General features: G+C 42.2%; 3 protein-coding genes across 5 annotated transcripts; 2 read left to right on the top strand and 1 right to left on the bottom strand.

Moving 5' to 3' along the window:
• Positions 1–8650: 8650 nt before the first annotated feature.
• MANSC1 (MANSC domain containing 1) lies at positions 8651–32717 on the bottom strand. Of its 2 annotated transcripts, XM_019961540.2 has the most exons (4): positions 32528–32717; positions 25678–25996; positions 20545–20685; positions 8651–9786 (listed from the first exon to the last, which is right to left on the bottom strand). In XM_019961540.2, the coding sequence occupies exons 2-4, from the start codon at positions 25898–25900 to the stop codon at positions 8909–8911; spliced, it is 1242 nt and encodes a 413-aa protein (XP_019817099.1). In that variant the 5' UTR covers positions 25901–25996; positions 32528–32717; the 3' UTR covers positions 8651–8908. The 2 variants fall into 2 exon arrangements, with proteins under 2 accessions (XP_019817099.1, XP_070646168.1); XM_070790067.1 differs by lacking the exons at positions 25678–25996; positions 32528–32717 and adding an exon at positions 23240–23364.
• Positions 32718–36672: 3955 nt separating this feature from the next.
• On the top strand, positions 36673–37006 carry LOC109558862 (translation machinery-associated protein 7-like). Its single transcript, XM_070788740.1, has one exon. It carries the CDS (start codon positions 36673–36675, stop codon positions 36865–36867), a length of 195 nt encoding a protein of 64 aa, XP_070644841.1. The 3' UTR covers positions 36868–37006.
• A 9471-nt stretch (positions 37007–46477) lies between these two features.
• On the top strand, positions 46478–143915 carry BORCS5 (BLOC-1 related complex subunit 5). 2 transcript variants are annotated; one of them, XM_070790066.1, is made up of 4 exons: positions 46478–46566; positions 49562–49705; positions 113858–114015; positions 143251–143915. In XM_070790066.1, coding segments are annotated over exons 1-4 (534 nt in total). In that variant the 5' UTR covers positions 46478–46565; the 3' UTR covers positions 143482–143915. The 2 variants fall into 2 exon arrangements, with proteins under 2 accessions (XP_070646167.1, XP_070646166.1); XM_070790065.1 differs by lacking the exon at positions 46478–46566 and adding an exon at positions 46583–46945.
• Positions 143916–144179: the final 264 nt, after the last annotated feature.

Genomic DNA, 144179 nt, shown 5'->3' with positions numbered 1-144179 from the left:
GCTTCCCTGATAGCTCAGCTGGCAAAGAATCTGACTGCAATGCAGGAGACCCTGGTTCGATTCCTGGGTCAGGAAGATCCGCTGGAGAAGGGATAAGGCTACCCACTCCAGTGTTCTTGGGCTTCTCTTGTGGCTCAGCTGGTAAAGAATCCACCTGCAACGCAGGAGATCTGGGTTCAATCCCCTGGAGAAGGGAAAGGCTACCCACCCCAGTATTCTGGCCTGGAGAATTCCACGGACTGTATAGTCCATGGAGTCGCAGAGTCAAACACGACTGAGCCACTTTCACTTTTCACTTTCATAGTTTCATTAAATATTAAACAATGACATCATTTGTGGGCTAATGGTTCATCTGGAATCCTCTCGTTCAACCTATGCACCCTCATTGTCTCCCTAGCCACATCTTAGTTGTAGCGTGTGGGATCTAGTCCCCTGACCAGGTATTGAACCCAAGCCCCCTGCATTGGGAAGGTAGAGCCTTAACCATTGGACCACCAGGGAAGTCCCCTTCATTCCCTCACTTCTTATATGATAGCTCCTACTTCTATTTTTTTATATCATCATTTTAGATTTCTTAGGTTTTGGGGTTTTTTAATTATTATTATGTATAAAAATGCATCAAGGGGATTCACTGGTGGTCTGGTGGTTAAGACTATGCTTCCACTGCAGGGGGTGCAGGTCCCATCCCTGGTCAGGGAACTAAGATCTTACATACCATGAGGTGTGGCAAATAAAATAAAATGTCTGCAAATGTATGTGATCAGGTATGTATTGTGATGGCTAGTCAGGGCTTCCTTTTACCTCTGATGGTGGGAGTGAGTTTTCAGCGATTGTGAGAACAGGCCAAACGCTAAGGTGACACAGTGGTAAAGAATCAGCCTGCCAATGCAGGAGACGCAAGAGACTTGGGATTCCTTCCTGGGTCGGGAAGAACCCCTGGAGAAGGGAATGGTTACCCACTCCAGTATTCTTGCCTGGAAATCCCATGGACAGAGGAGCCCGGCAGGCTATAGTCTATGGGGTCACAAAGAGTCAGACACGACCACAACTGAGCATGCACACACACACACACTTAGATCAAAAACAATAAAAAGTCTAGAAGAGGTTCAATCTAACAGACATTTACTGGCAACTTCTTCAACGCACGAGCTGGCAATACTTGTCACAGCATCAAAAGCAAGGATGGAGAGGCAGAGGAGACTGGGCAGGGCCTTCCATTCTCTGAGCTGTATCTTTCTTATCCCTCACCGCACTGTAGTTAGGACTGATGAGAAAAAAGTAGGCGTGAGCGCCAGCCGCAGGTAGCAAACAATAAGTGACGCTAGTAGATAAAAAGAAGAGTGAGATGGAGTGCTGGTTTTCCAGTAGTTCTCAGTATTGCTGGGAAAACAGACTGAACACAAATAAGTTACAGAATCATGCTGCTGGCTCTTAACAAAGACAGCATTTGCATATAAGCACTGACACAGAATTTAGACTTTAACCAGTCCTATACATCCTCATTTTCGAATATTTAATTGTAAATGGATATTTCTCATTGAGAACAGATGAAAAACAAAGGTTTACTGGGATTTCCCTGTTAGTCCAGTGGTTAAGACTCTGCGCTTCCACTGCAAGGAGCCTGGGTTTAATTCCTGGTCGGGGAAGCAAGGTTCCATATGCTATATACATGCGCACATGCTGGGTTGTTCAGTTGTGTCCGACTCTTTGTGACCCCATGGACTGTAGCCCACCAGGCTCTCCTGTCCATGGGATTCTCCAGGCAAGAATACTGGAGTGGATTGCCATTCCCTTCTTCAGGGCATCTTACCCTTCATTGCAGGCAGATTCTTTACCATCTGAGCCACCAGGGAAGCCCATGAGGCACAGCCAAAAACAAAATGTTTACTAAAGATATTATAAATTACATAAGATATAATGAGATTGAAACTCAAAAGTAAACACCTCCTTCCCCAATGTCTGGGTATGTGTATTACAAGATGTGCTATTTCAAAAAAAAAAAAAAGATGTGCTATTTCAATAGAGACACAGTCCTGCTCACAATAGGACAGCTTGGTGGAAAGAATATGAATTAGAAGGTTTTAGTTTTGACTCTTTTGCTAACCAACATTATAATCTCAGGACAGATAACTTAGATTTTGGGCTTTATTTTGGCAATAAGTGTGCTTTAAAAGTTGCCTTAAAATTAAACAAAAATGTAGCCACTGTGGAAAAGAGTATGGAGGTTCTTCAGAAAGCTAAAAATAAAGCTGCCAAATGATCCAACCATCCCACTCCTTGGCAGATATCTGGACAAACTTATAATTCAAAAATGTACATGCATGCTTATGGTCACAGAAGCATTATTCACAATGGCCAAGACATGGAAGCAACCTAAATGTCCACCAACAGATGAATGGACAAAGATATGGTGTGTATATATACACACACACATACACACACACAAAGGAGTATTACTTAGCCAAAAAGAAGGCAGTAACGCTATGTGCAGCAACATGCATGGACCTAGAGATGAACTAAGTAAAGTAAGTCAGAAAGACAAATATCAGATGACGTCACTCATACATGGAATCTAAAGTATGACACAGATGAACTTATCTACGAGACAGAAACAGGCTCACAAGCATGCAGACTAGCAGTTGCCACAACACTGTAAACCAACTATTCTTAAATGAAACAAACTTTAAAAAATTAACCAAAAATATAAAAGTGCCCACAAAAACCCATTCTGGCAGCTCACCTTCTCTGAAGGCTAAGTAAACGGTACTACTTTAAGAAGAGAAATAAACAAAATCAAAATGCTTATCTACTGACTCCTCAGCACATGGTCGTCATTAAAAAAAGAGTACACATTTCATCACTGTGCACCTGGATTGTATTCCATTCTCCTAAAAACCACGCATAGAAGTGCGGTCTTGCTGGATTTTCTCTTCATGATATAGAAGCTGTTACACATCCCAGTCGATTACATTACTGCCGGTTGCTGAAAGGCATGAACTTCAAGGAACAGGTTTTAAAATTCGCTCATGATCATTTATTGGGTGTAGTGAGTTCCAGGCACACAATGAATATAAAAGAATCAGAGGAGTATTGCTCTCAAACACATAATATTATATATAAACTGATACATGCAAAGAGACCATGGAAATGTCCTGCTGATGGCATAAATCAAGAACTGTGCCAGAAATCCAGGAGGAAGAATACCTCTCCTGGGGGATGCTGGGAAGACTGTGGTGGAGGTGATGTTTGAGTTGAGTCTTGAAAGAAGAGTGGAAATTTGCCAGGTGAAGGGGGGCTATTTACAAGCAGAGGGAATAGGATGTCTCATGAAGTGCCTGGCACTTTTGTGAAATAGTGAGAAGGTGTGTGTAGCTGCAGCCCAGGTTTTATGGGAGGGAAGGCAGCCGGAGGACAGTTAGGTTGGGGCTAGAACATGGGAGCCTTGTTAGGCCACATTCAGTGGGGGATCGCCCCTACAGGTAACGGGGCACAGAGGTGTAATGCATGATGTACTGTGTGTGTCGTGCTTTTAAGGGAACTAGAGGTTGAACGGAGGGAGTACGTAATTTGGGAGCTGCTGCTGCTATGTCGCTTCAGTCATGTTCGGCTCTGTGCGACCCCATAGATGGCATCCCCCGTCCCTGGGGTTCTCCAGGCAAGAACACTGGAGTGGGTTGCCATTTCCTTCTCCAATGCATGAAAGTGGAAAGTGAAAAGTTAAAGTGAAGCCGCTCAGTCATGTCCAACCCTCAGCGACCCCATGGACTGCAGCCTACCAGGCTCCTCCATTCATGGGATTTTCCAGGCAAGAGTACTAGAGTGGGGTGCCATTGCCTTCTCCGAATTTGGGAGCAGAGGAAGGAGAAACAGGTTAGGGAGACCAAACAGGAGGCAGCAGTGGCAAGGGTCGACTTTGAGAAGCATTTTTGAAAGAGAATAGATAACACATGGTAAACACTGGCTCTGGAGGCTGAGGGACAGGGAGAACCCAAGTATGACACGAAGCTGCTCAGTACAGGGGAGACTGGGTAGCTGGTATTAACCCAGATGCGAGAACATGGACACGATGGATTCTCTACTCAAGAGTGTGGCCCCCCACTAAAGAGTGACCACTAACTTTGGCACAGGTGGCCAGTGACCGATCAGGAAAACAGGACAACAGCAGCTGAGAAGCCTGCTCCAGAATGAGACCTCTGATCTCTTACTTTCCATGCTCTGGCTCATGGTATCTATTATTTGGTTCAATACTATTTGAAAGCTGTTATCTAAACTATATCTCATCTACTGCAAACTTCTTTTGCTGTTGTTGTTACATTGCTTATCTTTCCAGTTATAAGACGGTAAGAGTGGGAACTCTGGAGCCAGATCACCCAGCAAGTTGTTGCTGTCTTAGTCGACCAGTTGTGCCCGACTCTTTATGAACCCAGGGACTGTAGCCTGCCAGGTTCCTCTGTCCATGGAATTCTCCATTCAGGCAAGAATACTGAAATGGGTTGCCATTCCCTTCTCCAGGGGATCTTCCCAACCCAGGGATCAAACCCAGGTCTCCTGCATTGCAGGCAGATTCTTTACATCTGAACCACCAGGGAAGACCTCACCCAGCAAGTTTAAGCTCAGGCAAATCAGTTAAGCCTTTCTGTGCCTCAGTTTCCTCATCTGCAAAATGAGGATAAACATTTCTCATGAGGTTGTTACAGGAACAAAGGAGTTTATATCCATAAAAGGGCACCTGACATACAGTGTAAGTATCTTGTGAGTGTCTGCTATCCTTATTAATAAGTAATGGAATATTTGATTGGAAGTTGTACACATCAGTTCAGTTCAGTTCAGTCGCTCAGTCGTGTCCAACTCTTTGCGACCCCATGAACCTCAGCACACCAGGCCTCCCTGTCCATCACCAACTCCTGGAGTTTACCCAAACTCATGTCCATTGAGTCAGTGATGCCATCCAACCACCTTATCCTCTGTTGTCCCCTTCTCCTCCTGCCCTCAAGCATCGTAGAGATTTATTTTCGCAGAATAAAATTGAAAGTGGGCAGTTACAGGTTGGTGCTGTTGCTTCATCAACTTATCAAGGACCAGACTCTTTCCACATTCCACTTTAGTTTGTTAGTGATTTCTTCCTCATGGTCACAGAAAGGCTGTAGAAGCTCCAAGTCTACTCTTCATCATCGGTTTGTTAGGGATTTCTTCCCTCATGGTGGCAGAAAGGCTGCAGTAGCTACAAGTAGTAAGTCCTCACATGAACATCAGTCCAAGCAGGAAATAGGGGCTTTTTACCTTGTGCAGGCCTCACTTACCAAGGAGGGTAACCTTTCCTAGCTGCCAGTAGGCTTCCTTTCAGCTAGGCCTATCCCTAACTGCAGGAGGGGCTGGGAAAGAATCTGGCACTTCCAACCAATAAACAAATGAGGCAAAAGTGGAGCTGGGCTGCCTGCTGCAAGGAAAATCCGCAGTGCCCCCCACAGTCTGGAAGCCAAAGATTTCAAGGCTGCCTCACTCAGGCCAGGGGGAACTGAGAAAGAAGAACATAGTGGTATTCATCGAGAGTCAATAAGCTTCATAGGCTTTATCCTTCAGGTTTATCCTTTATTCCTTTATCCTTAAGCTTTCTTTTTTAAAATAATTGTTTATTTATTTATGGCTGTGCTGGGTCTTCGTTGCTCCGTGGACTTTTCTCTAGCTGTGGCGAGTGGGGACTACTCTCTAGTCGTGGAGTGGGGGCTTCTCACTGCAGTGGCTTCTCTTGTTGCAAAACATGAGCTCTAGGGTGCCCAGGCTTCAGTAGCTGGGCTCCAGAGCACAGGCTGAGTAGTCGTGGTGCACCGGATTAGTTGCTCCGTGGCATGCGGGATCTTTCCAGACTAGGGATGGAACCCATGTCTCCTGCATTGGCAGGTGGATTCTTTACCGCTGAGCCACCAGAGAAGCCCTGGTCGTTCACTTTTGTAAGAGTTTGCTTTTTAACCTAGGTGAGTAACTTGATGAAATATGGAGAGAGGGTATCTTTGAGCTGGGGGACCTTCCTAGTCTTCTCATCTGTTCTAGGCTGTCACTTTCCTTTGCTTGAACCAAAGGAAGAGGTACATAAATTTAGTTCACTTGGTCGAGAAGCTCGGATAGGCCAGTCACTCTGAAAGATATTTCAAAGGAAACAGATGCAGGTATTTCAAAGGAAACAGATGCAGGCTTCTCCCCCTTTGACTGCCCAGTGCTGCATCTCACCCACAGTGATGGGTTAATAAGCAGACAATGATGTCAGAAGAGCTACTCTTTCTCCCAGGAAAGGACGTCTCAGCTTGGTGGTTCCCCTACAATCCAAGCCCTCACAGTCACAGCCAGAGGTGTGGCCCATAGCATCTCTTGTCTAGGTTCCCAATTCAGGTTCTCCATCACAAGAAAAACTGCAAGCTGGGTGGAGAACTACAGAAGAACCAGGAGAAGGCCTTTATAAAAGCCATTGAAAGCCTTATTTCCACTATCCAATTCTGTTAACAAAAAGAGGAGAAATGTTCAAATTCCAAGGCACTTAGTTACTAATCTGATTCTGGTCTACATGTGGATATTCAATAAATACTTGTTAAATTAAATTGAGTCAAGGTTTTATTTATTCAACCTACTTAAAGCTTATGTAAACCCCTTGGAGATTTGTGTCAAGCTGTTAAGTTGGAAAATATATGAAAAGTAGTATTTTCAATAGGCCAGCTTTCCTCTTAATGAGCTTTATGAGCTTAGTGTAAACCAGGGAGGACGAGGAGGGGGTACCAGGCAAGGGGATGGGAAGGAGGGAGGAGAAAAGCCAAGCCTGCTTCTGTCTTTGTCTACATTTGCCTTCCTGGGCTCTACTTATTAACCAGCTACTGCCCTCTAGCGGTCACTATATAAATTCTCACATGAATCCCACTTTTGTCTTTAAAAACCCTGATGACACCAGGAAGGGACCAAAATCCCTTGCTCTGCAAGTAAGTAAATTAAAGTCCAGAGAGGTGAGGTGTCAAAGTGACCCAGGCAGCCTCCTGGATTCCCAGTTACCCCAGTTTCACTTCAGACGCTGTCATAACTAATCAATACAAATTACAGCATATTAATCAAAGGTCTGTATAGTCAAAGCTATAATTTTTCTGGTAATCATGTATGGATGTGAGAGCTGGAGCATAAAGAAGAGTCGAAGAATTCATGTTTTCAGACTGTGGTACTGGAGAGAACTCTTGAGAGTCCCTTGGACTGCAAGAAGATCAAACCAGTCGATACTAAAGGAAATCAACCCTGAATATTCATTGGAAGGACTATTGCTGAAGCTGAGGCTCCTCCAATACTTCGGCCACCTGAAGTGAAGAGCTGACTCGTTGGAAAAGACCCTGATGCTGGGAAAGATAGATCAAAGGCAAAATGAGAAGGGGAAGATGAGATGGTTAGATAGCATCACTGACTCCATGGATGTGAATTTAAGCAAACTCCAGGAGATAGTGGAGGACAGAGAAGCCCGGTATGCTACAGTCCACGGGTTCACAAAAGAGTCCGGCATGACTTAGCAACTGAACAACAACAAAACCATTCAATAATGCAGGCAGACCTCAGAGATGCTGTGGGTTCGGTTCCAGATCACTGCAGTAAAGTGACTACAGCAAGAAAGTGAGTCACACAAATTTTTTTGTTTCCCAAAGCCTACAGAGTTACGTTTACACCATACTGAGTAGTAAGTGCAATAGTACTGTCTAAAAAAAAAAAGTATACACCTTACTTAATATTAAAATATTGCTAGAAAGAATGCTAACCATCATCTGAGCCTTCAGCAATTCATAGCAGTAATATCAAAGATCATTAACTACAGATCCTGAGAACTAATACAATAATTTTGAAAAAGCTTGAAATGTCATGAGAATTAACAAAAATGTGACACAGAGACAGGAACTGAACGCATGCTGTTGAAAAACAGTGCCAACAGACTTGCTTGAAGCAGGGTTGTCGTAAATCGTCAATTTGTAAAAAAATGCAGTGTACACACTGCAAAGTGTGATAAAGTGAAGAACAATAAAATGGGGTACGCCTGTCATTTTAAGTGTTATCTCTTATTTCCATTGTTATTCCAAATAAAGCCAAAATTGACTATTGGTCAAGTTTAGATAAGGAATTATAAATCATACTGTTACATTTTAAACTTACTTAAGTTTAGAAAATGCCTGTGTATTTTATTTCTTTGAAAAAAAATAGCTAGAACAGACCCAAAGTAGATTTGGCCATGTATCAGAACTCACTTATCATTGTCTCCATGCAGGCTAATATTCTGCTAGAATTCTCCCTAAGGACTCCCTTTTGCTCACTGATGGGAAAAGGGGGGGGGGTGTCATTTTAACTTAGAACACATATTTTCATCATTTAATCATTTTGCTGGTGGGAATAAATTTAAAGTTATCCAACTGGATGTGTCATTTACAGGAACATTACTGAGTACCAAAAGATTTATTCAAATATTTAATTGGAAGGAACTACATCTGGAATAAGTTTTATTGGAATTCTTATAAAAAGGAAAGTAAATCCATTAGAATTAATATCATAAACAGTCAACTTTATCTGGAACCAGAAACATTAGTGAAATGGAGCCTAGGAATCCTAACCCTTCTTCTCTGTAAAAAAGCCAGTCGCTTTCCAATTTATGTGGCAATTATTCTTTATTGCTTTAGGTAGAGCTTTGTTTTCATCTAATGGTTTAGAGACAGATCACTCAGGCCACCCCATTTGTTTCTTTGCCCCCTTTCTCTTTAAAGAACAAGCAAAAAGAACTCAGTAAGAGGCATCTGCCTGTCTTCAAAACACTTGAAAAATCCTGCGAAGATCAGAAAGTCATCAGAAACTCGCTGCAGTGAGGCCAGTAGTAACTACACGAATTAAGAGATAGCTAGTGTTCTCCTTAGATGTCAACGTAGATGCCATTGATCAAATAATCAAGCCTCGAGTAACGTTTTCTGCGGAGGGATTCTAGGAGCATTCTGCCCAAGAGGGCCAGGCCTATGGCAAGAAAGAGGACCCCAAAGAGCACAGTCCCAATCAGGAGCCACTGCTCAACGGCAAAGCCTTGCTGGCTTCCTGGAGCATTGCTCAGGGAGGGGTCGCCTGGACTGGCCTTCCCATTCTCCTGGGAAGCTGTCTTATTTGTGGCAGGAGAATCCACATTTGACAAAGGAAATGTAACAGAGGCCCCGGCATCCTCCGCACTCCAAGTCAGATTGGCGATGTCTCGAAAGGGCACCGCGGCGGGTGGGCGTCGCGAGTCCGTGGATGCCCTAGAGAGGGAAGTCGAAGCCGCAGTTGTGGTCGTGCTAGTGATCGTGGCTAGGGTTGGGGCGGAGGTGGCTCTCTGAGGCTGCCAAGTCAGAGATGGCATCACTGCCATGTTGGTGGCAGGGAGGGATGCGGAGAGAGACTTCGGAGTGGCCAGGACGGTGTGCAGAGAAGACACCGCCATCGTAGAGGGGAACGCCGTCACATTTTCAGGCAGCAGATTAGCTATTGCTGGTCCTGAGGAAGACTGTGACGTCTGAGAGTGGCCTTCTTCTTTATAATCAGATGACGGTGGGCTCTCCAGATCAATCTTGAGTAGTTTCTCCAAGTGATCCGAGGATCCAGACGTCTGAGAAAACGAATCTCTCCATAAGACCGTGGGCTCTGAGTCATGGGTTGGAGGTTGGTGAGTGGGAGTGATGGCATGGGAAGATCCGCCAGGGAAGATGGAGTTTTCCTGAGCTACCCCTGGGTTTGGCAAATCAGTTCTGGCCAAAGATGGGAAACCTGAAAATGGAAAGAAAATAATAGGAAGACTTCGACATTTTCATATGAAAGGAGGACAGAAGAGACAAATGTTATCAGCTTATTCAATAAGACCTCAGACTGTTGCTACCTGATATTTCATGGTATGTGCATGGGAGCTAAGTCACTTCAGTCGTACCCGACTCTTTTTGACCCTATGGATTGTAGCCCATCAGGCTCCTCTGTCCACGGGATTCTCCAGGCAAGAATACTGGGGTGAGTTGCCATGCCCTCTTCCAGGTGATCTTTCAGATCCAGGGATCAAACCTGAGGCTCCTGCATTGCAGGTGGATTCTTTACCAACGAGCTGTCAGGGAAGCCCAATATTTCATGGTGCAAGGACCTGGCCTCTCCTGCAGAAGCTCTGGTTTATTTCTAGAGTGATGGCACACAGGTTTATTTCTAAAGTGATGGCACCTTCCTTCTAGAGGAAGGAGGAGGTAGGAGGGGCCAGCAAAGATGCTAAGAGGAGTTCAGTGGTGGCAGCAAGGGCTTCCCAGGCCGCACAGCGGTAAAGAATCTGCCTGCAATGCAGGAGACAGGGGTTCAATCTCCGGGTCGGGAAGATCCCCTGGAGGAGGAAATACCAACCCACTCCAGTATTCATGCTTGGATCTTAGTTCTCCGATCAGGAATGGAACCCATGCCCTTAAGTGTGGAGTCTTGATCACTGGACCACCAGGGAAGTCCCCTCCTTTTGACTCTTGAAGATTAAAATTCTATAGCCAGTATCTCAGGTTCTGAAGACCATGGACCAGTATTTGAAGTCATGCTGGCCACGTGGCTGACATAAAAAGCAGACAATCACAGTCCCAACTCCTGCACAGGAGGAACTAGCCTCAGATGCTCCTCCTGCTTGAGAAAGGTTAGAATTTTGCTCTTTGTCACACATGCTGTTTATGACAACTCGAACTGAAAAGGCCAGTTAAAGCAATCTGGGGCAGGGAAAGGCCAGTTGAATTGCACCATATCATTCTGTACCGAGGACTTCCCAGGTGGCACCAGTGATAAAGAACTCGCCTGCCATTGGAGCAGACATAAGAGACTTGGGTTCCTAGGTTGGGAAGATCCCCTGGAGGAAGGCATGGCAACCCACTCCAGTATTCTTGCCTAGAGAATTCCATGGATAGAGAAGCCTGGCGGGCTACATTCCATAGGGTTGCAAAGACGTGCACACAACAGGGGCAACTTAGCATGTGCTCACTCTGCTACTGGGCTAATCGTTACACTTCAGTAAGAACTGCAGAAACACAAGGAAGGAAGCAAAAGAACTTTCTAGAATTTACTGGTTCATTCTCCTCTGTTCTCTTTTCCCTCTTCTATTTCAACTCCCCTCAATGCTGCTGCTTCTGCTGCTAAGTCGCTTCAGTCGTATTTGACTCTGTGCGACCCCATGGACAGCAGCCCACCAGGCTCCCCTGTTCCTGGGATTCTCCAGGCAAGAACACTGGAGTGGGTTGCCATTTCCTTCTTCAGTGCATGAAAGTGAAAAGCGAAAGTGAAGTCGCTCAGTTGTGTCCAACTCCCAGCGACCCCATGGACTGCAGCCTACCAGGCTCCTCCGTCCATGGGATTTTCCAGGCAAGAGTACTAGAGTGGGGTGCCATTGCCTTCTCCACTCCCCTCAATACCAATTCTAAACCAGCCCTCACTCTCCTCTCTCCTAACAAATAGATCCAGAGGCACATTCACACGTGTGACATCTTTGACTACTCTCTAAACGTCACACCACTTGAGGTCCTTTAGAACCGTCACTTATTAATCCATCTAGGACAGGGATCAGCAAATTATTGCCCGAGAGCCAGATCTAGCCTGCCATCTCTCTCGCTAATATTTTTTTTATGGATTTGCCTGTGCTGGGTCTTTAGTTGCAGCACTTGAACTCTTAGCTACAGCATGTTGGATCTAGTTCCCTGACAGTGATCAAACCCAGGCCCCCTGCATTGGGATTGCAGAGTCTTAGCCACTGGACCACCAGAGAAGTCCCTGCCACCTCTCTTTATAAGGCTTGCAAGCTAAGAATGGCTTCTACATTCTGAAATTATTGAAAAAAAAAAAAGGATATTTTGTAACACATGAAAATTATATGAAATTTACATTTCAGTTTCCATAAATAAAGTTTTATTGGCACACAAGCATGCTCATTTGTTTACATATTGTCTGTGGCTGTCTCTACTGCAAAGACAGAGGTGAGGATGTCTGACAGATTGCATATAGCCCACTAAGCCTAAAAGACTTGCCTGAAAAGCCTAAAACACTTATTATTTGGCCCCTGACAGAAAAAAGTTTGTGGGCACCTTCTCTAGGACCCTCTCAAATAGAATGCTGACGCCTGAAATTCTTCCAACAAAGCTGAAGAAAAGAGTTTCTGCTGCAGGTGATATGACATTGGCAGGCACAGTGTCACCGTGAGATAAACAGCATCTGTATTTTTAGGCTGTGTCAGATATTTTTAAAAAGAGCAGGACTCATCACATTTCATTTTAAAATATATAAAAAAAGACTAAGTAAATGCTCTGTGATGTATGTGAACTCAGAAGTTAAGCCCATTGACAAGAATGACCAAAACAGCTGTTTCCTTTCTCAAGAATGCAAGGTTATAAATAAAACAAAGCGAGGGCTAGTCCCATTTCTTGATAAGATTCATCTATTGGCTAAGAGCCTAGAACCACGCTGGGATCCTCCACACCTGCTCCATTTACCTCACCCTCTGCTGTTTGCCATTGGGGTGTGGTATTTTCCCTCAGTCACATAGACATGAGCTACAGAAGGCACTGGGAAACAGCCCTGTGTACTCAGCCCCTCTTTTGAGTTTCATATGCAAGCGACTTCACTAGATAAAACAATTTAAGTATTGACTATTAACTTGGAGACCAGCTGAGCCAACAGACTCTCAATTTATTCTATTTCTGAATTTCCCTATTCTAGTCTATTCTAGTCCTTGGTGGCATGACAGACCACCAAGCTGCAAAAACAAACTGAAATTAAATAATGTCCAGCTGCAATGGTTTTACAGAATGAACAGAGTGCACTATCATCTTTCGAACTTTTGGTCTGTAAATATTAGTCAATCCCAGCAAACTGAGTTCATCTCTAAACAAACCGCCAAAAATATCTACTGGATTTCACTCTAACCGGGAGGCAGACAATTCATTTTTATGGGGTAATCTCAATCCAGCAACATGGGCAGATTCAGAAATAGTAATACAAACACAATGTGTAAATATCTGTGAATACAGACAGGACACCAAGTCTGGCGTAGGTGAGTTTGCCCCTAGGTATCAACCTGCTCTGGGCTGGTGGTGCCCCCTGGTGGCTGCCACAGGAACTGTTGGATTCTAATTTCACTTCATTACCTTCACACTGGTGGCTCTTACTCCTTGGAAGAAAAGTTATGACCAACCTAGACAGCATATTGAAAAGCAGAGACATTACTTTGCAAACAAAGGTCCGTCTAGTCAAGGCTATGGTTTTTCCTGTGGTCATGTATGGATGTGAGAGTTGGACTGTGAAGAAAGCTGAGCACCGAAGAATTAATGCTTTTGAACTGTGGTGTTGGAGAAGACTCTTGAGAGTACCTTGGACTGCAAGGAGATCCAACCAGTCCATTCTGAAGGAGATCAGCCCTGGGATTTCTTTGGAAGGAATGATGCTAAAGCTGAAACTCCAGTACTTTGGCCACCTCATGCCAAGAGTTGACTCACTGGAAAAGACTCTGATGCTGGGAGGGATTGGGGGCAGGAGGAGAAGGGGATGACAGGGGATGAGATGGCTGGATGGCATCACCAACTCGATGGACGTGAGTGTGAGTGAACTCTGGGAGTTGGTGATGGACAGGGAGGCCTGGCGTGCTGTGATTCATGGGGTCGCAAAGAGTCGGACATGACTGAGCGACTGAACTGAACTGGTGGCTCAGGCGGTTAAGGGTATGCCTACGATGTGGGAGACTGGGGTTCGATCCCTGGGTCACACGAAGATCCCCTGGAGAAGAAAATGGCAACCCACTCCAGTACTCTTGCCTGGAAAATCCCATGGACACAGTCCGTAGGGTTGCAAAGAGTCTGACACGACTGAGCAACTTCACTTTCACCTTCAAAGTGAACCCACTCCAGTATGGCTTGAAAAATCCCATGGACAGAGGGGCCTGGCAGGCTACAGTCCATGGTGTCGCAAGAGTCGGACATGACTTAGCGACTAAACCACCACCACCACCTTCACACTGGCCCTTAAAAAAATGGTTTCTGCAAGAGCCAAGCTTTCCCTCCCACTTCCAGTGGAGAAAATCTTTACCACTGCTCTCTGTCTCTAATATAGATATTATCAAAGCAACAACATGACAGAGGTATTATGAAAGTTATAAAATAAATTTGACTATCATGTCCATCATGATGCCCCAGCAACTATTAATATTTATGTATACCTGAAAACTAAAACTTTTTTCATGTAACTTAAGAACAATTGGGTGTTTTTCACCTGAAATTTAGGTGACCTTTTACTTCTACATCTCAAACTTATTTTTTAATATCTGCATCATATTCCCTCGGGTGGATACATCATGTTTTACACCCTACCATTCCCTAGTATTTAGACATCTGAGCTGTAGAAACTTTTAAACCAATTTCCTTTAACAGTCACTCCCAAAGTGCTGCTTTCACTTTTAAAACTAATTACACAATAAAGAGTTTCACACCAATGCCTTTTTCTTTGATATAGATTTTACGGATCAATGATCAATGCAAAGAAATAGGGGAAAACAATAGAATGGGAAAGACTAGCGATCTCTTCAAGAAAATTAGAGATACCAAAGGAACATTTCATGCAAAGATGGGCACAATAAAGGACAGAAATCGTATGGACCTAACAGAATCAGAAGATATTAAGAAGAGGTGGCAAGAATACACAGAAGAACTGTACAAAAAAGATCTTCATGACTACGATAATCACGACGGTGTGATCACTCACCTAGAGCCAGACATTCTGGAATGTGAAGTCAAGTGGGCCTTAGGAAGCATCACTACAAACAAAGCTAGTGGAGGTGATGGAATTCCAGTTGAGCTATTTCAGATCCTAAAAGATGCTGTGAAAGTGCTGCACTCAATATGCCAGCAAATTTGGAAAACTCAGCAATGGCCACAGGACTGGAAAAGGTCGGTTTTCATTCCAGTCCCAAAGAAAGGCAATGCCAAAGAATGTTCAAACTACCGCACAATTGCACTCATCTCACACACTAGCAAAGTAATGCTGAAAACTCTCCAAGCCAGGCTTCAACAGTATGTGAACTGTGAACTTCCAGATGTTCAAGCTGGTTTTAGAAAAGGCAGAGGGTAGAGGAACCAGAGATCAAATTGCCAACATCCATTGGATTATTGAAAAAGCAAGAGAGTTCCAGAAAAACATCTACTTCTGCTTTAGTGACTATGCCAAAGCCTTTGATTGTGTGGATCACCACAAACTGTGGAAAAATCTGAAAGAGATTGGAATACCAGACCACCTTACCTGCCTCCTGAGAAATCTGTATGCAGGTCAAGAAGCAACAGACATGGAACATGGACATGGAACAACAGACTGGTTCCAAATCGGGAAAGGAGTACGTCAAGGCTGTATATTGTCACCCTGCTTATTTAACTTATATGCAGAGTACATCATGAGACATGCTGGACTGGATGAAGCACAAGCTGGAATCAAGATTGCTGGGAGAAATATCAATAACCTCAGATATGCAGATGACACCACCCTTATGGCAGAAAGCAAAGAAAAACTAAACAGCCTTCTGATGAAAGTGAAAGAGGAGAGTGAAAAAGTTGGCTTAAAACTCAACATTCAGAAAACTAAGATAATGGCATCTGGTTCCATCACTTCATGTTAAATAGATGGGGAAACAATGGAAACAGTGACAGACTTTATGTTCTGGGACTCCAAAATCACTGCAGATGGTGACTGCAGCCATGAAATTAAAAGATGCTTACTCCTTGGAAGAAAAGCTATGATCAACCTAGACAGGATATTAAAAAGCAGAGACATTAGTTTGTGAACAAAGGTCCATCTAGTCAAAGCTATGGTTTTTCCAGTAGTCATGAACATATGTGAGAGTTGGACCATAAAGAAAGCTGAGTGCCAAAGAATTGATGTTTTTGCACTGTGGTGTTGGAGAAGACTTTTGAGAGTCCCTTGGACTGCAAGAAGATACAACCAGTCCATCCTAAAGGAAATCCACCCTGAATATTCATTGGAAGGACTGATGCTGAAATTGAAACTCCAATACTTTGGCCACTTGATGTGAAGAACTGACTCAGTGGAAAAGACCCTGATGCTGGGAAAGATTGAAGGTGGGAGGAGAAGGGAACAACAGACGATTAGATGGTTGGATGGCATCACTGACTTGATGGACATGAGTTTGCACAAGCTCCGGGAGTTGGTGATGGACAGGGAGGCCTGGCATGCTGCAGTCCATGGGGTTGCAAAGAGTCGGACCCGACTGAGAAACTGAACTGAACTGAACTAAACTGATAGATATTATGGAAGTATAGAATTATTGGATTGTGTTATAATTTCCAGAATATTCCATCATTTCTTTAATATTCTGCTTTAATCATGAAATAGATGAGAGAAAAGACACCCAGTGACAGCAGAAGAAAGGACACAATTAGGAAGAGGCAGTGAGAAGGGATCAGAGAGATGGATGTGATGGCCCAGCTTCCAACTGATGGGAGCTCTTGAAAGAGAAAAACCAACAATCCAATTAGTGTCTTGAGCCCTGCCACCTTTGGAAACTCAGAGCACGGTGTTCAGGTCCTGCTAGATACCATCCCTGGGTGTTCAACAGGCTCTGCAGTGTTCCAGGTGATGAAAAAAGAGGACCGGCTATATCCACACATTACTGCTGGTCCTGGTGTTTTCATTCAGGATTATACATAGACACGAAGAAGCCTAACAGTTAGGGGCAGCTGCCCTGGCAAGTGTGAAGCCCAGAAAGTGCAGGAGGCGACAAGACTCTTTCCATGCAAGGTAAGATCCTGGATGTTCTGAGAAACCTAATTTTTTCTGTTATCCTTTTTCACAACTATTGTGAAATACACTTCATACAACACACTACTTAAACCCTTTTTAGGAGAACAGTTCCATGGCATTGAGTATATTCACATGGTTGTACAACCATCACCCTTATCCACCTCCAGAGCAAAACTGAAACTCTGTACTTTATCTGCCAATCTTTTAGGACTTGGGCTTCTATCACTATGTAGGAAGAATTTACACAAGCCGTCTGTGCTTTATGCTCCTATTCAAAGGAATGTTGGATATATCAAGCTTTCTTAGTTCATGAACAAACTCAGACACAGCCTCATCCAGGGAACAAAGCAGGGTCAGTGTCCAGGCACCCTGGGCAGCACCATGCCCCAGAAAATCTTCATTGCACTCTCCCTCCAACCCCCAAACCGCTTCTCTTCAAATCTTCCCTAGTTCAGCAGACAGCACCACTGTCCAGCTAGATGCTCAAGTCAAGAACTACAACTCAGGGCTTCCTTGGTGGTCCAGTGGTAAAGAATTCGCCTGCCACTGCAGGGGACATGGGTTCGATCCCTGGTCCAGGAAGATCCCACATGCCAAGGAGCAACTAAGCCCGTGCATCATAGCTACTGAGCCTGCGCTCTAGAGCTCGGGAGCCACAGCTACTGAGACCGTATGCCCCAGGGCCTGTGCTCCACAACACGAGAAGCCACTGTGATTAGAAACCCGTGCATTGCAGCCAGAGAGTGGTCCCCACTTTCTGCAATGAGAGAAAACCCACACGCAGCAACGAAGACCCAACACAGCCAAAAATAAGTAAATTAAAAGAAAAGAAGAACTAGGATTCAGCTTCACTCTTCTCATTTCCTCATTCCCCACATCCACGCCAACCAGTAAGCCCTGCCGACACTACCTCTGAAATGGCCCATAGTTTACTTCCCTCCATCTTCTCCACTGCCTCCCTGGTCCCAAAGGCCATGGCTTTCCTCTATGATCTTCATCCCACCTCCAAGCCAGCCTTCCCACTTGCCCTCTTGCTGATTCATGCTTGTCCATTCCGAATAGAGCAGTCAGGGTGAGTTCTGAGAAATCACCTTTAAAACAGCACGTTATGGAAGGGGGATGAACTGGGAGATTGGGATTAACATATACACACTATTGATACTATATATACTATATAGATAACTAATGAGAACCTACTGCAGAGCACAGGGAACTCTACTCAAAGCTCTGTGGTGATCTAAATGGGAAGGAAATCCAAAAAAGAAGCGATACATGTATACCTATAGCTGATACAGCAGAAAGTAACACAACATTGTAAAGCGACTATGTTTTTGTTTAGTCGCTAAGCCATGTCCAGCTCTTTGCAACCCTATGGACTGTAGCCCACCAGACTCCTCTGTCCATGGAATTCTACAGGCAAGAACACTGGAGAGGATGGCCCTTTCCTTCTCCAAGGGATCTTCTCAACTCAGGGACTGAACCTGTGTCTCTTGCATTGGCAGGCGATTCTTGACCACTGAGCCACCAGGGAAGCCAAAGGAACTACACGCCAATAAAAATTAATCAAAACAAAACAAAAACCCAGCATGTTACATACCTCCTGAAAAACTCCCAATGGCCTCTACCAAGTTTGATGGGCTCGCCCCACTTTCCTTCCTTCTTGCATATCACTCTTTGCATGCTTCACTATGAGTCAGCCACTGAGATTGCAGTATTTGAACAAACACTCCCAACCATTCTGCCTTAAGATACTGGATGAGGTTGTTTTCTCGGCCTGGAAGGTCTTCCCGCTATTTTCTCACATCTGGCTCCTCAGTGTTCAGATCTCGGCTTAGGGGTTACAACTTCGCAGATGTGTCCCCTGATCACCTAATTGAGACGGTCCACTCAGTGATAATCTATTATGTTGTCTTAAATTAATTATTCTCTCTTGAGACTCTCTTTTTTTTTAATGGGAATTTTATGTTTTCAGTTTCTCTGCATTGAAAATATATTCTTATATAAAGGCCATGTTTCATTTTTTCATGATCACTAAGTGTTATTTTTTTAAATGGAGGATAACTGCTTTACAATGCTGTTAGCTTCTGCTGTACAACAGCTGTAAGTATCTATTGATATATATCCTTCTAGTTCAGCCTCCCTCCCACCCCACCCCAAGCCCACCCTTCTAGGTCATCACAGAGCACCAGGCTGAGCTCCTTGTGCTATACAGTCGCTTTCCACTAGCCATCTATTTCACTATTATTTTTTAATTTAAAATTTCTTCTTGAAGTATAGTTGATTTACTATGTTGTGTGAATTTCTTCTGTACAGTAGAGTGATTAAATTTTGAATATAATACATTCTTTTTTATATTCTTTTAGGATACATTTTTATATTCATTTATATATACATTTTATATTCTTTATATATTTTTATATAAAACGTGAGAAGGAAATGGCAACCCACTCCAGTATTCTTGCCTGGAGAATCCCATGGACGGAGAAGCCTGGTGGGCTACAGTCCGCAGTGTCACAAAGAGTCGGACACGACTGAGCGACTTAACTTTCACGTTCATAATCTTTTATACATTTTTATAGTCTTTTATAATACATTCTTTTTTATATTCTTTACCATTATGATTTTTCATAGGATACTAAATATAGTTCTCTGTGCTATACAGCAGGACTTTGCTTTTAAAACGGTTAAAGTAGTGCACTGTATATAGGACCTTATGCTGTGTATCCATTCTATGTAAATAGCTTACATGTGCTAGCCCCAGACTCCTACTCCATCCCTCTCCCAGAGCCATACTCCCTAGCAACCACAAGTCTGCTCTCTATGTCCATGGTGACTCTATTTTTTAATTATTTATTTATTAAGGTTATTGTCTCTCTCTCCTAAAACATTAGTGCCAGAAGTGAGAACCATGTTTTTTCATGTTTAATATCATATCTTTGTATCCTTAGGGTATTAAAAATGCTTGGCACATAAGAAATGCTAAGTAAAATTTGTTGCTTCTTGAATAAATGAAAAAAAGATAATATTGTTTCTACCTAAGGGTATAAGGATAAAAACTTTCTAAAACTTAAAGGAAACTTGAAAGCAATGCATCCTGAGAAATTAACAAGCCAAAGTCTCACCAAGACAGATCCAAACGATTTTATTATTTTTACTTGTTATTTTCTGTATTCTGAGCAAATACATAATTTTCAAGTATAGAGACTGTATCTCCAATGCCTTGCACAAAACTTACATATGGCAGATTCTCAAGAGCTTCTTAAATGCGCTTCTTTTCAGGTCTGGATAACAAAATCCAGTAAGTCTGATTTCAGCGAATGTCATAATAAAATAGCTGTACCTAATAACAAATGGAATTTTATATACTGTATTTACACAGGTCTTAACTCTTTCAAAATAGTCACCCTGGAGACCTGTATACTTATTCCAGTGTTGCTGGCATAGTTTACAGAGGTGTTTCAAAATGTTTTCAAGAAAGCTCTGTGTGTCTTTTATCTTATGAACAGAAACAGAAACAAAACAAAATACTATCATTCATAAGTCTTTCACTGGGGCAAAGAAAAGATGTTTGGTTGAATCAACTGAAATTTAAATCATGAGATTTTTCTGATGTGCCTCTGTATTTGTGATCCCCTTTGGTAGTTTTTTTTCAACTCCTTGGTAGAAAACCTAAGTGAACCATATCCTTAAATAATTCCAATCACAAAAGACAAAGAACAAGGTTCTTATTACCTCGAATTATCCTGTAACTCATAAGTCCCTTTGCTGGTTTCAGGGGACAGGCTTCCTCACTGGGACAGAAGAACAGGTAGCAGTTGGGTAGTTTAAATTTTTTTTGAGTGTCGAAGATCATCAGGTTACATGCTTTGTCCCCTGTAAGGAAAGGTTTCACAAGTAACTATTTTGATATAGGATTTTCCAAAGAGTATGGAGAGCAGGAAAACTTCATTTATTCTGGTAGCCAACACAAAACCCTTTTTGTTTGCTGCCTGCTGGCTGCTGAGTCATTTCCTTTTCCTTAGTTTAGTCACGGAAAGCAATTTTTAAAGACCTTGGGTTTAAAACTCTGAATGAAGGTAACTTTGGCAAAGCATATTAAATTTTTTTTTAATTAAAAAATTTTTTGTGGCTGTGCAGCATATGAGATCTTAGTTTCCCAACCAGAGATCGAATCCCTGCCTCCTACATTTGAAGCTCAGTCAATCACTTGGCTACCAGAGAAGTCCTGGCAAACTACATTTTTTTTTAATTATGAAAGTACAGTAACACATTAACAGGAGACTTGGAAAATACAGAACACAGTTACATATAGTTCTACTATATATTACAATTATGTTTTTAAATAGATAAAGATTTTTAGTTGGAGTTTCAATATCAGGCTCTCAAAAATTAATAGAAGAGACAGACAGAACAGTAGAAGGATACAGTAGACTTGAAAAAAAAAACCCAATTCAACCTAATAAAGATTTATACAGTTTTCACACAATAGCAGGATACAAAGTCCTATTCAAGTTTCCATAGACTATAAACCAGGAGACACTGGAACATATCCAGGGACATAAAACAAGGTGCAAAAACTTCATGGTCTAAACGTGTTGAAATCATACAGAATCTGTTCTCTTGTCACTGTGGAATGATGTTAGAAATCAATATCAAAAGATATTTGAAAATAAGACACATTTTCAAGTGTAATGTGATATTTACCAATTGAGATCATCACAATAGTAAAAGATGCTGGCAAAACCCACTTTTAAAAGTACATTTAATTCTTTAGAAAGAAGCCGTCCATTTGCCAAAATATTTATCAAAATATACATAGAAATACTGACTCTACAATTCAGTACTGAGTTGGACTTCAGGGAATGGATGTAATCCTAATGATTTCACAAGTCTCTTGCATCCTGAAGGCATCTTAGATGCCTATGAAGCCATCAGTTCTGGTTTTCTTGAGGCGGGTAGAAACAGTAAATTTAGCCTTATATATATCATGCCTCCTTCCAATGAATGAAGCTGCAAAGCTTTACTTTTATCAGTACCATTCTTCTTTTGGGTCTTCGAATTTTCGCTCTTTGTTATCATTTTTGTTTGTCTCCCAATCAGGCAGAGGTCAGAGATCACCCTTGATTCCCTCAATGGGAAATCAGACTGAGTTCGCCTCTACAGGGGTTTTTATCCTGTCGTCTCTCCACTACCCAGATAACAAGAAAGGCACTCCAGTTCCTCTGACTTTTCTTCGCCCCGCAGTGTGATAATCCTGCAGTACCATTTACGGTGTCACTTGGGTAAAGGGGAGGGTCTGTAGGGTCCACCTTGTGCACACACTTTGTGTCCTTTGAGTCTGTGGGCATTTGTCTAGAGTCTGTGGCTATGGGCAAATTATCAAAGTGTTTTTTTGAGCCCCAAACAGTTAAAAACCAATGCTTGGTAAAAGAAGGAAAAGTTGGAGATCCATTAACTGAGACCCACAGTTACCTCTGCTTAGGCCATGGCAACCTACTCCAGTATCCTTGCCTGGAGAAACCCATGGACTGAGGAGCTCGGGGGGCTACAGCCCATGAGGTCACAAAGAGTTGGATATGACTGAGCAACTGAGCATGCACGCATGCACAGTAAAGCAGCAACAGCGTTTTTGCTTGTAGAACAAAGCTGTAAACTCTAATTTCTTACTGAACACCCCTCAAGGAACTGAAGAGAAAGGCCAGGTGTCCAGTGTGGCCAAAAAACGCCCACGTGGCATTCAGTCCTATTTGCAAGCTCTGTTTCTATTTCACATAAATGTTGGTGTCAACATTTAGAGAAAAACTAGAAGTTTAAATGAGAGCTCTATCCATTACTTCTCCATAAAGAGTGTCCAAAAGCATGCTTGTCAATTTGAGATCACTGAAGGATTTGTTTCCTCCTGACAGCAAATATAGGTGCCTTCCAGGTGGCGAAGTAGTAAAGAGCCCACCTGCCAATGCAGGAGACACAAGAGATGCAGGTTTGATCCCGGGGTGGGGAAGATCCCCTGGAGGAGGAAATGGCAACTCACTCCAGTATTCTTGCCTGGGAAATCCCATGGACAGAGGAGCCTGGTGGACTACAGTCCATGGGCTCGCAAAACAGTCGGGTACAACTGAACAACTGAACAGGCATGCATGACAGCAAATATATGGTGTTCTTTCTACGTGAATTCTCTAGTTCTCTAACACCAATGGGGTGTCTTACAATTCAACTCGATTCTGATACTAATTGCCTGGAGTGTCAGACCCCACAGGTCTAAGGCTCAGTCCCCAAAGACTGTTCCCACTCAGACGCCAGTCACAAAGCACAGTCACAAGACGCCCCAGGTCACTCACACAAACGCCCAACTAGGCTACCACCTCCCATCCCAGGCTCAATAATTTGCTAGGACTACTCACAGAACTGAGGAAAATGCAGTACTTACTGTTACACTTTATCATAAAGGATACAAATGAACAGCCAGATGAAGAGGTACACAGGGTGAGGTCTGGGAGGGTCCCAAGTGCAGGAACCTCCATCCCTGGTGGGGCTGGGGTGCCTCTCGACACATGGATGTGTTTACCAACTTGGAAGCTCCCCGAACTCACCATTTAGGGGTTTTCATGGCAGTTTTATTATGTAGGCAAAATGATTAAGTCATTGGCCATTGTGACTGAATTCAGTCTCCACCCCACTTCCCTTACCTGGAGGTGGGTGGGAAGACTGAAAGTTTCAAGTTTCTAAGCAAAGCTTGGTCTTTCTGGTGACTAGCAACCCTCCCAAAGCTATCTGTGCTGGGCTTAGTCACTTCAGTTGTGTCCAACTCTTTGTGACCCCATGGACTCTAGCCTGCCAGGCTCCTCTGTCCATGGAATTCTCCAGGCAAGAATACTGGAGTGGGTTGCCATTCCCTTTTCCAGTGGACCTTCCCAACCCAGGGATCAAACTTGCATCTATTACGTCTCTGGTACGTGGGTTCTTTACCACTAGAACCACCTAGGAATCCCATCTATCTAGGACCCCACTAAGAGGCACCTCATTAGCATAAGCTCAGGTATGGTGGAATGGGGCTCATTATGAATAACAGAAGAAGCTCCTTTGCTCAGGCAATTGCTAGGGTTTTAGGAGCTCTGTGCCAGGAATCAGGGACAAAGACTAGAAATAAATATGCAAAATTTGTGTCCTTCAATTTCATGTCCATATATATTTATAGTACCATACCACAATCATTATAGAATGAAAAGGAAATAAAGATCTAAGAGAAAGCATATGATTTTATTGGTTGATAAATCAAGTAAGGATCATGAGTCCAGTGTTCACTAGCTCTCCTAGGTTCTTTGACAATGGGCCTTTTCCATCTTATTAATGGTTTATCTCCAGCACGTAGCAAGCCATTAGATGCTCAATAAATTTAGGTGTTTTTTTTGTTTTTTGTTTTTTTTTCATTTAGGGAATTAGGACAGGATCATAAGGAACTAAAAAATGATCATTGTTTTCACTTAGATATATATTTCTGTTTTCGGGTCATATGTTTGGACCCTGAAATGTCCAAGGACGTGGTTCAAGCCTGTGGGCCTCAGTTTTCTTTTGTGTATTGCAAATGGGTCACTCCAAGCCCCTTCCCGTGCCTCTTTGAGTCCTAGAAGCCGCAATGAGTGGCCTTCTGACTCACCTATGCCACCAGCTCCAGGAAAGGGAGGGGAAATGGAAATTTTGTGCTTCCACTTAAAATGCAAATGCTGATTTTCCTATGAGATGATTTTAAAATTTTACTTTTTGTCTCAATTCCCTTTCTGTTTAAATGTTCTTTCTTTTTAAAAAATTGTTCATTTATTATTTTTATTATTATTATTTTGGAATACAGTGTGACTTTAATTTTATTTAGTCATCGGCTGTGCTGTGTCTTTGCTGCTGCTCGCAGGTTTTCTCTAGTTGCGGCGAGTGGGAGCTACTCTCTAGCTAAGGTCTCACGGGTTTCTCATTGTGGTCACTTCTCTTGTGGAGCACGGGCTCTAGAGCGTGTGGGCTTCAGTAGTTGCCGTGCACAGGCTCAGTAATCGCAGCCTGTGGGCCCTAGAGCATGGGTTTCACTGCTCCAGGGCATGTGGCATCTTCCCAGACCAGGGATTGAACCCATGTCCCCTGCATTGGCAGGCTGATTCTCACTGGATCATGGGGAAAGTCCCTAAACGTTCTTTCTAAAGTCACACTGGGGTTTCCCCAGTGCCTTAGCAGTAGAGGATCTGCCAGTGCAGAATACATGGGTTGGATCCCTGGTCCAGGAAGATCCCACATACCATGAAGCAACTAAGTTCGTGTGCCACATCTATTGAGCCTGTGCTCTATGCTCTAGAGCCTGGACACCGCAACTACTAAGTCCACGTGCCCCAAGTACTGAGGCCTGTGGGCCCTAGAGGCCACGCTCAGCAGCAAGAGAAGACACCACAAAGAGAAGCCCATGCACCAAAACTAGCGAGTAGCCCCCACTCACCACAACTAGAGAAAAGCCCAAGGAGCAGTGAAGACCCAGCACAGTCAACAAATAAACAAATAAAACTAAAGTCACACTGTATTTCCAATATTCCATGATGATAGCCAAGCATTTAAACAGGATTTTTGGTTTTACTATCTTAGATGCCTGTTAGACACCAGTGGTTTTCAACCTTTTTCTACCTAGACACCTAATAATACATATACACTCAGAGGTAACTTTGACTCAGTTTAGGGGAGAGGAGAGCACAACGTGAAACATTCCCGAGTGACTGTGCCACCCATTTTTCTACTCTGCTGAGAATCCCTAGTACAAACCATTCAGCCTCATTGACCAGGTACTCACATCAAAAAACACATGGAATAAAGAGTCATCAAGGCATTGTTACTTACCTGATATATTTTTTGTTGAGCAGCAAGAATTAATGCAGTCCTGAGGAGTTAATGTATGTATGGGCTCATTGCCTCTGATTCCCTTGGAAAGAGACAGCTGGATGTCAATGACCACATCTTCAAGGCTCTCAGTGAGGCAGTTCTGACTGGTGGACAGTCTCAGTGTCAGGAAACAAATCATTACAAAAGTGTAAGTCAAGCTCCATCCTCCCCAGAAGAACATGTTAAATTTCAGCTTAGTCTTAGTCTTCAAAGGTCGGATAAACTCTCCCTCCTGCTTGAGTCTGCTTCAAGAAGATAGTACAGATGATGGAATTCTCTAGGACAAAGATAGGAAATCATCAATGAGTTTTGTTTCTTTGAATGAACCTAGAGAAGCTACATTTCATTTCCTTCAAATCAATGTAAATGACTCACAATTCATAGAAGGCCAGAAATAAACAAGTATCTTTTTAATTCATTTCACTTTTAATAGATTTGAGACAACCTTTCATTAAAAACTTGGCAAAAAGCTAGTAAGCACACACACATATATTGGTTTGGCCAAAAAGTGCATTGAGGTTTTTCTATAGGATCGTACAGGAAAACCCTAATGAACTATCTGGCCAACCCAATACTATCCTATTAATTATTAAAATCTGACAAATGTCTAAGAGGAGTAAAATATCATAGTAGTCTGCCTTTCAGTTTTAGAATCCTTCCTCTTCCTGCCTCTCCTAACAAGAGGGGAAGAGACATAGAATCTGCAGTCATTGATGAAGCAGTAAATGATCACTGATCATTGGTTTGGACATAGTTTCTCTCTCAGTAATAACAATTAACATTTTAAATCACCTACTGAGTGGAAGGCAATGTGCTAAAATTTACATATATTATCCTAGTTAATTCTTACACCAGCTCTGCAAAAAAGCTATTATTTTTCTCATTTTACAGATGAGGAAACTGAGGCTGCCTTTTTTTAATTGCTGTCTGTAAGTATCACACCAGAGGCAGGTTAATGCTAATAATCTAATTCTAGGAATTAGCCCATCAGCAGGATGATCTAGCTTAATCTAGCTTAGTTGAAGGAAAGTGTAAGGGCAAGAGTTCTTTTTGACATCCCTAAAAACACAAAAGTCCTAATACGTATTAATCCCAACTCCATTGGTGAGCTGGTTCTTCCAGGAAGGAAAAACAAAAGTTAAACTGGCAATGCTATACCAGAAACTACCCTCATTTCCAGAATACAAATTGTTCACTAATGATAGCCTAGGTCAGAATTACCAATTAAGTTTTATTTTTAGGTCATGAAGTCTTTGGTAACCTTTCGGTCATGCACCCTTTATTACTCTGGTAATGCTTAGGTTCTCTTCTGACATGTTTTAAAATGTATAAAAGACATGTTTTTAAATGTATAAAATGAAATATATAGGATTACAAAGGAAGATAGTCCTATTGAAATGTAATCATTGAAGAGTTTTTTTTTTTAAGTGCCTTTACAAATCTGATGAAAGATACCAAGAATGACCTAAAGAAATTAAGAGATATTCCATGTTCATCAACAGCACTACTCAATACTGTTAGGATGTCAGTTCTTCCCAAGTTGGTCTACACATTCAATGCAATTTCAATCAAAATCCCAGTACATTATTTCATAGATCTTAACAAACCAATTTTTTAAACATTTATTTTATTTTTTTGCTGCACTGTGTGGCTTGTGAGATTTAGTTCCCCAACCAGGGATGGAATCCTAGCGCTTGGCTGTGAGAGCACAGAGTCCTAACTACTGGACCACCGGGGAATTCCCTCAACGAGCCAATCTTAAAGTTTACATGGAAATGCAGAAAGGCCCAGAACAGTCAAAACAACACTGAAGAAAAACAAAGCTGGAGGACTGACACTTCCCGACTTCAACACTTAACCATAAACCACCAGTAATCAAGGCAAGGTGCTATTGGCAAAAGAACAGACAAATAAATCAATGGGATGGAATAGTGAGCCCAGACATAGACCTGAACAAATACAGTCAACTGATCTTTGACAAAGGAGCACAGGGAATTCAACAGACAAAGGATTGTCTTCTCAAAAATGGTGCTGGACAATTGGACAAAAAAAAAAAAATCTAGACACTGACCTTACGCCTTTCACAAAAATTAACTCAAAATGGATCACAGACCTAATTGTAAAATGCAAAGCTATAAAACTCCATGTAACATAGAATAAAGTCTCCGTGACCTTAGACTGGATATGAGTTTCTAGATACAACACCAAAAGCACAATCTGTGAAAGAAAAAATTGGTAGGTTGGATTTCATTAAAATTAAAAACTTCTGCTCTGTGCAAGACACTGTTAAGAGAATGAACAGCTAAGCCACAGGCTAGGAGAAAGTATTTTCAAAACACATATTTGATAAATAACTGGTAGCTAAAATACACAAAGAACTCTTAAAACTTAACAAAAAGAAAACAAACAACCCAATTAAAAGTGGGCAAAAATCTGGACACCTCCCCAAAGAAGCATGTAAAAAGGTGCTCAATCTCACTGTCATTGGTGAATTGCAAATTAAAAGAACAAGGTGCAGGCTTTCCTAGTGGCTCAGTGGTCAAGAATCCACCTGCCAGTGCGGGAGACAAGGGTCCAATCTCTGTTCTGGGAAGACTCCACATGTTGTGGAGCAAATAAGACCATGCACCACAGCTACTGAGCCTGTGTTCTAGACCCACGAGCCACAACTACTGAAGCCCATGCACTCTAGAGCCTGCGCTGCACAACAAGAGAAGCCCCCTCAATGCGAAGCCCGCACACCACATCTGGAGAGTAGCCCTCATTCGCAGTAACTAGAGAAAACCTCGCACAGCAATGAAGACCCAGCACAACCAAAATATATAAATAAATAAAATTACTTTAAAAAAATAATGAGATATCATGACACATTTACAAGAATGGCTAAAATTAAAAAAAAAAAACGTTAATACTAAATCCTGACAAAAACCCACATACAAATATTTATAATAGTTTTTTTATAATTGCCAAAAAAAACTAGAAATAGCCAAGATGTCCCTTACTAGGTCAAGGGATAAGCAAATTGTGGTATATCCCTACAGTTGAATATTATTCAGCAGGAAATGAGTTATCAAGCCACAAAAAGAGGAACCTTAATTGTATATCATTTGGTGAAAGAAGGAAATGGCAACCCACTCCAGTATTCTTGCCTGGAAAATTCCATGGATAGAGGAGCCTGGTGGGCTACAGTCCGTGGGGTCACAAAGAGTCAGACCGGACTGAGTGACTAACAATTTCACTTTAAGTGAAAGAAACTAGTATCTGATTCCAACTCTATGACATTCTGCAAAAGACAAAACAACATTGACAGTAAAAGATCAGTCGTCTGGAGGAAAGGGTGGAGTACAAAGGATTTTGAAAGCAGTGAAACTATTTTATATGACTCTGTAATGATGAAAACATATCATTACATTTGTCAAAACCTATAGAGCTGTAAAATACAAGCGTGTACCCTAATATAAACAGGTTGACTTTAGTTAGTAAAAAAATCAATAGTTTAAAAAAAATATTATATGGTAACAAAGCACAATACTTTCCTTGCTAACTGTTATGTCTAACTTCCCAAAGCAGCAAAGTGAAAATAACACTGTTTCTTTATGTAAGCACATCACGTACATTATGTCATTTAATCCTTACATGAATTCTAGAAGCTAAATCCCATTAGCTCCACTTTCAGTTAAAAAAAAATAACTGTGTGATAAATGACAAGTGGTACATCTAATCATTGCCATAATTTTTTGAATGACCCATTTTAAAATTAATTTTTAATGGAGTATAATTGTTTTACAATGTTGTTCTAGTTTCTGCTGTACAATGAAGTGAATCATTTATAAGTGTACATATATCCCCTCCCTCTTGAGCCTCCTTCCCACCCCACCCCTCTAGATGATCACAGAGCACCGAGCTGAGCTCCCTGTACTGTAAAGCAGCTTCCCACTGGCTATCTATTTTACACAGGGTGGTATATATATGTCAATCTATTCTCCCAATTCGTCTCACATTCCCTTTCCCCCACTGTGTCTACATGTCGGCTCTCTATACCTGCATCTCTATTCCTGCCTTGCAGACAGGCTCGTCTGTACCATCTTTTTAGATTCCATACATATGTATTAATTCACATACGGTATTTTTTTCTCTCTGACTCATTCTGTATGACAGACTCTACCCAGGTCCATCCACATCGACACAAATGACCCAATTTCGTTCCATTTTATCACTGCCATAATTTTGAAGTAGTGTCGAATGTAATGATTTTGAGACATATTCAGTAAGGAATGCAATACAGAAATAAGTACCACTTCTGCCAGAGGCAAATCAGAGCTACCTTACCACTAATCCCACTGCGGCTTTTGCCTACACGTCTCTTAATGGAAATACGACACTGCATTTAGAGGTTAGCAAAATAAACTTTTCCACCCAAGTTCACAGATTTTCTGAATGCTGTCCATGGACTCCCCCCGACCCCAGGGTAAGAATCCTGGCACAAGTTACCTCGTATGCTACCACACTTCGCAAATCTTTTCTAGTCACTGGAAGGAAAAAAAAAAAACCAACAGAAACAAAAATAACAAAAACCAGACCAACACTTGGCTTTGAATGGATTCTAAGAGTCTGTCCTGAAGCTGCGGCAATGAAACGAAGTGTGACGTGGGATGCAGGAGGAAAGCTGGGTTTCTAGGACCAGCATCTTTTCTGTGCCTGCAAGCAGGAATGAAGAGCTTATCTCATTAACGATACCCGACCATTACTAGGTAAATTAATTCTTCCAATCCATTTATTATTTAGGCCTTGAAGGTCCAAAGAGGAATAGATTTTTAAATGTGGCATACACATGCAATAGAATATTATTCAGCTACAAAAAGGAATGAAATTCTAATACATGCTCCCTCCTGAAAACATTATGCTAACTGAAATAAAATGGATACAAAAGGACAAATGTGGAATGTGGGTACTTATACTAAGTATCTGGCTTCCCAAGTGGCTCAGATGGTAAAGAATCCACCTGCAACACAGGAGACCCAGGTTCAATCACTGCGTTGGGAAGATCCCCTGGAGAAGGGAATGGCAACCCACTCCTGTGTTCCTGCCTGGAGAACCCCACGGACAGAGAGCCTGGTAGGCTATAATCCATGGGGTGGCAAAGAATTGTACATGATGGAGGGATTGGGGGCAGGAGGAGAAGGGGACGACAGAGGATGAGATGGCTGGATGGCATCACTGACTCGATGGATGTGAGTCTGAGTGAACTCCGGGAGTTGGTGATGGACAGGGAGGCCTGGAGTGCTGCGATTCATGGGGTCGCAAAGAGTCGGACACGACTGAGCAACTGAAATGAACTGAAGGGACTACTAACACTAACGCACTAAGTATCTAGAAAAGGCAAAGTGATAGAGATAAAAAAGTAGAATTGAAGTTACCAGAGGTTGGTGGAGAAGGGAGGGGGAGCTATTGTTTAACAGGTACAGAGTTTCTGTTTGGGGGTGTCCCAGATACACTGAAAATGGATAGTTGTGGTTCGGGCTTGGGTTGGAAAAGAATTTCCAGACATGAGACAGAATGAGAGGGAAATAAAGTTTATTAGATTGGGAGATGCTGTTAGAACACCGGGCCAGCTCAAGGGAGAACCCATGTTGAACAGGGGTCCTTAGTCCACTTTTATACCCAACATACAAGGAGTGGGATAGGGGTCTTGTGGGTCATTTGCTGATTGGATGAGTCATGTATACAGGGTAGAGGGGAGAGTAAGGCAAATACCTTCTCCCTATGGGGTAGGAGGGGAGCCAGGTTATACTGCTCAGGAGGACCTGAAATCCATTAATAGTTATCATGGGGGAGGGAAGGACGATAAGGGTCTGGTTTTTCTGTTCCTGCATTCCAAGACCTCCTTGGTTTTTTTCTGCTCTTTCGTCCTTGGGTCACCACAGTAGTGATGGTTACCCCAAAATGGGAATGTACTTAAAGCCACTAAACTCTACCTTTAAAAATGATCAAAATGATACATTTTGTTACCTGTGAGGGAGTGAGTTAAAGTCACTCAGTACTCTCCAACTCTTTGCCATCCCATGGACTTTAACCTGCCAGGCTCCTCTGTCCATGGGATTCTCCAGGCAAGAATACTGAAGTGGGTTGCCATGACCTCCTCCAGGGATCTTCCTGACCCAGGGATCCAACCCAGGTCTCCCGCATTGCTGGCGGTTCTTTACTGTCTGAGCTACCAGGGAAGCCCTTGTTATGTGTATTTTACCACAATAAAAAGATCAAAACAAGCATATAATTAAACAAAAAATAAGGTTCAAAGTGAAGTTGAATTCTGTTGAAAACCAGTGGGAAAGGGATACAGGTGAGGAGAAGACGCACCTGAGCTTTCATACCTGCTGAGTAGAGTCATGGGATCTTACCAGCAATCACTCGGTCAAATATTGTAAATCATTTTTTCTCATGGCATAATCTAACTTAATTTATCAAAGTGTTTATAACTGCACCACACACACACCTTACAGAGTATTAAACAGTTAGCAGGTTGGATGAATACAGGAGACAAGGCATACAAGAGAACAAGGGGAATTTGCCCTTTCCTTGAGGAAGTGTACGGGGCTCACGAAATGACTCTTCTGCCGCAGCAGCTGGCTTCCCCGGAGACCCCCTCGAGGATACAGGGGTCACCAGCATCCGCTCAGCCCCTCCCCGCTCCAGCCCGGTGGTCCGAGCTCTGAGAGGGGCGGGGGAGCCTCGCTCCGGGAAAGGTGGTCAGGTGGTGATGCAGTCCGCGGGGGCTGGGGGCGGGGGAAAGATGGAGAAGAGCCTTTACCTGGCAACGGGAGGCCGAGGTCCTGCTGCCCTCCACCTTCAGGGCAGCCCCGCACGTTCCGGGAAGCAGCAGCAGGTCTGCGAGGGGCTCCGGGGCTCCGCAGCTCCCGCTTAGCCTCGGGTTTGTGGTTCCCGAGTTCCTGCTTCCGTTGCGGCGGCCGAAAGTTTGCCGGAGGGGGAAGGGCACGTTCCCGCCCTGCAACCCGGAGCTGCTTCCCAGCAACCTGGAAAGGTCCCCTGGGCGCCACGGAAAGCCGGGAGCCCCTCCCACACCTCCCCACTCACCCATCGATGCCCGGGGTCAAGGCTGTGCGTGCAGCCAGGACGAGGGGGCTCAACCCTGGTGTATGTTTGAGGGTCTGCATCTTCGGATTCCCTGAGAACAGGGCAAATAACCCATGATGGAAGTCAAGCAGTATACATCATCAAACGTACCTCATTTGATTGCACTTGGCAGATTTTGCATTAAAAAAAAACAACAACTGAAGGTTTTTGGCAATCTTGCCTGGAGTGAGTCTATTGGTGCCATGTTTCCCACAGTATCTATCTCTGTGTCACCTTTTGGTGATTCTCCCAATAGTTAAAACTTTTTCATTATTATGTTTATTAGGATTGTGATTTGTCATCAGTGATCTTTGATGTTACTGCTATGACTTGCTAAATGTTATGATGATTGTTATTGTTTAGTCAATAAATCCTGTCTGACTCTTGCAACCCTGTGACTGTAGCCCACCAGGCTTCTCTGTCCATGGGATTCTCCAGGCAAGAGTGCTGGAGTGGACTGCTGTTTCCTTCTTCAGGGGATCTTCCTGACCCTGGGATGGAACCCACATCTCCTGCATTGGCAGATAGATTCTTTACCACTGAGTCACTAGGAAAGCCCAAAGGTTATGATGATAGCTAGCATATTTTTAGCAATATTTTAACATTAATGGATGTATATTTTTAGATGTAACACCATTACATACTTAATAGACTACAATACGGTGTAAGCGTAATGTTTATGTTGCTGCTTCTGCTATTTGGTTGCTAAATCGTGTCAGGCTCTTTGCAATCCCACGAACTGTAGCCTGCCAGGCTCCTCTGTCCCTGGCAAGAATTCTGGAGTAGGTTGCCATTTCCTTCTCCAGGGGATCTTCTCCCCCGCCCCTGCAGGGATGAACTCTCATCACATGCATTGGCAGGCGGATTCTTTACCACTGAGCCACCTGGGCTTCCCCAAACATAACTTTAACAGGCACTGGGAAACCAAAAAAAAATTATGTGACTTTATTGAGATTATTTGCCTTGTTTTGGTGGTCTGATACTGAACTGTGCTGAATGCAGATACACCTGTTGAGTAAAAACCCTGCCTTTCACCCTGTGTCCCAATCTAGTTCTCCCCAGAGGCAACCTCTGATCAAATGTTCTTCACATTCAAGAGTTTGCAGTGCCTTCTATATGAGGCATAGTTAAGAGAATCCTATTCAATCGTTCAAAGCATGGAGAGTTCTTCATTAGGTTGGCAATACTTGATCTAATGTGCAAATCAAGACCCCAGGAAGGCATTGGGATTTGGCAGGATTTATTGTTTATAGGTATGAATAATAATGATGAAAACAATGGTTGTTTTTCACTTGCTAAGTCGTGTCTGACTCTTTGTGACCCCATGAACTGCAGCATACCAGCGTTCATTGTCCTTCACTATCTCCCCAAGTTTGCTCAAACTCATGTCCATTGAGTCAGTGATGTTATCCAACCATCTAGTCCTCTGTCGCCCTTCCTCTTCTCCTCCTGCCTTCAGTCTTTCCCAACATCAGGTTCTATTTCAATGAGTCAGCTCTTCGAATCAGGTGGCCAAAGCACTGGAGCTTCAGCTTCAGCATCAGTCCTTCCAGTGAATATTCAGGATTGATTTCCTGTAGGATTGACCTGTTTGATATCCTTGCAGTCCAAGGGACTCTCAAGAGTCTTCTCCAGCGCCACAATTTGAAAGCGTCAATTCTTCAACTCTCAGCCTTTCTTATCCTCCGACTCATGACCACTGAAAAAACCATAGCTTTGACTATACGGACCTTTGTTGGCAAAGTGATGTCTTTGCTTTTTAATATGCCGTCTATGGAGAAGGCAATGGCACCCCATTCCAATACCCTTGCCTGGAAAATCTCATGGACAGAGGAGCCTGGTAGGCTGCAGTCCAAGGGGTCGCTAAGAGTCAGACATGACTGAGCGACTTCACTTTCACTTTTCACTCATGCATTGGAGAAGGAAATGGCAACCCACTCCAGTGTTCTTGCCTGGAGAATCCCAGGGACGGTGGAGCCTGGTGGGCTGCCGTCTATGGGGTCGCACAGAGTCGGACATGACTGAAGTGACTTAGCAGCATGCCGTCTAGGTTTGTCATAACTTTCCTTCCAAGAAGCAAGCATCTTTTAATTTCATGGCTACAGTCACCATCTGCAGTGATTTTGGAGCCCAAGAAAATAAAATCTGTCATTACTTCTACATTTTCCCCTTCTATTTGCCATGAAGTGATGGGACCAGATGCCAAGATCTTAGTTTTTTGCCAGCTTTTCACTCTTCTCTTTTACCCTCATCAAGAGGTTTTTTAGTTCCTCCTCACTTTCTGCCATTAGAGTGGTATCATCTGCATATCTGAGGCTGTTGATATTTCTCACAGCAATCTTGATTCCAGTTTGATTCATCCACGTTTTCCATGATGTACTCTACATATAAGTTAAATAAACAGAGTGACAATATATAGCCTTGTCATACTCCTTTCCCAATTTTGAACCAGTTAGTTGATCCTTGTAAGGGTCTAACTATTGCTACTTGACCCGCATACAGCTTTCTCAGGAGACAGGTAAGGTGGTCTGGTATTCCCATCTCTTTAAGAGTTTTCCACAGTTAGTTGTGATCCACACGGTATCTATTATTGAAAACAATGGTGTCTGTTATTAAAATGTCACCCCTAATATTTAGCATAGTACCTGGTACATAATGAGGGCTTCCCAGGTGGTACAGTGGTAAAGAATCTGCCTGCCAATGCAGGAGACACAAGAGACTCCGGTTCCATCCCTTGATGGGAAAGATCCTCTGGAGAAGGAAATGGCAACCCACTCCAGTATTCTTGCCTGGAGAATCCCATGGACAGAGGAGCCTGGCTACAGAGCTATAGTCCATGGGTTTTGCAAAGAGCCAAACGTGACTGAGTGACTAAGCCTGCACTCACACACTGGTACATATAATAGGTAAATATTTTACATATATAGTAAATATTTAATGAAAATATATTTGTTGATTGCATGAGTGGAAAAGAAGGACTAGGTTATCGATTTTATAAGTGTGTTTCTAAATCAATGCTCGTTCCACCTACCTCCATATACAGGAGAACAAGTGCAATGTTACTAAACCTTTGACACTTAACTTGCTGAGGTTCTAACCTTTCACAATATCTCTACTTTGGTCAATAGGAAAGAGCTTTCAAGCCTAAGGCACCGTGCAGCTGTAGATTGTTATTCTAGGCCTAAGAATCACAGTTCTGCTGCTGCTGCTGTGTCGCTTCAGTCGTGTCCGACTCTGTGCTACCCCATAGATGCCAGCCCACCAGGCTCCACCGTCCCTGGGATTCCTCACGCAAGAACACTGGAGTGGGTTGCCATTTCCTTCTCCAATGCATGAAAGTGAAAAGTGAAAGTGAAGTCGCTCAGCTGTGTCTAACTCTTCGTGACCCCATGGACTATAGCCTACCAGGCTCCTCCGTCCATGGGATTTTCCAGGCAAGAGTACTCTAGTTTTAACCAATAGCTACTGGAGGCATGTGGTGCTAGAGATGCCTGTGAACAACGGTCCATTGTGTGAAACTAACTCGACTAGTTGTATCCAAAGGATGACCTGCTCTCGAATGTCAATAACATTGCAAATATTTGTTTTGAAAGGGTACCAAAGGAAACTCCAGAGTGAATTACCATTGGAGCAATTTTCCTATTGCAATCAGTGACTGATGTGCTCAGTAAATTTTATGTCCATATATGATATACATGTGGGTCCGGTACCTAGCGAGGTTACACTCTTGGACTCTCCTTTCACAGGTGATCCACTCTAGGAGCTAAGTAGATCTTTCCCCACTTAGAAACTTCAGATTCCGGGGAAGGGGCGGCAGGTGCCATGTCAGGCCACGAAGGTGGCAAGAAGAACCCCCCAAACCAGCCCACGAAGAAAGCCAAGGAGATGGACAAGGAAGATAAGGCATTCAAGCAGAAGCAAAAGGAGGAGCAGAAGAAACTCGAGGAGCTAGAAGATAAGGCCAAGGGGAAAGGGCTCCTAGCCACCAGTGGAATGAAGAAATCTGGCAAAAAGTAAGCTGTTCCTTATGCCTGAGGCAATGATGACCCTTAGTTCCATTCCTGTTTAATCACCTGGGTTCCCTGCCATAATATCTGTTGCCACCTATAGCTAGAATGACGTGTTGTCTAGGAACCTAGTGTACATTTAAGGATAAACTTTTGTAAAAAAAAAAAAAAAGAGAAACTTCAGATTCAAGGCTTGGATACAATGAATGGTAATTGTTAAGTGATTTTTCAGTTATGACAGTGAACAGAAGACATTGATGAAGATAGTGATTAAAGACAAATTTTCTATTGATACAGACCAGGAGTTTAAATTAGAAATGCCATCTCATTGCTGAAAAGATTCTTGTTTTGAAAATAATTTTTATTAGAGTATTCAAAAGCAGAGACATTACTTTGCCAACAAAGGTCCGTCTAGTCAAGGCTATGGTTTTTCCTGTGGTCATGTATGGATGTGAGAGTTGGACTGTGAAGAAGGCTGAGTGCTGAAGAATTGATGCTTTTGAACTGTGGTGTTGGAGAAGACTCTTGAGAGTTCCTTGGACTGCAAGGAGATCCAACCAGTCCATTCTGAAGGAGATCAGCCCTGGGATCTCTTTGGAAGGAATGATGCTAAAGCTGAAACTCCAGTACTTTGGCCACCTCATGCGAAGAGTTGACTCATTGGAAAAGACTCTGATACTGGGAGGGATTGGGGGCAGGAGGAGAAGGGGACGACAGAGGATGAGATGGCTGGTTGGCATCACCAACTCGATGGACATGAGTCTGAGCGAACTCCGGGAGTTGGTGATGGACAGGGAGGCCTGGCGTGCTGCGATTCATGGGGTCTCAAAGAGTCGGACATGACTGAGCGACTGATCTGATCTGATAGTTGCTTTAGAATGTTGTGTTAGTTTCTGCTGTACAGCAAAGTGAATCAGTTATGTGTATACATATATCCCCTATTATTTGGATTTCCTTCTCATTCAGGTCATCACAGAGCGTGAGTAGAGTTCCCTGAGCTATATGGGAGGTTCTCATTAGTTATCTGTTTTATACATAGTATCAATAGTGTGGACAAGGGAAAGGCAACCCACTCCAGTATTCTTGCTTAGAGAAATCCATGGACAGAGGATCCTAGAGAGCTACAGTCCATGGGGTCGCAGAGTCAGACATGACTGAGCAACACACACACACACACACACACACACACACACACACATCAATAGTGTATATGTGTCAATCCCAATCTCCCAATTTATCCCACCCCTTCCTTCACCCTTGGTGTCCATACATTTGTTCTCTATGTCTGTGTCTCTATTCCCGCCCTGTAAATAAGATCAGGAGACCCGAGTTCGATTCCTGGGTCAGGAAGTTCCCCTGGAGCAGGCAATGGCAACCCACTTCAGTATTTTTGCCTGGAGAATCCCATGGACAGAGAAGCCTGGCAGGCTACATGGTTTCACAAGAGTTGAACACGACTTAGCAACTAAACCACCATATTATTTTTCTAGATTTCATATATATGCAATAATATATGATATTTTTCTCTTTCTGACTTACTTCACTGTGTATGACAGTCTCTAGGTCCATCTAGGTCTTTACAAGGAACAATTTTGTTCCTTTTTATGGCTGAGTAATGGCTTCCTGGTGGCTCATATGGTAAAGAATCTGCCGGCAATGCAAGAGACCCAGGTTCGATCCCTGGATTGAGAAGATCCCCTGGAGAAGAGAATGGCAACCCTCTCCAGTTTTCTGGTCTGGAGAATTCCATCAACAGAGAAGCCTGGCGAGCTACAATCCATGGGGTCTCAAAGAGTCGGACACGACTGAGCGACTGACACACACATAACAATATTCCACTGTATATGAAAAGAGTCTTAATCCTCTTCTGCCAATACATACCTCTCCATTTATGTAGAGGCATATTTTTTTTAAGGTGTTTTAGTCAGAAAATGGAGAAGGCAATGGCAACCCACTCCAGTATTCTTGCCTGGAAAATCCCATGGGCAGAGGAACCTGGTAGGCTGCAGTCCATGGGGTCGCTGAGGGTTGGACACGACTGAGCGACTTCACTTTACACTTTTCACTTTCATGCATTGGAGAAGGAAATGGCAACCCACTCCAGTGTTCTTGCCTGGAGAATCCTAGGGACAGGGAGCCTGGTGGGCTGCCATCTGTGGGGTCGCACAGAGTCGGACACGACTGGAGCGACTTAGGAGCAGCAGCAGCAGCAGTCAGAAAATATACATTAAGCACTTGCACTGGGAAATTAAAGACCAATAAGACACGGATCTGTTAACAAACACAAGTTCATGTGCCTGACGCACAGTGAGACCAAACAAACCAAAATATCAGAGTTTGGAGTGTGGAGCAGAGAAAGGTGTATGGCAGGGCCATGCTAGGAAAACAGGTGGCTTGTGCCCCCCGACCCCCACCAAAATTCCCTAACTCCCCAAAGTATTTCAGCAAAGCATTTTTAAAGGCCAGGTGATGGAGGGTCCCAGGGTGTGTGATCGTTTGGGCATATTTCTCTGATTGGTTGATGGTGAGGTAACATTATCAATCCTTAGGTGCCAAAAGGATTAAGAGCTATTTGCTGACTATCATCAAGTAGTGCTGGGGTCCAGCCCCGGCTGATCCAGGGTATTCAAAGGGGAGACGGCTTCGGCGACTATTTAAACATTCATCAAAGATATAAAGAGTAATAGAATGAGGATAGCTCAGTAGGAAAATTCAGTAGAGAAAAGAGGCTGAGTAGCTTGGTTTACGCGGGAGACCAATAAAACTTCAAGACAAGAAGTTTGCACCACTTACGTAGGCCGCAGGCATCCTTCCGTTCTCCCGAAGGAAAGGAGACACTGAGGCCTCCCCGGTTGGATCTTAGAAGCCCAGGCATAATTAGTAAGCATGGCGGGTTCTGCGCTCCAGATGGAGACTCAGCCAGAGTGAGAGAGAGAGAGACATGGGGAGACCAGTATTTCAAGAAACTGATCCCAATTCTTTATTTTCCAGAGTCTGTTTTTATACACTGAGATGTTATACAAAAGTCATGTGGGGACAGCAGTCCTGACTTTTATTAAAGTCAAGTGCTTCACACAAATGTATACAGAGGTCTTAGGGGTGTTACATCATCTTCTGGCCGGGGGGCCTGCTGACAATTTACGACCCTCTCCTTGTGACAGTGGTCAGTCAACCAGAACACTTTTTTCTCCAAGGGTGATTATTCTTAAAACAGACGCCACCCAAATAAAGTTACATTCCTATAGGGTGAGGGTGTAGTGGGTTTTAGTTAAGGAAAGAATTTACTTACCCTAAGGTCTAATGTGATTTATATCAAAGGTTAATACTTATTTCTTCTATATATTCATTAATGTGTGTAAGGGCAGGGGATGTGGAGACTTAGCAGTAAACATTGGCTCAACAAATGAAAAACCCTTCACCAATACAATTTCTAATCAGCCCACTATACTTATGCTAATAATTCTCTAACTTCTCTAAAGAACCTGTTTTTAGAAGGTTTAAAGCATCTCGTGCCTCTCACAGTTGAGAGGCTGTGAGCAATCACATGTGGCCGGACAAGCCTGTCAGGCAGGCTAGAGAACCTTCAGAGGTGTTTGTAGGTTAAAACACTCTTATCACGCCCAGGAATTATTAACTGGAGCTCTAAGTTAACTCCTTCTCTGAAAGAGGTGGTGGGGGACAGCCCCCCGTAAAGTCAGAGGTGTAAGTGAGAGCACAAAGTAGTAAAGTAGGCAGGCTCTGGTTATGGGGGTAGATGGTCGAGGATTTCCAGGGGGACTCCTGTGGCTTGATCCCGCCTTTGCGTATGTCGAGCCTCCTTCCTCATGACCTTTGCCATGGGTGGAGTGCCTCACGCTGGCCCCCAACAAAGTAGTTAATTTCTTCTATTTGGAAGAAATTGGTGGTGGTTTTTAGCATCTGAAAACCTCATGAAATATGCCTGAATTACCACAGAGGATGTCGGGGAGGGGCCTGCCCTGGAAAGGCCCCAGAGGGTCCTGCTCGGCTACACACCTACCTTCAAGATCCTTATAGTTCAGTTATAGTTCAGTGGGGAGAAACACATCCGTATAGTTCAGTTATAGTTCGGTGGGGAGAAACACAGGTAAATTAATGATTGTGTAAAGACTACATGTTATAATAGAAAAAGCTAGCTAAGGAAGCTCAGATTAGGAAGTCTAATCTGGGCTTCTGGGAGGAGTGCATAAGTTCAAAAATTGTTAAGACTTTGTGTTTTAAGAGCACCTTTGTTGTTTGGTTGCTCAGTCATGTTGGACTCTTTGCAACACCATGGACTGCAGCACGCTAGGCTTCCCTGTCCTTCACCATCTCCCGGAACTTGCTCAAACTCATGTTCATTGAGTCAGTGATGCCATCCAACCATCTCTGTCGCTCTCTTCTCCTCCTGCCCTCAACCTTTCCCAGCATCAGAGTCTATTCCAATGAGTCAGCTCTCCACATCAGGTGGCCAAAGTATTGGAGCTTCAGCTTCAGCATCAGTCCTTCCGATAAATATTCAGGATTGATTTCCTTTAGGATGGACTGGTTTGATCTCCTTGCAGTCCAAGGGACTCTCAAGAGTCTTCTCCAACACTACAATTCAAAAGCATCAATTCTTCGGTGTTTAGCCTTCTTTATGTTCCAACTCTCATATTCATACGTGACTACTGGAAAAACCATAGCTTTGACTATATGGACCTTTGTTGGCAAAGTAATGTCTCTGCTTTTTAATATGCTGTCTAGGTTTGTCATAACCTTTCTTCTAAGGAGCAAGCATCTTTTAATTTCATGGCTGCAGTCACCATCTGCAGTGATTTTGGAGCCCAAGAAAATAAGAACCCCGTGAACAGTATGAAAAGAGCAACTTAAGGTTCATAGCAAAATTGAGAAGAAAGTACAGAGATTTCCCATAGGCCCCGCCCCCACCCATGCATCGCTAAGTCGCTAAGTTGCTTCAGTCATGTCCGACTCTGTGCGACCCCGTAGATGGCAGCCCACCAGGCTCCCCTATCCCTGGGATTCTCCAGGCAAGAACACTGGAGTGGGTTGCCATTTCCTTCTCCAATGCATGAAAGTGAAAAGTGAAAGTGAAGTCGCTCAGTCGTGTCTGACCATCAGCGACCCCATGGACTGCAGCCCACCAGGCTCCTCCATCCATGGGATTTTCCAGGCAAGAGTACTGGAGTGGGGTGCCATTGCCTTCTCTGCCACCCATGCATAGTCTGCTCTATTACCAACATCCTGAAGAAGAGAGGTATATTTTTTACACAGGTTTCCCAAGTGGCTCTGTAAAGAATCCACCTGCTAATGCAGGAGATGCAAGGGACACAGTTTCGATCCCTGGATTGAGAAGATCCCCTGGAGTAGGAAATGGTAACCCACTCCAGTATTCTTGCCTGAAAAATCCCATAGACAGACGAGCCTGGCATGCTATATAGTCCACTGGGCTGCAAAGTCAGACACAACCATGCGATGGAGCTCACACACATGCATGTACAATGAACCTACACTCACCCATCAAAATCCTTCCAAGTCTATAGTTGACCTTAGGTTCATCCCTAGTGTTGTACATTCTGTAGGCTTGGACAAATACATAATGATAAGTATCCACCATTACAGTTTTCTACAGAGTATTTTCACTGCCCCCCAAATGCTCCGTGTTTAGCCTATTCATCTCTTCCCCTTTTCATAAACCCTGGCAAACACAAGTCTTTTTTACTATCTCCAAATTTTTGCCTTTCTAGAATGTCATGTACTTGGAGTCATACAGCATGCAGCCTTTTCAGACTGGCTTCTTTCACTTTCTAATACGTGCTTGAGGTTCCTCTGTGTTTCTTCATCTTTCTCTTCCAATGTCTAGACCAGAGGTTGTTTATATACCCACCTAAGGATACCTTGGGCTTCCCAGGGCTCTAGTGGTAAAGAACCCGCCTGCCAATGCAGAAGACATAAAAGCTGTGGGTTCAGTCGCTGGGTGGGGAAGATCCCCTGGAGAAGGAAATGACAACCCACTCCAGTATTCTTGCCTGGAGAATCCCATGGACAGAGGAACCTGGCAGGCTGGAGTTCTTTGCTGGGTTGCAAAGAGTCAGACACGACTGAAGTGACTTACCAAGGATATATTAAAAGCTTCTTCGCTCAGTCGAGTCTGACTCTTTGCGACCCCATGGACTGTAGCCTATCAGGCTCCTCTGTCCATGGGATTTTCCAGGCAAGAGTGTTGGAGTGGATTGCCATTTCCTTCTCCAGGGGATCTTCCTGACCCAGGAGTCGAAACCCAGGTCTCCTGAATTGCAGGCAGACACTTTACTGTCTGAGCCACCAGGGAAGCCCATTGGGAAGGATACATTGGTGGCTTCCAAATTTTGGCGGTTATGAATAAAGCTACCATAAACACCTGTGTTCAGGGTTTTGTGTGGACAGAAGTTTTCAACTCTAAGTTAAACCTTGAAGGATGAAGTTCAGTTAATGAGATGGACAGAGAAAAGCTGAATATTCTAGATGGAGAAAACACAGCCTGACTATTCAGGGAATTTCATCCTGATCAGCATGAAGTTTGACTGTATAGAAAGGAATAGAACATTGCTCTGGGGTCAGGGCAATGAGGTTCTCATATGCTAAATTTGAAACTTTATCCTGAAGCCATGAGGATTATTGAAGGTTTTTTAGTAGGGCAGTGACAGGTTCAGAGACCTGACTAATATTCTAGAAAATTCTCTGTGCCAGTCACATGAATGATGCATTGAAGGAAGTGCGGCCAGAGGCCTCCTGCCTTCCAAGAAATGAAAGAAGTCAAGAAGCCCTGAACTATGCATGGAGACAAAAGATAAATTAAGGAGAGAGGCTTTTCAGATGTGGTGACAGGTTGGATATGGTGGTGAGGTTAACCAGATTTCTGGCTTGGGAGCCTCCAAGGCTTCTGGCATGGAGTGCCCAGCAGGATAAAGACACAGGAGAAGGAGCTAGTCTGGAGTAGATAGAGGTATAATGAGTTTTAGAAAACATGAACCCTGGTTTTATCACTCAGGAGCTGTGTGATCAAGAATAAACCCTTTGGGACTTCCCTGGTGGTCCTGTAGTTAAGACTTTGCCTTCCAGTGTAGTGGGTATGGTCTCAAAAACTGGTCAGGGAACTAAGATCCCACATGCATTGTTGCTGTTGTTTAGCCACTAAGTGGTGTCTGACTCTTTGGGGACCCCTATGGACTGTAGCCCGCCAAGCTCCTCTGTCCATGGAATTTCCCAGGCAAGACCTCTTTCAGTTCCATCAGCCTGGTGGTTTATATAAATCTCAAGGGATGATTGTATTGTAATGGTGAGCAAAGGAAAGAGCATGAGATTTGTAATCAGAGAATCCTAAATCCTAGCTTTACCACTTACAACCTAGTTACCAGGAAGAGGTTATCTGTTTATGGGCATCAGATGAGCTTAAAATATAAAACAATGGAATATTACTAAGCCATTAAAAAGAATGAAATAATGCCAATTGCAGCATCATAGATGAATCTAGAGATTGTCATACTGAGTGAAGTAAGTCAGGCAGGAAAAGAGAAATATCATATGATATCTCTTATATGCAGAATCTAAATGATACTTTTATCATTTCTTTAATATACTTTCTTTAATATACTTCTTTAATAATACTTTTATCACTTCAATGTAAATGAACTTATTTACAAAATAGATACAGACTCACAGACCTAGGGAATGAATTTATGGTTGCCAGAGGGGAAAGGATAGTTAGGGAGTTTGGGATTGACATGCACATACTGCTATATTTACAATGGATAACTAAAAAGGACCTACTGTACAGCACAGGGAGCTCGGCTCAATGTTATGTGACAGTCTGGAGGAGAAGGGAGTTTGCAGGGGAGAATGGATACGTGTATATGTATGGCTGAGTACTTTTGCTGTCCATCTGAAACTATTAAAACATTGTTAATCGCCCAAGTCACTTCACTTGTGTCTGACTCTTTGCAACCCTATGAACTATAGCCCACCAGGCATCTCTGTCCATGGGATTCTCCAGGCAAGAATCCTGGAGTGGGTTGCCATGCCCCTCCTTCAGGGATCTTCCCAACCCAGGGATAAACCCGCAGCTTTTCTGTCTTCTGCATTGGCAGGAGGGTTCTTTACCACTTGTGCCACCTGGAAAGCCCAATTGGCTTATACACCAATATAAAATAAAAAGTTTTTAAAAATTAAAAAAATTAGATTTTGACTCAATTTGTAAATATATATATATATATAATGAAATCATAGTTTATTTGAAAACTCAGGTCATTAGCTAAAATTTTGTGAAACAATATGATCTGTAAAGTTCTGAAAATGCAATAGCCACCCAACTCCTGAATGGGAAAGCATTGCTACCTTGACATCCTTGACCTGCCAAAGTTGACAGTCTCTCTTACACATTATCTCTACTTCCTTCTTGCCTTTTCTACTTTCAGAATGCCTGTGGGTAAATGTCAAGGTTCTCAGAAAGTAGACTTGTGGCATCCACTTTCTTTTGAAGATGCACAAACACCCTAACCCAAGAATCAGCATTTTCTATTCATTCTTCTCTCATTTCCAGCTCCTTCCTTCATCATCTAGTGTTTTTTTTTTTATTTTTTATTTTTTGTATGGTTGCCACTGCCAAACTCCCAGCTTTGGGAACTAAAATAGGAACTTTGTGCTTTGATGTTGTGGATTCCAAACTTAAGTCTATCCAGCACCTCTCTTTTTCCATCTGTAAAAGAGGATTTAAAATTTTGCAGCATACATATGCAAATATTGAGTCATAATGTTGTACATCTGAAACTAATATAATGTTGTATGTCAATTACATCTCAATTTTTAAAAATATCAAAAGGGCTTCCCTAGTGGCTCCGATGGTAAAGAATCCGCCTGCAATGCAGGAAACCTAGGTTAGATCAATGGGTTGGGAAGATGCCCTGGAGGAAGGCATGGCAACCCATTCCAGTATTCTTGCCTGGATAATCCCCACGGACAGAGGAGCCTGGTGTGTTACAGTCCATGGGGTCGCAAAGAGTCGGTCAGGACTGAGTGACTAAGCATAGCACAGTGGCTTAGTGGTAAAGAATCTGCCAATCTATACAAGGGGACAGGGGTTCAATCCCTGGTCTGGGAAGATCCCACATGTTGTAGGACAGCTAAGCCCAAGCACCACAACTACTGAACCAATGATCTAGAGCCCAAGCTGTGCAACAAGAGAAGTCACCTCAATGAGAAGCCCAGGCACCTTAGTAAAGAGTAGCCGCTGTACCACACAACTAGAGAAAGCCTTCCTGCAGCAAGGAAGACCCAGTACAACCAAAAATAAATATAAACAAATGTCATGTAAAAAAATGAAAAAGAGCAATACATTAAAAAAAAAAAAAAAAAAAAACCGCAAACACAGGTAAAAACAAACCCCTCAAAAACCTACTAGTAAATTTCCAACTATAGAGGTATCTTGCCTAGCGTGTAGATGATGCTTAAAGGTGACTCGCATCCCTACCATAGGAACCAACTCAATCTTAGGAGCGGCTCTGCATTTGAGGCGATCTGGCCCTTTAAGGCTGCGCCCTCTGTACTGGGTAGCTAGCGTCTCCCGGCCCTCCCTCGGGCAGGGGGCGGGGCACTCTAACCCGGAACTGACCGCCGAGCGCAGCCGTCGCTGCCAATCCGCGTCGCGGAAGGAACGAACCTGCGGCCCCTGGAGCGAGTGAGTGATTGCGGCGCCGCCCGCCGGTCGCAGGCGTGGCTGGTTCCCGGCGTTCACCCGCCTCCTAGCCTTTGCTTTCCCCAAAGAAGGCGGGAGGGCGAGCGGCGTGCATCCCCGCGGTGCCTCCCTGCAAGCCTTTCCCCAAATAGGGCCTCTCCGTCCCCCACCGTCCGCGCCCCCGCGTGGGCTGGGCGCACCATCCCTATATCACAGCAGGTGTAGCCTCCGCATCTCGGTCCCCCGGTCCCTGCTCTGTCGCCCCTCCGCCTGAGCGGTCGCCGCCCGTTCCGTCGTTCCTCCGCTGCCACCGCTGCCGGCATCATGGGCAGTGAGCAGAGCTCCGAGGCCGAGAGCCGACCCAACGATCTGAACTCCTCAGGTCGGTGTCCTAACTAATTCTACCCTTCTCCAGCCAGCCCTGCCTGCATGCCGGGCGGGCTGCCTTCCCAGCCTGCTGGGGACTGGGGCCGGCGGACGGGAACGCATAGAAAGCCCTCGCTGTGCTTTTTTCCTTAAAAAAGCAAAAAAAAAAAAAAAAAAGCCATCATCTGTCCTAGCCTTAATTCCCCTGATGGGAACCAGTGCTGTGATTGCAAGGTAAACCAGCGTGGGCGCCCAAGCCCATTTTTGATTTTCAAAACAGCTATTCGTCTCAGCTGCAGCTTACTCCTTGAAAGACTATCTAATTAATATTTGGCTTTAATATTCATGACTGTCAGGGTGAGATTGGGGTCGCACAATGGATGGGTCATAGAACCTCAAAGAACAGATTCCTCCTTAAAAATGGGTCCTAGAAATTCCTTTTGAGAAGGGGCGTGTGACAGGTGTACAATCGCTTTGAACCCTTGCGTGCGAACATGTCCAGAAACTGCATCTTCCCATCGGAAGGTGTTTCGGCTCTCTTTCTCATATAGAAGTTGGCCATGAAGGCAAGTTCTGATGTTTTGCCCTACTCTTTCCGCATCCGTATTTTTTAGATTTCTCTTCGAGTTTAATGTAGAAATGGGACGATTTTTGTTCCTGTAATGTAGTGAGCACTCACACAGCTGATGCTTAATTGAGGATCGTTTTCACCTTTATTTTTTTATTTGCTACACACCAAACCCTAAAACCACTGGGGCTGCCCTGGATAATAAGCTCTGGAGTGGTTAATCCAAACTGGCTTATAACTGGGGCCTAAAAAGAGTTCTGGTCATAAATAGGACTGCTCTGACCTTGGTAGGACGTGTAATTCAGAAATGTAGAAGTTAACAGAGTTAGAGGTATTCCACACTGAAATGTGACCTTCAAGGCTAGTTCAGACCATTCTGGGGGCTAGATTGAGATAGCTTTTAACTGTGAACGATATCTATGGCTACATTTTTATTTCTTTGGAAGATCCAGAATGCAGTATCTTATAACAAATACAGTAATAATTGTTATCCTTTACTTTCTTGCCTCTGTGTCAGGCCAGAATCATGTTTTGCAAGAAGTATGTCGTCTTTTTAATAGGCTTGTTCGCCTTCTAACCAACAGCATGGGTTCTGACCAGTACCAGAGCATACTAACCAATGCTGCCAAATAGTATAGGCTAAGTGCGTCACATGTGTTCATGTTTAATCCTCTCAGTAGCCCCATTTTACAGACAAGCAGTAGAGGCTACCTCGGAGAAGGCAACGGCACCCCACTCCAGTACTCTTGCCTGAAAAAATCCCATAGACGGAGGAGCCTGGTGGGCTGCCGTCTACGGGGTCGCACAGAGTCGGACATGACTGAAGTGACTTAGCAGCAGCAGCAGCAGTAGAGGCTATCTGGAATCTAGTGAAGTCTGTTATCCTCTGGAGTCTGGGGATAGAGGAATCACTTTGTCCCAGGAAAGATTTCTGGCTTGAGGTTTGTAAAAACATTAGATAAATTACCAAAAGAGGCTAAGAGACATTTCTTGAAGAGCAGTGAAAGCAGCTGAGATTCTAAGAGTGAAGGCCATGCCTCCAGGGACTTTAGCCTGCAGGAGGCAGGATGGTTCTATGGCATGTTTGGATCAACCCTTGAGACATGATTATGGTAAGCCTGCAAATACTACCTTCTAGAGTGTAAAACAATAAAGATTCATTCTTTCCCCAACCAGAAGATGTTTGGGAACGCAGGATGTCTTGGCCTGGGGCGTCCTTAAATCACTTTCTTCTAAATGGCTTACATTTGCCTAGAAACCTGAAATTGATCTGCCTCTTTATCAGTCCTTCAAATTTCTTAATTTTGGCTCAGCCTACCGTTGTCCCACTGGTTTTTTCTGCCCTGTGACTTTAAGGGGTGAGGAGGCTGGTGTGGTCATCTAGGGTTGACACTCAGGGTTGTTGGTTTTTTTTTTTTGCGATAACTAGGATCTATTCAATGTACCAGGCTTACTGTGGTAGGGTGGCTACAGTTTTGCAACCCCAGCATGGCAGGGATGGGCCATGTATACCAATAATCCATTTACCTCCCATTCCCTTCTTAACTCTGTCTCTAGCACTGTTGACCTTGAGTAAGTCACAGCTAAATCTTGTACCCTTATTTTCTCATTGGGAAATAGGGACAAACATCAGGAGGATCAAAGAAACAAAAACAATCTGCTTATTTTGTGTGTTGCATAAACTTTTAGTTACAAAAGCACTTTTATAGATGGCACGTGTGTGTTAGTTGCTTATTCGTGTCTGACTCTTTGTGACCCCACAGACGTTAGCCCACTAGGCTCTTTGGTCCATAGAATTCTCGCAGGAATACTGGAGTGGGTTGCCATTTCCTTCTCCAATAGATAGCTTATGTTCCTGTAAAGTCTGAGGATTTTTTAACACCATAGAAAACAGGTCCTCTGTAATTCATCTCCCCTACTCCAGCCCCCACCACAGGGTAAGTACAGTTAACATTTTTTTGTGTGTAGGAATGTCCTTTTTAATGACTACAGTGAAAACAGCCTTGTTGAGACAGAGGTGGCTAAATAACATGCAACTCCTGAGCGATGTAACTTTATTTTCAGTGACCCCTTCTCCAGCTAAGCATAGAGCCAAGATGGACGATATTGTGGTTGTAGCTCAAGGCTCCCAGGCCTCAAGGAACGTCAGCAACGATCCTGATGTCATCAAGTTGCAAGAGATTCCAACCTTCCAGCCACTTTTGAAAGGTAAGGGTTTGCATTAAAGAAAATTTATTGACGTATAGTTGATTTACCAGATTGTGTTAATTTCAGGTATATTTTAAAGTGATTCAGTTATGTGTTTGTGTGTGAGTATATTCTTTTTCAGATTCTTTTCCATTATAGGTTATTACAGGATATTGAATATAGTAAGTCCCCCACTGACATCAGGGATAGACCTTCCAGACAGAAAGTTAGTAAAGTAACAGATCCTAACTGACACAATAGAACAATTATACTTAATTGATATCTATAGGTCACTCTGGGCTTCCCTGGTGGCTCAGATGGTAAAGAATCTGCCTGCAATGTGGGAGACCTGGAAAGACTGGGAAGATCCCTTGGAGAAGGGCATGGCAACCCACTTGAGAATTCTTGCCTGGAGAATTCCATGAACAGAGGAGCCTGGTTGGCTAGAGTCCATGGGTCACAAAGAGTCAGACAGGACTGAGCGGCTAGCACACTTAAAAAGTATATGTGAGTGTCCCAAAGACCAATGATTTTCTCTTAACTGAATGGGATTTCTGCTATAAGAATTACTCTTTCTGTCTTCCTCTCCTCACAAAAAATGAGGAACTATAAATGATTTAGTTGACCTTCCCTGGTTTACTTAACCTGGTCCAGTATAATAGAAAACATCTTACATTTATAGAACTATTTATATTAAAAGTTTCCTTCCCCTACACAACAGATATATTAACTCTTTAGTTCTTACATCATTACATATGTTTGAATGATTTGTGCCTGATCAGACAAGTAGCAGAGAGAGGCTGAACTTCAACCTGTATCACTGATGTCAAATCTACTAGTTACACTATTCCACGCTGTCCTTAAAAAACAAAAATAAACCCAAATGGTGCTTTATAAATGGTCCATGTACCATCTCATTCTTCCCAGTACTTCATCTGCTTTATAGATGAGGAAATACAAGCTCTCAGTCTTCCCCCGCAGGCCTCAGTGTTAGACTTCAGTAAACTCATCTGGTTCTTACACAAAACAGCACGTTGTATCCTGTTACCCATCTTCTCGTTAGTTTCTGTTGTTTTAAGGAATATGTGATTCTCCAGAGAAGCCAGCATTAATGAATTTCCCATCTTCATGTATCCTTGTGCAATCAGATTTAAAAGATACACCTTTATCTTTAGAAACTTAGAGGTGGACACTTGTGTTCTGTCCTTGATCGCTTCTGGAATTGCAAGTATTGCTGCTCACAGTCAGCCTGATCATGCCTCTTCTTCCTGTGAACTATGCCCTCTCTCCTCCCAAAGTCTTTCTGTCTTCCTCTCCTCACAAAAAATGAGGAACTATAAATGACTTGGTTGACCTACCCTGGTTTACTTAACCTGGTATAGTATAATACAGAAAACATCTTACATTTATAGAACTGGATGAGGCCTGTGTGATCTATTTTTGTCCCCACTTTAAGAAGTGAAAGTGTTAGTCACGCAGTTGTGTCTGACTCTTTGTGACTCATTGCACTGTAGCCCACCAGGCTCCTCTGTCCATGGGATTCTCCAGATAAGAATACTGAAGTGGGGAGCCATTCCCTTCTCCGGGGAGATCTTCCAAACCCAGGGATCGAACCCGGGTCTCCTGCATTGCAGGCAGATTCTTTTACTGTCTGAGCCACCAGGGAAGCCCCTGTCCCACTTTCAGTTCAGTTCAGTCGCTCAGTCGTGTCCAACTCTTTGCAACCCCATGAATCGCAGCACACCAGCCCTCCCTGTCCATCACCAACTCCCAGAGTCTACCCAAACCCGTGTCCATCGAGTTGGTGATGCCATCCAGCCATCTCATCCTCTGTTGTCCCCTTCTCCTCCTGCCCCCAGTCCTTCCCAGCATTAGGGTCTTTTCCAATGAGTCAACTTTTCAGGGAAATTCTGAAAGCAAACAAAAAACTAAAAAATAAATAACAAAAAACCCAGAACTTTGAGAATATTTAATATTTTTCTGGAATAACTGTTTCTTCTTTGAGCATTTGAACTAACTCATACTTCATAAGTTGACTAGCATGGGAAGCATCTACAAGAAGGTTTGGTGTTAAGGCAAGTTAACCTCAGATTTAAAATCGTCCCTGGGAACTCTGGGAGTGAATAGTTAGTGCACTGCAGTTAATGCAACACAGCTGGATGTGGTTGCATTGCTCCTTGGATTTTATTATTTTTTATCCAAGTGTAGTTGATTTGCAGTAGTCTGTTAGTTTCAGGTGTACAGCATAATGATTCAGTATTTTGTAGATTATGTTCCATTATAGGTTATTTCAATATAATGGGCCTAATTTCCTGTGCTATACAGTGTATCCATGTGGCTTATCTATTTTATGTCTAATAGTTTGCATGTGTTAATTTCATACTTCTAATTTGTCCCTCCCCACTTCTTCTCCTCTTTAGTAACTACAAGTTGTTTTTTTTCTACACCTGTAAATCTGCTTCTGTTTTGCATATACATTCGTTTTTATTATTTTTTAGATTCTGCATATATGTGATGTCATACAGCATTTGTCTTTGCTCGGCCTGACTTCTGTCATGAGGCATAATATTCTCCAGGTCCATCCACTTTGCTGCGAATGGCAGTGTTTCATTCTTTTCTAAGGCTACTATTCCAGTGTGTATGTATTACCACATCTTAATCCGGTAATCTGTTGATGAGCACTTGTTTGTTTCCATATCTTGTTACTTGTAAATCATGCTGCTGTGAACATTGGGGTGCATGTATCTTTTCAATTTAGTGTTTGTTTTTTCTGAATATATGCACAGGAGCGGGATTGCTGGATCGTATGGTAGTACTGTTTTTAGTTTTTAAAGGAACCTCCATACTGTTTTCCCATAGTGGCTGCACCAAATTATATTCTCACCAACAGTTTACAAGGCTTCCATAACCTGGATTTTAATTGGGACTTGGCTTCCAACTGGCTGTGTTGCCCTGGCTTTATTTTTCACCTCTTCGAACCTTGGTTGTTGAGATCATTGAGAACAGGTGCTGGAGAGAGGAACGCTCATGAAAAGTAGCTTATAGTTAAGAGGAATCTTGGGATTTGGCTACTGAAGGTAGAAAAATCACTTTATGAGCGTGCTGAGAGCGATGTGAAAACAGAAATGGCAACAAGAGGCAGTGGCCAGGCTGCCAGGAAACAAAAAAAAGCCAGTGAATATTTAAGTTACTGCTTGTGCTTCACTCGTGAAGAAGAAACGTCTCGAACAGTGATTAGAAAAGGTAGGCCAGGAAGACGGTTGGGTGGAAATAGTAAGTATAGTCATGATATTAACAGTAATTGTAGCTAATCCTTACCTCCCATACTGTGTGTGACCTTTTTTCCGTTCCCCACTTCCTCCCTTCTTTCTTCCCTCACTTCCCCCTTTCCCTCCTTCCCTTCTTTTCTTTCCTTCCTTCCTTTCTTTTGCTGCAGTGGGTCTTAGTTGCAGCATGCAGAATTTTCCTCGGCGGTATGTGGGATCTAGTTCCCTGACCAGAAACTGAACCCTGGGCCCTCTGCATTGGGAGTGCGGCATCCTAACCACCTGACCGCCAGGGATGTCCTTTGTTCTTTCCACTTTCTAGATTAAACATTGGCATTTAGAGAGCTTCAGTTCATGGCCTAGAGAACTGCCATCTCAAGTTGGCATCTGGATATCGAGTTTTAACTATTTTGTATGTGGAATAAGACTCAGTTTCAGACTCATGGATGCAGAGAATGCATTGGTGGTTGCCAGAGGGGAGTTGTGGGGGAGGTTAAGAGGTACAGACTTGCAGTTATAAAATAGACAAGTCCCAGGGTGTAAAGCACAGCATCAGGAATATAATTGTAATACTGTAATAACTCTCTGTGTTGATAGATGGTACCTGGATTTATCATGGTCATCTTTTGTAAGGTATAAAAATATCAAATTACTGTTGTACACCTGAAACAAATATAGTATTAGAAGTTAGTTATACTTTTTTTTTTTAAAAAAGACAACTCAGTTTCCAATTCTAGGGAAACCCATGGTAAAAATCACTAGGCTGTAAAGGGAAATAGGGTGAGGGACATCAGCTGGTTTGGATTTTTAGAGGCCTTGTTCCTTACAGAGCCTCCTGCCTTTTTTTTTTTTTAATTATTTACTTATTACTTTTGGCTGTGTGGAGTCTTAGTTGTGGTGTGCAGGCTTAGTTGGCCCATGGCATGTGGGATCTTAGTTCCCCCGACCAGGGATGGAACCCACGTCCCTTGCATTGGAAGGTGGTTTCCTAAACACTGAACCACCAGGGAAGGAAGTCCTGAGCCTCCTGCTTTGACATTGTTCCGCCTGGTATAAAGCCCCGCATCTGCCTGCAGGACTGGGCAGGGGTGACTCATCACTGTTGCCTTTATTCCTAATCTCTTTTTTTCCTCCTCTGCTGCTTTCGGGATGAGGCTGTTTCTCAAAGTAGTAAAAGGGCCACACAGTGAGGGCTGTACCCACAGGTTTGATTTCAGAAAGCTTTATTCAAGTTAATGACAGTGTATTCTTTCGAAACAATATATTCAAGCCCTGCACAGAGTTCAGTATTGTTCTGTAATGTCATCTGACACAGTGCTAATGCTGGTGGGTGATCTGCGGAGGTTGTGCCTGGGCGAGTTTGGATTCTCTGACTGAGGTAATGTGTGCGTTTTTTTCTTTTTTTTTTTTTTTAATAAGCAAGCAGATTCTTTCTTTGGTCTTAACCCTTTTGGGTAAACATCGCAGGGTATAATTTATGCTCCACACAAATGCCAAGTAACATTACATTAGCAAGGTTCCTCTTTTAAAACCTAAAGACTTTCCTTTCTTTCCTAGAAGTCTCTGAAGTAGCAGCTTCTTCTGAAATGTAACACACTTAAGAGAAAAGCAGAAATTAAAAAATTAGAATGTAGCCACAAATGACTGAGACAGAGCACAAAAGCAAAATGTAGATTTGATGCAAATTAGATTCCCAGAGGACTTCTTACTTAAAATTCAACCACTCCTATTTTTTAATGAATCTCAGTTTTTTTATGTCATTCTACAGAAATGAAATACGAGAGAAATACAATATTGATGTTTTATGTATCAAAGTTATAAGACTGTTCACTCCTGGTGATAAATACATGCGCATGGGAGTGAGGACATGATGGTGTGTACACATATGATGTTTTTGCAACTGACCTTGGATACAAACATAATATTGTCTTGTTGCCTAGGAAGGGGACAGTCTTATTACGAACATATATAGTGTAAAAGCTTCAGTGATACTAAGCAGATCTGTTGGGAGGTCTGTGCTTGGTTGTTAAGAAGATGATATACATGAAGGAGGTTTTGACAATTAAAAGGAGCCTGAGGCTTTCCTTGGTGGAGCAAAATCTCGAAAAACAGCAGTGAAGGTTCTGAAATCATGGGTAATGTTGAGAGAGAGTGCTTGAAGTTTAAGTGGAAGATGGTAGGTGAGAGAAGCATGAATCGATGGAAAAGGTTGATATGAAGAACACGAGGGAGCTGGATTTCAAATGATCAGTTTATTCATGTTGAGAGAAGCATGAATCGATGGAAAAGGTTGATATGAAGAACACAAGGGAGCTGGATTTCAAATGATCAGTTTATTCATGTCTTTCTCACTCACCCACCTATTAGCCAGACAAATAAAATAATAAAGGAAGTTGGCCCTGGCATGCATCAGAGACCTGCCTCTGCCACCTGCCAGGCCTCACCTCCACATTGGAAAGTGGAGTGACAAAGGAGTCAGCCAGGGGTGAGTCTCAATCAGAGCCCCAGTCTTCTCTGAGTGACCTCCAGACCCATGGTTGATCCTAAGAGTATAGTTCCCCCCAGGTACTATCTTTGAAATGTTGGTAATTCATTCCTTTATTACCTGTTACATTGTATGTGGAATAGCGCTTCAGTTAACCTTTTAAAGGTGGCCGTAAACCAGCGAAGTGTGAGTCTTATTCAGAAGAGTGGGACATACCGGGAGAATGGTCACTGTAAACCATAGAGAAGATTTGTGAGAGCAACCTCACTTTGTTCCGTGCTCCAGGAAATCTCTGTGCCTGTATCTGTTCTTGTCTCTTTGCATGAAGTCTCTAAGAAGGTGTGTCTGTGCCTTTTATTAAAGACCCTTAAATAATATCTTTTAAAGAAATTAAGAGAAGAAAACCTATGTATAGAATATGTACTCATGTGCTTATCATTTCAGGAATTCTTAATCCCTTCCTGTAGACTGAAGCATCCATTGATGATATTTGTTCTTAGTTTGAAGAACTTCTTGTAGCATTTCTTACAGTGCAGGTCAGCTGGAAGCAAATTCTTTCTGTTTTTATTTATATAAGAATGTCAGTTTTGCCCATTATTGTTATAAGGTTTTTTTCTTTCTTTTTTCTTTTATGATGACTATGTTTTTGAGGAGATATTGTGAGACTGTGTAATTTTGTTTTTCAAGACCATTTCTTTCACCAGTTATACTATCCATTGATATTTCTTGCTTGAATTCATTATACAGTGATGGTTTCCAAATAGTGGTTTTCTGACTTTATCATTCCTTCTACGTTTATTGGTTTGCATTTTACTGTAAGGAAGACCCTTCTCTTCTCCCCAGTATTTATTCATTTATTTAAGTCAGTGTGGAACAGTGAATTCCTATTTTATTCAGTGGGTTATGATCTGTTAAAGTCATGACATTCAGCCTTCCACATCTGTGGGTTCTACACCCACAGATTCACCTAAGGGCAGACTGAAAATATTCAGGAAAAAAATTCCAGAAAGTTCCAAAAAACAAAACTTGAATTTTTCTGAGCACCAGCACCACTACTTACATATCATTTGCATAAATTTCCATAGTATTTGCATTGTATTAGATACTATAAGTCAGAGAAGGCAATGGCACCCCACTCCAGTACTCTTGCCTGGAAAATCCCATGGTTGGAGGACCCTGGTAGGCTGCAGTCCATGGAGTCACCAAGAGTCGGACATGACTGGGCGACTTCACTTTCACTTTTCACTTTCCTGCATTGGAAAAGGAAATGGCAACCCACTCCAGTGTTCTTGCCTGGAGAATCCCAGGGACGGGGGAGCCTGGTGGGCTGCTGTCTATGGGTCGCACAGAGTCGGACACAACTGAAGCGACTTAGCAGTAGCAGCAGCAGATACTATAAGTAATCTAGAGATGTTTTAAAGTATATGGGAGTACTGCATAGGTTATGTACAAATATTACACCATTTTATATAAATGACTTGAGCATCCAGGGACTTGGTAACTGTGGGAGTCCTGGAATCAGTGCCTCCATGGACACCAAGGGATGACTATTTATTTTCAGTCTCAAAATGCTCCAAATTTGGCCAGTTGAAATACCATCAGTTTAGCTTCCTGTGTCCTTTACATGTGCGCTCATTATTCTTTGAGCATATTTTAAATTTCTGGCACAATATAATGTTCCCTGGCCCCAGCACTAGAACTGAGTATTTCTTAGGAGTGCTGTTCTTTCAGTGGAGAGGGGTGTTTAGAAACCACTTCCATACCTTCTCAGTGTTTAAGCAGGAAATATACACATGTGTATATATACAAACTCACACATTAACATCAGTATTTAATTTTATATTTACTCATATATATATTGAAAGAGGAGAGTGAAAAAGTTGGCTTAAAACTCAACTTTCAAAAAACTAAGATCAAGGCATCTGGTCCCATCACTTCATGGCAAATAAATGGGGAAACAATGGAAACAGTGACAGACTTTATTTTCTTGGGCTCCAAAATCACTGCAGATGGTGACTGCAGCCATGAAAGATGCTTACTCCTTGGAAGGAAAGCTATGACCAACCTAGACAACTTACTAAAAAGCAGAGACATTATTTTGCCAACAAAGGTCTGTCTAGTCAAGTCTATGGTTTTTCCAGTAGTCATGTACGTGAGAGTTGGACTACAAAGAAAGCTGAGCGCCAAAGAATTGATGCTTTTGAACTGTGGTGCTGGAGAAGACTCTTGAGAGTCCCTTGGACTGCAAGGAGATCAAATCAGTCAATCCTAAATAAAATCAGCCCTGAGTATTCACTGGAAGGACTGATGCTGAAACTGAAACTCCCAATACTTTGGCCACCTGATGCGAAGAACTGACTCATATGAAAAGACCCTGATGCTGGGAAAGATTGAAGGCAGGAGGAGAAGGGGACATCAGAGGATGAGATGGTTGGATGGCATCACCGACTCAATGGACATGAGTTTGAGCAAGCTTTAGGAGTTGGTGATGGACAGGGAAGCCTGGCGTGCTACTGTCCATGGGAGTCACAAAGAGTCACACAACTGAGTGACTGAACTGAGCTGATATATATTGAAAAGGATGAATTCATACTTATGGGCTCAACATGGTCTTTGATCTGTAGGTTTATAGCTTTTTAGCAAATACTTTGGCCATTATTTCTTCAGTATTTCTCCTATTCTTGCCTCTCCCAGTTTCTATGTTTGACTGCTGCTACTAAGTCACTTCAGTCGTGTCCGACTCTGTGCGACCCCATAGACGGCAGCCCACCAGGCTCCCCCGTCCCTGGGATTCTCCAGGCAAGAACACCGGAGTGGGTTGCCATTTCCTTCTCCAATGCATGAAAGTGAAAAGTGAAAATGAAGTCTCTCAGTCGTCCCCGACTCTTAGCTACACCAAGGACTGCAGCCCACCAGGCTCCTCCGTCCACGGGATTTTCCAGGCAGGAGTACTGGAGAGGGGTGCCATTGCCTTGTGTTTTCTCACAGGTCACTGTTGCACCTTTTTTGTTTTTTTAGTTGTTTTTCTTTCTGTCCTGCTTTGGATAGTTTTTATTGCTATGTTTCCAGGTTCAGTGGTCTTTTTTTCTGTTGTGTCTATGCTGCCCTTAATCCCATCCAATGTATTTTTGGTGGTGGTAGTGGTTTAGTCGCTAAGTCGTATCTGACTGTTGCGACCCCATGGACTGTAGCCTGCCAGACTCCTCTGCCCAGGGGATTCTCCAGGCAAGAATACTGGAGTAGGTTGCCATTTCCTTCTCCAGGGGATATTCCTAACCCAGGAACCGAACCCAGGTCGCATGCATTGCAGGCAGATTCTTTACCAACTGAGCTATGAGGGGAAATGTATTTAACTTCAGATAATCGTGTTTTTCAGCTTTCGATTATCATGCTTATGTTTGTTTGTCTCTTTTTTGAGAGTTATATTAACTCTTAACCCTTGTCAGTCTATCCTTTCTGGATCTTTCTTTTTTCTTAAACGAGGAGCTTTCCCATGTCACATTTTCCCATTTTCCTACTTTTTTCATGTCTGGAAATTTTTTTACTGTATGCCAAACATTGTAAATCTTGTTTTTAGGTGCTGGATTTTGTTTGATTCCTTTAAAGGATGTTGGACTTGGTTCTGGCATAAGTTGTCATCAGTTTGGTTCTTTCTAGGCTTGCTTTTGTGGAGAAGGCAGTGACACCCCACTCCAGTACTCTTGCCTGGAAAATCCCATGGACGGAGGAGCCTGCTAGGTTGCAGTCCATGGGGTCGCTAAGAGTTGGACACGACTGAGCAACTTCACTTTCACTTTTCACTCTCATGCATTGGAGAAGGAAATGGCAACCCACTCCAGTGTTCTTGCCTGGAGAATCCCAGGGATGGGGGAGCCTGGTGGGCTGCCGTCTCTGGGGTCTCACAGAGTTGGACATAACTGAAGCGACTTAGCAGCAGCAGCAGCAGGCTTGCTTTTGAGTTTGGTTAAGGCTCATCTAGAGCAGCCTAGCCTGGTTTATTAAGCCTCCCTCCTAAGGCAGTACCCTTCTGATCATGCTACCCACTGCCTCGTGTATTATGACATCTTTCCACTCTGGCTTCTGGGAACATGAGCTACTCTGAGCCCTATGTGAGTTTCAGAAATTGTTTGGCTTACTGCTGTCCTGGGCCTTTCTGCAGCCTTGTGAAATTTCAGCCCATAAATTCATAGGTTAGTGCCAAGTGTTTGGGGGTGCCCGGTGCACTCTTTGAGTGTGCTTATGGAACACCCTCCCCTCCCATCTTCTGTCCTGTAAGTGCTAGACACCTTCGTCCTGGCGAGCTCTGTCCCTCTTCAACTCATTGTGGCTGCTTTTCCTCCCTGGTCTGCATCCTGGGAGCTGCCTTCCAGCAGGAAGCTGGGGAAGTGATAGAGCTCACTTGTCTCCCTTCTCATGGGGCTCACAGTTGCGCACTGCCTGTTACACAATATCTGAAAAGAGTGTTTTGTGTATTTTCTCTGGTTTTCTAGCTGTCTATGGAAGGCATAATAGCAGGTAATCCTTCATGGACAGAGCAGAAATCCTCCCCAAAGATGCTTTTTAATCCGTGTTTTTCTGTCAGTTGCCACTTCTTCGTTTTACTTAAGCCCCTCTTGCCCACAGCTTTTGATTAACTACACTGGGCATTCATTTCTGGAAAATCCTGGTAAACTCCTGTCCGGGTTCTAGTAGTCCTCCAGAGAGCGGAGGTACTAAGAGTGTAAGACACAGCTGCTGCCTTTTGAGAGCGTGTCATTTTGTTGGTTACTATTTCGACAGGTGAATAACTCGTAGTGTTATAGTATGTGTGATACTGGCCAGGACCCAACAGACTAGGTACGCACAGAGGAGAGACTCATTAATTTCACCTGGGAATTTAGGGTAGGCTTCACAGAGGAAGTAACACTTTAGCTGGGCTTCCAGAAATGAATGGAAGGTAGCCACCTTGAGAATACAGGGTCAAGGAGGGGATTCATGGTTTAAAATCTTTCAAGTAAATATTGGTTGGCCAAAAGGTTCACTCAGATTTTTCCCGAATGAACTTTTTTGGCTAACTTACTAAAAAGAAGTAAAAGATGCCTAAAGAGTTCTTGACTAAAGTTACATCTCAAACATACGGCTTGAATTTTCTGTTCTTACCCAATGTATGCAGGTTACCCAAATGTGTGTGGATTAAATTCTGATTTTAATTTTAAGCCATATGACATTAATTTACTGGAATAATTATTAGATAATTTATGTACTGACTATTCATTCTATTCTATTTCTTTAAACTTTTAATTTGTGTTATGTTATGATTTGAAGCAAAATATACATGGTTTATTTTACTTTAGCTAGAACCCAAGGATATACCCTTTGCTTCGGGAGACGATGAAGGACAGGGAGCCTGGCAGGCTGCAGTCCATGGGGGCGCAAAGTGTCGGACACAACTTAGCCACTGAACGGCAACGAAGGATCTCTTTTTCTGAGCAGTAACTTTTCCTGCCTGAGTCAGCCTTTTACCCTGGAATATGACACTGAAGATGGGTATACAGTATATATTTCCTTTTAAGGTTCTAGTTTTGTCAGTAGTTTCTGCTAAGTGACAGCCTAGACAAAGTCTAAGGCTGAACAGTATAAAATTTTGTTAGTCATTTTCAATTTTTCTTTTTTTCCAGAAATCACATATAAAAATTCTTCTATTTTAAAACACTCCAGCATTTTAAGACTGAAATGGTTTTTCAGGAAAGTCAAAGTTTAAAAGGTATTCACAGAATTTTGAAAAAATTCGATTTCTCCCAGCCTCCAAATTTTAACTGATTATTAGACATTACTTTGATGTTCATTTAATCATATTTGGAATTGGTACTACATAAGGTTTCTCACTCTGAGCACAAGTGGAAGCCATATGCTTTTTTTTAAAACTGTATACTTCATATGTTTGCTTATTCATTTGACCAAATTCATTAAGCTCTTGCTGTTGGTCAGATATTGTTGGGCTAGACACAAAAATAAAAACCATATAACTCCTTCCCATGAAGAGCTCACAGGTTTAGTGAGGGAAATATGCATTTACACACATATATATATGTATATATATATAGTTTTTTAAAGATATATATACTGTTCTTGTCTTTTAAAAAGTATTTTATTGTAGTATAGTTGCTTTTCAGTGTTGTTTCTACTGTACAGCAAAGTGAATCAGCGATACATATACATATATCCTCACTTTTTTGGATTTCCTTCCCACTTAGGTCTCCAGGGAGCTTTGAGGAGCATTCCCTGTGATATACAGTAGGTTCCCATTAGTTATCTATTTTAGACATAGTATCAATAGTGTATATATATCAATCCCAATAGAGGGAAAACTATTGGATTGTCCAAAAAAGTTCACTGGGGTTTTTCCGTTACATCTTACAGAAAATCACAAACACACTTTTGGGTCAACCCAATATATTGTTAACAGATAAATTGTGACCCACATGGTAAGCGGTGTAAATAAAGTGAACCTAGTGGTTGGAACCATCAGAAAACCTAAGGATGGAACAACGTACTGTGTCTGAAAGAGGCCAGAAAGGTTGACTAGAATCAGAACAACTTAGAAGAATTTATATTTGTGGTCTTGATAGTAATTATTTCCAGAACTTTATTATGCATAATAAAGCCACCTGGAAAAACTTTTTAAAAATTGCTGATTTTAGGGCCCCCAAACTCAAGGGAGTCTGAATCAGTAGGTTCAGATGTAAGACAACCATCTGTGTGTTGAGCTAGGGATTCTGAAATGGGTTCATAAACAACACTTTGGAAAACAAGGAGCCAAAGTTTATGACCTTGAGTCCTACTTGAAGTCACAAAAACTAATAGATCATTCAACTAAATGATTTAGACATCTTTTTTTTTTAAAGAGATGTGGTTATCAAAAAGGTATTTTGGAAAATGTTACTAGGTTTTTTACTATTTTGGGATGAAATCAATTATTAAAACAGTGATTCACATTTAATACTTGTGCATTAAATTTTAAATTCATTGGTAATTCATTGTTTGTAGAAGAATCTGTTAAAAGTCACAGATTTTTGATAATGTTTAAGTGTTTTTATCTCTACCAAAATTCAGTTTCATAGAAATTCAATGAAATGCAAAGTGATATTTAAAAAAATGAGTTTGGATAATTATTTATCTTATATAGGCAGATGGAAATCAGTAACAAAAGTTTCTAAACATGTTTACTTACATGTGAAATTGTCAATAGACAAATGTGTAGAAATAAAAATGCAGTTTTGATTTTCCAGATTTTTGCAACAGACATACAACCATTGGGGATTTCTTTGTTCTTCATTCAGTCTTTTAAATTGAGGGCTTTTCTCTAACATAATTAAAATATTAGTATCATTTATTTCAGTAAATTTTATGTCAAAATTAATATTTAAGCAGCTGCAAGAATGGGCTTTCCAGATGGGTTAGTGATAAAGAATCTGCCTGCAGTGCAGGAGATGCAGGAGACACGGGCTTGATCTTTGGGTCAGGAAGATCCCCTGCAGAAGGAATGGCAACCCACCCTATCTAGTGTTCTTGACTGGAAAAATGCATGGACAGAGAAGCCCGGTAGGCAGCAGTCCGTGAGGTCCAACTGAGTGACTGAGCACCCATGCATAGCTTCAAGAGAAGGAAAAAATGATAAATTCCAATGAGAGGGGTTAATAATTAAATAGGCAAAAGAGACATTAAAACGTTTTTTAATGCTGGTAAGTATCATAGTTCTTTCTCATATTTTGCTACTTGTTTTCTTAAGATGGCTTCCCTGTAATGTGGTTTAATTTATAGCAGTGTTGTTTTTGATACTTTTGCCGCTAGATGTCACTAGACTAAAACAGTTGGCAAGCTGGTTAAGCCTTGCTACAACCTGTGGCAATATTTGCAAAAGCCTTTGGTTAATTAAGTTGACTCTGTAGCTCCTCTGGATTTCTCATAAAACCAGGTCACGGCTTGCTTCGAGCACAGGCTGGTTGGAAAATATACATGTTCTGTGACACATCAGTGATCTCTAATTAGTTATTTTACTGCTTATCAGGACAGAACAGGAAAAAAATTACTACTGCAGGAAACTTTCAGTGACCTTAAATTTCTAGAGAGAAATTCCACGTTCAGTCTGTCACTATACTCAAATATTTATTACATCAAAAATTTCTGAAGAATTAGGATTGTGTCTTAATCATCTCTAATTTCTCAGTGGCTCCCAAAAGCTTTGGGCTTCCCTTATAGTTTAGTCAGTAAAGAATCTGCCTGCAATGCGGGAGACCTGGGTTTGATTCCTGGGTTGAGAAGATCCCCTGGAGAAGGAAATGGCAATCCACTCCAGTTTTCTTGCCTGGAAAATGCTATGGACAGAGGAGCCTGGCAGGCTACAGTCCATGGGGTCGCAAGAGTCGGACATGACTTAGCAACTAAACCACCACCAAAAGCTTGGCAGTTGGTGGGTATTCAGTAAATGATGTTAAGCATTGAGGTAGTATGTACTAAGTCTCTTCAGTCATGTCTGACTCTTTGCAGTTGTATGAACCATAGCCCACCAGGCTCGTCTGTCCATGGGATTCTCCAGGCAGGAATGTTGGAGTGGGTTGCTGTGCCCACCTCCAGGGGATCTTCCTGACCCAGGGTCAAACCCGTGTCTCTTAGGTCTCCTGCGTTGACAGGCAGATTCTTTACGACTAGTGCCCCTTGGAAAACCCCTAAGGTAGTATATATAGGAGATGTCAAAGGGAAAGGAAGCCACACATCCTGCTCTCAAAAAGCCTGATTTGGGAGACAGTCTGCAAAAACATATGCCTGTAGCTCAGGGTGGTGTATATGTAGCAAATGACTAGTGTAGTCATTAAATTCAATGGGATTTCAGTGGATCAGTAGCTCTTGGGAGCTAGGGGCAGTGATTAAAGGTGTCTTCAAGAAAAGGTATTTGAGATGAAAAAGGAGGGCAGGTATAAATGAAGAAAGCTATGAACCAGGGTTCATGGGTAGGAAAATGTGGGCTGTAAAGATTGAGACGGATTAACAACTTAAGGGCTCTGAATCTGAGGCTTATACTTGGACTTAATATTTTCTAGCGGGGTAGGGAACATGAAAGGATATTGCAGTAGGGGAATAATAATCTGTTTGGTTATGCTTTGTAATTTACAGAACACTAGTGCTTGAAGAAAGGTGAGTTAAAGGTGATTACTCTTTGATTTTTAAAATGCTTCTGCTGTTAAGTCTGTTAAAAACACTTATTTAGAAAGATGATAGAGGGCTTAGCATTGTGCCTGATATTTAGTAAACCCTCAATAAAAGATTCTTGTTAATAGTATTATTAAACAAGAAAAAAATGTTAGGGACACTCCATAAAGTAACTGACTACTGTTCTTCATAGAAGTCAAAAGTCATGAAGGACAGGAGTGACTGGAGAATTGTCATAGATTGGAGGAAACTGATAAAGCTGAGCACCGGAGAATTGATGCTTTTGAACTATGGTGTTGGAGAAGACTCTTGAGAGTCCCTTGGACTGCAAGGAGATCCAATCAGTCCATCCTGAAGGAGATCAGTCCTAGGTGTTCATTGGAAGGACTGATGTTGAAGCTGAAACTCCAGTACTTTGGCCACCTGATGCGAAGAGCTGACTCATTTGAAAAGACCCTGAAGCTGGGAAAGATAGAGGGCAGGAGGATAAGTGGACAACAGAGAATGAGATGGTTGGATGGCATCACCGACTCAATGGACATGAGTTTGGGTAAACTCTGGGAGCTGGTAATGGACAGGGAGGCCTAGCGTGCTGCAGTCCATGGGATCGCAGAGTCAGACACGACTGAGCAACTGAACTGAACTGAACTGGAGGAAACTAAGGAGACCTAGTAATGTGGGGTCCTGAATTGGATCCCAGAACAGAAAAGGACACTAGCAAAAAAAAAAAATGGGAATGTGAGTAAGGTGTGTAGTTTAGTTGATTGTATTGTACTGATGTTAATTTCCTGTTTTGATCACTGTACTATGGTTATGTACTATGTTAACATTAGAGGAAGCTCTAAAGGGCAGATAGGAATCTATACAACTTTCCTAAGGGTATTTTAAATATTTAAAGTTTAAAAACATAATGATGGCTTACTAAAGATTGCAATTCCATGTTTGAACTAGGTGTTCTACTGAGAGTTCAGATATTGGAAGTATTACAGTCTCCTACCTTGTAGAATTTTTAGGATGAACTTCTACTAGGATGGCTTAAGTCAAGAGTGAGTTCCCTTGAAGACAGGGAAGTAGAGCTTTTGAAGACCCTAAGTCCATTTTAACCCCTGTAGACATATTGTAGCTAATACATAAAATTGTTCAATGTCTTGGCCTTTAAGGTCACTTGAATTTTGGCTCTTCAGACTGCAGTTTAATGCCCTCAGTGCCCCTTTGCAGAATGTTCACAGTAATCTAATGAGACTTCCCAGGGATTTGCCATCAGTCCCTTTGTTGCTTTTCAATAAAAAGCGATTTCTTATAGCATTCTGCCTATGAGCCTTTGTTATGTGTTTTCATCATCTTTACTCAGGTTCTCTGTGGGCCCAGAACAACAGTGGACGAACATCTCGTGTTTGTAGAGCTGTTGGGTGCAATAAATCAGTGTAGGAATCTTATCTATTATTGGGTTGGCCACAGAGTTTGTTCTGGTTTTTCCATAAGATGTTGTGGAAAAGTCCAATCAAACTTTTTGGCCACCTCTATACTTATAACCTTGGGGAAAAAATTTAAATTATCAAAAAAGCATACTTTCAAATATTTGTGCTTCTGTGCTCTAGATATTTAAGATAAGAGGAAAATCTACATGGATATATCTGGACATCAGAGTTTAGGGGCCTAGCATAAATAAGGGATTAGTTTCTAGTTTTTTTCTTCCTCTTGTGATTCCTTTGCTATGAGGGAACACTGGATTCTTGAAATCAGTTGGGAAGTACTTCCTCCTTCCTTCTCTGTAAGAGTTTATGAAGGATTGGTTTTATTTTATCTTTAAATATTTGATGTAGTTCACAGTGAAGCCCCTAGGCCTGAGATTTTCTTTACTTGGTATAGATCTGTTCAGATTTCTATTTCTTCTTGAGTCAGCTTTAGTACTTTTTGTCTTTCTAGAAATTTGTCACTTATCTAATTTATTGGCATAAAGTTTTTCATAATCCCTTTTAATCCTCTAAATTTCTATAAGGTCAGTAGTGATGTTCCTCTTACATTGCCGATTTTGATCATTTGAGTTGTTTTTCCCTTTTCCTTGGTCATTCTGGCTACAGTTTTATCGGTTTTGTTGATCTCTAAAGTGAAGTAAGTCATATATTACTGATTTTCTCTGTTGTTTTCCTGTTTTCTTGCTGCATTTTCAGGTGTGAAATAGAGTTATAATTATATCTTACTAATGTAGTCACTTTATCATTATGAGATGTTCTTTTTCCCTGTTAATACTTTTTGCCTTGAAGTCTGTTTCATCTGGTTTTAATGTAGCCATTCTCCATTAAGTCCTCTGTACAGTGTGTATCTTCTTTTCATCCTTTCACTTTCAGCTTGTGTCTTTTAATCTAGGGTGTCTCTCATAGAAAACATGTAGTTGGATCTTGTGTTTTATCCAGTCTGACACACTCTCCCTTTTGGACATTGATTTGCCTTTTTGCATTTCTTCTCCATATATTCTCTTCTTGTCAATTTTGTCCCTTTATTTCCTCCTTGATTGCCTCCTTTCCTGTAAAATATGTATTTTTTTTTACTGTACTATTTTAACTTCCTGTTAATGTTTTTTAAACTGTATATTTCTTGGAGTTGTTTCCTTAGTGGTGCATCTTAATTTATCAGACTCTGCTTCAGATTAATACTAAATTAATTCTGGTAAAATATATAAGCTTTGCTCCAGTATAGCTCCATTCTTAATTCTCCTTTGTGTGATTATATATAATATCTATCTACGATATAACATGTTAAAAACATAAATATATTTTAATATATATCACAAACATCAAAATGCACTGTCAAATTTACTACTTTTAAAATACTAACATCTTTCAAGGACATTAGAATAAATGAGTAAAAACATATATATATAGAATCTTTTATATTAACCCACACATTTACTATTTTTGGTGTTCCTCATTTCTTCTGGTGACTTCAAGTCACCAATTGTTGTCACTTTTTTTAAAACCCTGAAGAGAATTCCTACCCTGGAATGCAAAAGTAGGAAGTCAAGAAACACCTGGGGTAACAGACAAATTTGGCTTTGGAGTACAGAATGAAGCAGGGCAGAGGCTAATAGAGTTTTGCCAAGAGAACTCACTGGTCAGAGCAAACACCCTCTTCCAACAATACAAGAAAAGACTCTGTGCATGAACATCACCAGATCATCAATACCGAAATCTGATTGATTATATTCTTTGCAGCCAAAGATGGAGAAGCTTGATAGAGTCAGCAAAAACAAGACCAGGAGCTGACTGTGGCTCAGAGCATGAACTCCTTATTGCCAAATTCAGACTTAAAGTGAAAAAAGTAGGGAAAACCACTAGACCATTCAGGTATGACCTAAATCAAATCCCTTATGATTATACAGTTGAAGTGAGAAATAGATTCAAGGGGTTAGATCTGATAGACAGAGTGCCTAAAGAACTATGGACGGAGGTTTGTGACATTGTACAGGAGACAGGGATCAAGACCATCCCCAAGAAAAAGTAATGCAAAAAAGCAAAATGGCTGTCTAAGGAGACCTTACAAATAGCTGTGAAAAGAAGAGAAGCCAAAAGCAAAGGAGAAAAGGAAAGATACACCCATTTGAATGCAGAGTTCCAAAAATAGCAAGGAGAGATAAGAAAGCCTTCCTCGGTGATCAGTGCAAAGAAACGGAGGAAAACAACAGAATGGGAAAGACTAGAGATCTCTTCAAGAAAATTAGAGATACCAAGGGAATATTTCATGCAAAGATGAGCTCAATAAAGGACAGAAATGGTATGGAGCTAACAAAAGCAGAAGACATTAAGAAGAGGTGGCAAGAATACACAAAAGAACTGTACAAAAAAAATCTTCACGACCCAGATAATCACGATGGTGTTTTCGCTCACCTAGAGCCAGACATCCTGGAATGTGAAGTCAAGTGGGCTTTAGGAAGCATCACTACGAACAAAGCTAGTGGAGGTGATGGAATTCCAGTTGAGCTATTTCAGATCCTAAAAGATGATGCTGTGAAAGTGCTGCACTCAATATGCCAGCAAATTCGGAAAACTCAGCAGTGGCCACAGGACTGGAAAAGGTCAGTTTTCATTTCAATTCCCAAGGAAAGGTCAATGCCAAAGAATGCTCAAACTACCACACAATTGCATTCATCTCACACGCTAGTAAAGTAATGCTCAAAATGCTATCTAGGTTGGTCACTAAGATTGGATAATTTCTGCTTTCAGTTTCACTGACACTTTCTCCTGCCATCTCGAAACTACTGTTGAACTAGTCTAGGAAAATTTTTTATTTCAGCTATTGTACTTTTCAACTCCAGGATCTCTATCTCCTTATGGGAGATCTCTATTTGTATATTCATTGCTGCCCTACTCTCCCCCTTAATTTCCTTTCGTTCTGTGAACTTATTTGTAGTAACTTCTTTGAAATATTTGTCTGCTGTATCCAGTGTCTGTGATACTCAAACGTTTCCTATCAGCTTCTCCTTTTCTTGAGTGTGAGTCACACTTTGCTGTTTCTTGTGTCTTAATAATTTTTTTTGTGAGAACTAGACATTTTTGATGAGATATTTAAGCAGCTCTGGGTTCTGATCTCAAGATTTTTGTTTTGTTTTTTAAATTGAGGAATATCTAACAAATATTGTGTATATTTGAAGTATATAATTTAATTAGGTATACATATTCACTATGAAATAATCACCACATTCAAGCTAATTAACATATCATATTATTAGTTTTTCTTTGTTCACTGTTTCTCTGTTTCGTAATATGTTTGCTAAACCTGTAAAATCTCTCTTCCCTGGGATGTGTAGCCACTGATGTCTCTGCTTCTTTTTAAACTTGTTTTTAAGTCTGCTTTCCCAGGGATTGTCCTTATGTTTCCATGGCTTGCTAGTCAGCCAGTGATTAGAGAGATTATATTCAGCCACCTTGATCCAGTAAGGTTTCTGTCATCTGTTAATGGATCTCTGTGTGGGTAAGTTCAGTCACTCAGTTGTATCTGTTTGCGACAACCCCCCAAAATAAAGTCAACCCCAAAAAACAAAGTCAGCCACCGTTTCCAGTTTCCCCATCTATTTGCCGTGAAGTGTGGGTAAGGAGCACATTCAAAGTTCAAGTCATTTTCAAGACTCTCCCATCTTTTGCATACCATTGGGTCCTTTCACCTGTCCTCTTGGCATACATACAGCCTCACTTTCAGCCAAGAGTTTGTGACTGGTTAGACCCTCTTGACTTTATTTTTCTGGGCTCCAAAAATCACTGCAGATGGTGATTGCAGCCATGAAATTAAAAGACACTTACTCCTTGGAAGGAAAGTTATGACCAACCTAGATAGCATATTCAAAAGCAGAGACATTACTTTGCCAACAAAGGTCCGTCTAGTCAAGGCTATGGTTTTTCCAGTGGTCATGTACTGATGTGAGAGTTGGACTGTGAAGAAAGCTGAGCGCCGAAGAATTGATGCTTTTGAACTGTGGTGTTGGAGGAGACTCTTTGAGAGTCCCTTGGACTGCAAGGAGATCCAACCAGTCCATCCTAAAGGAAATCAGTCCTGGGTTTTCATTGGAAGAACTGATGTTGAAGCTGAAACTCCAATACTTTGCCCACCTGATGTGAAGAGCTGACTCATTTGAAAAGACCCTGATGCTGGAAAATACTGAGGGCAGGAGGACAAGGGGATGACAGAGGATGTGATGGTTGGATGGCATCACCAACTCAATGGACATGGGTTTGGGTGGACTCTGGGAGTTGATGATGGACAGGGAAGCCTGGCATGCTGTGGTTCATGGGGTCGCAAAGAGTCAGACATGACTGAGTGAACTGAGCTGAGACCCTCTTGGATCTTTGCTATAAATGCATGCAGCCTTAGCCAGGAATAAACTTGCCCCAGTCATGACCACAGGGCTTCCCAGGTGTATCAATGGTAAAGAATCCGCTTGCCACTGCAGGAGATGCGAGAGATGTGGGCTTGATCCCTGGGATAAGAAGATCCCCTGGAGAAGGAAACGGCAACCTGCTCCAGTATTCTTGCCTGGGAAATCCCATGGATAGAGGAGCCTGGAGGGCTACAGTCCATGGGGTCTCAAAGACTAAGACACAGCTGAGCAGCTGAACACATGTGCCATCATGACCATTACCTTGGGCTGGTAGAGCTTTTAGCCCTTCCCACGTGCCCGTCTCTGAGATCATGAGTTCTGCTGACACCGTCACTGGGCATGGGTATTACCCGCTGCTCCAAATCAAGTGAACCTCTTTCTCCTGCAACAGAATAATTGCTTATTCTCAACCTGCCCCATTCTGGCACAACATCTGCTTCAACTGAGGCAGGAGGGATAGGAGAAGCTCCAGGTTAGAATGCCACAGATTCCCACTGTTCTTGTCCACGTTCTTCTGTTTTTAGGCATAAATGCTTCTCAGATTATTGTACGCCTTTGGTTGATTTCTCAAGCTTCAAAGTGATTGTTTTTTAAAAATTTGTCCAGCTTTGTAGTTGCTTTTTATGGAGAGGACTTGTTGATCACCTCACTTAACTATAGTAAGAAATCATGCCTAGCCCATTCATTTGCTCTTAATCTAACTCTGTTCTTAAATTTCTTATTGCTTTCTTATTCATGTTGAAAAGAACTTTGCTTTCTTACTCATGTTGAAAAATCTCTGTCTTTTAAATAATATCTTTAACCTTCTTATATTTGATACAACTTCAGCATGATTGGATTAAACTCTTCACCTTTCTGTTTTCTATTTACTAACTTATTCTTTGATCCTTTCCCCCTCTTTTCCTCTCTACTTTAGCGTTAATCACATCTTGTTATGACCCAGTTTTTATCTCCGATGTTGGCATATCATTAAAATCTTAAAAGCTTTTTGTGTGGTTGCCTTTGGGTTTATAATGCACGTCTTTAATTAATCACTGCTTCACACAAAGTGTAGAGTTTTTATCACAGGAAGGTATTTATACTTAAGTTTCCTCTTCACATTTTGTGCTATTGTTGTTAAACGTTTTTCTTTGACATATGCTGTAAACCCATAATACATTGCTATTTTTGTTTTAGACCAAGTGTGGCAAACTTTTGTATAAAGGGCCTGATAGTAGGTATTTCAGGCACTGTAGGCCATCTGGTCTTTGTCTCAGCTACCCAACTCTGTCATGAAAGCAGCCATAGACAATACATAAAGGAATGGGTGTTACTGTGTTCCAATATAACTTTACTTACAAAAACAGGAAGAGGGTGCGATTTGGCCCTTATAACATAGTTTATTGACCCCCTGCTTTAGATGATCATTATTGAGAGCTATTGAAAATAAGAGAAAAGGTAGTTCATATTACCTTCATTTCAGCCATTTCTGGAGAACTGTATTTCTTTGTATTGATCTAAGTTTCTGTTTGATATCACATTACTTTTGCCTGAAGAACTTCCCCCTTAGCGTTTCTCATAGTATGGATCTGTTGGAAATATGTTTTTGTTGGTCTGAACAAGTCTTTTTTCTTAATTTTTAAAAGACAATTTTTATTGTTCTCTCTGTAGTGTATTTTTTACTGGCTGCCTTCAAGATTTTCTCTTTTTTCCCCCCTTTTTCTTTCAATTAAGATACAATTTAAATTTGGTAAAATTTACTGATGTTTTTGTTGATCTGAACAAGTCTTTTTTCTTAATTTTTAAAAGACAATTTTTATTGTTCTTCTCTCTGTAGTGTATTTCTTTTTACTGGCTGCCTTCAAGATTTTCTTTTTTCCCCCCTTGTTCTTTCAATTAAGATATAATTTAAATTTGGTAAAATTTACCAATGTTTTTGTTGATCTGAACAAGTCTTTTTTCTTAATTTTTAAAAGACAATTTTTATTGTTCTTCTCTCTGTAGTGTATTTCTTTTTACTGGCTGCCTTCAAGATTTTCTCTTTTTTTCCCCCTTTTTCTTTCAATTAAGATATAATTTAAATTTGGTAAAATTTACTGATGTTAAAATACAGTTCTGAGTGTGCTGACGTATCTATACAGTTGTATAGCCACCCAAACAGTCAAGATATGAAGCAGCTTTATCGTTCTCCCAGACTTCTCCCGTATTGCTTCGCAGTCAGTTTTACTCTTCACCTGACTACCATAGTGGTTCTACCCCTGTAGTTTTGCCTTTTCTAGAATATTGTTTAAATGGAATTATACGATATGCAGCCTTTCGAGTCTGGCTGCTGCTGCTTTTTTTTTTTTAATTGGCTGCACCGAATCTTAAGGGCTTCCCTGGTGGCTCAGTGGGTAAAGAATCTGCCTGCGATGCAGGAGACATAGGTTTGATCTCTGGGTCAGGAAAATCCCCTGAAGAAGGAAGTGGCAGTCTACTCTAGTTTTCTTGCCTGAAGAATCCCATGGACAGAGGAGCCTGGTGGTCTACAGTCCATAGAGTTGCAAAATTCGTCCAGATTAGCGACTAAACCACCACCATGTGGGATCTTCAGTAGCGGCACGCAAACTCTTAGATGCACGATGTAGGATCTAGCTCCCTGACCAGGGATCAAACCCAGGCCCCTGGCACTGGGAGCGTGGAGCCTTAGCCATTGGGCCGCCAGGAAAATCCCTGAGTCGGGGATTTTTTTTTTTTCTTTCACTTAATAATAATGCTTCTGAGATTCATTCATATGGTTATGTCAGTAGTTTGTTCCTTTTTTGTTGCTGATCAATATTCCATCCTATGAATCTACCATGTTTTGTGTGTGAAGCCACTATAACAGCAGTTTCACATCTGTCACAACGCATGGCAGGATTGTTTTCCAAAGATTTAATAAGCCAATTTATAGTAAAACCAGCAGGGCCTGGACATGTTAGTTTCATAATATCCTCTTTAACACAGGGCATTGTTTACATATTTTTTAACCCAAAGTGGAAATGTCTTTTAATCTGACCATAAAAGTCGTACGTGCTCGTTTAAAAATTATAGACCAGGCTCTTCTCTAGACAAAACAGTTTCAGTTCCTTGTATAAAATGGCACTGCCTCTTCCAGCCCTCTGAACTGAAACTCAAACATCCGTTTTCCCTTTTCGAGTGTGACCCCCAGCACTGAATAGAGTGGTGAGGGCCAGCCTACTGCCTGCTTTGCATACTGTATGTCTTTTAAGACAGCCCAAGTTTGAAGTTGCCCTTGTGGCAGCCTCTTGCAGTGGAGTCGCACTGAATCATCTAAAATCTTAAGGCCTCTTTCAAATGTGCTAATATGAAGCCATACCTCCCTCTTTCTGTATTTCTCCAGCTAATCATTTGAGCCTTCAGTGAAAGACTTTACACGCATCCATAGTTCAGTGTCAGATGTAGCTGTGTCTCTAACTTCTTGAGGCTGTTTTTGGATCTCCACGATTAACAGACTTTGCAGGAGCTTATTCAGGTCATTGAAGAATCTTAACAGAATGGGACCCACATCAGAGAGCCAGAGAAGAGCTCAAGCCATATTACAGTCAACAGACACAGAACTCTTGCCATCTGTTAAGGATATATATATATTTTTTTGTTGTTTTTTAATTTCTATTTAGTGTTCTTTGGGATAAAGAGACTGCCATGTTACATGTAATTAGTGAGAGGTGATGTTCAATATTGTAAAATTTATTGAGTCTCATTCTTAGCACTGTGTTTTATTATATATGTCACTGATGCAGAATTCATTATGATATCCTATGTGTAACCGTATGTATATAATTACAGTACTCATTTAAATTGTTGAGGTGTTTTTCCTGAGACTTTAAACCATATTGAGGACCATGCTTTCCAAACACATAGTGAGAGTCACCAGAGAGATAAGAATTGTATGTACCATTGAGGGGAGAAAAAAACCCTATTTTAAGACTCGCCCCAAACCTGAATAGGCTAGTAGTGTCAATGGCTGCCACTAATTTAGATTACATGAAATCAACAAAGAGTAACTGCTAGCCAGGGATAGTTAATATTCAAAAGCAAAAGAAATATATCTGTCACTAAAGAAGTTAAAATGTTTCATCATGACATCTACTGTTTTCTTTGGATGTGGTTGTTGAGCAGTAGTAGATAAGGGTATTAGTAAAACCACTGTGACACTGTTCCACAGTAGTGCAGTAAGGGAAAATAGGCAAGGTGTGAGTAATTATGGAAGGGAAACCGGAGTCATGAGTGGCACATATAAGAGAAGGTATGCATCATTTGGAAGTCTGGTCCAAGGACCAGAGAGGAAGACTAACATTAACATTGTGGCCAGATGGGCTTTATCTTTCTGCTGTTCTTTCCATTTCCTGCCAATGTACTGGAAGAGATGGAAACACAATATCAAGGCAGTCCCACACATCAGAAGTGTGAGATGGAAATGAAAAAAAAAAAAAGTTCCCAGATATGAGCCTAACTCCCTTTGGTTAGACAACTAAGCTATTCTTCTAGCAAGTTGAAGCCAGCCCTCCTCCGACTTACAGCAAATCCTGGCAAGAAGCTGCAGATCTGGGTCCTCTTTATTTTGGCTTTGTTTGATCCCTCCTTTTGTTTTGAAAACACTCAATGACTTACTCTTTCCAACACGGGGACGGGACACAGGTTGCTGAGACACATGTTACAGGTTCAAAGAGAAGGTATGTTAGTTGCAGCATGTGACATCTGAGCTGCAGCATTTGCCATCTTTTACTTGCGGCACATGACACTGAGAGTCTGCATGCCACAGTGGAGACAAAGATCCCATGTACGGCAACTAAGACTCGGCTCAGCCAAATAAATAAATTAATTTAAAAAATTAAAAACAACAGAAGAAGTATGTTTTTGTTGTGTTAGTCAGTCAGTCATGTCCGACTTTTCGTGACCCCATGGACAGTAGTGCACCAGGCTCCTCTGTCCATGGGATTCTCCAGGCAAGAATACTGGAGTGGGTTGCCATTCCCTTCTCCAGGGGATCATCCTGACCCAGGGATGAAAGCTGTGTCTCCTGTATTGCAGGCATATTGTGTACCATCTGAGCCACTAACTATCCCTAGCCAGATATTTTCCCCTAGGCCCATTCAAACAAATCCATTTTAAATGAGCATTTTAAATTCTTTCTAATTAATTACGCACACCTCCTGCGAGAGTCTTTTTTAAACCTAGCTCAAGTTACATGATTCCTGCTTAAAGGATTGGGTTGCTCCATACTGACAGCCAGATTCAGATCTGAACTCCTAGGCTCGACATGAAGATTCTAAGAGGTTTTTGTTGTTGTTTAGTTACTAAGTCGTGTCCCACTCTTTGTGACTCCATGGACTGCAGGATACTAGGCTTCCCTGTCCTTCACTGTCTCCTGGAGTTTGCTCAAACTCAGGTCCATTGAGTCGGTGATGCCATCCAACCACCTCATTCTATGTTGCCCTCTTCTCCTCCTGGTCTCAGTCTTTCCCAGCATCAGGGTCTTTTCGAGTGTGTGCGTGCTAAGTTGCTTCAGTCGTGTCCAACTCTTTGCAACCCTATGGACTGTAGCCTCATCTATAATTCTTTAGCACAGAAGAGTTGCTGGAAGCTTAGACATAGAAAAATGTATTTTCACTAAAACGTGGAGGGATGAAGGAAGGTGGGGCAATTCAAAGAGGGAAGGTGAATCCAAAATTTGGGTCACTGTAAGATTCTATCCGATGCGAACTCTTTGTACCTGCAGAGCTCGCTGCCTTTGAAAATATGGACTATTGTGCCTTTATCAGCCTTGTCTTTTGCAGACTAAACATTTTCAAGATAAGTGCACAAGAAGATTACAAATAAGATGCCACAAGGTTCTGACTTTCTTTCTTATTCAACATTGTATCAGTTATTTAGCTCCTATCAGAGGACTCTGGGCATACTGTATAACTCAGTAAAGATTTGTCACCTACCCTTAAAGAGGTAGAAGCGTATTAATCACACTTGCAGATGATAAAATGTTAGAAGGAATATCTAACATGATGGAGGACAGACCCAGGGATCCAGGGTTCAAAATGATCTCAGCAGACTTGAAAGATGGGCTGAAACCACAATGACATTTAAAAGCAATAAATGTCAAGTCCTGCATTTAGATGGAAAACAGTCAGTCGCATAAGGACAGGGTGTGGGAGAACTGGCCCAACGGCAGTTCAGTGGGCTTCCTAGCAAGAGCAAGATGCGGACGTGGAAGTGATAGTTTCCGGCTGAGTACTGTACCTGCGAGAGTGTTCTGGGTGTTGCATTTAAGGTGTGTGTTTATAAGCTAAGGTATATCCTGAATAAACACCCAGAAGGGCGTTGTTTGGAAACCTTGTCATGTAAAGAAGTCTTGAAGCAGATATGAGTTTTTAGGTTGGAAAAGAAATGAATTAGGGGAATACATCTCTTCTAATATTTTTTAAAAATTAATTTTTTAAATGACTTAACTTTTTTTTTTAATTGAAGTATAGTTGCTATGGTGTTTTATTTTTTTAGGCTGCACGGTGCGGCTTGTGGGATCTTAGTTCCCTGACCAGGGGTCAAACCTGTACCCCCTACATGAGGAGCAGGCACAAAACTGCCAGGGAAATCCCTACTCTCTCTTTTAATACTAAATGGCTGCTGAGCAGATGTGTCATTAGATCTTTTTGAAGTCCCAGTGATCAGAACTGAGGTCAAAGGGGAGAAGTGATTGGGAGGTGGATTTTGGTTTGATGTAAAGGACTTTCTTTATTAAACAGTTGCAGTATATCAGGCCGTGAGCTAAGCACTTTTCATGCAGCCTCTCACATTTAATCCTCACAGCAACCTTGTCATATGAGTACATTTTAGTACCATTTTATAGATAAGGAAACCTGTTCAGTGAAACTGGTTTGTTCAGTATTGTGCAGCTAAAAAGTAGTGAAACAGCTGTTCATAACCTAGATTTGGCTGGTCTTGAAACCCTGTGCTCATAACCACTAAGCTGTCTCACGAAGTCATGAACTCTCCATTTCTAGGTTTGTATAAGTGGAACTGAAAGGATCTTCTCGCATAACTTAGGGTCACTTCTTACAATTCACAAGGGCATGGAGGGGCAGTGTGGCATGATGGAAGAAGAACGCTGACTTTGGAGTTAGCTCAGGGATGGAAAATGTCACACATGCCATGTGATCTTGGGAAAGGCACTTAACATCTCTGAGCCCCATTTAGGAGGATTAATCTATGTAAGCAGCATGGCTTATGTGTTATATTTACTTGGTACCTATCAGGGACTTGACAAATAATTGCTTTAGTCATGCAAAACATTCCTTTAACTTTTTAATATTTGTGATCATTAGACAACCATCATTTTAATTTTGTATGTTTCTGTATTTTTTAACAGAAAGAAATTTATCTCTGAGATACTTTATCTCTGAGACAATATATGCTAAATACCTGAGTTAGAACAGAAGCTTTGGTTGCTAGACTTGATTTTGTTTACTGTTTTGTACAGATCAGGTGTGTATGTTTACTTTTTATACTTTTTCTGTTATCTCCTTTGCTGATAAATAGCAGCCACCTCCTAATTGCTACTGTCAGCTTGGAAACCAAAATAAAAATCAATAGGCCCTCAGGGGCCATCTGAAGGGCTTCCTGTTAATAAAAAACATAGGCATTAATGTGGGGTATTTATAACAACTGGGCAACCTGTAAGCCATTTTATTTGTTTTTCCTTGTTTTCTTGGCTCTCTAGGGAGTCGAAATTACTAAATAAGTGAGATGCAATTGGATGTGATGGTTTTGCTCCTGGATAGTTTAACAATGCAGTAGAAAAATCAAAGCACAGTTATTGACTTAGAGCCTAGAATCGGACAAGCATAGTTGCTCATATGGTATAGTGTGATGTTATAATACCTACCATTTGTGGGGTGCTTGTACCATGTACGCAGCTACACTAGTTGGTCTCCATGCAGAATGTTTTGGGTTTTTTTTTTAATCTGCGAAACAGTCTTATGAAAGAAGCATTAATGTCATCCTCATTTTGTAGGTAAAAAAGTTGAGCTATGAGAAAGAGAAAGTAGACAACTTGATCAATTTTCCACAGAGATCGAAACTTAGGTCTATCATAATCCAAAGACCCAGTTCTTTTGATCACACTTTTGGACGAGGCAGGCAATGGTGCTAGGAAACAGGCATGCAGAGGAGTTATTAATTGAGCTGCGCCTATGGGAACAGGCAGGATTGTGGTGGGATGTGTTGGCTTTGTTGGGCGGGGGAGTGGGGTGGGAGGAATTCCTGGGTGGATGGGTAGTGTGAGCAAAGTGGGCCTGAGTCTGCTGCTTTTTGGGACCTGGAGTGGAGACAGTGAAAGAAACGTTTGAGCAAAGAGAAAGGTGCACGCATCCTAAGGAGGAGTAAGAAGTAAGGTCTGAAAGCGAAACCATGGCCAGATCATGGGTGCTCTTGAAACGCATTTGAGAGAGGAATTTGGAGGTGATGCTGTAAGAAGCAGTTGGTGTTTTATATTCGCTGCAATAGGGAACAGGGTGTTGGCAGGTTGAGAGCTGTGTGTTTTGGATGCTAAGTATGGCAGTAACCAGAGATGGACACACTAGTTACGAGGCTGCTGTAGTATTCTAGGTTTGAGGAGCTGATGAAAGTCCAGACTGGGATGGGGACAGTGGAAGGAAGAACGAATTTGAGAGACATTTTCAAGGAAGCAATGACAGGACCTGACAGATTAGATGCAGGAAATAAATAAAAGGGAAAATACCCGTAGGGTCTCTTGACCGGGAGAGAGTGAAGTGACAGAATTGGGAAGGGAAATTCCTCTTTTAAATTGGCCCTGCAAAACCACAGCCAGGAGAGGCATTTCGGTACTGCACCAGAACGTTCCCTGGCTGAGCACCGTTCTAGCACCCCATCTAGTCCTGGAGAAGACACTTTAGAAGGAGGTGGTAGGGCGGGGGTTGGAGGAGGGAGTGGAGGCGCGGGTGTCTTTCGAAGTTGGCTCTGTTTGGACTTCCCGGTGGTCCAGTGGTTATGACTCTGTGCTTCTGCTGCAGGGAGCGCAGGTTTGATCCCTGATTGTGAAACTACAAATCCCACATGCCGCATGGCACAGCTAAAACAAAAACAAAATCTGCTCAGTTTTCCTGACTTGATTGGCTGTGGGTCCATTGAGTTCAGTCAAGGCAAATGCCTCCATGCTGATGTGCGTGAACACAGATGTGACGTTTTGTAAAAGGCAAGCTAAAAATCTTGGGTAGGAGTTGGGGGGGTTATGACTGTTGAGGTTATTATTTTACTGCTCAGAGTGACCTAGTCACTCTTCTGGGTCTGTGTCTTCAAACAGAGTGAGAATTTACAGTGCTCAGGTTGGAAATTGCACCCTTATTTAGAAGCCATGAACCTTTATGTTGATAAAATATTATTCTTCACTGAGCATTGAAATCTGCACCGAACAGCTGCAGCCTTTCCGGAGCACTAACTTAAAAAGCACTCGTCATAGTTTTGGAAAATAAAAAGCATGTGGGTGGGATGAAGTCACCTGAACAATCTTCTATAATTACAACTTTCAAGGCCTTTTCCTTTGTGTTTTTCTGGCTGACTTCACACACACACGTAAGCACATACACATTCGCAAAGCTATGATTTTCTTTTACTTTATAAACCTTTTGCGCTTGTTTTTGTTAAATAGTTGCAGTTCCCCGGGAAGGTATACACTTCCTTATTCCTCTCCTGTTTTTTATTTGAAACCTGGCATCTCTGAGAGCTGGAAACCCCCAGACAGATCTAGCTGTCTATCTAGACTTCTGAGCTATGAGGGACCCCTCTGAAAGTACGTCTGAGTGCCTTGGAACAAATGCCTTGATAGCCTAGACAATGCACCAGGAAAATGTGAGCATCATCATGCGTTTTGTGTGTGGATTAGGTTCCTCAGCGCCATCCTAGTCAGCAAGTCCTGGAATGTGACAGAATTGGCAGTCGTGCCCAGGACCAACCCACACTGGGAGTTCCCGTCTGTGTTCTGATAATTAAGTGAGGTTAGCTGCTCATATTCCCCAAAGGAAGGAGAGCGAGGGAATTAATGTTGTTTCCAATCATATCTTTTAATTAACCAATGGATGGAATGGGAAGGGTTTTAAGAACGATTTCATGAGGGATGATTAGTACCTTACATAGCTCAGTAGTTCCATCACAGTTGGACACACTTTAGGAATACCAGCACCGACTTTTCCAGCAAACTAACTGAAAATAATTCTGAATTGTAGCTTATTTTATGTGTGTGTTATGTATGTGCTAAGTCACTTCAGTCATGTCTGACTCAGTGCAATCCTGTGGACTGTAGGCTGCCAGGCTCCTCTGTCTGTGGGATTCTCCAGGCAGGAATATTGGAGTCAGTTGCCATTTCCTTCTCCAGGGGATCTTCCCGACTTAGAGACTGAACCCACATCTCTTAAGTCTTCTGCATTGGCAGATGGGTTCTTTACCATTAGTGCCGCCTGGGAAGCCCTATTTTATGTGTAGAATATAATAATTACAACAAATAAAATTGTTGGCTTTTCAAAATTGTGCATTAAGTAGTGCCTTGCCAGAGTGATGTTGAGCAGGAAGTAGTATAATACATCTGTCTTATTATTTTTTTAATTTATTTTTAATTGGAAGACAATTGTTTTAAATATTGTGTTGGTTTCTGCCATACAAGAACATGAATCAGCCATAAGTATATCTATATCCTGATGCTGAAGCTCCAATGCTTTGGCCACCTGATGCAAGAAGCTGACTCATTGGAAAAGATCCTGATGCTGGGAAAGATTGAGGGCAGGAGAAGGGGGCAACAGAGGATAAGATGGTTGGATGGCATCATCGACTCAATGGACATGAGTTTGAGCAAACTCCTGGAGATAGTGAAGAACAGGGAAGCCTGATGTGCTGCAGTCCACGCGGACTGCAGAGAGTCAGACACAAGTGACTGAACAATACCTATATCCCCTCTCTCTTGAATTGCCCTCCTCCCCGCTCCCACCCCTCTAGGTTGTCACAAAGCACCAAGTTGAGCTCCCTGAGTTATAGAGCAGCTTCCCATTAGCTGTTTTACGTATGATAGCGTATGCGTATCAATGCTATGCTTTCAGTTCGTCTCACCCTTTCCTTCCCCTTCTGCGTCCCCAGTCTGTTCTCTGTGTCTGCATATCTTACTGTTTTAAAGAATATCCAGTTTTGCTCTTTTTCCCCCTAAGTAACAAAAATTCTTTACCTGGAATAGACTTTTGGGGCTCGCATTTTCTTTAATATTGATAGTTCTTTCTTGTTACTGAAAGCAGTGGTATTGTTTTCAGGGAGGTTAAAATGATCATGTTACCTTATCAAGTTCTCTTTTACCTTCTTAGTAACAGAGACTATATTTTGTCTTCCTGAAGCTGTTAGAAAAAAAATCTCTGTATTCAGGTACAGTGCCTCAGGTCATAGAAATGAGGTGTTATGTCATTTGCTTCAGAAGATAGCCAGTGCATCAGAAACAGCGACAGGGCAAACAAAATGCAGTTAGGAATCTGGCTTCAGAATGAGTAAACGTTTAGGAAGAGCGAGTTCTCACTGGACATCACTAAATAAGAATGAGTTGATGTCACACTTGGCAAGAAGCAGCTCCGAAAAAAAAATTTTTTTCCAAACAAATAGTACAACATGGTGGGGAGGAGGGATTTCAGGCAAAGGGTAAAGAATGAGGGGGAAAAAATAAGCTGGAGAAGGAGTGGGAGAATGAGTTACTTGTTACAGAAACATTACTATGATGGAAAAGCCATGTTTGTTTTGTCAGAAGGCATCTGAGTTGGAACTTGAACTGCTGAAGGAGAGAGAGGTCCCTGGGGCTCTTCCCACACTCCCTGCGAGCTTGTTGTGCACGGATCCCTGGGGAGGGGGTTGTGTAATCGCCTTGACTCATTTTCAGGGAAGAATGGCCCCTGTAGCTGTTTTGGCTCTGTAGAAGGCTGTAGCAAGTATGAGTGAAGATGTCCCTGCAACCCAGTAATAGCAAACGCAAAACATCCTTTTTGTTAGGACTTGCAGGCGCCTGGAGGTAACACTGCAGACTGCATGGGGTATGTGACACCCCTGCCTCCATCTTCCCAAAATACTATGCAGCCTTGGGCAACCTGATGACCAATTTCACATATTCCTAAAAGCCCCTATTCCATGGAGAAGGGACTGGCTACTCACTCTAGTATTCTTGCCTGGAGAATTCCGTGGACAGAGGAGCCTGGCGGGCTACAGTCCATGGGGTCATAAGGAGTCGGACGTGACTAATACTTTCACTTAAAAGACTCTCTCAGGTACTGCTAACCAACTCTTGTGTCGTCTTGAATTCACGTGACACATTTTAAAGAAAGCACCAAACCCTGATGAACCTTACCTTTCCAGCAAGGTTGAAGAAAATCTTTCTAGAAGTGTCTTTTTCAGTATACAAAATTCCAGGTTACGAGGTGTGATGTTTAAGATCTTCATCTCCTGAGAGCATGCTGTGAAAATATTACTTTACCAAAGATGGTTATTAGATGGTCTTAGTTGCAGCACATGGGTCCTTCAGTCTTTGCTATGGCATGTAAACTGCTAACTGTGGCATGTGAGATCGACTTTGCTAACCAGGGCTTGAACCCAGGCCCCCTGCATTGGGAGCACGGAGTCTTAGTTGCTGGACCACCGGGGAAGTCCCCCAAAGATGGTTATTTTTAATAGAAGCAGTTAAACATTTATGGTATTGAAGTATATCTCCTTTTATCAGCTGCATATCAAAAGGGGCAGGGGCTAGATACATTGGATGTCCCATGATTGTATCAAAAGGTGAGAGCCTTTTAGTTCCAAAAGTTGTGAATCTGAAATTTAGAAGGTTCAGTGGTAATGTTTTTGGCCAAAGTAGTTGAAGAGTCCTCACAGATTTTGCCTGTTGAGTCTTAATAGTGCTATTAGTGCATTCGACTAACCATGGATCCAAATGTAGTCCTTGTTCTGAGATCTAGTGCCGTAAATATTGAAACTGAGTTTGAGCAAACTGTTATTTTTCTTTGGAGACTTTAAGCCCCCTCAAAGTCAAAAGTTGTGTTTGTTTTTTTTTTTAAATAATTTTCTTTGGAGTATAATTGATTTACAACGTTGTTAGTTTCAAGTGTGTAACAGTGTATCTGTTATACATATATCCACTCTTTTTTAGATCATTTTTCCCATATAGGTCATTATAGAGTGTTGAATTCCCTGTTCTGTACAGTAGGTCCATATTAGTGATCTGTTTTATATAGTGTGTATATGTCAGTCCCAGTCTTTCGGTTGGGATTCCTTGGTGGCTTAGACGGTGAAGAGTCTGCTTTCAATGTGGGAGACCTGGGGCTCGATCCCAGGGTCTGGAAGATCCCCTGGAGAATGAAATGCAACCTACTCCAGTGTTCTTGCCTGGAAAATCCCATGGACAGAGGAACCTGTTGGGCTACAGTCCATAGGGTCGCAAAGAGTTGGACACGACTGAGTGACTTCACTTTGCATTTGCAATCCCTCAGTTTATCCCTCTCCGTCTTCCCTCATAGAAACCGTAAGTTTGCACTAAGCATAATCACAGGCAGTAATAGGTACTGTCATGAAATTTTAAAGCTGATCGAAAACTAAGAGAAAGACAAATTCCATATGATATCATTTGTATGTGGAATCTTAAAACATGGTACGAATGAACTTATTTACAAAACAGAAATTGAGTCACAGGTGTAGGAAGCAAAAGTTTTTAAACGAAATTTTTAAAGTTTGTTTTTGGCTCTACTGGGTCTTGGTTGCTGCTTGGGCGGCTGTTCTCTAGTTGTGGTATGGGTTTCTCATTGCAGTGGCTTCTCTTGTTGAGCGTGGGCTCTAGAGTGCGGTTTCAATAGTTGTGGCGCGTTGGCTCAGTTGCTGCACGGCGTGTGGAATCTTCCCAGGCCAGAGATGGAACCTGTGTCCCCTGCATTGGCAGGCGGGTTCTTAACCACTGGACCAGCAAGGCCAAGGGTTTTAACAGGTGGATGCCGTCTTCTCGTGAAGAGGTTTGAGAAGGGGAGCAGAGAAGCAAATAATCTATGTATTGTAACAAAGTCGAGTCTGCAAAAAACTATATCATCTAAATCAGCTTTCAAAATTTGTGAAAAATAAGAGGGACTTTGTAAAACCTTGGGGCATAACCAGATGTACTGCCTTTCTTGTCAAGGGAAAGCAAAAAGGTATTGGTTCGCCTTATCAGCTGGAATACTAAAGAATGCACTGCATAAATCAGTTGGAATGGAAAATAAGCTTTCAGTGGAATGAATGTCAGTAGCATGTTCAGGCTAAGAGCAGCCAGCTGTCAGGGGATAACCGTATTGTTTCTTGCTCATAAGTTCTGGACAAACCTCCATCCTTGGCCATTGGGTTTTTTCACAGGTGAAATGGGGGTATTACAGGGGCTAGTATTGATACTGTTGTGGCCCTGGGCCTTATAATTCTCTATTATGGGCTTGATGTATTAAATGTCTTATTTTTTTTTTCTTCAAGATATTGGTTAATTCTGGGAGAGGTTTTGAGGGATCTCTTTGAATCTTGATAGGAGATGAACTGTGAATTCTGCCAATATTAGTTGATGATTTTGCCCATAAGGAGGATAGCAGCTGATCCATTAGGGACAATTGATTAGTGTCCCCAGATTCCGCTGTAGTGCCATCAGAAATGGAGCAAATAAAAGATGTCAAAGGATCATTTAGTTCATTTGGTTGGCGATATTAGTTGTTACTGTCAAATTCTAGAATTACTTCCCCCTTATGGGGGAAAGTAATTTCAGGATAAAACTATTCTAAGAGGTCTCAGCCTCTTGGTTACTTTAGCAAACACTTTGACTATGGCTTGCATGGCCTTCGCCCAGGGAACATAAGATACTTGGGATTTATTTGGATCCTCAGAAGAGTTAAAGGGGAACATTCTGATAGGCTCAGAAGGGGAGGAAATGGAGAAAGGCTCAAGGGGAAGTGTGGCAAAAGAATTAGAATTTGGAAACAGGGTGTGGAGGAGGTGGAGGTGCAGAAGGAAAGGGGCATGAGGGCCCTGGAGGTAGAGTCAAAGAAAGTAGGGGAGGTGAAAGAGAGACCTCAGGAACCTTTTTTCCTTCTTTCTTTGTTTGCCTCGGTTAATTTATAATTTGCATTTTGCAGAGAGGCAGTTTTAGGTTCTTGATAGCATTTGAAAGCCTCAAAATACCAATCAAAATAGGCATCTCATTCAGTTTTAACTATTTTAGAGCCATGGCTGTCCAATTCTGTTTTAAGAAAAGTAAGTCTGGGGAGTTTGAAAGTTCTCTAAGGTGGCCATTTTTGTTCTCAGTTATTAATACTTTCAGCTTAAGTGGTTCCATTTAATTAGAAATGTGCATGAGGCAGGACTGTAGTTTTAAAACATAAAACTGATTAAGGTTGCCAAAGAGGAGGCACCCTCAAAGCATTTTGATGACTGGGATCTGATTTCTTAGATGTTTCTCTCTAGAGCAAAAAGAAAAATTCCTAAACACCAGTTTCAATAAGAAAAGCCTAATTCAAGAGGAATTGGATCAAAAGCCAGCATAGTTCCAACAGGAAGAGCCCCGTTTCTAAAGGAATTGGGCCAAAAGCCCAATAGTAGTCTCAGAAAGGATAAGGCCTATAAACAGATTCCAAATAAAGCCTGGAGAACTGAAAATGCAAAGACAGCAAAGCTCAAAATCCAAGAGAACTTGTATTTGAACCTTAAACCTTAAACTTGAATTTGGCCCTGAAACTCCAAGGTTGGTAAGAAACTAGTGGGCCCAGTTGGCTCTGTTCACTTACCAGCCTCAGAACTTTTTGGGGGGTTCATTTCTGGATCCCACTTCTCACACCAAGTAATGTTGACCTTAAAAATGAAAGTCAGTTATTTAACCCCTAAAATGGGTTTATTCAGGAATAGTAGGGAATTGGAATTCAGGACAAGTAAGCCACTGCAAAAACCAGGTCTTACAAATAAAGGTGAGGGAAAAATGTTACTTTGTAGAGAGAAAAAAAAGGAAGTTGGAAAGTGTTGTTTGGAATGAAAGTCCATTGGAGAAAAATGAGAGTTCAGGGTGGTGATGATTTCTCACTAGTTGAATTGCTGGGGTAGTTAATTTCTTGTAGGAGTTGCAGTGTACCTCTTTTCCTGTCTGGTCCTATAATAGATGATTCTTTCCTGTTGGTGGTACTTTCCTGTTGGTGATTCTTGAGTTGAGATCTGAAATTGACAATTCTTCCTGTGATTGATGTCAAGTGGGTACCACGTGAGAATTCCCCCTCCCAACTCCATATTAGTGAGGTTTCTCTTTATTAATTTTCACACCCAAAAGAGTTTAAGGATGTGGATAGAGAGCCTTGCCCTCAATAGAGATTGCCAGCTCCTACCTAAAAAATTTTTTTTCGTTTGAAATATCTTCAGTTCAGTTCAGTCACTCAGTTGTGTCCGACTCTTTGCGACCCCATGAATTGCAGCACGCCAGGCCTCCCTGTCTATCATCAACTCCTGGAGTTCACTCAAACTCAAATCCATCAAGTCGATGATGCCATCCAGCCATCTCATCCTCTGTCGTCCCCTTCTCCTCCTGCCCGCAATCCCTCCCAGCATCAGAGTCTTTTCCAATGAGTCAACTCTTCACATGAGGTGGCCAAAGTACTGGAGTTTCAGCTGTAGCATCAGTTCTTCCAAAGAACACCCAGGACTGATCTCCTTTGGAATGGACTGGTTGGATCTCCTTGTAGTCCAAGGGACTCTCAAGAGTCTTCTCCAACACCGCAGTTCAAAAGTATCAATTCTTCCACGCTCAGCTTTCTTCACAGTCCAACTCTCACATCCATACATGACTACTGGAAAAACCATAATGTCTCTGATTTTCAATATCCTATCTAGGTTGGTCATAACTTTCCTTCCAAGGAGTAAGTGTCTTTTAATTTCATGGCTGCAGTCACCATCTGAAGTGATTTTGGAGCCCCCCAAAATAAAGTCTTAACACTATTTCCACTGTTTCCCCATCCATTTGCCATGAAGTGATGGGACCAGATGCCATGATCTTAGTTTTCTGAATGTTGAGCTTTAAGCCAACTTTTTCACTCTCCTCTTTCACTTTCATCAAGAGGCTTTTTAGTTCCTCTTCACTTTCTGCTGTAAGGGTGGTGTCATCTGCATATCTGAGGTTATTGATATTTCTCCTGGCAATCTTGATTCCAGCTTGTGCTTCTTCTAGTCCAGTGTTTCTCATGATGTACTCTGCATATAGGTTAAATAAGCAGGATGACAATATATAGCCTTGACATACTCCTTTTCCTATTTGGAACCAGTCTGTTGTTCCATGTCCAGTTCTAACCTGCATACAGGTTTCCAAAGAGGCAGGTCAGGTGGTCTGGTATTCCCATCTCTCTCAGAATTTTCCACAGTTTCTTGTGATCCACACAGTCAAAGGCTTTGGCATAGTCAATAAAGCAGAAGTAGATGTTTTTCTGCAACTCTCTTGCTTTTTCCATGATCCAGTGGATGTTGACAATTTGATCTCTGCTTCCTCTGCCTTTTCTAAAACCAGCTTGAACATCTGAAAGTTCATGGTTCACACATTGCTGAAGCCTGGCTTGGAGAATTTTGAGCATTACTTTACTATCATGTGAGATGAGTGCAATTGTGTGGTAGTTTGAGCATTCTTTGGCATCGCCTTTCTTTGGGATTGGAATGAAAACGGACCTTTTCCAGTCTTGTGGCCACTGCTGAGTTTTCCAAATGTGCTGGTATATTGAGTGCAGCACTTTCACAGCATCATCTTTCAGGATTTGAAATAGCTCAACTGGAATTCCGGAGAAGGCAATGGCACCCCACTCCAGTACTCTTGCCTGGAAAACCCCATGGGTGGAGGAGCCTGGTAGGCTGCAGTCCATGGGGTCGTGAAGAGTCGGATACAGCTGAGCGACTTCCCTTTCACTTTTCACTTTCATGCATTGGAGAAGGAAATGGCAACCCACTCCAGTGTTCTTGGCTGGAGAATTCCGGGGACGGGGGAGCCTGGTGGGCTGCCATCTATGGGGTCGTGCAGAGTCGGAGAGGACTGAAGTGACTTAACAGCAGCAGCAACAACTGGAATTCTATCACCTCCACTAGCTTTGTTCGTAGTGATGCTTTCTAAGGCCCACTTGACTTCACATTGCAGGATGTCTGGCTCTAGGTGAGTGATATATCTTAGCATGTAGCAAAAATAGCAACTACCCGAGTCTTTATTTACCAACTTTGTCAAACTTTAATATTTTGATATATTTGCTTCAGATCTCTCTCTTTTTTTTTTTTTTTTTTGCCCCCAGGAGAAAAAACTATTTCAAATGAAGTTAAAGCCTCCCTCACTGTTGTTTAACCTTCCTTAATATTCTCTCTTTGCAAAGAATCATTGATCTGACTGGTGTTTATCATGCCCATGCATTTCTTCCATTGCTTTACTTTTTACCAAATATTATGTGTCTCTAGGTAGGCTGCAGTCCATGGGGTCGCAAAGAGTCAGACACGACTGAGAGACTTCACTTTCACTTTTCACTTTCATGCGTTGGATAAGGAAATGACAACCCACTCCAGTGTTCTTGCCTGGAGAATCCCAGGGATGGGGGAGCCTGGTGGGCTGCCATCTATGGGGTCGCACAGGGTCGGACACAACTGGAGCGACTTGGCAGCAGCAGACAGTATCTAATACATTCTTTAATGTGTTGTGTCTGTATGAAGTGCATTGTATAATGTTTCCTTCATATACATTTACAACTATTTTTTTGGTTTATATTATTGATATTTGTTTATGTTGATATACCTTATTTTTTACACTGCTGCATAGTATTCCAGTATTTCACAGTTTATCCATTGTCCTGTTAATTTTGGAGTTTCAGACTTTTTTAAACTAGTAAACAGTTTTTCTGAGGGCACCTGTACGTCTCTTTGTGCACATGTGTGAGAGTTTTCTTTTTTAAACAATTTATTTGTCTTGTTTTTGGCTGCACTGAGTCTTCGTTGCTGTGCAAGGGCTTGCTCTCGTTGCAGCAGGTGGGCAGGGCACCGCTTTCTGGTTGTGGTGCTCAGGTTTCTCGCTTTGGCAGCTTCTCTTGCTGCAGAGCGTGGGCTCTGGGTGCTCAGGCTTCCATAGTTGCGGCGTGCAGGCTCAGTAATTGAGGCTTGTGGGCTCTAGAGCTCGGTCCTAGTAGTTGGGGTACATGGGCTTAGTTACCCTGAGGTATGTGGAATCTTTCTTGGGTCAGGGATCAAACCTCTGCCCCTGCATTGGCAGGCAGATTCTTAACCACCTGGACCACCAGGGAAGTCCGAGAGTTTTCTCTAGGGTATGTAGCTAGGAATAAATTGCCATCGAGTAGATCATGAACTCCTTATTGCCAAATTCAGACTTAAATTGAAGAAAGTGGAGAAAACCACTAGACCATTGAGGTATGACCTAAATCAAATCCCTTATGACTATACAGTGGAAGTGACAAACAGATTCAAGGAATTAGATCTGATAGAGTGCCAGAGAAGGCAATGGCACCCTACTCCAGTACTCTTGCCTGGTAAATCCCATGGATGGAGGAGCCTGGTAGTCTCCAGTCCATGGGGTCGCTAAGAGTCGGGCACGACTGAGCGACTTCACTTTCACTTTTCACTTTCATGCATTGGAGAAGGAAATGGCAACCCACTCCAGTATTCTTGCCTGGAGAATCCCAGGGACAGAGAAGCCTAGTGGACTGCCGTCTATGGGGTTGCACAGAGTCGGACACAACTGAAGCGACTTAGCAGCAGCAGCAGACAGAGTGCCTAAAGAACTATGGAGGAAGGTTTGTGACATTGTACAGGAGGCAGAGATCAAGACCATCCCCAAGGAAAAGAAACGGTTGTCTGAGGAGACCTTACAAAAAGGCAAAATGGTTGTCTGAGGAGACCTTACAAATAGCTGTGAAAAGAAGCGAAGCGAAAAAAAAGAAAAGGAAAGATATACCTATTTGAATGCAGAGTTCCAAAGAATAGCAAGGAGAGATAAGAAAGCCTTCTTCAGCGATCAGTGCAAAGAAATAGAGGAACATGATAGAATGGGAAAGACTAGAGATCTCTTCAAGAAAATTAGAGATACCAAGGGAACATTTCATGCAAAGATGGGTACAATAAAGGACAGAAATGGTATGGGCCTAACAGAAGCAGAAGATATTAAGAAGTGGCAAGAAGATATAGAAGAACTATACAAAAAATATCTTCATGACCTAGATAATCGCAATGGTGTGATCACTCACCTAGAGGGAGACACCCTGGAATGCAAAGTCAGCTGGGCCTTAGGAAGCATCACTATAAACAAAGCTAGTGGAGGTGATGGAATTCCAGGTGAGCTATTTCAAATCCTAAAAGATGATGCTGTAAAAGTGCCGCACTCAATATCCAAATTTAGAAAACTCAGCAGTGGCCACAAGACTGGAAAAAGGTCAGTTTTCATCCCAATCCCAAAGAAAGGCAATGCCAAAGAATACTCAAACTACCACCCAATTGCACTCATCTCACATGCTAGCAAAGTAATGCTCAAAATCCTCCAAGCCAGGCTTCAACAGTACATGAATCGTGAACTTCCAGATGTTCAAGCTGGTTTTAGAAAAGGCAGAGGAAGCAGAGATCAAATTGCCAATATCCATTGGATTATCAAAAAAGCAAGAGAGTTCCAGAAAAATATCTATTTCTGCTTTATTGATTATGCCAAAGCCTTTGACTGTGTGGATCACAACAAACTGTGGAAAATTCTGAAAGAGGTGGAAATACCAGACCACCTTACCTGCCTCCTGCAAAACCTGTATGCAGGTCAGGAAGCAGCAGTTAGAACTGGACATGGAACAATAGACTGGTTCCAAATGAGGAAAGGAGTATGTCAAGGCTGTATATTGTCACCCTGCTTATTTAACTTATCTGCAGAGTACATCATGTTAAATGCCAGGCTGGATGAAGGACAAGCTGGAATCAAGATTGCCAGGAGAAGTATCAATAACCTCAGATATGCAGATGACACCACCCTTATGGTAGAAAGTGAAGAAGAACTAAATAGCCTCTTGATGAAAGTGAAAGAGGAGAGTGAAAAAGTTGGCTTAAAGCTCAACATTCAGAAAACTAAGATCATGGCATCCAGTCCCATCACCTCATGGCAAATAGATGGGGAAACAGTGACAGACTTTATATTTTTGGGCTCCAAAATCACTGCAGATGGTGACTACAGCCATGAAAGATGCTACTCCTTGGAAGAAAAGCTATGACCAACCCAGACAGCATATTAAAAAGCAGAGACATTAGTTTGTCAACAAAGGTCCATCTAGTCAAGGCTATGGTTTTTCCAGTAGTCATATATGGATGTGAGAGTTGGACTATAAAGAAAGCTGAGTGCCAAAGAATTGATGCTTTTGAACTGTGGTGTTGGAGAAGACTCTTGAGAGTCCCTTGGACTGCAAGGAGATCAAACCAGTCAATCCTAAAGGAAATCAGTCCTAAATATTCGTTGGAAGGACTGATGGTGAAGTTGAAGCTCCAATACTTTGGCCACCTGATTGACTCATTGGAAAAGACCCTGATGCTGGGAAAGATTGAAGTCAAGAGGAGAAGGGGAAGACGGAGGATGAGATGGTTGGATGGCCTCACTGACTCGATGGACATGAGTTTGAGCAAGCTCTGGGAGTTGGTAATGGACAGAGAAGGCTGGAGTGCTGCAGTCCATGTGGTCACAAAGAGTCGGACCCAACTGAGTGACTGAACTGAACTGAAAGGCACAGGTATTTTCAACCTTACTAGATATAGTCAACTCTTCAAAGATGGTGTCGATTTATATCCTTACTAGCTGTGTATGAGAGTTCCTGTTGTTCTGCATCCTCAATCACACTAGATATTGTCCCAGCTGTTCCTTGTTTACTGATTCATTTAAAGACAGCTCTGTGCTTAGCAACCAGCTCAAACATGGGTCAACAGATGCAAACTTATTTTTTTATATCAGCCTTCCTCCTTTTAAAGGAACTGTTTTCATCTCAGAGTTATAGAATCAAGGTATCTATAACAGGTTACTTTGCTCATATTTACTTTTAACAATTAATGTTGCTTTTTATGATCACAAAGTGAATACATAGTTATTTTGGATAGTTCAGAAAACAGAAGTTTCAAAAAATAAGATTAAAAATTCCGCCACCTAGACATAGCCATTGTTAACATTTTATTATGTATTTCCTTGTATTGTAAACATATATGTGATATACATTTACTCTACAATTAGAATCATGCTAAATTTATTTTGTATCATAGTTTCACTTAAAATTATATTGTGGCATTTCCTGTCATTGGCTATTATTTTAAAACACTATTTTAATAGCTGCATAACGTTTCTTTGTATTAATGTTATAATTTAAGCATTCTACCCTTAGAGGACATCTTTGATATTAAAATAATACAGCAGTAAACAGTCTTGGTATAAAAATCTTATGCATTTCAGGTTGTTTCTTTGGGATAGACTTCTAGAAAAGGTCAGTATATGTGTGTGGAGTTAGATTGAAGAAAGAGATTATAAGAAAGATATCCATACAGAAGAAAAAAAATCAGTTGAGAGAGGAAACAGGGGTGTCATGAGATCTGTTAATTTAGCTTCTCTTATATTTGAATTAAGTCACTGTGTGTGACTCTTTGCAACCCCAAGAACACTGGAGCGGGTTGCCATTTCCTTCTCCAGGGAATCTTCCTGACCTAGGGATCGAACTGTGTCTCCTGTATCCACCTGCCAAGGTGGATTCTTCACCACTGATCCACCAGAGAAGCCCCTTGAATTGAGTGGCAAATCTTTAATTGAATCTGAATCTTTCTGTTAATAGGGATGATTTTAGAGGTGAACTCCCTGGAGAAGAAGATGGCAATCCATTCTTGCCTGGAGAATTCCATGGACAGAGGAGCCTGGTGGGCTACAGTCCGTGGGGTTGCAAAGAGTCAGACAAGACTGAATGACTTTCACTTTTAGGGGTGAACTCTACCTGACCATGGACAGCAGAGAGTTTGTTGTATATTGTAGTGTCAAGGTTTATAGAATTTTAGAATTGGGAGGGACTTTTAAAATTTTATCGCCCAGTCTTCTACTTGCAGAGTCCTTAAATTGAGTGTATTTTGTAGACTATCTCATTGAATTAGACTTACAGGTTTGATTTGCTAAATATCTAATTCCAAGCAGATTGTTGCAACACAAGGCAATCTGTTCCCTTATTGCTCAACTTTAATTAGTTAGTTGAATGTGGTTCTGTCACTTAAGCCCAAGTTTGATTTTCTGTAACTTTCACTTACCATTTCATTTGTTTTTTTAATGAAAGGCTCCCTAAAAGTATTGCTGGAAATTCTTCACCTTTATTTATTTGTTAGCTTTTACTATAACTAATATGAAAACAAACATATGTTTGACCTACTTTTCGTCTTGTTTCTTTCCAAGATATAATTTAGCTTTATCTTGACTTAGTAGTGAAAACTACATATGTGAACACAGGTAGGCTAGAAGAACCTTCCACATATTTTTATACTTAATAGAAAAGTTCCAAAGTGTCTGTAGGGACTATTCATTTTATTATTATTTCTAAGTTGCATATGAGCAGAGATTTTGGTTTATATAGTCTCATTTTTCCACTAATAATAATAGCAACTTTTATCTTTCTTTCTTTCCCACAAAGGTGTTACATGTATTACTTCCTTTAAAACCTGTCTAACCTCTTCGAGTGGGCATTTTCCTTATTTGGAAAATGAGAATGCTGAGTCTCAGAGAGGTTTAAAGACTTTTTCTGTCACATAGGTATTAAAGGTAGTGCCAGTTTTAAACTCGGGTCTAATTCTCAAACCTGTTTGCAAGTCTGTCTCTGTAACATTTCTATTAATTTTACCATCATATTTCTTTAATTACATCATAAAATCAGATGTATTTCTGTTAAAGGATGTTCGCATCTTTGGCTTACCCAGTTGGGATATCGTATTGGTAGTGTGGCATGATTATCGGACGTGTGTTGCTTCTGCTTGCTTCCCATTTGATAACCCCAGCTCCTCCATCCGTGGTTTGGACACACCAAGGATTTCCTTCCTATGATAGGCCATCTCTCCCTAGTGCCCTATGGGGCTCCTTCCTGTCTCTGGGGAAACTGAAGCATAGGGTGAGAAAAAGTCACAAATAATTACATTTTTTTTTTTTTTTCTGAATGCTGTCAGCTGATATGTTCCATAAAGAAGGATGTTTTCACAGCTGTGTGCTTTAGGGGTAGTGGGGAAAGTCTGAATTTTTATAACTTGGGTGTCTTCTACCACAAAGGGAGTGACGCACACGGCTTGATGAACTGGGAATGTGGAACCCCGTACTCTCAGCCCTGTCATAGTGACCTTGCATTTGTGGTCACATTGGGATCCAGATATGTCACCTTAGTGAACTTGAGACCAAGGGTCAGGAGACCAAGGAGGGGACTTGCTGAGTATATGGTTTAATTACACTAGATCAATCAGGCTTTGACTGAGTGATGACAGGACAGAGTGTGTTGTGTTTCAGTAGTTGCTAGGGGAGGAGAACAGAGTTTAATCTGCGGTTTTGTTGACCTTTGGTATCACTTTTATCTGTAGTTCCATAGACCTGCCTTTGCCGAATTTTCAAAAGACTGCAGTCAAGTGATTTACAGATTAAGGTCTCATGTACTGCTTGCACAAGAGGAGCCTATATCTTTCAATACGGGTGACGTAAGTTTACTTTAGAGGCAGGAATGAGTTCATTTCTTTGGAGAGATATGAACAGAATGTGCGTCTCTTGCTCTCATGAGAAATAATTTTATTTCTTTCTTTTTTTTTTGGCAAGCACACTTGAAAGTTTCTTTTTTACCTGAATAGTGTATTGGTTTTAAATTTTTATTTATTTTTAATTGGAGGATCATTGCTTTACAGTGTTCTGTTGGTTTCTGCTGTACAACGTGAATCAGTCATAACTATATATATACATCCTCTCCCTCTTGAGCCGGCCTCCCCACTCCCATTCCACCCCACTAGGGAAAAATAAATTTAAATCAGAACTTTGCTTTGAGGAAATGGAATGGAGTGACTGAGCCCTCAAGCCTCTAGAATTTGGGAGCTTCAGCCAAGGCCCAAGGGGGTACCAATTGTGTGTTTGCAGAATTCATACAAAAGTGAGCATTCCTCAGTATATGAAACAGCAGACATCTATGGAGTACTACTTTGTGTATATCTGTGAGCTACTTATGTGCCTTGGGTCTGAATTTCAGAGACAAAAGTACATGATTCCTTCCTCAAGGGCCTTACCCAGTAACTGGAAAGAAAGCAAGAAGGTCGATAACAGTATACAAAAACGATGCTATGATAACTGCCCAAAATGAATCTTCAACCAGAGCTCCAGCTCCTTGAAGAATAAGATTTAGTTATAAATGAGCTATGTTGTGGCTGAAAACATTTTGACTCCAAACTATAACCAAGTTTCACATAAGCAAAACTGCCTTAAGCATAAATCAGAAGGAAATGGTATTTTAAATTAATTCCTCAAGTGAGTTGCCAAATTTAGGACACGAGAATTTCAAGAATTGGCAACTCTACAGCTCTCATGTTTTGGCTTTTATCTCCTTTAAATTACAGTAGTATTTCTGACACCAAAAATCATTAATTTACAGTATTTCTTCTTTGTTAATCCCATCACTGTGGTTTGTTGTCATGATTATTATTACTGTTTATTTACTTTCTTAGTAGAGAAGGTACTAAAACCTGTCTCCTAAGGTCGTTCTGATAATTAAAACATATAATATGTTTAGCATAGTGCTTGTCTAAAAGAGTGCCATCATTAATGTTAACTGTTGTTTTTCTTGAAATTTAATGCTTTATACAGTGCCTGCCATGTAGTTAAGTTTTAGTAAATTTTGATACTACGTGGTTATAAAGGGCTTTCAATATCTTGTTTAATCCTCTCAGCTGGCTTCAAGGTACATAGTTTTACCCCCCCTTTTACTGATAGAGAAATTGAAGTGTATCAGTCAGATTTTCCATCTGATCTAAGCCGAGAAAGAATTTACTGAAAGGACAGTGACGGGTTTACAGAATCTCCTGAAGAACTCTGAAATCAGGTTTTGGACAACCTACTCAAGCAGATGGCCAAAATCCGGCCACAGAACTGACCTGGTGAGGTCACTGTGGCTATCACGACCAAGTGCTCGACACACCTTGTACCACAAACAGTGACGGCTGGCTGTGGAGACTGGACTGGCCACTCTTTCTGCTTCCGTTGCTTCCTAAGAAGCACTGGTTCTCCAGAAACCAGAGAATGGACCTCTTGGAAGGCCCCTGTTTTGCAACATTTGCTCCCTATTTAGTAGCTGGAGCTGGTGGACAGATGGATGGAACTTCAGCCGTTGGGCTTGTGTTCTGGCTGCAGGGCAGGTGGGAAAAAAAGAAGCTTTTTGACTCTTCAGTTTGGATATAATAGGTGACTAGGCTCTCAGGTGTGATTCTTTGCCTATTGCCAGCTCCTTGGGTCGTAACTCTCTGTGTTAAGGGAAAAAATACTCTTTTGTTTCCTGTTAATTGTAGATAAACTGAGTAGAAATCAAGATTGTTTTCCTTATTAGTAGGCCTCCTGTGTGGAAAAAAATCAGTTTTTCTCTAAAATCCATCTTGTTCTTAGAAATTAGCTGTTAATTTATAACAGTATTGCCTGAGGATTTTAAGCTACTAGTGAGTGTGGGAACATTCTGTCCATTCAGGGTGTTTTGTTCAGTGTAAACAATTTATTCAATGTGTCCCCTAATCCGTGGGACAGCGTATGTAATCCTTCAAGGAAGCCATGAGTTAACACCAACAAGAAAGGTGACTCCTCTGAACAAAGAAGTCCTGACATTAATATTTCCGATATCTTTTTCGTTGCATCCTTTTCTTAGTACTTCATTTGTTTTTGTATAAAGCAAGTCTGTGATTCATCTTTCTGAAAACCTTAAAAAAAAAAAAAATTCAGGTCCCCATTGTGCTTGCTGTTGACTCTGTAAAGACCCTTGCAGAGTCTGTACTGTGAGGAGCTGTGTACACGCACCTCAAACTAAGTGTCAGTGGAATCAAGTGTTAGATGCTAGTGTTTAAAAGAACACTTTGTTCCTTAAAAGCAAACTCTTTTAGAAAGGGAAGAAGCCCTTGGTGCTCCCAAAAAACCCATCTTACTTAGTCTGGAAAGCTACATTTTGAGGGTGTCGATGTTTCAGTAAGTGGAGCACACCCGGGTGTTGTGGATGCTTGGTGCCAAGTTGCACGGAGGACCCAGGTGCCCAGTGTACAGGCTGGCATTCATTCTTCAGAGGAGGGAGACAGAATGGGCTTTCTGCATTCATTCAGTGAGAGATACTGAAAACCTGTGGCATCCAAACTATGTATGTTCATTGGTTCAGTTCAGTTCAGTTCAGTTCAGTCGCTCAGTCGTGTCCGACTCTTTGCAACCCCATGAATCGCACACACCAGGCCTCCCTGTCCATCACCAACTCCCAGAGTTCACCCAGACTCACGTCCATCGAGTCAGTGATGCCACCCAGCCATCTCATCCTCTGGCATCCCCTTCTCCTCCTGCCCCCAATCCCTTCCAGCTTCAGAGTCTTTTCCAATGAGTCAACTCTTTAGACTGCATTTCTCTGATTATTGTTTTAACTTTTTATCTCATATTGGAGTGTAATCGATCATCAGTGTTGTGATAGTTTCAGGTGGACAGCAAAGGGACTCAGCCATATACATGCATGTGTCCGTTCTCCCCCTTCATTATCTTTTATTTTCGTACTCAGAGTAAGAGTCTTCTGAATTTAAATATGTTCCTTTCTGCAGATAATTCTAAATTAGTCTTAACTTTGTGTGTTTTTTTTTTTTTTTTAAAGAAACATGGTGTAGCAGTCTAGAATAATACTTTGTCTCTCTCTGCAGAGAAACTTGGAATTTTTGAAGTTTAGACTTAGAAGCAAACATGGTTCAACTCAATCAATTTTCAGAGAAGGAAATGAGACTTAGATGTTTTCCCTTGGTTTATCCTTTTATAGTTTTCCTTTTATTCCCTATTGGCCACACATTTTTGGCCACTTTATTAGGTATTGTGAAATATTTTTGTTGAGCGAAAGTGAAAATCAACCTACCATCTTAACCCTTTTTGAGTGTGCATTTCAGTGGCAGTAAGTACATTCATATTATCGTGCAACATCACCACCATCCATCTCTAGAACTTCATCATCCAAAATTGAAATTCTGTACCCATTAAAGGGTAACTTCCTATTATCTCCTCTCTCAGCCACTGGCCACCATTCTTTTTCTTTCTTTCTCTATGAATTTGACTATTCTTTGTACCTCATGTAAGTGGAATCATACAGTATTTGCCCTTTTGTGTCTGGCTTATTTCACTTAGCATAATGTTCTCAGGGTTCATCCATGTTGTAGCGTAGGTCAGAATTTCCTTCCTTTTTAGGCTGAATGATGTAACATTGTATGTATATACCACTTTCTGCATATCCATCAGCCTAATGGTGGATGCTTGAGTTTCTTCCGTTTCTTAACTCTGATGAATAATGCTGCTGTGAACATGAGTGTACAAATACCACTTTCAGTCCTGGCTTTCAGTTCTTTGAGGTATATACTCAGAAATGGAATTGCTGATAATCATACAGTAATTTTTAATTTTTTGAAGAACTGCCATGCTATTTTCCACAGTGACTGTACTACACATTTTACATTCCCATCAGCAATTGTAAAAACACTTTGGAGGGTTCCAATTCCTCCACGTTCTCACCAGCTCTTATTGCTTTCTGCTTTTTTGATAGTAGCCTTACTAATGAATGGGAGGTAGTATCTTACTGCGGTTTTGATTTGCATGTCCCATATGATTAGTGATTTTGACCACTGTTTCATGTGTTTATTGGCTATTTATATATATCTTCTTTGGAGAAATATCTAGTGAAGTCTTTTGACCATTTTTGAACCAAGCTGTTTGGTTTTTAATGTGAGTTTTAGGAGTCTTTTTTTAATGTATTCTAAATGTTAACCCCTTATCAGATATATGATTAGCGTATATTGTCTCCCATTCTGTAGGCTGCCTTTTTACTCTGTTGTTAGTGCCTTTTGTTGCATAAAATTTTTAAATTTCCATGAAATCGAGAATTTTATCTTTTGTTGTCTGTATCTTTCATGTCATAGCCAAGAAATCATTGCCAAATCCAATGTTGTAAAGCTTCTGTCATTTCCTCAAAGAGTTTTATAGTTAAGTCTGATCCATTTTGAATTAATTTTTGTATGTGGTGTTAGATAAGAATTCAGCTTCATTCTTTTGCACGTGAATATCCAGTTTTCTCATCACCATTTCCTAAAAAGACTGTTCCTTTCCCCATCAATGGTTTTGACACCATTGTAGGAAATCATTCAACCATATACATGAGGGTTTGTTTCTGAGCTCTCTGTTCTATTCCTTAGGTCTTCCTTGGTGGCTCAGTCAGTGAATGGTCTGCCTGCAATGCGGGAGACCCAGGTTTAATCCCTGGGTCAGGAAGTTCCCCTGGAGAAGGAAACGGCAGCCCATTCCAGTATTCTTGCCTGGAGAATTCCATGGACAGATAAGCCTGATGGGCTACAGTCCATGGGGTCACAAAGAGTCAGTCAAGACTGAGTGACTAACACTCACTTTTATTCTAGTCCATGGATCTGTATGTCTGTTTATGCCAGTAGCACACTGTTTTGTTTATTGTAGCTTTTTAGTAAGTTTTGAAATCACAGAGTATGAGTCTTCCACTTGTGCTCTTCTTTTTTAGGATTGTTTTGCTTACTGAGGTTTCTTTGAGATTCCATATAAGTTTTAGGATGTACTTTTCTATTTCTGCAAAAACTATTGGAACTTCCGTAGGCATTGCACTGACTCTGTAGATCACTTTAAGTAGTGTTGATATCTTAATAATCTTGTCTTTTGGATCATGAAGATGAGTTGTCTTTCTACTTATTTATGTCTTTTTCAACTTCTTTCACCTGTGTTTTGCAGTGTTCATTGTTCAGTGTTCATTGTACAGATCCTTTGTCTCCTTGGTTAATTCCTAAGTATCCTTTTTTCATACTTCATTAAATGTAATTGTTTTCTTAATTTCCTTTTTGGATTGTTTATTGTTAGTATATAGAAACGCAACTGATTTTTTTGTGTTAACTTTGTATTCTGCTAGTGTGCTGTCTCTCTGCTGAGGATCAGGGCTTCTCAGATCTTTTCTAAGCCTGCACCTTTCCTGGGCATACACAGTGAATTTCTGACTTCTCCCATGTATGTGGTTGCTTTTGATTGTTCTCATGGCCAGTGTCTAGCTCCAAATGTTCCCATGTTCAATATCTAGCTCCACAAAGGGAAAAAGGAGAAAAATGAAAGGGAAGAAAAAAGGTGCCAGCACTTTAAGTCCCCGGAAATCACTTCAGTTGGAGGGTGAGAGGCCTTTCAACAGTGCAGGTGTGCACCATGAGTGGCCACGGCCTCCGTGTCTGCCCTTTGTGATCAGAACAGGAACCCCTGGTGTTTGGAGGGACCAGCTCCTTATTGCCCACCCTGGCTCCTACAAGCTGTGTGTAAGTTGTTCGCCGCTGCCTGCCATAGGGGTTTGGGGATGGTAAGATGCTGCTGTGCTAAAAGGCTGAAAGTGACTGAAATCAAGCACAGTTTACCATCCAGACCTTCCCCTGGAAGTTGAAGCCTTCAGTAGACTCCAGAGTTCCAAAATAGTTGTATCAGACAGATTCTGCCAGTGCAATTGTTGTCTAGGTGGAGAGATGGATTCCTGGTGCATCCCATTCTACCATCTTCCCAGAATCCTCTCTGTTTAATTTTTCAAGGAACTACCATATTGTCTTCCACAGTGGGGGTGCCATTGTACATTCTCTCCAGCAATCCCTAAGGGTTTCAGTTTCAGCAATGTTTTGAAACATAGTTTTCAAAACATTTTACATCCTCATCAGAACTTATTATTTTCTGTTATTTGGATAATAGCTGCTATGTTAGTTACAAGTGGATCTCATTGTGGTTTTTATGTTTTTTTGGGGTTTTTTTTTTTTTGCATTTCCCTAATGAGTAGTGATATTGAGCATCTTTAATGTGCTTAGTGATATCCTTGTGTCTTTGGTGAAATGTCTACTTAAGTCCTTTGCCCATTTTTGAACTGGCTTTTGTTGTTACTTTTGTTCACCTCTGTGTTCTTTGTATTTAAGTCTTGCTGCTTCTGGTAATCTGCCTGAGGAGGGAGATAACTTTTTTTGTTATTCTCCACAGTCCTGATGTATATAGTATGTATAGAAGGCGGTGCTAGCAGATATTCGTATATGGTAGGGCTGGCCCTGCTTATTTGATTATGGCAACAGTTGGTAGTTGGGGACTTGGGGACATTGAGGACATTGAGAAAATTCACATGAATTGAGTGCCTACTCTGTGCCTTACACTATGGCAGGCGTACCTTGGTGTAATTCTCTCAGCACTCCTTTAATGTAGGTAGTATTTAATTTGCAGATGAAGGGTTTGAGTTCAGGGAAGTTAAGCATCCACCTTCCCATGACACAGGTGGTAAACAGCAATGAAAGTGAAAAGTGAAAGTGAAGTCACTCAGTCATGTCCAACTCTGCGACCCCATGGACTGTAGCCTACCAGGCTCCTCCATCCATGGGATTTTCCAGGCAAGAATACTGGAGTGGGTTGCCATTTCCTTCTCCCGGGGTTCTTCCCAACCCAGGGATCGAACCCGAGTCTCCCACATTGCAAGCAGACTCTTTAACCTCTGAGCCACCAGGGAAGTCAAATAGCAATTCCTGGATTCAAATTCCCAGGTCAGTCTGATTCTAAAGCTTATACTTTGCTTCATTATGTCAAGCTGCCTCCTTTCCTTGCCCTGTAAGTTCAACAAGAGTGCAAGGCTTTGAGCCTGGAGACTATTGAAGAAGGATAATGAGTTGACCCTTTACTTAACTCTTTGGGAGGAAAAAGTGGAGGAGATTGTAAAAAACTAAGTTAAGTTCTAGAGGATAGGATTTCTTGAAGATAGTGAGGTGTCTCATTTGTAGGTACTGATCATGCTTGCAAAAGTTATATCTGCTTTGGGTTGTTGACATTCTCTTTTCTTGTTTCTTTAGTACCATAAACCAGGGTATTGACCATGGACAAATGGGTGCCTGAACCTGGAGGGGTGAAATGCTTTCTGTGCCCTACTGCTGATTCCCCCCAAGCCTGAGTACCCCTTTACCTCCTGAGTCTTAAGACAGGGAAGATGAAAGGGAACAGATATTTACCAGGATCCTACTGTATGCTAGGTAAATCCTGAAAGGGAAGTGATTATTATCCCAGTTTTACATGAGAAAACTGAGGCTCAGAGTATAAGGTAAATTGTCTAAGTTTACACAGTTCATAAATAATGGGACTCAAATCAGCTTTCCCCATGTTCCCTGTCTTGGTCCATTTGGGCTTCTATAACAAAATATCATGGACTGGATGTCTTCAATCAGCAGAAAATTATTTCTCCCAGTTCTGGGGGCTCAGAAGTCCACAATCAAAGTGCTGGTGAGGGACCACTTCCTGATTCACAACGGGCAGTCTTTCTCCTGTGTCCTACATGGTGAATGGATCAATTTCACCCTCTGGGGTTTCTTTTATGAGGGCACTAATCCCATTCGTGATGGCTCCACCCTCATGACCTAATCACCCCCAAAGGCCCTGCCTCCTCATACTCTCACATTAGGTTTCAGCACATGTATTTTGGGGGGATACGGACATTAAGTGTGTATGTAGCAGTACCTCAATGAGCAAGTTCTTTCTTGGCCCTCTGGTAGTTAGAACCTCTGGTAGAAATTATTAGGAGGGAGCATTCTCTCCACTGAAAACTGTGATAGATTGGGTGTTACACTGGGGCTGTCTGCACTTGCAGTGTCTTCTGCCACATGGATTAACCAAAACAATAATGGTAGCCATTCTGGGTGGCTGCTTCTCCTGAGTGAGATTGGTGTGCCTCTGAGGTGGACATAAAAGTTCCTCAGGGAACCAGTCATAGAGGGCACGCTTTTCTGAATACTGCAAAAGAACGGATCGCCAACGTACATCATAAAGGTCCTGTTTAAATGGGCAGGTGTTTGTAGACCTGAATGCCTTTGGGATCTAGAGTTTAGGTAAATAATACACATGGCTTATGTACTTTTGACTTTGAAATATTCTGTGACCAATAGTGTAAAAAATCTTTGATTTTGTGGGGAGGTGATTTCTTTTTTTTTAAATCTGTTGCTTAGTTGTACCTTCACAATAGCTGTTGTCAAAGTTACATAGCTTCTGCTTTCTGGATTCTGCAGAAGAAAATGACGCTTGTTATGCTGTTTCCCAAATTTGAGTGCTATTACTCATAGTACTGATTTCTACTCCTGAAAGTAACTAAGTTTTTAAAAGTTAAGGAATTCAGCTTGGTAATAGCTTAGGTTAATAGCCATATGGCTCTGTACTATACTTTTGAAAAACTTTTTTTTTCCTACCTGACATTTCAGAAAGAAAAAGATTTCTCAGCAAAAATCTTTTCCAAATTTCTAACCCTGATGGTTTTTCCACTCAACACTTTACAAAGAGAGGTAGGTACAAATGGCAAGTTGCTGTATCTGTGTAATACTCAGACGTGGTCCTCACCCATTCCCCAGAGCCCACTCTTCATTCCTGTATAAACAGAGTGGTTTCAACAGGATCTTAGAGTATGCCTCAGTATTTACCATTTGCAAATATGGAATCTATTAAATCACGTCTTCAGTTCAATAAACATCTACTTTGTGTACATCACTGTGTTAAGCTAAAGAAGAGTTAGACAGCTGAGGGTAATGGCCCTGTTCCCTAACACAGTAAGGAGGACATAATTTAGAAACTTTTGTTTAACATGAAAAACTAACCATAAATCCATAAAAAAATAGAATATCAGGGATGAAGTGTCATGACTGCTAATTTTTTAATGGCTTAGGAAAAGACAACAAAAGGATGAAGTATTAATAGATGTGATAAAATGTCAGTGGCTGATTCTAGATCATATTTGGGTATATAGTTTTTCTTTTCTGTATATTTGAAAGTTTATGTAATAAAATTTAAAAAAGGGAAAAAGACTTAACCATAAAGAGCATTTATAAAACTCTACAAAAGATCATTTCAAGGGTATATAGGGTTCATTGTCTGTTACCTAAGCACAGAGGAGCCTGGTGGGCTGCTGTCTCTGGGGTCACACAGAGTCGGACACGACTAAAGTGACGCAGCAGCAGAGTTGGTAAGTAAGACTGAAAATAGAGGGATAAGCCTAGAGGCCCTCAGAGGCCAGGCAGGTAATGTGAATGAGGGGTGCTAGTTGGCTGAGTTCAGGTAGAGGTTGACAGAGCAGGAGAGCACACAGTTAAAGCATCAACAATGTTTAAAAATGAACATGTATTCCAAATTAAAACCTCTTGGAGGGCAGGCAGTATATGGTCTCCTGCAAATGAAAAAATTTACCATCTCTGAATGTACCCAGCTTTCTGTCTGCTCTTCTCCTTTCATCAGAAGATATAGGGGTGCTTCAGGCATCAGAATGGGGGAGCTGAGTTCCTGACACTTGAGAACCGTCTGTCTTGTTGGAGCTCTGTAACTTCAGGAGTAGAAAAAGTGGCCCATCTTTTTTTTTTTTTTTCTTCTGTCTTGCTCCTTCTGTGTCCTGGAGCTGGATTTATGGGCTGATTTTCAGAGATTCCTTCTATATCAGAAGCACATTCTGATAATAGACCTGTGTACCTGAGCTTTGTTTTTAGGTGTTTAGGGGAGGGTGTAATTGCAGTTTATAAGGGTGATTTCTTTTTCTTTTTTAAATTTTATTTTATTTATTTATTTTTTGGCTACACAGCATGTGGGATCTTAGTACCCCAACCAGGGATAGAAGCCATGCCCCCTGCTTTAGAAGTATGGAGTCTTAACCACTGGACCACCAGGGAAGTCCTTTCAAGTGTGATTTCTCTGACCTTGGAGTTGCTGAGCGGCTTCCTTTGAACACCTTAGGGTACCTTCTAGGCTTAGCAAACTTTCCCCCCACCTCCCTCATTTTTGTAGGAAGAAGGGTCAGAGTTTTGATTGAAGATCTGTCGCTGGTTTGGAGGCTCTCTGCTTCAGCCTCTGGTGCCATGAGCCAGCCCTGGCTGGAGCTCTCCTCCCCGCCACTCTTAAGGGCAGGCTCTGGAATCTTCCTCACTCACCTTGGAGGAGCAGGTGCAGGCTGAGAGCAGGCCTCACTCTGAAGTATATATGGGAATGCAGAGCAGGGACCCTGAGAAGCCTTTCTCCTCCTGAAGATTTCCTCAGCTCACTCTTTTTTTTTTTTTTAATTAATTAATTAATTTGGCTGCACCGGATCTTAGTTGCAGCATGTGGGATCTAGTTCCCTGACCAGGGATTGAACCCAGGTCTCTTGCACTGTAAGCCTGAAATCAAAACCACTGGACCACCAGGGAAGTCCTCCATTCTTGATAATTAAAGTAAACTATTTAAATATGGTAAAGACTATTTAATAACTACCAATAGCAATTATACAATGAACAGCAAAATACTTAAATCTTTATATTTTAATTCAAGAGCTTGACTGAGATTCGGGCAATTACCACTTACATTTAACTGTCTAAGAGAGTCTTATAAATACAATAGGGGTATAAAATAAGTACTACAGACATTATACATAAATGAAAAAAGTTTTTATTTTCTTCATTTTTTATATACCTGTCTTTTATAATGTCATATCCTTGGGAGATTTTTCCATGTGAATATGTACAAACCTTGGGTTTCCCTAGTGGCTCAGATGGTAAAGAATCTGCCTGCAATGCAGGAGATCTGGGTTCGATGCCTGGGTTTGGAAGATCCCCTGGAGAAGAAGAGGCTACCCACTCTAGTATTCTTGCCTGGAGAATTCCATGGACAGAGGAGCCTGGTGAGCTACAGTCCCTGAGGTCACAAAGAGTTGGACATGACTGAGTGACTAACACACACATGCATAGACCGTCTTCATTCTTTTCTGTGGCCCTGTAATACCATTTATGGATGTACCTTGATTGATACTGATAGCAAGCTCCCTTGATGGATATTGAGGTATTCGCTCTCTTATTATTATAGTCACTGCTACAATGAATAATCATTTAAATAATGATACATCATTTAGCACGTGTGCTAACATATAAATTCCTAGAGAAATTGCTGCATTAATGGCTTTATGCATTTGTAATTGCATAAATTGATATCGTTGCCAAATCACCCTCTATGATGACATTAGCAGCTTACATACAAATCAGCAATGCCTGTTTCCTCATAGTTCCACCCATAGAATTTTTAATCACACTTTTGGATTTTTACCAGTTTAAGAGAAGAATGCACTTCCAGTGAAATCTTCTTTTGTATTTTTCTTATAATGAGTGAACTTCTGCATCTTAAGAGTTGTGGCATTGGTATTTACTTTTTTGTGAAATGCCATTCATATCCTTTGTCCATCTTGCTTTTGCTGATTTTTTGCTTGCCAGTTTCTAGGAGCTCTTTATCTAATAGGAAGCTTACCCTTTATGATACATGTAGCAAATATTTCTTGCAGGTTTTTTGTTTTGTTTTAGCTTACACTGCTTTTTGCCATGAGGAATCTTGATTTTTATCTTTTGGATATATCAATGTTTCCTTTATGGTCTTTGTGTTATCGTGGCCCACTTTTTTTTTTTTTAATCCTGGCCCACTTTTGATGGCACAAAATCATTTAATTCCTCTTCTCACAGTTTGTCTTCAGTCTTTTTACGACTTCAGTCCTGAATTGACAACAAAGTGCTCTAGGCGCCTTTCTTCCCAAGTCTGCCTTCCAGGAACTGTATTCTTTGTCAGTAGTGGCGTAGCCATTGATACCTTCATTAGGAGATTTTAGTGGTCTGAAAAATCCCACATTTTCTCAGTATGGACACTCTAGAAAGATGTTTGGCAGTTGCTTATAAAACTGAACGTGCAGTAGTCATGCAACCCAGCAATTGTTGTTGCTGTCCAGTTGTTTAGTCGTGTCCGACTCTTTGCAACCACATGGATTATAGTACGCCAGGCATCCCTGTCCTTCACCATCTCTAGGAGCTTGCTCAAACTCATGTACATTGAGTCAGTGATGCCATCCCACCTTCTCATCCTCTGTCGTCCCCTTCTCCTTCTGCCTTTCCCAGCATCAGGGTCTTTTTTAATAAGTTGGCTCTGTGCATCAGGTGGCCAAACTATTGGAGCTTCAGCTTCAGCATCAGTCCTTCCAATGAATATTCAGGACTGATTTCCTTTAGGATTGTCTGGTTTGGTCTTCCTGCAGTCCAAGGGCCTCTCAAGAGTCTTCTCTAGCACCGCAGTTCAAAAGCATCAATTCTGCAGCACTCAGCCTTCCTTATGGTCCAAGTCTCACATCCATACATGACTACTGGAAAAACCATAGCGTTGACTAAACAGACCTTTGTTGGCAAAGTAATGTCTCTGCTTTTTAATACTCTGTCTAGTTTTGTCATGGCTTTTCTTCCAAGGAGTAAATGTCTTTTAATTTCGTGGCTGTAGTCACCATCTGCAGTGATTTTGGAGCCCTAGAAAATACAGTCTGTCACTGTGTCCACTGTTTCCCCATCTGTTTGCCATGAAGTGATGGGACTGGATGCCATGATCTTTGTATTTTGAATGTTGAGTTTTAAGCCAGCTTTTTCATTCTCCTCTTTCACTTTCATTGAGAGGCTCTTTAGTTCCTCTTCACTTTCTGCCATAAGGGTGGACTCATTTGCATATCGGAGGTTATTGATATTTCTCCTGAGAATCTTGATTCCATTTCGTGCTTCATCCAGCCTGGCATTTCTCATGATGTACCCTGCATAGAAGTTAAATAAACAGGGTGACAGTATACAGCCTTGACATACTCCTTTCCCAATTTTGAACAAGTCCATTGTTCATGTCCAGTTCTGTTGCTTCTTGACCTGTATACAGGTTTCACAGGAGGCAGGTAAGGTGATCTGGTATTCGCATCTCTTTAAAGAGTTTTCCACAGTTTGTTGTGATTCCCACAGTCAAAGGTGTTAGCGTAGTCAGTGAAGCAGAAGTAGATGTTTTTCCGGAATTTTCTTGCTTTTCTGATGATCTAATGGATGTTGGCAATTCCACTGGTTCCTGATTCCCCTGCCTTTTGTAAATGTAGCTTGAACATCTGGAAATTCTCGGTTCATGTACTGTTGAAGCCTGGCTTGGAGAATTTTGCTAGCATGTGAAATGAGTGCAATCATGCAGTAGTTTGAACGTCCTTTGGCATTGACTTTCTTTGGGATTGAAATGAAAACATCTTTTCCAGTCTTGTGGCCACTGCTGAGTTTTCCATATTTGCTGGCATATTGAGTGCAGCACTTTCACAGCATCATCTTGTAGGATTTGAAATAGCTCAGTTGGAATTCCATCAACTGCACTAGCTTTGTTTGCAGTGATGCTTCCTAAGGCCCACTTGACTTCTCACTCCAGGATGACTAGTCTAGGTGAGTGACCACACCATTATGGTTATCTGGGTCATTAAGAGTTTTTTTGTATAGTTCTATGTATTCTTGCCACCTCTTCTTAACATCTTCTGCTTCTGTTAGGTCCACACCATTTCTGTCCTTTATTGTGCCCATCTTTGAATGAAATGTTCCCTTGGTATCTCTGATTTTCTTGAAGAGATCTCTAGTCGTTCCCATTCTGTTGTTTTCCTCTATTTCTTTACATCGTTCACTTAGGAAGGCTTTCTTATGTCTCCTTGCTATTCTTTGGAATGCTGCATTCAGATGGGTATATCTTTCCTTTTCTCCTCTTCCTTTCGCTTCTCTTCTTTTCTCAGCTATTTGTAAGGCCTCATCAGACAACCAGTTAGCCTTTTTGCATTTCTTCTTGCAGATGGTTTTGATCACCACCTCCTGTACAGTGTTATGAACCTCTGTTCATAGTTCTTCAGGCACTCTGTCTATCAGATCTAATCCCTTGAATCTATTTCTCACTTCTACTGTATAAGCGTAAGGGATTTGATTTAGGTTATACCTGAATGGTCTAGTGGTTTTCCCTACTTTCTTCAATTTAAGTCTGAATTTGGCAATAAGGCATTCATGATCTGAGCCACAGTCAGCTTCCGGTCTTATCTTTGCTGACTGTACTCTTTGTTTTGTTTTTCAATTGTACTCTTGGGCATTCATCCCAGAGAAATGAAAATCTCTGTTTACAGAAAAACCCGTATGGCGACTGTCCATAGCATCTTTGTTTGTCATAGCCCCAAACTGGAAACAATCCAAATGTCCTTCAACAGGTGAATAGTTAACCAAACTCTGAGTGATACATACCATGGAGTACTACTCAGAAATAAAAATGAACAAACTACTGATACATGCCACAAGTAAATGAATCTCTGAGGGATTATGCTGAGTGAAAAAAGTCAATCCCAAAAGGTTACATTTTGGATTTTTCCCTTTTTGAACATTTTCGAAATGGCAAAATTTTAGAAATGGTGAACAGGTTAGTGGTTGTTGGAGCTGAGGATGGAAGAGGGGTAGTTGTGGTTATAAAAAGCAACAGAACTTCTTGGGGTGTTGGAATGGCTCCGAATCTGACTGTGGTAGTGATACACAAACCTAGGCATATGAAAAAACTGTACAGAGCTAAACAAACGTCCAAAAAAAGTGGGGATATCTGAGCAGATCAGTGGGTCGTACCCATGTCAGTGTCCTGACTGTGATATTGTATTATAACTTTGCAAGATGTTGCCTTTGGGAGAAGTTAGGTAAAGGAATACACAAGGTCTTGTACACAGGATCTCAATAAAAACGTCAGATCTAAAAAATAAATCCTTATTTCTGCCAAAGTCAACCCTGTCAAAAGCTCCTGTGGGGAGGCAGGCTCCTAGGAGCTCCAGGCTGTCTCCTGCCAGGGTCGGCAGTGGAGGTGGGGGAGCAGGGCCCTGCGGGGTGCAGCCTTCATTCTGTCAGGCCAGAGGAGGAGCTGAGAGAATTCTCTGGAACAGCTCCTTCCGGTCAGGCAGCCTCCAGCTCCTTTAGGGGATGAAGAACTTGGCTTACGTCCCGGTTCCTCAGAACCAGTGGAGGTTTGACATTGGTGGTTGGGAGGCAGGAGTGGGGAAGGCTTCCCAAGACAAGCTTGGATGCGTGCGAGTCCATCCCGATGGTGCCCAGCGCATGCGCTTGTCATGTTTATTTCGGATTTGCACTGTGCCATTGGCTCTGGTGTGAGTGTACTGCTCTGGGTGTGGAACGGGGTCCCCGAGATCCCCAGGCTCCCAGTAGGGATTCTCAGAGGTCAAAACTATTTTCACAGTAATACTTAGATGATTGTTAATTACTCTCATCCTCTTATAGGAGTGTACAGTAGAGTTTTTCAGAGGCTTCATAATGTAAAATAGCAACATGTTAAATGCAGAAGCCCGTCTTAGACTCTAGCTGTTTGCTATGAAGCCAAGACAGTGAAAAGACTTAGAAAAATGTAAATGAATGCCACTCTTCTCACTTCTTTGTTTGGGAAAGTAGTTATATCCTTTAAAATATGTTATTTACATGAACACATAATGGGGTTATTATTATTAATTAATTTTAATTGGAGGCTAATTACTTTACAATATTGTAGTGGTTTTTGCCATACATTGACATGAATCAGCCATGGGTATACATGTGTCCCGCATCCTGAACCCCTCCTCCCAGCTCCCTTCCCATCCCATCCCTCAGGGTTGTCCCGGTGCACCGACTTTGAGTTCCCTGTTTCATGCATAGGACTTGGACTGGTGATCTGTTTCACATATGGTAATATACATGTTTCAGTGCTATTCTCTCAAATCATCCCACCCTCGCCTTCTCCCACAGAGTCCAAAAGTCTGTCCTTTATATCTGTGTCTCTTTTGTTGTCTTACATATAGGGTCACCGTTACCATCTTTCTAAATTCCATATATATGCATTAATATACTGTATTGGTGTTTTTCTTTCTTTTTTTTTTAAATTTTATTTTTTAACTTTACAATATTGTATTGGTTTTGCCATATATCGAAATGAATCTGCCACAGGTATACATGTGTTCCCCATGCTGAACCCTCCTCCCTCCTCCCTCCCCATACCATCCCTCTAGGTCGTCCCAGTGCACCAGCCCCAAGCATCCAGTGTTGTGCCTCGAATCTGGACTGGCGACTCGTTTCATATATGATATTATACGTATTTCAGTGCCATTCTCCCAAATCATCCCACCCTCTCCCTTTCCCAGAGTTCAAAAGACTGTTCTATACATCAGTGTCTCTTTTGCTCTTTTCGTATACAGGGTTATTGTTACCATCTTTCTAAATTCCATATATATGCGTTAGTATACTGTATTGATGTTTTTCTTTCTGGTTTACTTCACTCTGTATAATAGGCTCCAGTTTCATCCACCTCATTAGAACTGATTCAAATGTATTCTTTTTAATGGCTGAGTAATACTCCATTGTGTGTATGTACCACAGCTTTCCTATCCATTCATCTACTGATGGACATCTAGGTTGCTTCCATGTCCTGGCTATTGTAAACAGTGCTGCGATGAACATTGGGGTACACGTGTCTCTTTCAATTCTGGTTTCCTCAGTGTGTATGCCCAGCAGTGGGATTGCTGGATCATAAGGCAGTTCTATTTCCAGTTTTTTAAGGAATCTCCACACTGTTCTCCATAGTGGCTGTACTAGTTTGCATTCCCACCAACAGTGTAAGAGGGTTCCCTTTTCTCCACACCCTCTCCAGCATTTATTGCTTGTAGACTTTTGGATCACAGCCATTCTGACTGGCGTGAAATGATACCTCATAGTGGTTTTGATTTGCATTTCTCTGATAATGAGTGATGTTGAGCATCTTTTCATGTGTTTGTTAGCCATCTGTATGTCTTCTTTGGAGAAATGTCTATTTAGTTCTTTGGCCCATTTTTTGATTGGGTCATTTATTTTTCTGGAATTGAGCTGTAGGTGTTTTTCTTTCTGACTTATTTCACTCTGTATAATAGGCTCCGGTTTCATCCACCTCATTAGAACTGATTCAAATGCATTCTTTTTAATAGCTGAGTAATATTATTTTAAAAAATGATAAGTGTTCAAGAATTTTCTGGTTGTTTTTTTTTTTTTTTTCATTTTTTAATTGGAGGACATTTGCTTACAATGTTGTGTTGGTTTCTGCCATACATCAACATGAATGAGCCATAGGTGTACATGTGTCCCCTCCCTCTCTTCTCCCACCCCATCCCACCCCTCTGGGTTGTCACAGAGCACTAGATTGAGCTCCCTGAGTTACACCAGCAGCTTCTAACTGGCTATCTGTTTTACATACGGTAATGCGTATGTTTCAGTGCTACTCTCGATTTGTCTCACCTTCTCCTCCCTCTGCTCAGTTTTAATTTTTAACAGCTTTGAATATTGCTTTAAATTACATACACAAGTGCTTTGGGGTCCTCAATGATTTCTGGGAGGATCAAAGTGTCCTGACACCAAAAAGTTTGTGAACCTTTGAGTTGGAAGGAAGCACTTGATCAGAAATCAGGGGACTTGAGTTCTAGTCAGAACTTTGTTGTGTGACCCTTGCCATGTCATTTAAGCTCTGATATTTCATCTTTTGTAAATGCTAATAATTATCCTGGTCTACACACCTTAAAGAAAGGTAAGGTAATTCTGTGTGAAAGGCTTTGAAAAATAATGTCCTGTTCAAATTTAAGGGAATTTAATAGTTATCCAGCTAAATTGATGTTGGAAGAAAATGTAAAGGATGAGGCTTATGGCATGTTAGTGGACATCCTGCTCAGCTTTTAAATGTCTTCATGTTTGTATTTCCTCCTAACAGTTTCCTTATATATATTTTCTTCTGTTTCTCAGACAACCATTTTACAATTCTTTTGGTCAAGAAGGGATTTATATTCTTAATATCTTAAAGTAGTGCCATAAGGTCAGGTGTTGTGTCTTGTAGAAACCACTTACTGTGTGACTTTAGGTAAGTTACTTGACCTCTCTGCATCTTGGGTTCCTCACTTGTAAAATGCAGCTAATGGTCATTTACTTTCCTGGGCAATTATAAGTCTGAAAAATAACGCCCAGGAGGCACTTTGCCAAGTGCTTGGTTCGTACTAGACCCTCCCTAAATGATAGTTGCTACAAAAGTTGCAAGGTTGAATTTAAACCTCTTACTCTGTCTTCCACGAACTTGTTATTAAACTACTTTATTCACAAGTTTACTAGTAATTTTTCATTTCATTTGTGTTTTTTTTTTTTTTTTTTTTTCTTTTTTTTCTGCTTTGAAGGGCTGTTGAGTGGCCAGACTTCCCCAACAAACGCCAAACTGGAGAAACTGGATTCTCAGCAAGTGCTGCAGCTCTGTCTCCGCTATCAGGACCACCTCCATCAGTGCGCTGAGGCCGTTGCTTTTGATCAGAACGCTTTGGTGAAACGAATCAAAGAGGTAATGGATTGCGAGAAAGTAGCATGGCTGACTCAGTCTCGTGATTCCCTGTACTCCTGAGTCCTCTTCTCCTGGGGTGTAGCACCACTGACCCCACTCTTTTGGGAAGTAGTCATTTTCTGTTTCAGTGTCTTAACATTTGTCCCCATGACTTTGGGAACGTTGTCTTTCCCAGCAGTAAAATGTGGTGATGGAAAAGAGTGGTCTGTGGAGTAGACTCATCTGAAGTTTGAATCCTGGTTCCCCATTTATTTGCTTGGGAAGGTTACCTCCCTTCTCTTGGTCTCAGTTTCCTCATATGAAAAATGGGTCTAATAGTAGTAACCTTCCTGAAGGGCTGCGTGAAGATTAAATTGCTCAGTATGTGTTAACTGTTGTTAGCATGTGTGAAGTCCTGCCATACTAATTTGCTTTGACTGACGCTTCAACTCTTTCCTGTGTGTAGTTTATGTTTTGTTTTCTAGTCGAGTATCAGTTCTTTGAGAGCAAAGCATCTGACATCTTCCTCAATTATATTTTTCACTGTGTTAGCAGGAAGAGCTCAGTGATTCTTATTGGTTAAATAAAAACAATTGTGCCTACTTAACCCACAGGGTTTTTGTGAAGAAAGACACAAGATAATTCATGTGAAAGTACTTAGTAAATGAAAGAGTGTGTGGTACGCATGTTAAGTAATTATGAATAACAATAAGTGGATACTTCTTTTAAACATTTAAATATATCATTGACTGGGCCAGCGCATCACACAGCTCTGGGAGCATCAAGGTATAAGTAAGTATGTTTACAAAAATTTTCAATCAAGAAGAAATTTCTCTTCTGATACCTTGAAGTGATGTCATATAAAGAAAAGGTAAGGAGCTGTAACTTGGAGAAACCACCTATGTGAATGGCATTTCCTGGCATTTAACAAATTAGTCCTGGTCATTGACTCTGGCAGGAGAACATGGACATGAGGAAACACACAGGGAAAAAGTGGAGAATCACTGCAAATTAATGATCAGTTAGTCATAGAAGTACTACATCCTTGAGATGACGAAGTAGTCGTTAGCTCTACTAATAGATGTAAATGTGCCAATGCCTCCATTATTTTACTATTTACTCTCCATAGAATGTTGTGTGCATATATGCTTTTCTTATGGACTAACGGCTTTTATATGGAAAAGTATTAAATATGACCTTTTTTATTGGTCAGCATGCATGTGGCCTTTTCGATATTAGACTTATTTTACTACATTATGGTCGGCAGAACTTGAAGTTCCAAACATGACTATGTATTAGAATCACTTGGATTTTTTTGTTAGTTTTAGTGTTGAATTCTTCTCTCCTCTCCAGTAGGCCTAGCATGTGGTCTGTGAATCATTATTTTAATAAACTTATTGAATGATATGAACGCGATTCTCCATTACATGGGATTTGGGGACCACTAGTCTAGAGCATTATTTTCCAAGATAAGTTCTGTAAAACTGGTTCCATGCAAAGAAGGTCAGACTTCTTGCATATTTTATTACCATCCTCAGAAAGTCCCAATGCATATTATCTTATTAAAAGTTCTTAGCAATGTTACAGTAAAGAACATAAGCACTTTTCACACTTATTTGATTTCGGAACCCTTATCTTGGGTAGCATCTGTTAGCATCTTATATGAATAGTCTTTTTTTAAAGTTGATCTTTAGCATCTTCACAGTACACATACCCTCTGACTTCTCTCTCTCTCTCTCTCTCAAAACAACAACAGTATTTATTTGGTTGCGTTGGGTCTTAGTTGCATCGTGCAGATCTTCATTCTGGCATGCAGGCTCCTCACTGCAGCATGTGGGCCCAATTGCCCTGCATGATATGGGATTTTAGTACCTTGACCAAGGGTTGAATCTGAGTCTCTTCTATTGGAAGGCAGATTCTTAACCACCGGACCACCAGGGAAGTCCCAGGAGTGGTGTTTTTTAGAGCCTTCTTTGGGAAATGCTTCTGTAGACATAAGACCTTACCATTTTTGACTGTGTTAGAAATTAACCATGTCATTAGTTTTCAGATTTTAGAATAAATCAACATTTTACTGTTTTCTGTCTTCTTTTTGATAGGGTCCTCTACTCCATACCTGTCACTTCATGGTTTAGGAAAATGTGGTACAGAAAGATTAAGTGACTAGCTCACTGTCAAAGATCTGGGCAAAGTATTTTGTAGGTGATAGTACCGGACAGAAAGAGTTCATTATACCACACTTTCAACTCCAGAGTGGTTTCTTGGGCCCCAGTGAGTGTTAGAATCACCTGGGAATTTTCACTCCAGTAAATGTGGTGGAAAACTTTACACACACACTGAAGTGGACAAATACTGTGGCCTTTCCTGTCCTTGCTGCTACTGCCCTGCCTGGCTGCTACAGGCACCAACTTGTGAAGACCCCTGTTTCATCCACACCCCCACTCACTCCCTTCCACCTCCCCAGCTGGTCTGTTTTGCAGGAAATCTCAGGCATATTATTTCATTCATGAATATTTAAGCATATTTATCTTTAGAAATAGAGGACCCCTTTAAAAAACTGTTTAATTTGAATTACTTTCAGCCTTAGAGAACAGTTCAAAGCATAATTCAGAGGATCCCTTATATGCCTCTCATTATTTTGTCTAAAGCGAGCATCTTACAAAGCCTTAGCACAATGACAAAACCAGGACATTCACATTGGTACAATACCATTAACTAAATGGAGATTTTTTTTTTTAAACCAGTTTTTCCATTGGCAAAGACTCCTTTTTGAAAACACAGCCAGAGTGCCATTATCATACTTAAAATATCACCTTCATTCATGCAGTATAGCTGAGATGCTTTTAAGTGACATGTTGATTTCACTCCAAACCAGTTAGATGGAAACTTTTGAAGGGAGGTGGGTGGGGGAGGGAGAAAGCCAGGCCTTGGTGTTCATGAACACACTCTGGATAATTCTCACAAGTAGCCAGGGTTGAGCACCAGTGCTGTGGAGCGTTCATTAAAGACAGTAAACTAAGTTTAAAATTCTGCGTTTGAGGAGCCCTGGAATTCACTTGGAGCCGTCAGTAGTGGCCAGAATTGTTGCCAAGCAGAGACAGCAGGCCCGGTACGAGCAGTGCCTCGTTAGCTCTCTTAGGGCCAAAGAGGTGAGCACAGTTTGCAGGTTTTCATTGGAGACGTGTCATCTCTCTTGGTGCAAACTCCTGAAACACACGTGTCTGTGTGCACTCACTTCAAACCCCAGGGTTGAAATTAGTCACTTCCAAAGGAATAAAGCAGAGGATGTCGTTTTGATCAAACACCAGCTCGCTTGTATTATTCCAGATGTTTCCTGGAAGTTGGGTTGCAAGTGTAAGGAAGTAACATAATGCTATATGTGTAGAAAAGTCAAGGAACTTAATAACCGTGGAGAATGTGTATTAGTGGAAGTAGAACCTGGATCAGCCAGAAGCCCTGAAAGCTGCAGTGCTTGGGATCACTTCCGTTTGGCTCAGAGGGAAATGTTTCTGTAACCATTGCTGAATCAGATAGAAGAAAACCAAGAAGTTAGCCGGGCTTTCCTATTGCTAAATTTGGATGATGCTCTTGAATAAAAAGTTGATAGGAATTTGTTTTATCAGAGAGGAGTGAAAGCTAGGGGTGTCTTCCTTCACACTAGAGAGTCTTGTCCATTGACCACTAGTTTCCCTAGTAGCTTCAGGATGACCCTCAGCCAGCCAGCCAGCATGGCCGAGCAGCTATTGTCAACTGACCTAGAGTGAGGGGCTTTAAGGGTGATAGAGAAGCGTAATATGGCCCCTGCTCGCTGAGAGCTTCATCTAGGCGAGGGAACGAAGATACACAGAGCAGTAAGATGAAAGATTGGTGCCATCACTGTGGAGCACTCAGTTGTGGTTCACAACCGAAGGCCTGGGAGAGTTCAAGATTCTAATATTCTGGATTGGGTGAGGCTAAAGTCACGTCTTCTAGGAAAACTGGGATTTGGAAATGAATGGAGAAAGGAGAGTGTTGCCAGCTGTGGGACCAGCTGAGAGTCTCAGAAGACAATTAACTTGGGGCTTCAGAGGGACAGTGGAGAAACTAAACTTGTTCCAGGAAATCTCTCTGGTAAGAAGCAGATGTCAGAACTGGAAGGACCTGAGAGAGCTTCTGGTCCAAGGCCCTCGTTATGCAGATGCAGAAATTGATACTATGGAATTAAAAGTGGATGAAGATCAAATGAGATTTGGGGTTTTTGGTGTTTTTTTTATGGGTAGTATATTAGGCTAGTGGGTTGAGGGTGAAGAGATAGAAGAGAAGAGGTGGTGGATAAAGGATACAAGGTGAATTCTGAGAGTGAGGCCCCTGAGGTAGCAAGAGCCCTGGGGGCATTTGTTTTGAAAGAACAGGGGGAACTAGGCAGGTTTTTAAAAAGAGGGCACCGGGCACAGACCAGTCACACCTGAGGAGCCTGTGTATTTTTTCTGAAGGAGAGGATTTGTTGAGAGTGACTATTGAGTAGTAGCACAGTTATGAGTCCAGGAGTTATTGCGGGCTCAGCGGAGGTGGAAAGAACTCGGGCCTTGATTTTGTGAGCAGTTCTGTGTGGTGGTTCTAAGTGCGAACTCCAGAGCCTCATTCCCAGGTTCAGACCCTGCCACTGCCTTTAATGAGCTGTGTGACCTCGAGCAAGTTACTTGATTCTTCTTATTTTTAGATTTGGCTGTGCCCAGTTGAGGCATGTCTCTTAGTTGAGACACGTGGTATCTTTAGTTGTGACATGCAAACTCTCAGCTCTGACACGTGCATGAGATCTAGTTCCCCAACCAGGGATGGTTTTCCCCTTGCATTGCGAGTGCGGAATCTTGGCCACTGGACCACCAGGGAAGTCCTGCGACTTGATTCTTCTAAGCCTGTTTCCTCTTCTGTTACATGAGGATAAAAATAGTAGTCTGCCTCAGAAAGGTCTATGCTATGCTACTCTAAGTCACTTCAGTCGTGTCCCACTCTGTGCGACCCCATAGACGGCAGCCCACCAGGCTCCCCCGTCCCTGGGATTCTCCAGGCAAGAACACTGGAGTGGGCTGCCATTTCCTTCTCCAATGCATGAAAGTGAAAAGTGAAAGTGAAGTCACTCAGTCGTGTCCGACTCTTAGCGACCCCATTGACTGGTAAGGGTTAAATGAGTTACTCTGTGTAAAGTATGGGACCATGTCTGCCATATAATAAACACTGTGGTATTAGCTCTTGTTATTGTTTTGAATAAAAATAATGACTAATAGAAAAAAAATAACAACAGAAAATAATGACTGAGAGAGAAAAGCCTAACCTTAATGCTCTGAATTGGCCTGTGTGAACTTTCTTGATACCAGCAGCAGCCTAAATATTGACTCATCTTAAGTACTTTCACCAACCTGAGTATCACAAAGAACTACACAGAGGCACGACTCATCATTTTTAACCTAGTCTGCAAGCCCTGCCTGATTTCCTTCATGCCACAGATATGTGCTGTCTGGAGTTTTTGTAGTTAATTTAACTGTTTGTTCTGCTCTGTAAAAAGCAAACTGGTGCCTGTGGAGTGTGGACCATGAGAAATGCAAAGCTGGATGTGGCACGTGAGTGGTCCTCGGCCTCTAAGCTGTGAATGTCTCGCCTCTGATTGTTCCAGTGATTTCTGTTGGTATCTCATCGTTTCTAGTTAAGGACTCAGGTTGGCAGGCAGACACTTTCAGTTTTAGGTCACATCTTCCACTGAAATCGGGATTACTGAAAGCTAAGGAAGAAAGGAACGTGCATCCTCCTAACGTAAGGGCTTTCCGTAGGGCCCGGGGACGTGGGGAGGGAGGCCAGTGGCAAAGACCTGGAAGGAAGCCCAAGGAAGACACAGTTGAGACAACTGAGCGGCTCACAGTCACCGACCTAGATCTCGTTTCTGCCTCCGCCCGTTGCCGTCAGCGAGGGAATGTGTTCACGGTTTAGAAGCCGCTAGGTTACCTTTGTTACAGTTTCTGTGTGCTTGCTTAAAGGCCTTAAAACTAAATTCATGAGTGATTCTGGTAGCCTCTGTGTGTTTCGTTATCTGTGTTGAAAGCATGCTCCCTTAACATTAATCCAAATGAAGCATTTTCAGATGGACACTTAAGCCACATGATTACGTGGGATTATAAAGACACCCTCAAATTTCTCTAATTCAGCCCTTTCATGGCACACTGAAAACTAAGGGTCCCTGAGTTTATTGGGGGTTTGTCCAAGCTTTCTCTCCGACTTAATAACTAAGACAATAGAAGATGAATCTGATTTCCCATCCTCTTTTTTTGCTTTACCTTAGTACTTACATTCCACTTCCACAGAACCTTATCATTGGGTTTTTATTCCTTTTTCGTGCTGTAGGCTCTCAACTAGTGTTGGAAGGAGTGAGCTCTTGTTCTTGGGCAGGGATTTCTTTCAGTCGACAATACTGTAATGTTTGAGACCCAGCTGGAGCCATTTTCCAAGTATTTGACCTGACTTCCTGTACCATGTTTCCTCCCATGGGGCTGGGGGAGAGGCTGACCAAGGTTAAGTGAGTTTCTCACAGTTTGCAGAGAATCCGTGTTTAAATTGGTGTTAGCATTCACTCTGAGCCCCTTTAGCAAGAAGCCTGCTTTGTGTGAGCGCTGGCCAGGTGAGGATGTTACCCTTTGCCTGCCACCTTGAACCAAATGTCCTCCCAATGACAACACTGTTAGATTCCTGTTGCTGCTTTTAAACATACCCTGGCATTGGTCACTGCTTGCTCGACTTCACATTATAAAATGGGTTTGGCAGCATTGGTTAAAGCTATAAATTTTGACAAGAGCATTGAAATGTTGGGTTTCTTTTTGCTGAAAGGCTGAGGGCGAGGCATTTCTGGAACGTTCCGGGTTTCCTTTCTGTCTGACAGGCTGCCCTGGTGTGAATTTCAGGTTGAGCCCTTGGGACAGAGTTGTGCTCCCTTCTTGTCCTTTGGGCAGCCTTTCTCTCCAGTAAGAAACACAGCTGGTCCCCTGTGTGGCAGGAAATCCAGCTAAGGGATTGGGCACATTCTGGGGTATCTGGCTGTAAGGGACGCCGTACAGCACTTCCTCAGACCTGGCCCCTCACTTCCTCTGCACCAGCGCTGGCCTGCCAAAAGGCAGAAATCCTGGACAAAGGCCCAATCAAGTTTATTATTCGCCTCTTGGAAATGTGGGCCTGTGTGTTTTGGCGAGGCCTGAGCAAAACCCAATTATGAGACTGCTTTGAGATTCCCCTCCATTCAGGCTCTGGATACTGATGTGAAGCATGTGTGAGCAGCAGCCCCGTTTGCCTCCAGGTCAGCTGCCCGAGTCGTGCCCCCGGACAGCCGGCTCGGCCAGCTTTCCTAGTACAGGCCTCACGGGCCAGGCGCAGAGCCCCACTCCACTCTCTTCCCCAGCTCGTTTTCCAGCCTGCGAGGATGGGTGATGTTGGAGGCCCCTCAGCCACCTCTCTCGTGAGGAAAGCCAGAGGAACTGCAGTCTATAAGCCAGCAGGTGAGCAGTATTCCGGGCACATGGTAACGGAATTGGAAGTAGGACCAGGGAAAGACAGTCCTGTCCTGTGCCTCTTTCATGAAGAAAAATAAGGAAGTGTAACACATTATTGGCCAGAGATGTATAAATAGGTCTTTTGTTACCCAAACATTACTGACTGGAGACTTACAGTCTTCACTTGCAAAATAAATCACCAGCCACAGGTGTTAGCTTCTGCAAAAATCTCCCGATCAATAATGTGTTAATACATTTGAATGTAGCTGCGATGCTCAGCACATGCCTGGCACATAGTAGACATTTAATAAATGCTTGTTAAATGAACAAGTTAATATATTCTTCACATGTGTCAATGTCTTTGTCATAGTGACTGATAAGCTTTCTTATTCTGTTACAGAAAATAAAGGTTATGAGGGTTCTGTTAGGTAAATGTCCTGATGGCTCAGTGGGGTAAAGAATCTGCCTGCCAGTGCAGGAGACACGGGAAATGTGAATTCGATCACTGGGTCAGGAAGATCCCCTGGAGGAGGGAGTGGCAGCCTACTCCAGTATTCTTGCCTGGAAAATCCCATGGAGAGACAAGCCTAGAAGGCTACAGTCCAAAGGGTCACAAAGAGACGGACACGACTGAGCGATTAAGCACACAGCCACGCATTAGGTAAATGTAGGCTAGACTGCAGCTATAAATAGACTCAAGAATGTGTAATGGCTCAAATGCTGCTGAAGTTTATTTTTTGCTCATATTCAGGGTGGATGTTTCTGATTAGCAGGTGACTCCTCCATTGAGGTAGGAATTCAAGGCTCCTCCCGTTTTATGGCCCTGCCATATCCAAAGGCCACATTGCTGATAGCATTCCAGTTGGCAGGAGGGGAAAACAGCGGAGTAGCACAGATGCAGGGTTCTCCTAGATCAGACCTATAAATGTTGCAGGTCACTTTGGCTGGAACTCAGTCACATGGCCACAGCTAACTCCAGAGGAGGCTGGGAAATGTAGTCTGTCGTGTGCCCAGGGTGGTTTGGGGCTACATTTTTAACATCTCATTATCTTGTTTTTTTTTTTTTTTAATTTCTTTCTAGTCTTTTTTTTTGTAACTTTATTTATTTTTGACTGTGCTAGGTCTTTGTTGCTGTGTGAGCTTTTCTCTAGTTGCAGTGAGCGGGGGCTACTCTTCTTTGCAGTGTGCGGGCTTCTCAGTGCAGTGGCTTCTCTTGTTCCAGATCACAGGCTCTAGAGTGCTCGGGCTTAAGTAGCTACAGTTCCTGGGCTCTGGAGCACATGCTTAATAGTTGTGGTGCATGGGCTTAGTTGCTCTGTGGCATGTGGGATCTTCCCAGACCAGGGATTGAACCCGTGTCTCCTGCATTGGTAGGTGGATTCTTTACCACTGAGCTATCAGGGAAGCCCCTCTGTGCCATCTTTGAACTTATAATTCTAAACTGCATCTTCATTCTAACTTTGAGATTCACAGGGGTTGGTGCAAGGCCCCAAGGTCCCAAGTAAATTTCACTTGATTAGGTCCTCCTGTCAGTGAAAATCAAGTGATATTAAGCAAACAGTTAAATCATTAAGTGGAAAAAATTAATACACATTATGTAGTTAATAGGATTTCAGATATGTTAAATCTCTTTTTTCAAAAGATTAGAGGCAAATATGACAGTTAGCCATGGTTGCTAACTTTAGTGATGAGATGACCAGTATTTGCTTTTAGCCTGGTTCGTTTTGTTTTCCTTTTTAATGAATCTCTATCTTGAACGCACATTTTTTTTCCCCCAACTTGGAGTAATTCTCTTCTCTTTTTCTCTTTTATATGAGCCTTATTAGGGTTCTGTCTCCTTGGCTGCTGCTTTTTCACTCACTGAGATAAGAATATGCTTTTCAGAATGTTCTATGCATGTACCTCTCCATGTTCGCTTCGTTTCTGAACTCATTCAGCTCTGGGCCAGGCTCTGCTCCAGGTGGTAAGGATGTATTGCTGAACAAAAGAGACAGACTCCCTTCCTCATAGACCTTAACGTTCCATTGAGGAAACAGATAATAAACAAGATGAAAAAAGTAGTTTTACATATCACATGTAAGAAAAATGCCAAGAATCAAAATAGAAAGCAAGAAAAAGGATTTGAAATGTCAGTGGGGTGTAAATTTTAGGTAGGGTAGGCCCAGAAGGTCTTATTAGAAAAGAACCATTGATATAGTGACCTCTTGGCTAGTACAAAGCAAGCCAGGAGGGCTCTTCCTCACAACTGTCTACACCTAAAAGTTATCACAAGTGTTCCAACCAATGACAGTCACAGTACCTACTCGTTTGCTGTCTCTATTGTTTCTTGGGGGGACACTTCCAGAGCCAAACTCCTTTTAAAAAATCTCTCATTCTTTCAGATCTCAAGGATTCCCAAAGGTTTTCTTGAGGAAGTATCCCTAGAGCTTGAGACAACAGTTAACTTTTTTCTGCTCTTGTTGACAGACTGTATTTTGGTATTGTGAGATTTTTATATTTTTTAATTTATTTTTTAAAATGCTCCATCATTTTATTTTCTTTCGGCCTTGCCATGTGGCACATGGGATCTTAGTTCCCTGACCAGGGATCGAACCCATGTGCCCTGTAGTGGGAGCGCAGAGTCTTAACCACTGGACCACCGGGGTAATCCCGGTATAATGAGATTTTAGATGCCATCCTGGCCTCACTCCCCAGGGCTCATTCTGCACATGAGTAGAGAGCTTGACACTTGTCCATGGACGTATCCAACCATTGCTAGAGCTGCTCTTGCAGAAAATTAAGGCGACAGCCAACTTGCATTCCAGAGCAAATGGGACAGTGAAGATGCAAGCTTTCTGCAGGAATCTAAGGAGCTGTGTAAATGAAAGGATTCTTTTAGTGAGTAAAAGTCATTTCTTTAAAATGCAGTAAGACCACCAATGGAGTTCTTACAGGATGTTACTGTAGAAGAATGAGCGTTAGTGGCATAATTAAAATAGCATTTAGTAGGGATTTATTCCCGCATCATAGCCCAAAGTGAAAGTGAAAGTCGTTTAGTCGAGTCCGACTCTTTGCAGCCCCATGGACTATACAGTCTGTGGAATTCTCTAGGCCAGAATACTGGATTAGATAGCCTTCCCCTTCTCCAGGGGATCTTCCCAACCCAGGGAACAAACCCAGGTCTCCTGCATTGCAGGTGGATTCTTTACCAACTGAGCTATCAGGGAAGCATCCTAGTACACCTCAGCTGTTTTCTTTTTTTTTTAATTTTTTTATCAAAATATAGTTGATAACAATGTTGTAGTAATTTCAAGTGTACAGCCAAGTGATTCAGTTATACATACATATACATACATATATATTCTGTTTCCGATTCTTTTCCCTAATAGGTTATTACAAAATATTGAGTCTAGTCCCTAGTGCTATACAGTATCTATTTTATATATTGTAGTGTGTATATTGAATCACTTAGTTTGGTAACCTCCAGGTCCATCTGTGTTGCTGCAAATGGCATTATTTCAGTCTTTTATCAGCCATTTTCTCCTTCACCCTTGCTGAGACCAAGACTCCCTGCACCACATACCTGCCTTTCCGTCTTGTAATTGCCACACTTGTGTGCCACAGAATCCACTCTCTTCGGGTGTTCCTCTGGTCTCCATTCTCGCTCCATGCCCTCTGTCTGCTCCCTTCTGCTGGACTCTGCTCCCATCTCTGCCCGGTGCATCTCCATCCCCCTCCGGATATGCCAACAGCCTGTCTAAAAACACTCCTGCTCTGCCCGGACAAGGGGTCTCTGCCTCATTTCTCCCCTCGTGCCGAGGAAGTGTTCCCTGCATGAGCCTGTGTAGGGGAGTTGAGGTGTCAATGACATGGGCCTCCGGACTCTGTGCCAGGCGCTCGCATGTCAGGAGAGGTCACCTGGCACAGTGATTAAGAGCACAGACTCTGGTGTCACTTGAGGTCAACCGGATGATTATGTTAGTATAAACTTTATCATCAGCATCATCACTGTCTCATCTTGGGTATCTCTGGTTCTTTCCCCAAGCATAGCATAGAGGATGTTAGGTGTAAAATATTTACCTGCACACTGCCTCCAAAGTCTGTTCTCTAAGTCAGAGAAAGGGTTATATTCATGTCCAATTTGCGTAAGTGAGGGGATGATAGAGCACATTATTAACCCAGTTTTACAGTGGTTGGTTGCCTTAGCTCAGGTTTTAAAATAGTGAATGTGTTGCTTAGGTCATACAAACTTACTTTTATTTCCCTATAATCTTGGACACTGGGAAGGAGAGTCCAGGTTATACTGTGTGCCTGCCAGATTGTCTTCACATCCACCCACTTCCGTCTATTAGCAGGGCTCCTTCGGCCCTTCTCCTAATGTGGGAGTAAGAATCGTAATAGTAAGACCACTGTAATGTCTTTTACGTGTTTACCCTGCGCCGGGTCTAGGGCAGGCATTCGATGTACCTTGTCATAGACTTCTGACAGATACAAACCAGGGTTCAGAGACCTGAAAGGCAAACATTTAAGGGCATGTGGTTGTTAAATGGTGGAGCCGGACACTCAAATCCGAATCTGAAACCCACATGGAAGACTCCAGAGCCTTTGCTTTTTCTACTGTCTTTTTCTGTTTCTTTTTTTTTTTTTAAGTTTTTTTTTTTTTTAATATGGACTATTTTAAAGTCTGTATTTGTTACACTATTGCTTCTGTCTTATATTGTGGTTTTTTTGACCACTAGGCAATGGAATCTTAACTCCCCAACCAGGGATTGAACCCACACCCCCTGCATTGGAAAATGAAGTCTTGACTACTGGATCACCAGGGAAGTCCCTGTCTTTACTTCTTTATCCAAAGGCTTTTTACTCCCCAACTCCTCTCCTTAATCACACTTAATGCTCTCTTTCCCTGATCCCATATTCCTTTCTAGTATTCTTTCCATGGTTTCATAGCACCCTTTTTTATTTCAAACACAGTCCTTATGGGACACAGCCACACTTAAGAAAATAACCCTGAAGACCCCACGTATCCATCGCGGAGATGCCAGCTCTGCCGGTTTAAGGCTAACTTTTCCAGGCTCCTGATCAGTCAGTTTTTTGAGAAAGGGGTTTTTACCAATATCTCAGAGGACTGTGGCAGAAATGAAGGCGAACAGAGGGGCGCCGTCGGGGAAGCTGGACAGTGGTTTCGTGCTGCCCCTCTCCCACTCGGGAGGGCTACGGAAAGTGGGGCTTCAATGAGAGAGAAAGCAGAACAGGGACTTCCCAGGGAGGCAGAAGATCCTCTGGGACTGTGGTCCCCAACCTTTTTGGCATCAGGGACTGCTTTTGTGGAAGACAATTTTTCCATGGACCAGCAGGGCAGGGGAGAGCGAGATGGTTTCAGGGTGATTCAAGTTGATTATGTTTATTATGCCACTGCTGATCTGATAGGAGGTGGAGCCCAGGCAGTAACGTGAGTGATGGAGAGCGGCTGTTAACACAGGTGAAGCTTTGCTGGCTTGCCTGCCTGCCCACTGCTCATCTCCTGCTGTGAGGCCCTGTTTCTAACAGGCCATGGACCAATACCGTTCTGGGCTCGGGGGTTGGGGACCCCTGTTCTTGGATGTTTATGGCCCTGCACTTTTGTAGAGTCCAGGGAGAGTCTCCCAGTGCGGAGGGAGGAATGGAGTCTCTGCCCTTGAGCTTTGATTTTGACCCTGATGTGTTTCTCTTCCTTTTTGGCTGCCTTTCAGTGTCACTTTCTAGCCCATTTCCAGGGCAGGGCAGCCGGGTGTGGGGTGATCCGCCTGACATTGATGTACTGAGTTTTGAGACCCACCTAAAGGTTTTGAGGTTTCTTCCCTCTCATCCTGCCTGGACATAACACCTCCAAGGGTAAGAAGGCACATGGGAAGTTGGACAAGTCATAAAATCATTACTGGGGCAAAGTGATGCAATTATTCCTGAGATTCCTCTTTTCATTCTCTTAAAGACCCAAATAGAATGGGTTCCTTTGCTGAGACACTTAGATACATTGTTTGAACAAAGGAAGCAGGGTCACTGTGAAATGTCCATTATGTGGTAATCGATGCCATTCAGCCTGTGGTGTAATGAATGGAAACACTGGCCACCGTCTGCCCATTGTTTGTCGCTTGCACAACAGGAAATGGTGACTACTCAGGAGCAGGAGGAGGCTTCTGTGATTCCAGGACACAGAGATGCGTGCCACTGGGAGTGAGACCCTCCTAGCTGCAGGTTGAGGCCACCTGAGCATGTTCCTGTTCCTAACAGACGTGGAGACGCTTGACTGATTGGACCCTGTCATTTGAGTTTGACATCAGTTCACAATAGGCTTTTATTTTCCTTTTGGCCGGAAATGGTGTCTTGAGAAACTTTTATTTATTTATATATGTATTTCTTTATGATGGAAGTATAGACCAAGCACGCACATCATCATAGTTGGTTTGCGGTCTTGTGTCTGCTCTGCAGCACTGATTCAGTTATACACATACACTCTTTTTCTGTATTCTTTTCCATCATGGTTTATGCCAGGATATTAAATATAGCCCCCAGTGCTATACGGTAGCACCATGTTGCTTATCCGTCCTGTATGTACTAGTTTGCATATGCTAACCCCAAACTCAAGCAAGAGAGTTCCAGAAAAACATTTATTTCTGCTTTATTGACTATGCCTTTGACTGTGTGGATCACATAAACTGTGGAAAATTCTGAAAGAGATGGGAATAGCAGACCACCTGACCTGCCTCTTGAGAAATCTCAGTTAGAACTGGACATGGAACAACAGACTGGTTGCAAATAGGAAGAGGAGTACGTCAAGGCTGTATATTGTCACCCTGCTTATTTAACTTCTATGCAGGGTACATCATGAGAAACGCTGGACTGGAAGAAACAAGCTGGAATCAAGATTGCTGGGAGAAATATCAATAACCTCAGATATGCAGATGACACCACCCTTATGGCACAAAGTGAAGAGGAACTCAAAAGCCTCTTGATGGAAGTGAAAGTGGAGAGTGAAAAAGTTGGCTTAAAGCTCAACATTCAGAAAACGAAGATCATGGCATCCGGTCCCATCACTTCATGGGAAATAGATGGGGAAACAGTGGAAACCGTGTCAGACTTTATTTTTTTGGGCTCCAAAATCACTGCAGATGGTGACTGCAGCCATGAAATTAAAAGGACGCTTACTCCTTGGAAGGAAAGTTATGACCAATCTAGATAGCACATTCAAAAGCAGAGACATTACTTTGCCAACAAAGGTTCGTCTAGTCAAGGCTATGGTTTTTCCTGTGGTCATGTATGGATGTGACAGTTGGACAGTGAAGAAGGCTGAGCGCAGAAGAATTGATGCTTTTGAACTGTGGTGTTGGAGAAGACTCTTGAGAGTCCCTTGGACTGCAAGGAGATCCAACCAGTCCATTCTGAAGGAGATCAGTCCTGGGATTTCTTTGGAAGGAATGATGCTAAAGCTGAAACTCCAGTACTTTGGCCACCTCATGCGAAGAGTTGACTCATTGGAAAAGACTCTGATGCTGGGAGGGATTGGGGGCAGGAGGAGAAGGGGATGACAGAGGATGAGATGGCTGGATGGCATCACTGACTGGATGGACGTGAGTCTGAGTGAACTCCGGGAGTTGGTGATGGACAGGGAGGCCTGGTGTGCTGCGATTCATGGGGTCGCAAAGAGTCGAACACGACTGAGCGACTGAACTGGACTGAACCCCAAACTCACAATCCATCCCTCCCCTTCCCCTCCTGGCCACCGAAGTCTGTCCTCTGTGTCTGTGAATCTGGAAAACTCCTGTTTTAGGTCATGGTTGTGACACACACTGACAGTCCGTTTGACCAGGTAGAGCTCACTGTGGAAAAGCTGGTGGTAGTGTGGTGGGGCGGCCCTTTGATCAGATCTGGAGTCCGGCCCTGGCGCCGGCAGTCCGTGCCGTGTGGACTGACCCTCTCCGGGGTGGCCTCCTTCTGTAAAGTGAGGAGGGGTGGGACGAGATGATCTCTGAGGCCCCCTGCTGTGCTAAAACTCCATGTTCTGAGCCCCCTCGGTGAAGTCAAGGATTGTGAAATGCTTGTATAAGTGAAATGTCAGAGTACAAAATGTACAAGCAGACTTTGCCAGAGAAAATGTCACTCAAGTTTATCTGCTAATAAATAGTGTATTCCCTTTGGTCTCCTCTTGGTTTTTGTTTTGTGAATGTTCGTGTTAGGTCTGGCAGCTTGTTCTCCTTGTTATTAAAAAAAGAAATGGCGGTGCTTAAATTAGGAACAAAAGTGTCCTTTCACTCTACTGGAAAACTGTGAAAATTGCCATATTAATGCATCTGTCAAGGGTATCAAGAAGGTCCTGAACACGTGGCCCAACATGGTATATATTTCATTGAAGTGAATCATTTGAATTAATGGGCTCTGAAGAAAAGATAGGGGGAGATTAGGCTTAAAAAGCATAAGTTTGAATTCTGACTTTACTGCTAGGATGAGCTGTGTGACCCTGGACACATTTTATGATCTCTGACCCCTGATTCTGCAGCTCTAGTAGAAGACTATTTTCCCTATAGGCCTCTTGTGAGAAATAAAGATAATGTATCTGTGGTATATAGTACAGTGCCTGACATTTAATTGGTACTCACCCAGGTGGCGCTAGTGGTAAAGAACCCACCTGCCACTTCAGAAGACTTAAGAGACGTCAGTTAGATCCCTGTATCTGGAAGATCCCCTGGAGGAGGGCATGGCAACCCACTCCAGTATTCTTGCGTGGAGAATCCCCATGGACAGAGGAGCCTAGGGGGCTGCAGTCCACGGGGTTGCAAAGAGTCGGACACGACTGAAGCAACAGAGTGTGCATCCACAGTGGGCAGTGGTTGTAACTGTTAAACATTATTTTATTTTAAAAAATACTTTTATTTATTTGGCGGCGTCAGGTCTTAGTTGCATCGTCCGGGATCTTTTGTTGCAGTGCATGGATTCTCTAGTTGTGATGCTCAGACTCCGTAGTTGTGGTGTGTGGGCTTAGCTGCTCTGCAGGATGGAATCTCAGTTACCCAACCAGGGATCGAACCCATTTCCCTGCACTTGCAAGGTGGATTCTTCAACACTGGACCACCAGGGAAGTCCCTGTTATTATGTGATTTTATTACATTCATTAAAATATCTAGGGGATTACTAAATTATATATTGTGTTCTACCTTCCTAGTTATCCTAATATGATGTACAAGATTACTGCAAGAAACAGTCCAGCTAGTATGGATTTCAGTTCCTGTTTTTGGTAGACCTTGTGGACTGAGATTTGCCAGGGAAGGATTTCCCTGCTTGTCTGACTTACAGATCAAAGGTGTGATGTGAGAATAAGTGGCAAGAGTTTACTCTTATCTGTAAGAGTCACCATAAACAATTGCCTTTGGAAATAGTCACATCAGAACATCCAGTGTGTGGTAATTGATGTCATCAAGCCTATGGCGTAATTGATGAAAACATCTGCTTGTCATCTGTCTGTTGTGCAAGAGGGTGGCACCCGGAGAAGATTCCCACAGAGAGCTCCCGGTCCTCTTCGGGGATGGTCGTCTGGAGAAGGGTCAGAAAGCCAGAAACCATAGAGTTGACTTGGAAGAGTTTTTGTTGCAACCTAGGAAACCCTCACTTTTATAATCTGTCTGAATCCCAGTGAGAATGGATGGATGATGGTGGGCTAGAATGGGCCAAACTTTGGTTGACAGCAAGGGGCAGTCCATTTTCTGAAGTGGAGACAGCTGATCATGTGGGTCACAGGCAAAATCAGGAGGTAGCAGATGTGTGAAAGCTCAAGAATGAAGCCACAGCGTCAGGTTCTTAAAGCTGAAGAAAGACCTCCAGAAGATGCTTCCAGTCAGAGTGACGTTAGGAAGGTGGACATTACGGGTTCAGTGCAGGGACAAGTCAGGAATGCGACTTCCCTGGTGGCTTGGTGGTTAGAGACTCGGCACAGCCACTGCAGGGGATGTGGGTCCCACCCCTCGTTGGGGAACTGAGATCCTGCATGCCATGTGGCATGGCTAAAAAATAAATAAAACAAAAAAATTTTTAAAAAGAACAAATCCTAAAGGAAATCAGTCCTGAATATTCATTGGAAGGACTGATGTTGAAGCTGAAACTCCAATACTTTGGCCACCTGATGAGAAGAACTGACTCATTGGAAAAGACCCTGATGCTGGGAAAGATTGAGGGCAGGAGGAGAAGGGGACAACAGAGGATGAGACGGTTGGATGGCATCACTGACTCAATGGACATGGATTTGGGTGGACTCCAGGAGTTGATGATAGACAGGGAGGCATGGCGTGCTGCAGTTCATGGGGTCTCAAAGAGTTGGACACGACTGAGTGACTGAACTGAAGGAAGGTTCCAAGCAATGATTAAGAACTTGAGTTTGAGGTACCTCTCATTGTTTTATAGGATACACTTCAGTGGTTTTTGGTGTATTCACAAACTTGAGTAGCCAGTATCACTATCTAATTCCAGAACATTTCATCACCCCCCAAAATAAGCACTGTATAAATTAGCCATCACTCCCCACGCCCCATTCTCCCACCCCTGGCAACCACTAATCTCCTTTCTGTCTCTGTGAGTCGCCTTTTCTGGGCATTTCACATACATGGAATCATATGGTGTGGCCTGTTGTATCTGGCTTTTCACTTAATATAGTGTTTTCAGAGTTCATCCATGGTGTGGCTTATATCAGTATCGCTTCCCTTTTTATGACTAAGCACTATTCTGTTGTATGGATATATCACAATTTGGTTTATCCATTTCCCAGTTGATGGGCATTTGCGTTGTTCCTGCTTTGTGAGTATTATGAAATAATGTTGTCATGAACATTTGCTTGCAGGTTTTTCTGTGAATAGCTGTTTCAATTCTCTTGAGTATATCTATCAAAGAATAAAATTGCTGGGTCGTGTGGTATTTAATGGTCACCCTGTGTTTAATTCTTGGAGAAACTAAAGTGTGCCGTAGCATTCACGTTCCCACCAGCTGTGCATGAGGATTCCAGTTTCTCCGCGTCCTCACCAGCACTTGCTGCCTAGCTTTTTATTTCAGCCATCCTAGTGAGTGTCAAGTTGTAGCTGTTTGTGGTTTTGATCTTCGTTTTCCTAGTGACTGAAGATGTTGAGCACCTTTCTCTGTGCCCACTGGACAGAATTTCAAGCTGTATGTTTGCAGCCCCAGATTTTGCCCTTGGGACAGTACTAATTTACTTGGTTATGTCAGCTGCTCTCTAATCACAATCAGTAGTTCTGAGATTCAGAATGGGAGAAAGAGTGAAGCTTTTTATAAAGCACTGAAGCAGCTTCTTTTGAATGTGATCATATAATTGGGGAATTTCTTAGTTTTATGTTAGTACTTATGAAAAACAGATCTCCAAACAGATTTGGCCATCTGATGGTATTTCTTATAATAATATAAGTTTACATTTTTATAGTTCTGGTCTCTTTTTAAGTCATTTTCAATATATCGTCTCATTTGTAATCTTCATAACACTACTGTAAAATAATAGGTGGATGATGGACAGGTATTACTATTCCCATTTTTAAGAAGTAGAAACTCAGGCTCACACAGATAGTAGGATTTAAATTCAAGCCTTCTGACTTCTGTCTTTCTATGGTAGTGAATTATTAGCCAAGTCAAGGATTGGGGGGTAAGCCTGCATTGCTAAAAACCAGTGATATGCCCATCTCCAAAAAAACATTAAAGGCTTGGCCACATCCCTATAGATTGTTACACACCTGAGAATTCATTATTTGGATATATGTAAACTAGAATGAATTCTCAGTTTTCCATTTCACCCCTCTAGCTAGAAACAAAAATTATAATAAAAGAGCAGAGTTGTGTACCCCTGCGTATTCATTACACTTGGGAGTGCTGAAGGATATCTATACAAAGGAACAAAGCTGGGACTGGATTTGAAATGTGAGGAGAGGGCAGAAAGCCCTTGGTTCGCTGGCCTCAGCCCATTGTGGCCTCTAGCTCCCAACCTCCATATTCCTAAATTGACCAACTTGGGAAACCAGAATTTAAAGGCAGAATGAATACAGAGAACGTGGACTATTTGAGACCAAATAAAAATTGACCTTAAAGCTTAAGTTAACTGAGACATCACATTAAAAGCTGAACATTACTTTTAAAGGATGGAAAAAATGAGTGACTTTTTAAAATAGAGTCTCAAGTTCTTGAGCAATCTTTTTTAAAAAATATTTATTGAGGCTGCGTTGGGTCTTGGTTGCATCGTGTGCGATCGTGTGCTGGGGGCGCACAGGCTCACTGGTTGCCGTGTGTGGGCTTACTTGCTCCGAGGCATGTGGGATCTTAGTTCCCAGACCAGGGATCAAACCTGTGTCTCCTGCATTGCAAGTCAGATTCCTAACCACAGGACCACCAGGTGAGTCCTAAGTCCTTAAGCAGTCTTTTTTTAACAGTTTTTTTTTTAAAAAGACTTAAGTAACTTAAGAAGAGGAGGAAAAGCAATAATCTGTTGATTGTATAGAGTTGAATTTTGTTAACTGTGAAACACGGTTTGTCTAATCATTTTCTTTTGATCTGTGAAAAAGTTAAATTTTCTTTTTACCATCTTGAACCTCTCTACAGCTTAGGGTTTTAGAATTTAGAAGATGTACACTCTTCTTTCTGAAGCTCTTGCTGTTGTCATGCATCTTTTTTCTAACGTAGGGCTGTTTACTCTTGAAGTATGTATCACTACTTTGACAAGGTTATCTTTACTTTGAAAGGGAAGTTCCATGAAGCTTTTAGACATCTTCCATGGGATGACCTACCTTTCCCAAACTAGCATCAAAGCTTATTCTATCAGGAAATTTAAAAAAATAATTTTTGAAGCATTGTACTCTCGCTAGAGAGGATATCGTCTATTGAAGCTCTTCTGCTTGCTTTCAAAATATTTTTTGAAAAATGTATATATACATGCAAGTATATGTATATATTTTTATTTTACCATGTTGGTAGCACCAAACAGTGGTAATAGTAACTCATTCTCATGGCTGAACATATAAATCAAAAACATACGGAAGGACTTGTAGGTAAATAATGATTTCAGTTATTACATAGTGTGAAATGTTTCTGTAAGGAAACTTGGTGGGTAAGTAATGTGACTGTGTTGTAAGATTTTCAGTAGCAGAAGCTCAGAACAAAAATAAAACTTACCAGCAAAAAACGCAATGGTAGATTGTCCTTTGAGTGATTGTGTAAACCTTGAAGATAGTGTAATAGTGATGAGGCATAAAAGTTGCTCACCCGCCTTTAAAATTCCTTTTTTTAATGTTTTTCTTTCTTTATGTATTTGGCTGTACTGGGTCTTAGTTGCAGCCTGAGAACTCTTAGTTGCAGCATGTGGGATCAGTTCCCTGATGATGGATGAAACTCGGGCCTCCTGCATTGGGAGCACAGTCTCAGGCACTGCACCACCAGGCGCTTTATAAAACAGAGATACGTGCGCCTACGTGGATATCTTCAAAGGTCATCATTTTCTCTGCCCGTATTTACTTAATCTTGCTTTTCCATTTCTCATGAGAAAGAGGTTTCTAGACATAGTTTCTCTTTCATTTCTCATGTTTTTGGTAATGTGTTTATCTGGGGCTCTTCTGTGTGTTTGTGTGTGTTATCTCATTATTCCTCACATTAATCACATGAGGTAAGTCCTAACATTATGCCTAGTTTAAGGTGAAGAAACTGAAGGTCGAAGAGGTTAAGTAATTGGTTCAAGGTCACAAAGATGATCAGTCATATGCACAACCGAGATTTTAACCCAGTTTTGTCTGACAGCACTGTCTTCAGCTGCAAGCTATATACAGTCAGCCGTAAAGCTAGAATGGTGACGTGCTCACAGTAACCCTTTATTTTGTTGTTTCTCCTGAAGCCCATGCCCAACTTCTGAGAGAAGCCCACTGCTCTCAGAGTGACTTGTGAGTCACGCAGCTCCAGCTCAGAAATGCCTCAGATGTCTGAGCAGGTCATTTTGCAGGGTCTGGATGGTCAGTTCACACCTTAGGTGAAAGCTCTGGCAAAACCTTAGGAGGTCAGCTGTTGAGGGTTTAAACCAATGGATCTGAAAACCACCGAGTGCTTTTCTGCCACCCCAGCTCAGCAAGGACGGGAGCATCTGTGAAACAGGTCCCTCCCCAGTGAAGTGCCCAGCCCCGTGGGTGCTGGTGTCATGAGTAGCCACTTCTCATCTGGGAGCAGTAGCTATCTAGAGACATAGATAGCATAGACAGGGGTGGCATCCAGGGTCATCTTGATCATGGACAAAATGCCTGCAGTGTCTTCACAGTGATATGGCCATTGACCACGATGTCTTCTTTCCACACTGTGTGGGGGCTTCCCCCTGGGAGTTCTGTGGAAAATGCTGTCTGGTTAATATCTAGCTTCTCTTTTTCCTGATCTGTAGTCCACCTTACTTAGCAGTGCCCATGGATTCAGTCTTCAGGCAAGTTTTACTTTTTTACCCAAGATCCAGATTCTACTTCAAGCTCACCTCCGGCAAGCTCACCTACTTCAAGCTTTCCCTGGGCTCCCAGACATTTCCAGGGGCTCCCCTCCTTTCCTTCATAATAAATTCAGTTGACATTCAGCTGATCAGTTGGAGGCTCACTTTCCTGGAAGGGATCTTGATTCTCCTTTTTAGGGCTTCCCTGATGGCTCAGCGGTTAAAGGATCTGCCTGCAATGTAGGAGACTCAGGAGATGTGGGTTCGATCCCTGGGTCAGGAAAATGCCCTGGAGAAGGAAATGGTCACCCATTCCAGTATTCGTGCTTGAACAATCCCATGGACAGAGGAGCCTGGCGGGCTACAGTCCAAAGGGTCTCCAAGAGTTGGATTACAACTAAGTGATTAAGCATACATGCAAAAAGATCTTAAAAGCAGATTTTCTTTAGAAATTCAATGAATGTTTTAATGAGACAAAGGCCCAGGTCAGTTCTCCTGAAAAAAAAAAAGAAAAAAGAAACTTGGATTTTTTTTTTCTTAATATTGAGTTGTAAGTGGTCTTTACATATTCTGAATATATGTGTGTGTGTGCGTATATATACATATATACACACACACACATAAATATATATAATAGTCTGTGTCCGTGTCTTGCCTTATCATTTTCTTAATGATATCTTTCGAAGAGAAATTTTAAAATTCTTTTTAAATTTTTAAAAATTTTAAAATTTAAAACTTCAATGATCAGTTTAACCATTTTTTTTTTTTTATAGTTAATGTTTTTCGGACCTAAGAAATCTTTGCTTTCTATAGGATAGCAAAGGTTTTTCTCCTGTGTTTCCTTCTAAAAGTTTTATAGTTTTAGATTCTGTGTTTAGGCCTGTGATTCATTTCATGCTAATCTTTGTGAAGGGAGTGAGATGTGGGGGTTCAGGGTTTTTTTTTCTGTATAGATATCTAGTTGTTCTATAAATTGTTGAAAAACTTTCTTTTCTCTAGTATATTACCTTGGAAACTTTGGTTTAAAAAAAAGTCAACTGACCACATATGTTTAGATCTATTTCTGCACTCGTTTCAGTTACTCTGGTCTATATGTGCCTGTCTCCATGCCACTACCACACTGTTCTGATTACTGTAGGTTTATATTAGGTCTTGAAACAAGTACTATAAGTCTTTCAAACTTTCTTTTGTGCCTTTTTTTTTTTTTTTTGCCACACCTTGCACAGCTTGTGGAATCTCAGTCCCCCAACCAGGGATTGAATCTGAGCCACTGCAGTGAAAGCCTGGAATCCTAACCACAGTACATCAGGGAGCTTCCCAAACTTGGTTCTTTTTCATACTTCTTTTGACCATTCTATTTAGTTACAATCAGCCAATCAAATCCCTACCCCCCCCCCAAAAAAAAAGAGCCATCTAGAATTTTGATTTAGATTGAAAATGAATCTATAAATCGATTTGGTAAAAATTGACATCTTGATATTTAGTCTTCCATGAACATGGTATATACCTCTCCATTTTTTGAGATCTCCTTTAATTTTTCACAGCAGCGTTTTGTAATATCAGTGTTCAGGTCTTATATGTATTTTTTTGACATTTTCTCTAAGTTGATGTTCATGCAGTCGTTAAGTTTTATATATTTTTTTTCATTCCATTGTTGGGTTGTTCACTGCGAATATGTAGAAATGCAATTGATTTTGTATATTAACTGTGTGTCTTGCAACCCTGCTAAGTTCACTTGTTGGTTTTATTAGGTTTTGGGTCTAAGTATCCATAGGATTTTCTAGGCACACTATCATGTCATCTGTAGATTAAGACCATTTTATTTATTCCTCTCCAGTGCCTGTGCCTTTTATTTCCTCTGGTTGTCTTATTGCACTGTCTAGGATCTCTAGTATAATGCTGAAGAGAAGTGGCGAGAGTGGGAAAGAATCCTTGCCTTATTCCTGCTCTTACGGAGAAAACTGTTGTCTACCACTAACTATGATGTTAAGTGTTGGTTTTTCATAGACACCTTTGTCAGACTGAGGGAGTTTCCTTCTGTTCCTAATTTGCTGAAATGTTTTATAATTGAATTTGTCAGGTGCTTTTTCTGCATTGATTTGAAATGATTGTGATTTTTAATCTTTATTATATCAAAATGACTTTGATTTTCAGATGCTGAGAAAGCTTACATCCTTTAGATAAACCCCACTTGGTAATGATATACTGTCCATTTTGCATATTGCTGGTTTGATTTGCTAATATTTTGGACCCATTGCTGGCAATGGACCAGCCAGATGGGCAAATCCACATCAGGTATTTGGAACGAGTCTGAACCCCTTCTACAGATGTCTCATGTCTTAGTAAAGCTTGTACTTGCACAAATAATCTTATCTCCTTTTTCACCTGCCCTTTGAAATATACTACCACCAGTGACAGACAATGTGTGAATATGTGGGGCAAGTTTTAAAGTATGAATTTAAGAGTAAACAGAAAGTTCTAAGGGTAGGGACTCTATCACATTCATTCTCTCAGTGTAAGTTTAAATCCCACTGGTTTACCGAGACCTGGAATTACAGTGGCTCATACAGAATGGAAATTTGTTGTTCTTTCCCATTCCTGGTACAAGTTGCATTGGGCAAAAGTCCTCATAGGCCCAGACTTCATCTGGTTCACCGCTGTGCCAACCCAAGGATTGTGACCTTCATTATTCTTGTGACCCATGAGGACTGCATCTGCCTTTGAGCATCAGCAGAGGGAGGGAAGGGATGAAGGAGAAGAGGAGGAGAAGGCCTGCTAACTTTTAAGGAAGACGCCTGGAAGCTCCATGAGAGACTTCCTCCTGTACAAGCCGCGGACTAGTCCTTAGTCATGTGGTCACAGCAAGGCCAGGGTTTTGAGGCAATAGTCATGAGGACTAGTCATTCTCTTCTGTTGGGAAAATCCAATAGTTTTTTTCTTGAACTTAAATCGTTTTGCTGAAAGTTCCTGAAACAAGGTTATGTGCAACATTTCTCCTTCTGGGCCTGAGTTTCCTAGAATAGTAAAGTCATGTTAACAAAGAGAGTGGAAGAGAAAAGTCATGTTAATGTACACAGTCTGCTGTGTGGGTGTAAACAGTTGATTCTCAATATCCGTATCGCTAGGACCGCACATGATGTGTGGCAGTAAATGTCTGCTGTCTCTGTGTTGTATTTACGCTTCCTTGTTGGAATCTCAGTGCCAGAATAAAAATGGGAAAGGTAAAGATGCTCCAGTTTGTCCAGATGCTAAGATGCAGGGCAGGGTCACTGCTGTGCACCTGAAGCTCTCACCACACTGTCAATCGGCTGTACTCCAATACAGAATAGAAAGGGTTAAAGTGGTAAAGCTTCCAAATTGTATTAATCCTGACAATGCCTAAAGCTGTGTCAGATATGCTAGAGGAAGTCTGTGCCTGGGGCTCATGGGTACATACTACAGTAGGGGTTAGGGCTTAGTCGGCTCATGGGTACATACTACAGTAGGGATTAGGGCTTAGTCGGCTCATGGGTACATACTACAGTAGGGGTTAGGGCTTAGTCGTCAGGAGCAGTGGCAAGAGAGTGAAGGCCAGGCCTTCTTAGAGGTTAGAGTGTTTTGTGCTTGTCTTTATCACACCATGCTCGCAGGCTCTGCGGAAACGAGCATTGAGCGTCTGCCAGCACCTTGCCTGATACCAGGGCTAGGAAGGGCCTTGCCTGGGAGACACAAGAAGGAAGGACTAAGGGAGCATCTGCGCTTTGAGACAGAAACTTGAGTCTTGGTGGTGTGATTGTTTCTTCCCTGGTCAGGGAACAGCAGCAGGCAGAGAGGGAGTGGATGTGGGACTGTGCAGAGGAAGGGTACGGGCATCTGACACTCTGGTGGTACACTGTCCCTGTTTTTATCCAGATGATCGGTTCCAAAGAACCCCATCAAGGGAGGAAAAGAGATCCCAGAAGGGGAGCCCAGAACCCCAAATTTGTTTGACTGGAGGGAGGGTGCATGAAGCAGTCCTCTATTTACCTCTCATGGTGTTGACTTGACTTGGTTGACATTTGTGGTTCTGGCAGAGAGTGCCACTCCCTCCCGGCAGCTCATGTAGATTGACTGTGCTCCACAGCAAGGACGGAGGACCAAGTGAATTGTAAAAGTCCTCAGTGCTAGGCTGAGCCCTGAGCTGGGGTGGTGGTGGTGTTCAGTCCCTAAGTCATGTCCGACTCCTTGTGACCCCATGGACTGCAGCCCACCAGGTTCCCCTGTCCTCCACTGTCTCCCACGCATGGGTGTGTGTCTGCTAAGTCGCTTCAGTTATGTCTGACTCCCTGCAGCCCTGTGGACTGTGGCCCGCCAGGATCCTCTGTGCACAGGATTCTCCAGGCAAGAATACTGCAGTGTGCTGCCATGTCCTCCTCCAGGGGATCTTCCCGACCCAGGGATCAAACCCACGTTTCTTATGTCTTCTGCATTAGCAGGCGGGTTCTTTACCACTACGCCATCTGGGAAGCCACCACTATCTCCCAGGGTTTGCTCAAATTATGTCCATTGAGTTGGTGATGGTATCCAATCATCTCATCCTCTGCCACCCGCTTCACCTTTTGCCTTCAATCTTTCCCAGCATCAGGGTCTTTTCCAATGTGTCAGCTCTTCACAGCAGGTGGCCAAAGTATTGGAGCTGGTATGTTAGCACACCTCATCTCATTTTGTCCTCCCAACAACCCTGCAAATCTGCCATCAGTCCCCTGATTTTTGCAGATGAGAAACCTGAGACAGGAAGGATGAGTATTAGCAACTCAAGTGGCAATTGTTGTCATTCAGTCGCTCAGTCATGTCTCACTCTTTGCTACCCCATGGACTGCAGCATGCCAGACTTTTCTGTCCTTCACCGTCTCCCGGAGCTTGCTCAAACTCATGTCCATTGAGTCGGTGATGCCATCCAACCATCCTGTCCTCTGTTGTCCCCTTCTCCTCATGCTTTCAGTCTTTGCCAGCATCAGGGTCTTTTCTAATGAGTTGGCTCTTCGCATCAGGTGGCCAAAATATTGGAGCTTCAGCTTCAGCATCAGTCCTTCCAATGAATATTCAGGACTGATCTCCTTTAGAATGGACTGGTTGGATCTCCCTGCAGTCCAAGGGCCTCTCAAGAGTCTTCTCCAGTACCACAGTTCAAAACCATCGATCTGAGACGCTCAGCCTTCTTTGTGGTCCAAGTCTCACATCCATACATGACCACTGGGAAAACCACAGCTTTGACGAGAGGACCTTTGTCGGCAAACTAATGTCTCTTTTTTAATACACTGTCTAGGTTTGTCATAGCTTTTCTTTCAAGGAGCAAGCGTCTTTTAATTTCATGGCTGCAATCACCATCTGCAGTGATTTTGGAGCCCAAGAAAATAAAATCTGTCACGTTTCCATTGTTTTCCCATCTATTTGCCATAAAGTGATGGGACCAGATGCCATGATCTTTGTTTTTTGAATGTTGAGTTTTAAGCCAACTTTTTCACTCTCCTCTTTCACCCTCATTAAGAGGCTCTTTAGTTCCTCTTCACTTTCTGCCATAAGGGTGGCATCATCTGGATATCGGAGGTTATTGATGTTTTTCCCAGCAATCTTGATTCCAGCTTGTACTTCATCCCACCTGGCATTTCACATGATGTACTCTGCAAAAAAATAAGCAGGGTGACAATATACAGCCTTGACGTACTCCTTTCCCAATTTTGAACTAGTCCATTGTTCCATGTCCAGTTCTGACTGTTGCTTCTTGACCTGCATACAGGTTTCGCAGGAGGCAGGGAAGATGGTCTGGTATTCCCATCTCTTTCAGAATTTTTCACAGTTTGTTGTGATCCACACAGTCAGAGGCTTTAGTGTAGTCAATGAAGCAGAAGTAGATGTTTTTCTGGAATTCTCTTGCTTTTTCTATGATCCAGTGGATGTTGGCAATTTGATCTCTGGTTCCTCTGCCTTTTCTAAATCCAGCTTGTTGGTTCACATACTGTTGAAGCCTGGCTTGGAGAATTTTGAACATTACTTTGCTAGCATGTGAAATGAGTGCATTTGTGTGGTAGTTCGAACATTCTTCGGCATTGCCCTTCTTTGGGGTTGGAAGGAAAACTGATCTTTTCTTGTCCTCTGGCCACTGCTGAGTTTTCCATATTAGCTGGAATATTGAGTGCAGCACTTTTCACAGCATCATGTTTTAGGATTTGAAATAGCTCAGCTGGAATTCCATCACCTCCACTAGCTCTGTTCGTAGTGATGCTTCCTAAGGCCCACTTGACTTCACACTCCAAGATGTCTGGCTCTAGGTGACTGATAACACCATCGTGGTTATCTGGGTCATTAGGATCTTTTTTGTATAGTTCTCCTGTGTATTCTTGCCACCTCTTCTTAATATCTTCTGCTTCTGTTAGGTCCTTTATTGTGCCCATCTTTGCATGAAATGTTCCCTTGGTATCTCTAATTTTCTTGAAGAGATCTCTATAGTCTTTCCTATTCTGTTGTTTTACTCTATTTCTTTGCGTTGTTCACTGAGGAAGGTTTTCTTACCTCTCCTTGCTTTTCTTTGGAACTCTGCATTCAGATGGATATATCTTTTCTCCTTTGTCTTTCTCTTCTCTTCTCAACTATTTGTAAGGCCTCCTCAGACAGCCATTTTGCCTTTTTGCATTTCTTTTTCTTGGGGATGGTTTTGATCACCACCTCCTATACAGTGTCACGAACCTCTGTCCATAGTTCTTCAGGCACTCTATCAGATCTAATCCCTTGAATCTTTTTCTCACTTCCAGTGTATAACCATAAGGGATTTGATTTAGGTCATACCTGAATGGCCTAGTGGTTTTCCCTACTTTCTTCACTTTAAGTCTGAATTTTGCAAACAGTCAGCTCCCAGCCTTGTTTTTGCTGACTTATAGAGCTTCTCCATCTATACCAATGGCAGAGCCAGAGTCAAACCCCATCTGCCTAATTTCCCAGCCCAGGATTCTTTCTATAGAGAAAAAGAGCTAGAAACTCCCTGGGCCTCACCTAGGACTAAGTGGCTTACACACCCAGAACGGGACCTGGGGGCTTTCACCTCACTCCCCCTGCAGAGGGTTCCAGCCACATTCGGGAAGGTTTTCGTCCCCCAGGCTTCCACTTCCAGGAACGCTGGTCGTCCTCCACGTGGCCCGTGGTCCGCACCTGTTGCTGGCCACGCCCCACCCCCCCAGCCCCCCAGCCCCACCCCCCCCCCCACCCCCCCCCCCCCCCCAGCCCGATCATCCTCTCGCCGGGACTTGTCTCCACGGGATTGAACGTGTCTCACTTCTCTTGCCCCTGCAGATGGATCTGTCTGTAGAAACCCTCTTTAGCTTCATGCAGGAGCGCCAGAAAAGGTATGCCAAATACGCCGAGCAGATCCAGAAGGTCAATGAGATGTCGGCCATCCTGCGTCGCATCCAGATGGGCATCGACCAGACGGTACCGCTACTGGAGCGACTCAACAGCCTGCTGCCCGAGGCCGAGCGCCTGGAGCCCTTCAGTGTGAAGCCCGACCGCGAGCTCAGGCTGTAGCCAAGCCCCCCGGCACCACCAGGGCCGCGGGGCCTTTGGAACCAGAGACACAGGAGGTGACCTAGGTCAGGGGAGTGTGGTGCTCCCCAAGGGCACAGGAGGCAGTCCATTGCCCTGGAGACCTGTGATGCTCCAAGCCCTCCCCTTGATGCGCTTTCCCCTGCAAAGCCAACCAACCTGCCCTCCATGGTCTCCGAAGTGGGAATATTTGAACTCTTAGGAATTCTGTACAGAACCCTGCCTTGGGAGTTATTTTTTTAATTTAGTTTGCTTTTTTTTTTTTTAATTGACAGTGTATATTATCTAATCTAGCTTGCAGACTGAAACTATGAAGAGAAGGGGAAGAAGATTTGAGGAAGCCCTGTGTCCCTGATGCCTCTGTGACATTTTTCTCCATAGGCTGTCCAGGTTGCATACATAAAGAGCTAACTTAATCCAGGTGTGCGTGTCATGTTTCCATCACAGCCAGCCTCTATCCAGCCTGGCAGGGCGCTGGCATCGCTCCTGTGTCAGCTTAGGGTGTCCCTGCTGTGTCGTCACTGGAAGCTGAAGCCTCCCTTTCCACAGCCTGGTTGGGTTCATCTCCTACTGATAATGGGTTTCCTTGATGCAAACACAGTTTAGGTTTCCTCTTGTGACATCAGCGTTGGCAGGACTCCAGTTTCTGAAGCAGGTTTTAGCCAGCATTGCTTTACTAA

This window comes from Bos indicus, chromosome 5, assembly GCF_029378745.1.
Source record: "Bos indicus isolate NIAB-ARS_2022 breed Sahiwal x Tharparkar chromosome 5, NIAB-ARS_B.indTharparkar_mat_pri_1.0, whole genome shotgun sequence".
Taxonomy (NCBI): Eukaryota; Metazoa; Chordata; class Mammalia; order Artiodactyla; family Bovidae; genus Bos; species Bos indicus.
Note: the sequence above shows the minus strand (reverse complement) of the source record. Positions and strands in the feature narration are given on the sequence as shown.

What these genes read in the sequence shown, in the direction of transcription:
- MANSC1 (XM_019961540.2), bottom strand. Translation starts at nt 25,900, where the DNA reads ATGTTCTTCTGGGGAGGATGGAGCTTGACTTACACTTTTGTAATGATT. An exon ending in CTCAACAAAAAATATATCAG is followed by an intron (nt 20,686 to 25,677) that starts GTAAGTAACAAT and finishes CTTTCCTTACAG; the next exon opens with GGGACAAAGCATGTAACCTG. An exon ending in GAGTTACAGGATAATTCGAG is followed by an intron (nt 9,787 to 20,544) that starts GTAATAAGAACC and finishes TTCCATTTTCAG; the next exon opens with GTTTCCCATCTTTGGCCAGA.
- LOC109558862 (XM_070788740.1), top strand. Translation starts at nt 36,673, where the DNA reads ATGTCAGGCCACGAAGGTGGCAAGAAGAACCCCCCAAACCAGCCCACG.
- BORCS5 (XM_070790065.1), top strand. Translation starts at nt 46,888, where the DNA reads ATGGGCAGTGAGCAGAGCTCCGAGGCCGAGAGCCGACCCAACGATCTG. An exon ending in CAACGATCTGAACTCCTCAG is followed by an intron (nt 46,946 to 49,561) that starts GTCGGTGTCCTA and finishes CTTTATTTTCAG; the next exon opens with TGACCCCTTCTCCAGCTAAG. An exon ending in CTTCCAGCCACTTTTGAAAG is followed by an intron (nt 49,706 to 113,857) that starts GTAAGGGTTTGC and finishes TCTGCTTTGAAG; the next exon opens with GGCTGTTGAGTGGCCAGACT.